Source organism: Dicentrarchus labrax, unplaced genomic scaffold (assembly GCF_905237075.1).
Source record: "Dicentrarchus labrax unplaced genomic scaffold, dlabrax2021, whole genome shotgun sequence".
Lineage (NCBI taxonomy): Eukaryota > Metazoa > Chordata > Actinopteri > Moronidae > Dicentrarchus > Dicentrarchus labrax.
Window position 1 is genome coordinate 11,297,375 of NW_026136703.1, and position 131,889 is coordinate 11,429,263.

The window sequence follows — 131,889 nt, forward strand, 5'->3', positions numbered from 1 at the left end:
AAGCAGGCTGTCCATCATAAGGGATACTGTGTGAATTACCTCCTCATATCCAATGTAAACAGCTTGATCTTCAGCAAATCTGATCTATCATAACCTTCCACTCTCAGAGGATTAAATAGCTTTGCACTTTAGAGGAATAATCCTCACTCTGTATATGTCTTGGCCTCAATAACTGAATTGGGTTGAGGGTCTGTGGAGGTGAGGGCTCGCTCTATTGCACATCATTTCAGTCACGCAGCCTCAAATGGTTATTGGGCTCCATGAGGATTCCACCTTAGAAGAAGATGAATGCAAAATTATATTTTTTGTGATGTTTGTTGCTTAAAGTGTGTCTAATTCTCATGAAGTTTAACACTAAACCAAAATGTTCCAACTTGTGTGAGTTTAAAGATACGTATGGAAATGCTGCCAGAAAATCAATAAGTTATCAATGTTAACTTTTAATATGGTTTTGGTGTATTTTAGGGCCTGACACAGGTCTGAGACACGTCAACAGTGAACAAGATTTCAGAGTCATGCTAGCTGCTCTTAGCAGGTTGCATATTTGCCATGTTCACCATCTTAGATTAGTCTGTTCGCATGCTAACATATGCTAATTAGCACTAAACAGAAAGTACAGATGATGCTGTTGGGAATGTCACTAGTTTTTGCAGGTATTTGGTCATAAACAAACATTGGACAAATTGAAATTTTGACCTGATGATTGCAGCATGAGAAGGTAAGGAATCGTTATTATAATTCACCCCAAGGGGAACATGAATATGTGTCTAATATTTCATGGCAGTCCATCCAATTCTTGTTGAGATATTTCAGACTGGAGTAGAAGTGGTGGAGCGACCAATAAAATAACATTTTGTCTTTTGTCTTTTGATGTATCAGTCGGTGACTTAGAAAGTGATGTAAGGTCTGAGGCAACATGGGAGCAATAACTTTCTGTGGACTAGCTGATTTTATATTCTGACCTCAAAATAAAAAGACTATGTGCATTTTTTACATAGCTGAAGTGACCCAGTCGTTTCAAGTTTTATTGTAAAACAAAAACTTGTTGCAGCATGAGCTCTCCATCACAAATCCACCCTTCAAATCTCAAGTATACACCCATCTTCCTAAAAGTGCACCAATCTGTGTTGTTTCCAGGTTCATTGTATCAACATTTCTTATTAATCGGACACACTGCAGTCCATTTCCCAGCCATCATTAATTATTGTGTGTATACTTATCTCTGTCAACAATGTAATTAGCAACCTTTTCCCCATCCGGTGACATTATGGTTCCAATCTGAGAGCCATTCAGTGCTGAGACATGCAGCAGCATACTGATAATAGTCGTCCCTTGCCCTTTGAAATTGCTCTCTGTTTAATTGGAGTGGAACTCATTAGGAAGCCCCATTGGCTAACTGAGGATGAAGTGTGAAAATGTGATATGGATTACAGCTAATGCAGACACATAGACGTGTTGTAAAGCTGGATTGATACAAAGTTTTTACAGACAGCCGCAGGAGGAAAGTGAAGATTGCCAACAAATAAAGCTGTTAGACTTCAGCTAAGTATTTAGATAAGAGGATGAAAACAGCTTGAGAGTCGGCTGGTAATAGCATCTATTAAAGTGATTTGAATCAGGCTGAGGTCATCCTACTTCGGGGGTGCTTTCACTCTTTCTTCTGTCCCGAAAGTACCGGTCCCCTAGTTTAATCTGAAATTGAAGGCTCTCAACTGCGACGGATTATAGGGACTAACCCAAGCATGCAGCTGTGGACTCTGTCCTAATGAGCCCAGCCAGCAGAGCATCAAGTGACAACAAGTAGCTACTCCAACAAGAAGGGGCAACTTCATGTAATTTAAGAGTTACAGTAATGCCTTGACAATGACTTTTTAGACCATTTGTTTGAAAGGAAATCAGAGTAAATAGACACCAAAAAGCCACATTTAATAAAAGGTGATTTCTATTTTATGCTTTGTATTTTGAGTTATACATAATTTGAAATGAAAACACAAACATTGTTTTAAGACTACAAGAAAACATATTTCCAATTGTGCCTTAGTGAGAGAGATTAATATATCAATTATATACAGCGCGATATAGGACAACAATTACTTTCTTTCTCTTAAAAGAGTACTGTCGGTGGGATGGTTCTTATTTCAAATGTAACCATTAAGTACAAGCAACAGTAAAAATGAAATGAAAATGCCAAGAATGAAATGTATACCTTCAGACACTGACTGCTCATTGGTCACTGGTTGTCCTAATTAATGTGTTATAACTGTTATAGTGGATACAATTTTACTCATCTGGCTCTATATATAATTGTGGGATCTATATACACCAATATTAACACTTTTACTCCCACTCAGTCAAATCCTCTCTACTGTGCATGAGCAACAACAACTGTATGTTAAGAATTAAGTCAGAAAAAGTGCATTTGCATCTTCTGTGCAGAGCCAGTGACGGCCAGATGAGTTTTTCTTCTTAAAGAAGTCCAGATACAGGCCAGTTTAGAGAAGTCAATGAGGGTTGAAAACCTGCCGGACAGTGAGTTATGTTGGGTAAGTCCCTACACATGCTGAAAGCAGCCAGGCCACTGCATTCACTCACGGGAATAACAGTCCTCGGGTAGGTGATAGTCTCTATGGACTTTTCTCCTCCTCTGCTGGACTGCGGGGATCACTGGCTTTCTCCTCGGCTGCCTGTCTCTCCTGTTTGCCCTCCAGCAGTCTGTCATGAGAGACTGTCCCCAGCACTTTGGCACTGTGCTCCTGTGCCTTGGCCCTGAGTGCAGCAATGCTGTTCTCCCTCAGTTCCTCTTTAGAAATGGTGGACTTGCCTTCTGACCTCTTCTCCTCCGCTTCAGCCTCTTCTGCCCTCTGAGAGCTCGGCTGCTGGGGCGCATCGCACTTTCCTGTCGGCGGGGGAGCTGCTGCCTCCGTGGACTTTTTGTGCATCCCTGCAAAGAGTTGCGGGTATTCAGATTTAGAATAGCGTCTGTTGATTGGTAAGCCATCTTGGACTGAAAATAGCAAGCAAAAATAGTTCCGGTTTAGAATATAATGTTTGAATGGACGATGGCAATGCATGACCAGCTTAGAGGATGAAAATATTTTATCTAATGCAAAATGTTCTTTATTTAGGAAGTTTATTTGCTTTAAAGGGTTATGCTTATCAAATTAGAGCATCTACCATAGTTATGCACAGAGGGCATCAGTGCCTGCGCTCAACCCGACACTACAGCAGTGAAACACTGCAATATGTTTTTATGATTATGCATGAATAACTTGATGAGCTATTGTTACTACTGAATAATGTGGGACATATGACACAATGACAGTGAATGTTTGGAGACACAGTTAGACATCAAGCCTCACCGAGCAGCCAGGGGGCACAGGACTCCATGATGCCATCCTTGGCAGACTTGAGGATGGACTCTGGCAGGGGGATGGAATGCCTCACCATGGCTCCATACAGCCCATACTCAGCCATCACGGTGCTACGGCCCCAGCATTTCTCCCTCTTCCTCCATTTGGCTCTGCGGTTCTGAAACCATACCTGTGACAGGACGAGACCTTCATGTTAGTTACCCTCACTCTCACCTCCAAATAAGGCACATAAGTCAGTATGCCCTGTGCCCTATAGACGTGAATATTGCAGTTTTTGCCAGTGAGGAAAATATAGTTTGGCTAAAAAAACATTTACGCTCTTCAGCTGAAATTTGGTGCACTTTCTGATGCTTTTTGTTAGATCTGTAATGATTACTCTGAATAGTTTGGGAAATTGTTGCAATAGAAGAACTAAATTAGATTCAGCTTTTAACTGGCACAAACTAGAGCATGATTTCAATCATTTGGGATAGCAGAGATGGAACTACATGAGATTAGTGGTCCTTTGACGTCAGAGTGGAGATAATGAGTCAATTAGGATTCAGTTTTCTTTTAAAGGGTTGCAAACAATCCAACTCGAGCAGCTCACAATTTGCATTCCCTTGCGGCAAGATGCCACTATTGGTACCGCTTTCTAACACTGCACCCCACTGGCTTTATTAATGATGAATAAATAATTTACTAATGCTTTATACATCAGTTATATGCTATCGATACGACTGAATTTGGGGCTGTCAAAACTCTTTATTTTTGACTTAATGCCATTTATAACTACAGATATGATGGCTTATTAAAAAGTGTAAACCTCTCAGTATTTATTAATGCATTACACATGTATAACTGCACTATTAGAAAGGATAAACACCATCAAAGGGGCTTTTACACAAACTGGAAACCCAAGCTGTTGTTATTGATGACTTTAAACCGACCTAAATGATTTATTAAACATCACTAAAGCCATTAGAAAGTGGCACGGAAACTCAAATTCAGCACTTCAGTAGTTACAAAGATGACCTGTTTTGGGAATCTCCAGTGTGATTCAAAGTAAGATAACAGCTGCTCTGTTTGGATTCAGCCAATTGATTTCCCATAACCTGCTGGCTACAGGTGTGAAGGATCTCTGCCTCCTGTCAGAGCTCATCTCCAGCTACCTGCGCCGGCATTATAGATGGTTTGACACATCAAGACACTTCACTCGGCCTCAGCCAACAACTGTTTAAGGCCCTACAGGCTATCTGTCAGCCCAGAGAGAGAGAGAGAGAGAGAGAGAGAGAGAGAGAGAGAGAGAGAGAGAGAGAGGAGGCCAAATTGATTGTATAGCACAACACAGGATTGTTAAACACTACTTAGGGTAGCTCTGATGGCTCTGTGAGGAGATGAGGATAGGAGGAGAGGGGGGCGGAGAGAAGATTCAAGTGAGGGGACAGATATTAAATTGAAAACGATCAAACCGTTTTCATGCTTTTTTTTTTCCTGGTAATTCTGATGATAACCCTTATTTCATACAAGATACTTTTTTTTTTCTTTTTTTTTTATGAGAAATTGCTTCTCTGCCCCTCAAAAGGAGCCAGTGTGGAAGCTGCGAGGAGGAGTGACCCTGGGGCACGCCGAGGCTGATTGAAAAATAAGTTAATTTCAGGCCCAATCGATGGCGGGCAGGCGGGCAAATATCACGGGAAATTAAACTACCGGGACTCGGGGGAGCAGCGCTATTGACCCGTGCTAATAAATTCAATGTAGTTATTTCATTTGAACTCCCTGCGTCTCTCCGGCAGCCAGCCCTCCCGAGCTCGTCTGATTTAACTAATTACTCTCAATGAGAAAATTGGGTGTTAATTTTATTTAGGATAGGAGCAGGCCCGGGCTTATTTATTTATTTCCTTTTTTTAAATTCTTTTTTATTATTTATTCGCGGCTGTACTGTTGCGAGCCCGTAATGAGAATGAGATTAAAAGGCACCCCCGGCAGATGGATGGTCCAGGTCACACTGCAATCTTCTTCCGCCTTGATAGCTTGATTAGGTCGTTAGCGGCTCCTTCTCCGAGAACAAATTGTTTCACATCCAACTGCAGCCTGATGAGAGATTATCTATCCTGGCGAGGATGCTGGAGGGGAGCGGGGCTTTGTTCAGACAGGGAGGGGAGCACCACTGATCGATTTACTTGGGAGAGGGGGGGGGAGATCACTTAGAGCCCATCTCCCCTTAAACATTGAGAGGCAGCGGGCGGCCTACGGGAGCTCATGAGCGCTGATGGAACAGATTACAGGTGCATATTCATAAGGCAGACAATAATATTTGCCTTATAATAGTCACACAGATCGGCGTATGTTCTAAAGAAATGTAGTCTAATTATATCGAATACAATGAAATTAGCTAAATAAGACACTGGATTGTTTATATATATATATATATATATATATATATATATATATATATATATATATATATAGCCTATAGCCTATAATAATACATTTACTGGTCTATTTGAGTATTCTGTTATTTGTACAAAGCCAAAAAAGGATTTACTGTCCAGCTTGTCTTATTTCTTTCAATGTATTTTATAGGAAAACACCTTAATGTAGGAGATGTTTAAACTATAGTTTAATTTATAAGTTATGTAATGTTTGAATTAATAATAAATAATTAGGAGCCCAGTGGTCCATGTTCAAACATCAACAAGTAAAAAACGTTTTGAATCAGCGGTGAATTGTCGTTATTAGAATAAGACCCCACAGGGTGCCAGAGGAGAGTATCACCTGTATCCTGTCTTCAGGTAGCTCTGTTTTCATGGCCAACATCTCTCGGGCATAAACATCCGGGTAGTGCGCTTCATTAAAGGCCTTTTCCAGCTCCTCCAGCTGGTATGAGGTAAATATGGTCCTGTGGAAAGCGGTGATCGTGTTAAATATTTGAACATTTTACACAAAATGTATTGTGTCCTGCAGAAATTATCCTTTTGTGGTTCAAACTAAATGGCCTTATTTTAATAAATACGAAAATAAAAACGCAAAAGGTAAAACAACACTTAACACATTTTTATAAATAACAGCCAGTTTCAATAAATTGAGTCTTTTGTTATTAATGTGCATGGTTAAAATAGAAAAGTCAAAGCAAATCAAATCAGGACAAGCCTAACATTGCATGTCAGTGATGACAGAAAATACAATCAATCTCTGGCCAATTTGTAAATTCTTCAGCAACTGGACTAGTTGGTTATCTGTATCAATAAATAAAAGCACACAAAGAATAGTCTTTCTAAATGATAAGTGGTTACTTTATTTTACGGGGGGAAATAAAATTAATTTCTGCAAATTTATAATAAAATAAAATAAATATATACAGCCATTATTAACCAGAAATAACAAAACCAACCGGTGACGTCTTTTCTTGCGTTTCTTGCTCTGACTTATTGATGACTTTGAGAGTTTTCGTTCATTTGAAGATAAATCCTCCGAGTCTGGATTAAAACAAGAAGAAAGCATTCAAGTTAATAACATCTGTAGCTATATATAGCCTATATATATATTGCATTGTAAGAACATAAATAAAATAAAAAACAGTTGACACAACACTGCTATTTTTATTACTCCATTACATTTTAATTATTTTATTTAAAACCACATAATAATAATAATAATAATAATAATAATAATAATAATAATAATAATAATAATTAATTCGTAGAATTATGCAATGCATGCACAGTAACCCAGGCTGGATATTACACACATGCTATTGCAGTGAGGGGAGTATTTATTAGGTGTTTGCAGATCACCTGAGCTGGCAGACTGGCTGGTGTCCAGCGGCCCTGCGGACCTGCTGTGGGGCTGCAGGTGAACATCTTGTGCGTCCGACAGCACCGTCTCCAAAAACGCTGGTTGGCTGTAAAACGACGGAATTCCACCAGGGCCGATTAATCCCATCCCGACACCCACACCCACACCGGCGGGGCCCAGCAAGGACCTGGCGGCGATCAGGTGCGCCCCGGCCGGCAGCGAGCACAGCGGGCTCCTCGGGGCCGCCGACGGCTCCTTATTCAGCCCCAGTATCTCCTGGATGCCGAAGCCGGTGCACCTGGGCGGCGGATGGGTCGCGCTGCTCTTCGGCTGGTGGCTGATACTCCCTCCATTCGCACCCAGAGAGGTTTTCTCCGATAGATTTAAACTTTCCGAGAGCACGGCGCCTTGCTTCCCCGTCATGATATCTTCGATGCTAAAGGCCTTTTTCTTATTATACCGTCTTACAGGATGGTCCCCAGTGCATGATCCTCTGTATAACACACAAGAGTCCTTTAGAAAATGGTCCTTTTATCCAACAGGTCCATCCCAACAAGAGGCAGGAGCCAGCAGCCAATCAGCTGCAAGGATTCAGGATTCCTGTGGATCATGGATGCATTATACGCCCTCTCGGATACATATCTGCATTTTCCTCAGGACTATATGGATAAACGCGGAAGGGATTTATGCTACAGAGAGAAAGGGAGGAACGAAAGGACTTTCTTCAAGGCTACAGCCTGCAGGCGAAATGCTGAGAATGAACATTAAATTACAGTACAAAAAAAGTGCCTGGAGTCCTATAGACATTAACAAAGATAAGGAACATTTAACTACAATATAATTCCACCATTAGACTCAACAAACCTTCATAAACTCACCACAGATATACCATTGCTTGTATGAATTTTCGTCAGGAAGTCAGGCCTAATTAAATCGTATATTTCACACCTCTTACTTACCTTTGAAATGCTGCAGGTTTAGAAAATTACCTCAATCTCCTAGAATAAATCAGTATGTAATGCCTTTCGCTGAATGGTTCTTCTCACACACACAGAAACACACACAGAGACAGCTATGATCTCTCAACCACTGGTTCACACGAATGGATAATTGATCTCCAGATGCTATGGGAAACTCATCACACGCAAATCAAAGGCCCTCCCAAAAACGACAGCTGGACGATATGGACCCAGTGTGCGCCGCACGGTCCTGCACAGCGCTAATCCCGCAGCCGCAGCCGCAACAGCAGCGCAGGATGCAGATTAAACCACAGGGAGAACGATGGAAAATAATATGGGAGACAAGTGCAAGACTAATAAATAAGGAACTGATATTTGTATCTTATGTATAATAATAATAATAATAATAATAATAATAATAATAATAATAATAATAATAAGGACTCTTTCATTATGGAGATTTCGCTTATTTAAACTCACTGAAATAGCTAATTATGGCTGGCAGGTCATGTAGGCCTCAAACATTAACTTTAGTAAAATAACGGGACATTTTGGTTTCAGGAAGTTGATGAATCATGCTGGTTTATTGATATTTTGAATATAATTAGTGTACTTTTTTCATTTGCATTTTTAGTTGGCGTCAGTGTTTGCATGTTGGCCTAATTTAAAAAAAAATTTAATTTGTTATTTTCTGATATAAATGCATAAAAAAGGAGAAATATATACTTATTTTTTAGACCTTTCTGCTTTGGCTCTTCAGTGTCAATCAGATAATGAGGGTTAAGATAGAGAGTACTCTCACTGTCATAAAGCTAATTTTGACATGTTGCTGCCAAAATTAAAACTCGTGGAGTGACCCGAATATATGTTGAATTGCTCGTGGTAATTTGAATGTTTATTACATTGGCATCAATTTGTTTGGAAATCAAAATTAGAAAAAAACAAATTCTGTGCATATGCAAGTGTACATTGGCTTCCAATAGATTCAGATTCCACACATTGCTCGCATACGCATCATCAAAGCGTTAATGCAAAAATAATGGAATATGGAAACGCATGACAATTACACAGCAAAATACATAATGCACACAACATGACAAAAGTAACCTAAAACTGTATGAACTGTGCCTGACACAGGAGACACATCCTCCTGGCAAAACTCATATTTCATATCAAACAGTGTGAAACGAGCTGCTGATTAAGGAGAAAAATATTGCTGCTGCAATTAGTGGCTGGCCACTTGAAACTAATTAGGGCCTCTTTAGTGGAAATTCTATTAATGAAGAAATCAATGTTATCAGGATATGTAAATGACACATCAGCCTGTTGGGATCAAGTCATTTATTAACATGGAAGGGTGTGAGTCAGGATGACCCGTCAATTACAGGCAACTTACTGCTCCCGCTCACTTCATCATCCCTTCTGCTGCAATCTATACAGGCGGCGGATTTCTTTGTTTTTTTTTGTTGTTTTTGTTGTTGTTTTTTTTTGTTTTGGTGATAGTGCAACACGTCTCCTCTCTGTATAGCTTTTTATTAATCCATCTCATGTGAAAATGGATGCATGCTGATTACATGCAGAAGAGGGGCCGCCTAATAAGGCTCTAGATTAAGGGAAGATTTAGTTCAGTCACTCGTGTAGATTGGGTTGCCCATCAAAGACCTGCAGGATCTGACGGCTGCAGATTAAAAAGCAAACAGCTGTTGGGAAATTTTTGTTTATCCCCCACTCCACTCCAACCCCACATCCTTCCTCGCCTACCTTCACTACTTCGCTTTCTGCTGTGGCAAATTTCTTTCTTTTTTTTGTAGGCCCTAATGCAAAAATTAGGGACAAAGTGTGCGTGATAAACGCATCCAGCCTGTAACCTTCAAACAGTCTGCAGCAGGTCAACAACTAATAAAGAGCTATAAGTGAAAACCGCCCATTATACTGAATATCACATCCTGCTGATGTGACTCATAAAGCTTGAAATGCATTTGTGATAATGCATAAGCAACTTTTTCTCTGCAGGAAGGTCACAGCAGGAATATCACCGACCCCCAGCAGGCCCCATTGCTCATGTGACCCCAATGCCTCTGTATATATGAACCTTTATCCTTTAATACCGCTGCTTTCAATATGCAATATTTTAACAGGCTGGTCAAAGTGGAGTTAAACTCATCTGCTGCTGCATGTGTTCAGTCTGCAGTTGCTGAATCAAGCTGCACCCTCGGTGTTGAAACAGGGTGCAGGAAACTTGATGACAGCACACATGTAGAGCCGAGTCAGGGGAAAAACTAAAGCACAGCCAGAGCCTCTGCTTTCCCAAAGCACTTGCAGGGCGTGATGTGATGTGATTCCCCCTCCTCCTCCTCCTCCTCCTCCTCCTCCTCCTACCCAGCACAGAAAGAGTTTGCAAGCCCCGCAGCTTTCTCATGGCTCCTCCACAATGGCATGTTTGGTAGCTGCCCGTCGGCATTGCTTAATTAGGCGAGGAGTTGATTAATTTGCACTAATTGACAGCTAATTTAAGGACTCAGGGCACATCGGATTGACGTTTGTCGGGGCACAGGGGCCATGTGAGGTCGAGGCAACGCACTGCGGACGGGCGGATGGGCGGATGGGTGGATGGATGGAGGAGCTCTCTCCATATGAATGACCGGCTCTGCAGGGGACTGACTGGTTTTTCTTGAAGAGGCCGTTTGGCTGCAGGGAGGCTGCGGGTGACATATTGAGGATGTCAGGTCGCTTACAACGTCAACGCTGCGCGGACTGAATGATCATCAGTCAGCAGCAACAAGTGTCTACATGCAACCTGCCCAGTGACAGCAGGGTCACCTCCAGGAGTTAGTGGTTACTAAAAGCAAACATTTGATATGGAATTTACTAACAGATAGTGGATCCATATTGAGTACACTTCAGAGGTAGTAATTGTAGTTTTTATTCCACTAGATTTATTTGACAGCCACAGAATTTACAAAGCACATTATCTTATACATTTTTATAGATTGAACTACATAAAAATATATAAAACCGTTAAAATCAGATGTACCTCGACTAAATAATTATACTATTTACACAAGCAGTAATAATCAAACAATAAAATAGGCCACACTATAAGGCCATTTTCTTGCAGTACTCTTACTTTACATGTAGCTAATAATCCTTTTACTTGTACTTTTTTTTAACTTTTACTTGTAATGAGGTATTTTTAATTTTTACTTATGCAAGGATCTGAATACCCTGAATACCCATTACTTACAACCCTGGTTAAGTTGTAAGTAATGGTTTCATGACCCAAACCACAGCTGGGTTGCAGGTTTAATGTTTTTTATCCTTTCTACTTGGTAATATTGCAGCTAAAAGTGTTTGCAGTGCAATGTACACTTTCTAATAAGCCATCAAGTTTGCTGTTATAAATGTTAACAAGTAATTACATATATGTATAAATATGTATGCATATGTTGTATATAGCATGTAGCATATATAAATAAAAAAAAATGTTGTTATAAATGGATGCAGAGCCACATGCTCTATAACTCTTTTCCAGAGGGTAAAGCAAGTGCTGGGGGAGGATAAACACCATTCAAATGAATTTTACACAATTTGTGTCAACCCAAAATGTTTCTTATTAATGGCTTATTGATGAGTACAAAGCATTATTAAGCATTATTAATAAAGGCATTAGTTACAACTCACAGATTTGATAAAGGGTGTCTTATTAAAAAGTGGTATAGGCACCACTATGTAATATGAATTTAGTAGGCTGTTCATGCATTAATTGTGTAACAGTACAGAATCTTTCAATAGCATCAGAAAATATTTGATTTTGTTTTTCAAAAAGCCCATATCGTATTTTTCAACAGTGTGTCAGTTATAGGTTATTGATGTGATTTGGGATAGTGGGAGTCTAAACCTTTGTTTTTTATTTGATTTGTGCTTTTATGTAAAAAAAAAAAAAGAACCCTTCAAACTACAATATTTGGACACAGCAGAGATTAAATGCACTTTCTGGCCCCCATCTTCCTTCCACCAGGCCATGCTGTGTTCCAGGATCCACAAACTGTCTGAAACCTGCAGAACTGTATAAATAACCCATAGTTTTCAAAAGGGGTGAACCAGGGTCCGTGTGAGAGGCAGGGGGTGAAGCCACTGAGGCAATGACGGCCTCTGTCCGTGTGAATCGGAAAGACGATTAGGGGCTTATTAGCAGCCTGGGGAGAAGTGTAACTTGTTGGGAGTGAGCGACCAGAGCCCCAGCGACATCTCCAGCCGAGAACAGTCCGAGGCATTGTCTTACCTAATTATGGCGGATGGACTTCTTTTTGTTTCCCATTCGGCATGCCTGTCTGATTCTCTTTTTGCCTGGCCGCTAGCTCCGACAAGGCCGAAGTGTGCTAATTAGAAAAGAAATGGTCCTAGTAATTATGTCAACTCTCATTATGGGCGATGACAATGAGCAATATTATTTTTACGCAATGTTTTGTGTAGGGGACCCTGCTTCCAATGCTCATTAAATGGAAAACATGCCCTGGTAGCCGGGAAAGCACTCTCATGTCGGAGCTCCTTACATGTCCACAGCCGGAGAGGTGCTGCACTTTGTGGAATGAAAGGCATGAAGTTATTGCCCTGATTAAAAGTTGAACAGTCTCTAAAGACGGTTGCATCACCAAAGTTAGCTGCTTCGGCTGCAAACTTAATCATTCAAGGGGATTTTAAATAAAAGGCAATCGTCTTTTTCATTTTAAAACTTTATTATACAACTTGACAATTTTCAAAAAATGTAAATCATGTTTAAAATAGAAATAACAATAAATAGGGAACATTTAATCAAAGCAGGTCTACGAGCCTCAGAGAAATTCGGTAAGGAGGTATTAAATCATTTGGAGTTTTCATAAATGTAAAGGCATCTATCTATAGGGGGATAACGGGTGCACTGAAGACCTCACTGTGTGTGTGTGAGTGAGCACTTTGCTCCAATTTAGAGTTTGAGTGCAAAGTCTTTGAACTTTGTTGTGAAGGTCTGAACATGTTCAGAACATATTGGTAAACGCATAGATCTGATTCACCTGGCAGTCCCACATTTCCTGTTTGCAAAAAAAAAAAAATCACTTCTTGGGCCTCTCCAAGATGTTCAGAAACTTCCCTCTGGTCATTTCTCTGGCTGAAAAACAAGAAGACACAACATCACATATACAAGATAAACCATTGCATAGGTAAAAAGACCTGATTTTTACATTATTATACTCATAAGAGACTCTAGTAACCTTTAAACCCTTTAAAGAATCTTTGATAAGTTGGTAAAATAAAATAAAAATTAAGGGGTTATTAAGTCTTACAATGTAATGTTGTGTAAGACTGACACACATTACATTGTAATCCTGCAGCTCAAACAACTTCAGAACTGTTGTTTAGTAATGCAGAGCATGTATTTAATATCTACAGTGTCACACTGGGAGGTAATTTATACAAACATCTGTTCATTCAGGACATGGAAAACAACATAAAATGGAGACGTAGCCACCAAACAGTCTTGTGATTTGCTTGATTGCTGTCTCAGTGTAGTGAGGTACGAGTACTCAGACAGACGCCTGCATGAAAGTGTGTGTTCGTGTGTCGGCAGTTCACAGAGATGAGAGAGAATAAAGGCAAAATGTCTGTATAAACCTCAACTTGTGATTATGGAATATGGTCGTGTCTAAAATAAGTGACATTTAGATGTTTAAGGGGATAGGAAATTATGCAAAACACATATATTTAAAACTGTTTATTTTTCAAACCTTTCTACATGTACTGCAATTTTCCTGAAATTCTGGATACCTGTATTCTTGCATACTTAAATTTTTGGGGTATTTTGCATAAATAAAAAATAAAAATAAAATGCTATATTTTCCATACTGGCTTTTATCATTATTCTTCTCAGAGACCATATGACTTTGCCCTATGAGTGAATATACAGTTATATTATTGACATTATTGTATTGAATGCAAATATTTCCCAGCTCAAAGAGATACAAAGAGTTTTACACTCTACAGAAATGGTTCAAGTCCCAAAACAGCAATATGTCTGGGTGGGATCCAATGAACTAGTGTGTTAACTCTGTGCCATAGTCAGTCCTACAACAGATCTGTCCCTGCAGAAGAGCCTTTGTGAAACTGGTCTTCTCTGGGACAGCAATCATTGCTGAGGCTTTTCTGTTAAAGACAAACTCTTGTGTCACTATACAGACTGTAGAGACTTTCCTGCAGCATCATCATAAACCCTGCGGAGGCGCCATCCAGGTACAGTAATTACTCTTTGTTAAAGATGAGAAGAGGATCAGGCTCTTGGCTCCACTGTGGGTTTTATGAGCTGCGAAAGATCACCTCAGCGACTCCATTCAGTTTCTAACTAACCTTGTACATCACTCAAATATAAGCCTACAGAGCAGCAGAGATGACTGATTTCAAACAGGCATTAAGCAGTGTCAACCACTTTCATGATGCCTGCCCGTGATCAGGATCTCAGCTAGCTGCTGTCTGCACTGTGTGCTGGTGTGAAAGGGCCCCGCCTCCCCTGCCCACGGCGGCTAATGAAAAAGCCGGGCCAGCAAGTAATTTAGATGAGTTGCCCAGTGTGGAATGATAATGGTGCATCTGGGCGTGGGGGCCACGTCACCTTGAGGTGTCCCTCATTAGGTTAAAGATGATGCTAATTGGAATGGGATGGATTCATTTTGCACTTTGCTGTCTCTTCAAATCACACTAAACAAAGTCATCAGAGGACCCCTGGACATGCAGAGGGTGCTTTAGATTGAAATGAAGCCATCAAAATTAGGCGAGGGAAAGCAATTACATTGAGATGACCCTAATGCTGCAAACGCTTTCGTATTAGGAGCAGTTACACAAGGAAAGGTAATGGGTAGCAGTTAATATTTTAGATTTTTAAGGTGTCATGCTTCTCTCTCTTGTTATCGCTCTCTCCGTCTCTTGATGAGCCCAAACTGTAAAACAGATCAAGGATGGCTGTGCCACTCCTCCCGAGACCCCTCGCCCCACTGAGCGTCTCATTAATTACGGTTCAGTTCACCCTCCCCCTACTCAGATAGAAATATCATTGATATCATCACATTAAAGACCCCATTAAACATAAATCAGTGCTCAATTTATGATGTGTGGCTCTCTTTTTATAAAAAGGAATTATGGGGAGAGGCATTGTGATTGGCAAGGTGAAGGTGGTGCTCTGTGTTGGTGACGAGGCCAACCAAAATGCAAGACAACCTCTAACTAAAGGCATATATAGTGGGAACACTTTTTTTACATGGCGTAATAAGAAAAGCTTCACTAATGCTAACAACGGCTCTGTTCTAGTCAAGTGCTGAGTGGAAACACTGGAAAAAAGTATCCCGAAAAAAGTTTCTACACCTGGCTGAGATGGAAAGTGTATTGATAAAAATTGAAAACAGACTTAACAAATAAATCACGACTGACATAAAACATGTGACTTAAACATCCACTGATTATCTGTGTGGAGCTGATGACGTTCATCAAATGAATACATGAAACAAACGTAAGGGCCGTATTTCCATCATGTTTTCCTTATCGTTTTTATTTGTTTGAGGTGTGACTGACATTCTTTTCATCTCATCATCTCGCTGCAGCCTCTTCTACTGCAATGGTTTAATGGCACCTGACTTGAGAATTATTGCAACCAACTTCGAATATTTGCATAATGGTAGCAGACGGGAACATACATTCAGTCACATTTTCTTTTGCCAATTATCTGGATATTTGTTTATATTTTGTGCTACATTAGGATCGATAGTGTCAGTGAGCCAGCATGCAATTTTTGTAAGATTTACATATACAGATTGAAAGCCCTAAAAGCACAGGCCCTCACACCCATGCACACGCATGCACACACACACACAGGCTTTGTCATACAACGGGGGAGATCAATACTGATTAGGGGGACTTAGAGATTTGTTTAGTTGATTAGAAAGGTCAATTACTAATTTTGCACTAAGTTAATCAGCATCTTGTTACGACTGCCATCCATACTAAATGACACCTTATGGATTCTGTGGGCCATCACCTTGCCCTGTTGATTTGTAGCAATCTAATTATCATTTAGCCCAAAACCGGTCTCCACCACATTCTACAACTAGTTCAGTAAACATGTATACATATAATCATTTGATGCATATTAGATTTTCTAAAATTTTTGACTGCAATCCCTTTTTATCTAGCAGTTAGAGATAATTTTCATCCATAAACAAACACAGTTTAGCCAGGTTATCATCAGATTGAAGGCTGAGAACATGTTGGCAGAGGATCCAGTATGGAGCAGATAACAGGGATAACAGAGGAGTCTGCTGAAGGCTCCTGTGCCCCCCTAACTCCCACATCAACCCAGTAATCCTCTGGCTGTAGATTTAGACCTGATTACTGTTGCCAAGGTACATTGAAACAATAGAGATTAACCTATATCTGCAAACAGCTAAATATGGCCTGAGGCTATTTAAAAAATATCACCCTTTTTCCAAAATTAAACAGCAAGGACTAAAACCGTAGGAGATTCTGTGGTGCAATGTTGCAATTCCTCTGTTCCGCACTGGCAAGTCGTTTTCATTTGGAAGATCCCAGGTGGCTCAAATGTAAATGCAGAGGAAACGCGCCGGTGTAACATCTTACTTTTCCCTCGTTTACGGTGAGTGATCTGGGTGTCATTGTCACAGCCCACTCCCAGCCCCCACCACCACTCCCCTGTGTATAAAATGAGAGTAATCATCACCCCCGCCCCCCGCGCGCACAACTCCCCCCCGCCTGCCTGCCTCTCTCAATGGCATGCTCCCGATGAGCTCGCTGGACCCCTGTTAGCTCCAAAGACAGATGACCACCTGGGTTAACTGGAGTCCTGGACCCCGGCCCTGACTGCCCCAATTCACTTTCATTAAGAGTTAAGAGGACTTATCTGACCCTCACTGCCCATCTCAGAGCGCTGCTCAGCTATTACAGCCCGTAAGCTTTATTTAATGGATTTAACATCCTCTTTCACCGCCCTCCTCCCCGGGGACAAGGGAGACACAGAGGAGATGAAACACACAAACACACAAGCAAAGAAACACTAGGAGGCACACACACTCAGCCGCCGCGCCCTTCCCCGTAGCACCCCCCCCCAGCACTGCCCGTCTTGCAACACATACACATGACGCTCATGTTTGTGTTCAAAATTCAATTACCCACTTATTGATACTTCACAGGGATATTTAAGATGCAGACACGAGCTGTGATTTCCCAGGGGAGCCACTGGTTCCTCTTTATGTCCCAACCGAGAGGGCCCACCCCTCCTCTCCTCCTCCTCCTCCTCCTTCTACAATGTATTTTCGCCTGGCTGACACACACACACACACACACACACACACACACACACACACACCCCCACACACACACCAAAACAAACACATCTGCACCTCCCAACCCCTGCCCCAGCCTATGCCTGTTCAAGAGGTGTCCTTATTAATAGGCAATCAGTCAAAAATCATTCATTAAAAAGCCTAAAAGGTTTTACACCCTCACTATGATTAGCTGGGAAAGAAAATCCAATGAATTCCTAATGCCTTTATGGAAATGAGGTGTCATTTCCGATCTGCTCAGGGAGGCGGCAGGCAGGGAGAACTGAGGAGCAGTGTGTTTGTGTGCGCGTGTGTGTGTGTTAAGCTCTGCCTGCCTCTGCTTTCACACAACTCCGACACTGATCCTGTTTAAGATACGGGCAGGCTCCATCAGATACAGCTGCAACCTGCTACAACGAGGAAGGAGACACTCGTGTCATCCTGATGCAAAATGTGTGTGGAGTTGCTAAAGATTTTCCAACAATGGGCCATCGCTATAGCTGCAGAGCTATTGAGAAATAGCAAAAAGAAGATGGGAGCCAATTTAAGAGAACTAACCACATAAAACCTGATGTCACTGAATATGAAGATGATAACAACTGAACCACTCTTGATCCTCGTTTCACTTTCCTTACAGCGGAGGTGTCACCTTCAAAAGGGACGAGACACCGCGCTGCCATTCATCGCAACTATGGAGAGACAGGGGGGAGAGGTGAGAAGACGAGCACAGAGGAGTAGTAGAGGTGAGGAGGAGGAGGAAGGGTAGTGGGGAAGGCATCCCCTGTTCCTCATTCAGCGGCTGTCAGCTCAGGCACTTCATAACCGCCCGCCCCACGGTCAGCCTGCCTGATGGATTGATGGAGGCACATTAGCACCAGTGGGGCCCAGTGAATGCAATCATATTCAGCAGCGGCATGCTTCTAATAGGCCGGAGATTGATCCTAAGGGTGAGGAGGAGGAGGAGGAGGAGGAGGAGGAGGAGGAGGGTGAGGGTGAGGAGGAGGAGGTGTTGAATGCGGGGGCCCATTAGGAGCTGTCAGGGCAGGGCGACCTTCAGTCTCACCTTCACACGGGCAGACGCAACGGGGGTCAGGCCTGGGTCTACACCGGGTGGCATCACGGTGGAGGACAGGTGCTACAGGTGGTGCTACACCCAAAATACACTGAGTGATGCTGTTTTTAGCGTGATATCAAAGTTTTTGATAATTGTAATATGGTGATATCACCAGCATGCTGTCTTGTTTAAAAATTACGTGACTAATGACTGATGAGTAACATTTTTAGATCTGGGTAAAAATAAATTCATGTTAGTCTATGACACAGATTTTGGTCCCACTTAAGGTGGCAAACTCGAGTTTCTCACTGTTATCAACTCATAAAGCTGCCTACTCACCACAATAACTTCTAACATTGATGTTTATACTCCTTTAGGATTACACTTTAAAGGATACCTTCTTAGCTCTTATTCAACCCCTGTTGTGAGTCAGTCAAAGACACAGTTCACTTGAACTCCTATAAATAGCTGCGTTTCCACCACGCAGTCCTGATCAGTTCAGTTCGTTACACATTAGAATGTTTATTTTTCCGTTTCCATTGGCAAAAGTTGTGGATGGCACTAACAGAACCAACTGTCTTGCTTGCTAATAAACAGCCACATACCGACAAGAAACAGAACAGAAAACATTGGATGTCCTAGTCCTCCATTGTGTCACGTTACATATGATGTCACGCTACTTGTGTGGTTGACCTGGTCATTACCATCCGGGAACAACCCTGCCTAGTACTGTCTGCAGTGGAAACGCAAAACAGATCTAGGGTTTAGGAACATGTAGGTACGGGTTTCAAGGGGAGTATACTGACACCATTTGGTGGAAAATAATTAATGCCATACATGTTTCTAAAATTTTTTTTTTTTTTTTTTTTTAAACTTTTCCTAAAAGAACCACCATGGAATTATAATCACCTTGTGTGTTTCTGTAAGAAAGAACATCTAAATTCCCGAGCAAAGTCTACAGTAGAAACATTTCCTAATTGACAACACGGATAAGTGTTAAATGGTATTCAGTAGCCTTGAGCCCACAAGTGTGATAGAGCACCATCACCACCTCCAGCAGTTTGGTGCTCAGTGGTTGAGGCCCTCCAGTGCATCCCAAAGGAACGCTCAGCTTTCAATTACCTCCAATAACAGCACTTATCAGAGTCCTCAGCTTTCCCCAGAGACTCTGGGCTTGATGCCTACGCTCAGCGGCCCACGACAGAGGCATTCATCATGGTTGGAGTAACAGCTGGGGCCTGAGGAAGAGGCACGCGTCTAGCTCCTCTGGGACTAGACCGGGCCAGCTTCGCACAGCCATTATTGGGGGTGCTGGTGGGAGGTGGGCGGTGGACGGGTGGTTGGGGCAGGTGGGATGGGGGGGGGTTACGGGTGTGTTACATTCCCCCCTTCACATTCATGTTAATACATATGTACAAACATGGATATACTAAAATATGTGCACAGTTTGCAAGAAAAAGCAGAAGCCTACACTAGTGCGCGTCAGGTGTAGTCTATGCATAGGATAATGGTGTTCTTGTAATAATGTTTGGTCCAGATCCCCTTTCTCGCTGCAGTAGGGTGGGTGAGTTTTCACTGCTTGATTGTGCTCTGCCCATTAACCAGCTTCCTCTTTAATGGTCCACATGTTGAAGGGGGAGGGGCAGTAAATCCTGTCCCCTGCCCTCGCTTTGCTATGCCTCTGCGGAGTCTCGTTTACGGGTACTGAAGAGTGCACAAACATGATGAAAAAGTAGCTGAGATTTACAAGGCCTCCCCTGACAGCCAGGAAAAGGAGAAAATTAAACCAGAGAGCATTAAACAGGCACCCATTACAGGGCTGCTCCGACACCAATAATAACCATCATTGTGTCCCGTCATCCTGGGGTACATGACATGATTGCAAAGCCTGCAGGCCTGCACCTGTGACAGCTAACATCTTTATACCAGCCAGATTACATGCTTCCCCGGGTTTTGGGAAGTCAGGGAGATTAAACACTTTCTCAACAAAATGAATTTGCGACATGCGGCCTATGCAAATAAAACACATGCTACACAATCTATAGCCTATTAATACGTAGTGATACTCTTATCCAGGTTTTCGTGATTCCTGTGGTATCTCTATCAGGATATTAGTGAATTATACAACTGGAGCAAACATTTCAATCACTCTGGAGTCAGCTCCCTTGCCTGAAAACTGAGGATCTCTTTACATAAATAAAAAGTTTCATCTTATGCATCTCTCAAATTTTCATCAAAGCTTTTCCAAATTATGTTTGGCATATTTTGATTTATAAGTACAGGATGTCTTTATGGAGTTTTACAAAGCAGTGTGCTCATTACCAGCAGGCCGCAGTGCAACATTTCTACTGTTCTTTCAACTCACCGTCTACATCAGATCACTTTGCTATGTACCACCATGTTGGCTGAATTTAACTGACTTGGGGGGAAAATGTGCATTTATTTATATCTTCCACCGTAACTGTGTGTATTTGTGTGTGCGGGTGTTATGTACCACAATTATTTATTGCTTATGTGTTATTTCACTGGAAAATAAATACCCATTTTTCTCTTAGGAAAATATGAGCACTTAGCTACAGCTCTCTAATCCACACTCCATAAGGATTATGACAATGGAGGCAGTGGGGAATGGATTAAAAACTAGATTTTGCATCCATCAAATGCTTGAGCACTTGTTGTATGGGCTCTTGTGGGCATGCCCTTATTTCTTTACCTTTTCCAATTCAACAATATTGACCTACATACATGATCTGACCTGAATTTAGACTTTATGCTGTTTGACAGAAATGTAGAGTTGGCTCTAAATCCCAACATTCTGTCTTTGGATACAAACATATAACCCAATGTGCAGTCAGCCTGTTTGGGTTTTGAATGTGAAAGCACACAAGCGTGCTATGAAATCCACACGCTTGATAAAGAAAGGCTATGAGCACCATCTAGTGGTGGCATGTGACTGACTACAGACGGCTTGTGATTAACCTCAAATCATGTGTTTTGCAGCAAATTTGATCAGAAAAGGGCAACAAACAAAAACATTTTAATATCGTAGCACCTACAGTTGCATCAACACCCATTCCTTTTACTGCCTGTACTGTACATTGTGCGGTTTGTGTATCGTTCATGTACTCACACTCCTCTAATCCCAGCTGGTAAGCGAGGTTCTGAAGTCCTTTGACCTTCTCCATCAGGTTGGCCGTGGTCAGACTACCCAGCTCTACAGAAGGATAACAGCACCCATAATGAAAGCTCTTAGCTACATGTACAGTCACTAGTTTTGGCTAAACGTTATCCCATTTGACAGGATTATATGTTAAGACTATTTCTGTCCACAATCTTCCTGTTTAACACCAACTGTTGCAGGTACACAGAAAATATTACAAAATAATAACACTTACCTTTCAACATTTCAATATCCTCACTCTCCAGTTCAGCCATCCACTTGGGGGGGGAATTACTGATGGGCTGTGATGTAAGACACAACAACAGAGAGAGATTTATAGATCAGGCCTATATATTACAATATGCCAAGCCTATTTAATTATCTAGTTTGTAAATCAAAGCGAGCCACAGTGAATCTTACTCACATTTTTACAAGATGCAGCAAATTCTGCAACTCCGGGCACTGTATGAGAGATTACGAGATAATCAATATTATAACAAAATAAAGCACAATCTAATAGTGAGTAATTACACAAGAGCGGCGAGGATGTAAACTTACACTGCTCTGGCCACAGGTCTGGTGATGCTCTGTCCAACTTCTCAAAACTCAGCAAAGAGGACTCAAAATTGTCACCTATTACGACACAAAAAAGTATTTAAAAAAAACAAAGTTAATAAGGAAAACGCATATTTATAAATCATCTAATGGAAGAGTTTCAGATAGAATAAAAGTGCGAGCAGAGATGAGATACCCAAAGTGAGTACATGTATACCTCAGAACAGCAGAAGTGAAGGAATTAAGATGAAATTGTCCAAATGTCACTACTATGATTAAACCAGTATAGCTGGCCTTTTACTAAAGCACTGAACCTCTGACCCGAACTACATTTTAAAACAATAAATCCTGTAGGGCCTTTTTAAAATAAAGTATGTTTTATCTAGTCATTTGAAAGTTGTCTGTTATTAACATATCATTTATTTCTTCATCTAAAACATGTTACTTATCATTCCTTTAACTGAACTGGTGTCTATAACAAACAACATCTAACTGTTTCAGTTTCATGGCCAAAACCAAAGCATACCATAGGCACAGGCACATAGTCATCAGTACAGTGAAGAAAAGAACGTGAATTAGAGCAACAGTTTTTGTGAAATGTACATTTACAGTATATCAATGTAACATACAATGTTTGTGTGTTTGATCTGGCAGGAAAATGTTCACTTTTTAATGCAAATTTCATACAACATAAGGTTTTGGACATGCTTCAATACTCCATGTTTGGTATTACTGTAAGTTATGTCATGTAATCTATGTTAAATAAAAGCCAATGCCTTTGGTAGCACATAAAGATGCACATGTAAACCTATGAGTTAAAATATGAGCATCATCATGGAAAACAAAATAAATAAATAAATAAATAAAGAGTTACATGTTCACATGTATAGTTTATAAATCTCTTCATCAGAGGTGGAAATAGTACTCAGATTTTGTACTTAAAAAGTGACAATAACACAGTGTAGAAAAGTATTAATCAAAACGTACTTAAAGTACTAAAAGTAATAGTACTCATTGTGCAGAATGGCCCATTTCAGGATGATGTATATCATATTATTGGATTATAATAACTGATGCATGGTGGTAAATGTGGGGCTAAGTTTAAATAATGTATATACTTTATCTGTTGGGTAGCTTGTGAATTCCCCCTGGTGATCAATAAAGTTTTATCTATAGTATTACATCATAATATTTGTTAATTATAAGATATATATATATATATATATATATATATATATATATATATATATATATTTATAATAATATTATTTAGTCAAATGAAGTGGAGTAAAAAGTACAATTTTCCCTCTGAAATGTAGTGGAGTAGAAGTATAAAGTTAAGTACCTGTACCTCAGAATTGTACAGTACAGTACATAAGTTAAAGTACTGAGTTACTTTCCACCCCTGTCTTTATATGTATATTTTATTACATTTATATGTTTCGGTTAGTAACCATGGCAATGGAAATTGTATTTATATAGCACACTTCAACGTGCTAAACAGTGAAAGACAACCCAAAAATACAGGGACAAACACAAGAAAATAGGTAACTTAAACAACATAGATATGAGAATATAAGCATGAGTAAAATGCAGAAACTGAATCAATGAAGCATACACCCAGAGTTCATCAAACATACCACACAGCAACCCCCAAAACATCAACACAGGTGGCAACTGTATGGCATTATACAGCGAACTGTGAGAGGGTTTTATTGTGAAAACGTTACAAAAGTAATGTGTATAGTCTGCAGTAATAACAATAACGTTGTGTGGGAGGAAAAACGTGAAGAACTGAAAGACTACCACCAGTACAACCCATAACTAATCACGATGTAGTGAAACACAACACTGTAACTCTTACCCATATTATAAATACAGGTGATCCAGCCTGCTTATACTACAGCAGCAAGTTTTATGAGCTAGCTTTGTTTATATCTAGCAGCACACACAGTTTGAGCTCTGTGGATCAAACTGTACGAGTGGTTCAAGCTTGCTGCCCGCTGTGTTTCTCTGTTCACTGGACAGACACAACACTGGGGCTAGTGAAGGCTTTAGCCAACGGGAAAAAACATCTCCAAACAGTGCAAATACAGCGCTAACATGTGTATTCCGTCGTCTCTGGATGTTCGTGTAAAAACAGCACATGACCCGCTAACGATTTAATCCCCGTAATGATGTCAAATTTACAATTTATACACAGCATAGCAGGGTAAGGAATTAGAATTTACCTCCATTTGGAGACGCCATCTTCAGAATAAACACGTGATAAACGACAGCCAATCACAGCAGCCGTCCCTGGAGTTGACGCGTACCAGTGTACTTCACAAACCCGCCACCAGGCGGCCCACTGGTTTACTGTCAGAGGATACAATCCGGTATCAAGATGAAGCCAGAGGCTTAATATTATACATTGTATATTATATTATATATATTACAGCATAGCTGCCTCCTTTACCTACATGAATATGTTAATACAGATGCATGTCAAGCAATTATCTCTTTTCATTTTTGTAGCTATTGAAGCTTTTGTTATTATTTGTTATATAAATTTTATGTGGAATAAATACATAAACTCCTATTTATAAATAATGTAGAAGTTCAGACAGAATCAGACTGTAAGCAGAAATATACACTGGTTTTATTTAAACCTTTTGTATAATTGCATTTGATATTTTTCATGAACTTATTTATTCATACTTTTATTTTTTATTTTTGTGGCATGGTTACTGACCCTATGACCATCATTAAGCACAGACTACAAGAATATCATGGTTTATTGATCATACCGAAATGTCCATATGACACAGAATCAGCAGTAGTCTCATAATGTAAAAACAGAAGCCATTACTAAACACCACTAATACAAAAATAGCAGGCATAAAGATCAAGACAATCGCAAACAAAAATACAGTCTCTGGGAACTCTGATACCTACGTAACAAAAAGTGTTTTCTTGATGAACGGGGAGATGCAGCATTTGAACTTTTCTGATATATTTTATTAGCTCCTTTCAGGCACTTTAGCTTATTATTGTGACATACAGTACACACACACACACACAAACACACAAACACACAAACACACGCACACATATATACAAGTCCAGGATGTGAGATGTGTTGTGAGTTAAGGCAGCTTGGTAATGATTAGTGTCTAAATCTTTACTCTCAAAAACTCACTGGCTTTTATATTGCACTGATTCAAGTCTGTCTTATAAAGCATTCTTCATTCATCACATTATAGATGCACATACAATACTTGAAAATGTTAACGCATAAATACTTGGAGAAGTAGGGATTCTAAAGTAGTACCTTATGAAAATTATCTTTATGTGTAAACCCTTTAAGACCTTAAGTCTGTGAGACGCATGGTAGATTAAAGTCCCTCATATTCAGAACATAATATAATAACATAATATTGGTGTCTTCTTGTTGCAGAGCTGACTAGAACTCCCAGGAGTCCATCCACTTCAGTCCAGCCATGGCGCTGCCTGGCTCGTGTGCCAGAGGACCAGTCATACCATAGGAGAGTGGATGGAACAGGTAGAAACTGACAGAGAAGGCATTACAGTTTATACAAAGTAAAAGAGGAGCTTTTAAGCTTTAAACAACACACTTCTGTTTAGTGTAAGTTATGTGACTGTGGTTAAAGGAATAGTTCAGGACATTTGTAAATGCAACAGACATCAAACACTGATGATACAGCCTATTGTTTACTACTGTTAAAATGTTCCTTCATAGTAATTACTCTGCTAGTCATCTCACCTGTAAAGAACACTGAACAGAAATACCATCTGTCCGACTCTCTGCAGCCAGTCAGAATAAGGTGGGCGGAGTAGCAGGTCAGCGCTTTTCAACAGAATGTCTAATGTAATTCCTGTGAAAAAATAATCAGAAAGCTTTGACCAGAACCCTGTGACCACTACATAATAAATATACTGGTTGTGCAACATGAAAACTTGATTTGGTGATAATCAGGCTCTAAGATTTGAAACTACAGTGTGTAAACAGATAGTGTAACATTGTCATTGACAACAACAACATGACGGCAATTTAGGCCTACATTTGTTAACATTTTGGCAAATTGGCCATTACAGGTAGGCCAAATTAGCTATAACAGTTCCTGTTTGCGGTGCACTCATGGATGTATAGACAGCTATCCCTGGTTTACTCTGACATTGAAGAAAAGTTAAAAACCTGATGATTCTCAGAAGTTCTGGACTTAAAGGTAGTGTTTTTTTATTATTATTTATTTTATATTATTTTTATCCTAAGAAAGTGTAAGTCACACTGAATCTAAAAATGTGTATGTCTATGGGTTCATATCTGACCAGATGGAGTGATTTTTGACGCAAACACTTACACTTCATGTAGCACAGTTGCCTCATGTCTGTCCCTCCGCCCCTCCCGTTCAACTCTCTCTGGTCTATATAATAGGAGGTAGCCAAAATGCAGTGGATTTGGTACCTGTTAGCATGCTGCTGAAGAGCATTGCAGGGAAGTAGTGGTGGTAGTAGAGGACACGGCCCATAGTATAGAAAGGTATATAGTGCAGCAGCCAGCCGAGGAGTAGCAGTCCTCCTTTTCCCATAAGCACAAGAGAATGCTCTAAAACACAGAGAGAAACATTTAAGATAGAACTTTTAATCTCAATCAGTTTTACTCATGCTGCAGCGATGATAAGTCAGTGCAAAAATGTGTGTGTCAATAATCACACCTATTCTCTTTTGGCCCAGTGAGAAACCTCTTTGGAGAGCTATAGACGCCACTGCCACCATGATAATATACAATCCCAAACTGGCCAGGTTCGTCCACCACACCACCTGAAACAGTATTCAATCATGAGCAGGTTAATGTGCATTGCTCAGACAAGAGTGACAACAGGAAAACTGCAGCGAGCTTAAAACTTACAGGGTTCCCCAGCAGGTAAACACGATACTCTGTGTCATTCACTCCAGAAAACCTCAATCCCTTTACAGAAACAAAGAACATTTGAGTTAAAAGTTTTACTATTTATTAGAATTTCCCAAAATAAACTTTATACTGTAGATCACTCAATGCACCTGATAGTTGATGGGCCAATGCCAGGGTTTTGAGTTCATCTCATGGTCTTTAGGTTTCAAGCCACTGTTTCCCTAAAAATATATTATCTATGTCAGTAAATGTTTTCTGATAAAATATATTCTTTCAGCACAGATGAACATATTTTCTTTCTTACTCTTATCATAACAATGTGGGACTCCAGTAAGATCTCCAGAAAATGGGGCTTCAGCACAGACAAACTAATGTTGGGCACTGGCAGAACACACAAGAGCACAAGTACCATGTTGGTTAGAGTTTAACATCATGAAGTACAGAGAAAAACACAGCAGCACAAGGAATGTGTTTAACGTACATTTGGGATTAATATGATCTTCAATGTTCCACTGAGAGCTCGGAGTCTCCTTCAAGTAAGGGCTACAGGTCACCTCCACCTGTTCCCAGCCCCTGAACAGAAACAAAAACCTCTTTGTCTACACACATAAGGAATCTTGAATAGAAACAGAATAGAGTCAGAGCAGAGAAGACTAGTTTTACCATTTTGGGAGAGTCTTGCCAGAGGAGTAAAGCACACAGCCGGTAGCTCGGTGCCGAAAGCGAACTTTGCTACGCAGCACCTTCACCAGGTCGCCCTTCCGACCGCCACACACCTCTACCTGCCACTGGTCGTTGGTGTCACCTGTGCCATTCTAAGAACAGGCCAAATGTGGAGATGTGTTTTAACATACAAATACATAATGACTGTAATTAAAAAATAATTTAATGTTACTAATATAATATATAATATAATATAATAAGGCAATTACCAGTTTAGCATCTCCAGAACACAGTGAAAAGTTATATTCAGTGCAGCTTTATGCTGTGGGCCTACTCACAATGCCATAGCCTGTAACCTGGAAATGTTTCTTGGTCAAAGGGGCCTCATGGAGGTGGCTGTGAAGGTTGCGGGTTGTTCTGATAGGACCAGGAAAAATTGTATTATTGAAAAAAACATGCACAAATTTTGGATTGAAATGACACTGAATCCTTTAAATAATTTAAATTTTTTATTTTACTGTTCTGTGGAGTCATTATCAGGGCTGCCAAATTTATATTATCGTGATATTATCAAAATCGCAATATGGCCAAGTGTAATATCCAAATATATCCAAATTGGGGTGCAAGAATGATCATTCCCACCAATCGTGAATCCTATCACAATCATAATATCTGTCAAAATAAATAAATATTGTGCATCCCTAGTCATGATCCTTACTCTTTGTGCTCGAGTCGAATGATGTCACCATGACGAACCAGATCAGGGGTCCCAGACTGAGCTAAACAGAGAAATAAACAACAGAGACAAACAATAAGAGGCTCATACATCACTTCACTATCACTTAAATGAAAGCTACTGGTATTTCTAAACAGTAAATCAACCCCATCTTCTCACATTCATTATCACCATGTCTGTGAACCAGCCACAAGTTGTTGTAGTCCTTATGGAGATAGGCAGTCACCTGTAAGGAAATAGCAGAGAACACAGTTTATTTAGAATAAATGACAGATATTAGCATGTTTAATTATATTTGAGAATGTTTCACACTCAGCTCTCTTATAGTCTGACCTGCTGCTGCTTTGCCCCCACTCCCTCTGGGTATAAGTGCCAATGAGAGTGCAAATAGCCTCCAGCAATACGGAGGTTTTTTACAGTAATGGTGGAGCCATATGCCAGATCTGCATCAGGAGAACAACGAGATATTGCCTCACATCATAAGGAAACACAAGAAACAATTACATTTAATGTTTGGTTTTTTTGGGTCATTTTAAGTGGTAAAAAGCCACCACACTAGCCAACAGCAGACCTTAGCATAAAAAGAACAATAAGCTTTAATAGAAAAACCTGATATGTTTGTGAAGGCAGTAAAATGTAAGCAAACGTTTAAACCCATCTGATTGTCATCAGTAGTAAGGAATGCCTATATTTCTCTTTGACCTCCTTTTCCATTTTCTTATTAGTGTTTTAGTAAACACAGCTGCAGCGTCATGTGGTTTTATTCACACATGTGTTTGGGACTCACACTCAGGCATGGATGCATTGTGTAGGTTGTTTCCGATTAGACGGGACTGAAAGGCTGAACTGAAGAAACCATCTCCTGGTCCACTGGTGAGAGAAAACAATCATGACTACCCAAAAACCAGATGTCACCACGCAGTATTCTGTGAGATGAGCAGTAATCACACTGTATCTGTAATATAATGATCAGACTCACCTTTTGTTCAACACAACAAAGTGGACTGCAAATATTGTGATGTAGAGGAGGAGGGGAAGCAGGATGAGTCCAACAACCCGAGCCAGGAAGTGCTTGGTGATTTCCACCTGGAGTCAGAAAACACAGTCAAACCTCGAGCATTACTCATCAACTCTGTCAGTTAACCAGCCGCTTACCATTGAGAGGCTTAAGTCTCCCAAAATTCTCCAGAGGTCCCAGACTGTGTTCAGTCCCACCAGCAAGACGACAAACAGACCCACAAACTTCACCCCCAATGCCCCGGCAAGGTTTACACCAGTCAGTACCAGCCACAGCCACCAGGAGGCAGTAAAAGGCCTAAAAACAACAGCAAGCAAGAAAGAGTCAAATGTGTATCTAGTGGACAAAAGCGTAGACAAATTGCTTGTAATTTATGCCAATGTAACACCCTTTAAACATTGTGAGCAAGATTTGTCCTTGATGGAGGATAGACTGATATTGCTATGGGACTGTAACTACAGTAATTTCATCATAGTGATTTATTTCATTTTCTTTCAAGCTATCAGTTAATCATTGTGTCACCTAAATAATACTAATGATAATAATAATACAAATATTGTCCTAAATAAAGACAGACGTCCATCACAAAACACCAAAGCAAGGTCTTAAATCGATTTACTTTGACAGAAGAATCTGCAGTAATCACTTTACAATGGTGTGAGGAGGAGCTGCAACCAGCAGATGTGCAGCATTTTTACCTGACCTAATTTGAGGATAAATTGATGAGTAACTTATGAACTGACTTTAAAATAATCATACATTAACTTACTGTTGACCAACTAATTGATTAATCATCTAATAGTTTCACTATTACATTGCATAGAACAAGATTGAAAAAAACCTATATAAAAGTTCTCAAGGTGTCTTACCTGTATCTCTGCTGGTTGAATTTGACCATGCTCAGTACTGCTGCCATGATGAAGAACATGAGTATGGGATCTAATAGGATGTACTGGGAAATCGTGATACAGCCCGTATCTGTCAGGAGGGTGAAATTAAGCACATATAAAATAATTCTCCGTATTACAACCAGATCATTGCATCCTAATAGGCCTTTTGTTGCACTGAATGATATGACATTAAAATTCATTCTTATGGTACAGGATACTCCTCATATTTATTAAAATAGCCGTTAGTAAGATCAGTCAGAGAGGCATACAATGAAATGAAAAGAATGGCTTATTTGGAAAATGCATTGGGAGGTAGAGTAGTTAGTGTATTGCAACTTTAACATGTCTTTGAGTTGTGCAGCCCTTTCAAACAGATGGTGACTCACCAAATATGAGCAGGGTGGCAGTGATGAGAGCAGCAGTGTGAGACTGAGACAACTCCAGCACTATGAGGTAGGCAAAGATTGGGAGAAAGGAGCCTAACACGGCACAAAACTGCAGGGCAAGAGGCAGGACAGACACATCAGCAGCCTTAACATCTCTTGTCCTTTTAAAAGTCATGACAAGATCATATGTCCTATATATCAAAATTGTTCATCAACAAGAAAAGTGGCATACCCCTCTCATCCCCCAGTAGTTGTGGTGTTCATATTTATCTCCCGGTTTTATAAAAGGAAAGGTGCCATCATAACCCGTCATGTAACCAGCGAGGCCTATCAGCATCTGCAACAGAGTAAAGGAGGTCAATACCCATACTAGAGAGGTTTCCTTGAAGAGAATTGAGCCCACACAAGAGGGATATTCTCACTTTTCCAAGAGGAGGATGGACATCAAAAAAGAAGGTCCTGTTGATGTAGTAGCTCCCCATCTTTCCAAAGTGTGTCTCATCCCAGCTGAAACACCAGAAACAGTCATCGTGTAAAAAAATAGCTCACCAAGTTGCACAAAATCGACATCCATTTGTGCAGTTTATTTGAACTCACCACACATGAGGGGGCTCTGTTATCTTGTAGAGACGTGTAGAGAAGGACAGCCCCACAACCAGCATCAGCAGCCCTCTGCTGGGGGGTTCGTTACTGACAACTCCTCTGGCCGACCACTCAGCAGATGTCCCATTTGAGGACTGGGTGTCATCTTCTGACAAACTGCTTTTGTCCTTTGACAAAGGAGTCGATGGGGTCTTTTCTGAGGTGGGAAAGATTTTCCTGTTTCGTAGTGTTGAGGTGTCCCCTGTTTTGTTCCACTGTGTTATGCATTCTTCCTTTGCCATTAGGACGTAAAACCTAACGTTAGAATAAAAATGACCAGAGCCCCTTCCAAGACGGGCAAGTCTAATATCTACAACACTACCTAATCATATCATAAAAACAGCTTGTTAATAAGTGATATCTAGATGATGTGTAGTTGTGCTGTCTCAGACTACATTTAGATATTAACTATATTTAATGTTGGAGCAGCAGGTATCAGCTCTCAGTATCTCAAAACAGGCGGTATTGACAGTGAATGTGACACCCTTCCAACTCAACCAATTATCAGACATAATATTTTGTTACATTGTCGCCAAGCTGTTGAGACATTTTCATCGAAAGCATACTTATCCTAGCTTGATACAAGTATCCACTTGTACAATGGCGGCATTTAAAACAACGACCAACTGCTAACTCTATCTCTATCGCCTCAAAGGACCGTTTTATTACTCAGAGATTTACATTAGCAACCCACATACTGTTAATGTTAGCAACACAGCGAGAGCACGAGAGGTTGTAGCTCGAGTCAACGAAACACGTATGAAGCGAAGTGGTTTCTGGGAGGTGTATTCCGCTGGGTTATGTCTTTGGGTATGGTATCGCAGGGTAGACACAGTTTCCCAGAATCCTTCTGGGATATCTCCTCTTCTCCGGTTAGCCAATAGGAAAAAAGTATGGAAAAGCTGGGAAAGATGAGTGTTGTGCAGATCTATGTGGCCACTAGAGGGAGACAGAGTATAACAAAATATTTTAACGCTCATTTCTTTTCTTTCTTTTTTAAAAAAAATGTTGTTTATGACATTTTGTTAATACATGTTTTGATCGGCATTTCCTGTCCCCAGACCTATTTATAGTCTGTTCTCTTGAGGATATAAAGTCTGTGCCTCATACCAAAACACCAGTCAATGATAAACTAACTGCATTTGCTCAAGTAATGGAAGTACACATTTGAGGTACCCATTTTCTGTTATTTTCTATTGATGTAATAATCACAGCATTTTATAGGGAAAATGTTGTACTTTTTACTGCACTACATTTTTGGCAGAGCTACTTTGCAGATTCAGATTTGACACTGTTGCATAGATCATGTGATATACTGTGATAGATCAAACTAACAAACAAATTAGCGCTGCCTTTACTCACTGTAATATTACAATCATGCTTACATACTAATGTATAAAAAATATACTTCAATAATCCAATAATATTAGTATTTACTAAAGGTATTTATTCTGCTAATATATCAAGTAAGGACTGAAGTACTGAAGTAAAAGAAAGTAGTAACACTGCTTTTACTTAAACAATATTGTGCCAGTAATCCATGTAGCCTACATACCTGCACCAAATTGCTCAAGAAGTACACTGCTTGGTGTAAAAATGCCATCTAATGCCTTTATTACAACTAGTAGTCATGTTGTGCTACAAATTACAGCTAACAAACTTACTTCTCTTGTTTTATTACAAATAACAAACTTACACATAGTAACTGCAAGGTGTGTTGGGTGGTATTTTTCAGAGTAAATCACCAAAGAGATTGATATTTTTAAGTTTTTATTTCGATGACTGATAGTGATTACAGTCAAGAGGTAAACAAAATGAATGAGCATGATATTTCCAATGACCACAACTTTACAACAAGACATTTATCTCATGTTATTTGCGGTTTTGAAAGGCTTTAAATATTCCAACTTTGTCCTAAATGTTAGACCTCTGGTCCGGTTCAGGCGATGATTCAAAGAGCACAGTAAAATAAGTGAACATCAAATTGAAACATTTGTACACCTGTAGGTTTATAGGTTATGAAGGAATGGGAAGGGCAGAAGTCATCAACTTTAGTCATCTTCTAATATTAGAATTAGACTTTTATGTTTCTGTGCTGCTGAGATTTCTTGAAAGAAGTTCAGTCCATTAGACAGATAATGCCATTATTTCTAAAAACCTGGATACAAAAGACAGAAAGGTATGAGTGGGAGTTTAGAAACCAAATGAGTAGGCTGATACTGTCTGCGATACATTCATGACATTAAGGATCCAACAGGGACTAAAAGAAATAATGTTAACAATACTAATATCTAGCCATAAAAGTGTGATGCACAGAAGTTGGTGCTTGCATTTCAAAAGCATTGTCTCTGTAATGAACTTGAAGAGTTGAAACTTGAAATGTCTGTAATTAGAACAGTGCTGCCACTTCCAAAAAATATATTTCATTGTCTGCTCCACAGGGCAGGGTATACACACAGTTCCTCTGGTACAGTGTCAGCCACTCTCCTCATACATTAAAAGGTATGCTTTAAAAGACATTTTTACAGACATGTATAAATCTACAAAGCTATAATGCCAGATTTTCTTACATTTTATGCTTTATGTCAGACAAAATATTGGTTGCGCTATAATGCATTAAGAGAATATGTAACAAAAATAATACATAGTACTAGATCTGTACAAAATATACCAAACCTCTCCAACGAAGCCTTTGTCTTTACATGCATTCAGAGATGCACACATGGGAATGGTCTGATGTGAGATCTGGGATACAATTGCATTGCAGTTGAATGTAAAATCCTTTTGCCTGTGTGACACTGGTACATAAAACCAATCTTTCACTTTAAGCAGTGACACTTGTGGATCATTTAAACTAATTTACCTTCCTGTGGTTTCAGAAGTTAGGCTAGAACCTAGAATCAATGGTACATATGGTTTTTACAGTAAAAGTATAAAACAAGTTAATACTGTTAAACAGAAAAAGAAGAAATCGGGATCAGCAACTCAGAGTCCATGTTTTTCATTGCTGGTATTAAGATTGTAAAAGTGGTGTCAAACAGAGGAAGGCAGGTTATACCTATTGCACCTTTTTCAAAACATTACATAGATCATCATATACATCTACAGTCTTTCCAGGTCCATGTAAAGGCTGACGTTTTTAATGTGTAGGTCTGACTGTGTTGACTTCCCAGTTCTTGGTCCAGAGATTCTTCAGCTCTTAGTTAATCTTGAAGAATACAAAGGCAGCTGTGGGAAAAGTTCTCGCTTGGATTTCTGATGGTTTGTCATCCCTGGCATCCATTTAGTCCAAGGTCAATGCTAATTACAATGACTGAGCGAGATAATATTGGTGAGAGGGTTTGACAGTGAAGCACAAGCTGATTTATGAGTGGCTGATTTCTTATGACGTTCCTTCTTTCTTTTACAAAATACATTTACTAACTCCCCACACTGTCTCTGAGGTCAATTGGCGTGACGAATAAAACAAGGGAGGAATCAAGTATGCCCTCTGAAATAGGTTGCTTTCTTAGTTTGCAGAGGCCCGTCATGTAAATGAAATAAATAATACAATAAAAAGAAAAAAGTGAAAATAATGCGGAAAATATGTCGGCATATCAAATTGCCAGGGGTTACTGAATAAAAAATATCAGTCCACAAATCCCTTTAAGGCAAATGGATATCTGCTGAATACTAAATCCCATGTAATACATTCACTGCACAATTCCTGGTCCTCTTGAGTGTGTATGAGGGGGTCTGCATGTGTGTCGGTGCTGAATGCAAGTGTGTGTGCTTTTTGTCTGCGTATGTGTGAGTGGTACATAGGGAAAGTTTGGACGTCTCAGCGTTACTGTTGGAGGTTTAGTGCCAGGCCCTTGGGGAAAAGGGCAGAGGGGTGTAAGGTGATCTTTAAGGGAGCAGGAAAAGCCAGCGCTCCAACAGTCACTGTCTTAGTTTCCTGTCTCCCCGAGCTCGGACTCTGGGATCGCCGGGATGCATTTGTGTGGCTTGGCAGAGGCCACGAAGCCCGGCAAACAGGTGCACTTGTACGATCCCTCCGTGTTGGTGCACTGCCCGTTCTGACACAAGGGCACCTTGTCGCTGATGTCCTCACATTCGTTTATGTCTGCAGGAAAAGGAGATATGGCGAGTTAGTCGGCAGGGAGGTTTCACAGCTGAAACAGCTGCCTGCGCCACATCTGCTGCTGAGTGGCGGGACGCTGGAATGTTAAAGTAATTCATACTTCTGCTTTCACTTTAACTTCGCTTCCTTTCTTCCTCCCTCCCTCATTCTTCCTTCATCTGTCCCTCTCCCTCCTTCCTTCTTTTCTCCCCCCTTTCTTCCACGCTCCCTTTTTCCATCCTTCCTTGCTTCCCTCCTTTCTTTCTTCCTTCCTGTCCTTTTTCTTTCCTTCCATTTCAATTAAACTTTTCTCCTTAAACCTTCCTTCCTTCTTCCTCCCTCCCTTCTCCCTTCTTTATCCCTTCCTCCTCTCTCCACCTCTCCCTTCTTGCTGTCATTCCTTTCTTTATTCCGTCCTTTCTTCCCCCCTTTCTTTCAGTTTCAAAAGTTGACCTTGGAAACAGCCGCTGTCAAAGCTATCCCCCCTTGATGTTCATTTAGTAACTGTTCTGGAGCTTTCTATCAATAGCCCTTGATCTTCATCAGTTGACTATCAACAAACTTTGAAAGTCAACTGTTTAACTAACATTAAAACAAGAAATCCTAAAAGTTACCATTCTACAGCTTCAATGATTAGCTTAATCGATTAGCCGAACAAACATAAGAATGAATCAGCAACAATGATTTATTAATATTTGAAGTCAACATGGATATTAAATTTGACTATTTGCTGCTTGTCTTTGTCTTACATTAGAGTAAATTATATTATAGTTAATTTAATCTTTTAGGGGTTTTGGACTGTTGGTCAGACAAGACCAGATGTTTGATTTGACCAAATGATAAATCATGAAAATAATTGGAAGATGAATTGATAATAAAAATAATCATCCTATACAATACCCTGACAACTTGACAAACTGCATGTGCTGATAAAAATCATGTGATCAAAAGCTCCACAGCAGCTACTAAATGAACCTGGAGATGGATTGTTGAAAACGTTACGCAATCTTCTGAGCAATAAACAAATGTGTTTAAATTCGTTCCACAAAAAGTTCACATTTGGAAGTACAAGGTTTTCACTCAGCATTCAATGAGATAGTATGCATATGTTGCATAAGATCTCATATTGTATATCTTTAATCAAACATGCCGTCATGTTGCGTGTTGGTCGGATGGGATGTGAACTTGAATTCCCAGCCATGTTGAGCGCTGAACTGTTCAGAATGATGGTAAAATTAACAATGCATTGGATTACGTTTCCTTTTGGCCATAAAGTGATTTTTCTTTTCCCCTTTTTCGGCACGGGAGGTCTGATTGTCATTTCACAGCAGTCAATCTCAAATGACCCTTCTTCTGTTTATGTCATGTTCTGCTGGGGAATCGCTAGTGGTGATATTTATGAAAGGAGGCATGGCACGAGTTGCACAGCTCCCACATGTTTCCACAGTGTCGGAATTCAATCACTTTCCTTGGGAAAATGTCTGGCCTTGGAGCTGATAAGCTTGTATGCAGACAGAATATTTTAATCATAGCATTTCATTACAAGACAGTCTCACTTTCTTACAAAACAAACAAAGTACACTTAAAAGATATAATATCTCATGTAATACACAGAGTGGCTAAGATTCAAGGCCTCCTTACTCTTGGCGGTGTGTGACTAGGGAATTTCAGACCAAAGGGTAACACACGGTGGTTTTGAGGAGTACACTGCTTTCATTAGATTCCCATAAAATATAACTTAATGCAAGGTTGTTAAACTCAAAGCTTCTCCTTGAGCTTGATGATACACTGCAAGTTACCTCACTGAAATGAATCCAAGACCCGGTTCCAAAAGGCTTAAACCTGAAAGGGGGGTTCACTGCGGTCTGATTTCAAGATTCAACACCATATTTTGTAACCAGATTAAGTGATTGATTCCCTCGATGCTAGAAAGTCCCTGAATTTTTTTTACTTGGAACACGTGGAGTCTAAATGTGGGTGGTCTGTTGAGAAAGATATAAAAGATGCTGGGGAAAGAACCCACCTATACAGGCCATCTTGTTTAGATCAAATTCGTAACCGTCGAAGCAGTCGCAGGTGTAACCCTCTCGTACACGAACGCAGCGGCCATTTTCACACCCGTTCAGGATTCCACATTCTTCTGCTCGGAGACCCTCAAAGGCGCTGTGGCGCTCTGATAAGACACAGATATATGTAAGAAAACACACGTAAAAACACCTTGTGATGCTGTTATTGTTAAGAAAGATCCTCGTTCTTTTGTTTTCTACATTCTAACAAGGAGGTCAGAGGTGAGTTTACATCCTCGAGCTGGTGGGAATTATCACAGTGGGATGGTGTCCCTAATCTCTATGCCGCCTTAAATCCTGCGAGTGTAAGAACTTCACGTGCTCAGAGGTTTCCTCAAGTATATAACCAGGTCAGTCAGCGGAGGGTAAATCCATTTAAACTGAGCTAATAGACCTCTTTTGGGGAGGGGTTCATGTACCTTTCCTAACTATAAAGTTCATATTCATTATAGTTACATCCATATACATAAAAAAAACAATTTACTGAAGTACTACACAGGTCACTAATTACTTTGAAGCCAATATGTATTACATATAACGTTTGATGAGCTTATAAATTATTGTGCTAAGCTACTGAACAATATTTTACATAGAATAGTTAGCCCAGCTGCAAAATTAAACTTAAACTTGCAATAACAGTTTTTTTTCAGCCCATGCATGTTGCAATTTGTCTAAGCATTTGCAATGAAATTGTGGGAGAAAGTGGAAAAAAGTCAGTGAGTAAATTAGCTGAAACTCAAACTAACTATAAAGCAGATTTGATCTCTGTTAGAGCTTCACATTGTTTTTACATTGTCATTTGACAGTGTATCAAATATTAGCTGCTTTAAGGGAGAGGTAATACACGTATATAGTACTGCTTGAATAACAATAGACATTGTCTACGAAGGACGCATATACCCACCTTCATAGGAATCCACCGGTTGTGGCTGGTACTCCCGTGGTCCGGGGATGGGGACACGGACAGATGGCTGTTGAACGCTGTAGTCGTTGTCGTTGAAGAGAGGATCGCTCTCAGGAATGTCATAGGGTGCTGCAGGGTTGCCATAACTGTCAAAGTATGGATGAGCAAAAGGCCCCGCAGGATCCTCTGGGCCCTCAAGACTGTACTCATATCCTGGCCGCTCTCGCAGACTGTCTGAACCTCCTCTCCGAGCCAGGTTGCACATTATTGCGTAGTCCTCTAAACACAGCAGCACACAGAGCAGAGTTATATTTTGGATATTAATAAGAGTTTTTGTGTCAATATAAAGACAGGAGGTATTGAACAGCGTGTCCTATGTGCCCCCTGCTTCTCACCAGAGTCTTTCCTGGGACAGAAGGCACACTGTCCACTCCAGGCGATGCCGTACAGGCAGCAGCATTCAGTGTATGTAGTTCTGCGGTTCTGGAGAGGTTCCGAACACATGTTGTGCCCCTCCAGACGCTGCCAGCAAATATCCATGTGCACATCGTGATCAGGCTCTAGAGTTTCTGGGAAATAGAATGAGGAGGGATTTACAAAGAGGCTGAGAAAAAATGTTGAAAAATGTTGATCACTCCCAAAGCCCAAGGTGATGTCCTAAAATGGTAGGATCTGACCACAACCGAAAGATATTCAGTTTACTGTCAAAGAGGACTAAAGAAACCAAAAACTGTTCACATTTGAGAAGCTGAAATCAAAGAATTTTGAATTATTTTTTTAAAAAAATGACTCAAAATGATAATAATAATCAAAATAGCTGGCAATTAATTTATTGGTTGAAAACTAATTGATTAAATGACTAATTGTTACAGCTCTACTCTAAAGCTCTAAACACTACCTAATTATTACAAGCAAGGAAAAATTCTACCACTGTGAACACTTCCATTTAAAATGTTGTCACACCTTCTGTGGTGTTGAGGCTGATGCAGCGCCGCCGTGTGCTGTCCAGGACTAACGGAGGGCTGCAGAAACAGTGGAAAGACCCGGCCGTGTTCACACACGTTCCATCCTCACAGTCATTTCCAAATCCACACTCATCATAATCTAAAAACACATTCATAAAGAGAAGCAAAGACATCACAATATGAAGAAATCATAATTCAGAATTGGTTATAATTATTAGGGTGCAACATTAATCATTTTAATCATCAATAAAAATTCATTACATTACAGCCTCTGAAGACCCTTTGAAGAGATTTTTTACAATGTGTCACTGAATCTTTTCTTTTTCTGCATAAAATGGTGGATTGCTGGAGGGGCATAGTGGTTGAGGATGCTGGATGGATGTAGTGCAAAATCAAAATGTAGGCTAAAAGCAATTAGGTTTATGGGAAGTGTAGTCTTCATAAGATGCAGCCAAAACACTGGCATGAGAGGCGACCAATCATCTTCAGTTTCATTTGATGAAATACCTACATTATGATGTTTTCAAAAGTTACATAACTAGAAACACATGTCATTTCTTACCCACACACTCAAGCCGGATGTTGTCATAGTAGAAGCCACTGCGACAGTAGCAGGTATAGGCAGCGAAGAAATTTGTGCACTGTCCGTTCTTACAAATGTCTGATCCAAACATCTCACACTCATTTGCATCTGAGGGGATAGAGAGATTGGCATCTTGGTATTACATAAGAGAGATGGAAAGTAACAGCAGTCAAAACCCTAACACTATTTCCTGTGTTCACTCTTCTTGTAAGAAGCTGTCAGGACAACTATGGTTACAGTAATTAGCCAGGTATGCAGGCAGGTATCCCATTAAGGCTTGGCCTTGTAAATGTAGTGAGGGATTATGTCATTCTATCTGGCTTTAAAGGTTTATGCAGGTGGAAATAAAACAGGCTGAGACTGCACTTTTCTGTGCCAATGTAAAGTTCTGTGTGGAGTGAAGCCATAAAATCTCAGGGATATCAATACAATCAGTTAGTATGTATGAGAGAGAGAGAGAGAGAGAGAGAGTACCTGTGTGGTCGCTCAGACTTTGTTCGGAGGAAACTGGCAAGGATAACAATCCACTGCCATGAGGACACAACTGTTTGTAATCATCTGGAAAATAAAAAGTGGCTTCATTAATGTAATTGAAGATGCAAAAAGAATAAAAACCACACAATAAACAAGGCAGTAAATAGTAGTAATAATAGTTGACTTTCTTCTGATATATCACAATCTTTTTGTACCTCTTCCTGGGATAGGACAGGTGTGGATCTCGCAGTTGTCCCCCCAGCCTGCCCCCACCGTGCAGCAGCACTCCTGCTTGGTGACGTTTCGAGACAAGACGTTGTCGCAGAAGTTGGCGCCATTCAAGTTATAGTAACACTCTTTCCTCTCCTCAGCTGAGTGAGTGGACGGGAGGAGTCGAGTAGCGGGTTTCGGGGAACTATCAGCTGTAGCTGAACAAAGAAAACAGTTCTTTAGGCCCAGCGAGGTCAGAGGTCATGGTTAGTTACAGGAAAGCACCTGAAATTCAGGAGTGAAAGTGCTCACACATAAAACTTAAATCTATTTATATTGAGTCAGGATGTCACAGTACATAAAGTTACAGTAAATCCTACATTTGAGCGGTACATCATCACACGGTAACACTGCTCTTCATCCGTCAGTGTGTCCACATGCCTCCAGCAGGTAGTGCATTACCCTCGCCTGCCACTGCTGAGCCTGCTCATTTGTCCAAAGGCATGGGCTCAGGCATTTCACTGTTAAGCTGCCGGCTTAGCCAAATGGAAACACTGGCATGTGAGTCAACACACCATTCATTCTCACATGATTGATTAACGCACGTCAAAAGCAAACAGCGGAATGTGGCAAAAAGGTACACAAAGGCATAGCTGGGGTTTAGTGCCCAGGCAGAAGAAAAAACATCCCCGCTGAGGGCGCGCCGCTTAATAATGTAAATACGGCCAATTCGTGTACACATACGCCTATCAAGCTGGGGATGTGATGGTATTTCCATGACTCAAAGGGCCTTTTCCATCATTATGATATTGCAATGCATTGCATATATGTAACCTCTGCACTTAAGATGATTTTAGCACCGAAGAGAGAGATGTGTCTTAATGGCCAATAGCTACACCTTATCCCTGTTTGTCTTGGTAAGGAAATGGGTTTGTAGTAACTAGGCCCTTAGGGTATTTACTTGGCTCTTCTGGAGGAGTTACTTCATCACTCATTCGAGGGATTAGGCTAATACACATTTTTATAGGCAACCCATCCAACCATAACCTTATAAAACAAATGGAAACAGCCAGGTCAAAAGATACTCTAGATACTACAAGAGACGCGGAGTAAGTCATGTCCACCTCGTCACCCTTGTTGTTTGGATAATGAGAGACGGCTCATTAAATCAGGGAAAACTCCGTCTCCCAATGATGGGATGGAGAATTAAGTCCTGTGAATCACTGTGAGTGCTAGCCCTGCTCTATTACCCAGGGAGCGGCACTGGCTGGTGATGGGATCAAATTCCTCATTGTCGTTGGGGCAGATGCACAGGAAGCTGCCATCGACGTTCTCACACAGGGCCTCCCCGCACAGCGCCTGGCTCATCTCGCACTCGTTCATATCTGAGAAAGACAGGAGAGGAGGGCGTGAGGTCAGTAAAGCGTCAGGCACGTACACAAAGGCATGCGCTCAGCAAGGTCGTGGCAAGGTCAGACAAAATAATCTTTATCATCACGTTATTTGGAGAGTAATTCATATCCAAACGACAGGGAAGAAAGCATTCATTAGTTCTTTATTTATTCAGTTCTTTGTAGTGATTGATTCCCTATTGATTTTACATTTGTTTGTATACGCTAAATGTGTGCAATGAATCTCTCAATACTTGTGGTTCTTAGCACCGAGCCTATTGGTTCCACATTGAAGATGTAAATCTTTAAAAACTTCTATACTTTCATTTTCAAAAAAGGTTAAATAATTTTCCTAAAACAGATGGGCACTGTAGTTTTTAGCAAACATTACTCAAACAGGTGTAAATAGAGCATTCATTGGGTACTTCTATTTACAAATGTGGTGCTCTTGTGAGTATTTACATCAACAGGATAGTGTTATGTGGGATTGACTCGAACTAAACTACAGTGCCCATGGTTATCGAGGAAAGTACAACAGTGTGGATCACTGATGTGTTTTTAATCGTTTTTGAGCAACAGTGGAACTGTATGGCTTTGGCTACACAGGAAGTACTTGTTGATAGGATTGACTAATTGTTTTGTTGTTTTGTTTTGTCTTTCTTTTAAGCAGTAAAGTACAATGAATATTTATTGGAAAGCAGTTACAGACCAACACATTTGCTCATATCTCCTGGTGGGTTGGCGTAGCCTTGGTCACACTGGCAGCGGAAGGAGCCATCTGTGTTCTCGCAGAAGCCGTGGTTCCCACAGATGGTTTCATTGACACACTCATCAATATCTGCAAGGCGAGAGCGCACAGAGAGGTGAGCATAACATTAATATTTACAGTGCCGCTCTGCACAATAGAATTTCAAACTGCCACGGTAAACACTGTGCTGCTTTTCCAAAATAAACACCACTATCATTTTGACCTTACAATAACAACAGAAATCACTGCCATCATAACATGTCAGAAAGGGTGTACTGATTAGACGATTCATTAAAAGGCTTTTCGAACTCTGATGCTTGTAAAATAATTCAGGGAGACTTTCTCTATGCATCAGCGCAGTGACATCGGGCGTAGTGTGAATCTGGAAACAGCAAGTGAATGCTTGTCGGTTGTGTCAATAGAGTGAGAAGTGACACGTAAGTCACTGAAATGTTGGCAAAATGTAAGAGGCAGAGGAGTTTACAGCATTCAGTTGGAGAAACATGACTGAGAGTTCAGGATTTGGCATGAAGAGATTCTTTGACAGCCTTCTGACAAAAATTGCTTCAATCCGAATCAGAGTTTTATGTGTTTAATCCTATTTTAATGTGCTTGACATCATCTCCTTTGAATCTAAAATGATACTATGAAAGGATTCTGAGCGTTGGACTTGATTTAAGGCCCAAAATGGTAGTTAATGATAAAATCTGGCAGGCGGCAGCCTATAGTACTTCAGTGTTTGCATGGCAGTAAATCATGAAACATGTTTAATAAAACCAGGGGAGAGACTATATGCTATATGTCAGTGAGAGAGAGAGAAGCATGGACGTTGAGGCTGTTAACACTGGAGCATATAACAGCAGTACCACCCGCTGTTCGAAGGCAACATTTGTTAGCAATTTCTTACATACATGATTTCTTGGTGTATAGTATAGCACAGGCTGTTACTGGTGGTGGGCAAGTCTGATAACTGTTTAAAAAATGATGAGATCACACTTGAGGCATTTGAAGTCAGTTAGGCTTACTACTGGTCAATGTTACGTCTTTCAGTTGTACCGAACTGTTTATTTTAGTGAGTGTTTATTTGTTCTTAAGAGCATAAACAGCCATATAAAATGGGCTATTCATGCGTTCCAATCTTCCAGCATCTTTTGAAGATACGTTTATGAGAGATTTGTTCAACAGCTCATGTCAAAAACCGCATCTTGTTCTTCAGTTTAGAAACAAAAAACAAAGTCAGCAAAAAACAACTCAGTCGGAGGGAAAAATTAAGTCAGTGCCTGTATATTTTCTGCAAGTCATTAAGTTGAGAACATTATGACTGACGGGGCTATTATTTGATACGAACTGCACTGAAAATACACAAAATAGAGCACACACCACTGTGTCTGTTTTATCGTAAGTATGATTAGATTTTTTGTTGACTGTATTAGTTTCATAACAACTCTCCATGACCTTTCCATTCAGAGTTTCCATGACTAACAGAAACTCCACTGGAGTGATCACAAGTTTCAGAAAAACAGGAAGACTTGGTTCAAATACAGGAGAGAATATGCAGACAACAAAACCCCAGCAACTTGAATAAAAGGTATCAATTTTGATCAGTTCCACTAAAGAGTCTAATACTTGTAAAGCTCACTTTTGACTGAAGTTTGCTCCTACAATTGGTTAGGACAAAAAAGTCAAGCCTGTGGTACCTCAGATGTTTAAAACAAACTGATTTATGGAGTGAAAAGCAGTGTCACACACGTATTGTCTAAACCAGTTTTATTTTGCCTCTGAGCACTCATAAAGGTTGTATCAACTGAGGGGAAGGAAGAAAGTAGGCCAGAGAAGCCACAAGCCATATGATTTGAACTGAGCACTTGGCCGGGGTCCTGTCTTCCCCTCCAACACAGACAACTACTCTCTCAGGCTTGCTGGGGGACAACTCTTCTGTCAGTGTTCCTGTCCCGACTTGGCCACTTCCCTAACATGCCTCCGGGGTCACAGACAGGAGGCTCCCACAAGCTAATAAAACTGCAGAGACAAAATTGTCTTTGTCGTTTGTAAAACCTTTTACAGGAAATGCTGAAACTTGTGGGCTCAAATGACTGCAAGATGATGGAGGGAGAGTGGATGGACACATACTAAAAAACGCCAACCCATTGGATTTGCATTTTGCAGCTGCGGATTGAGATGCCGAACTGGTGCAGTTTTTCGCATACTGTAACATATTACATGCAACTGAAAAATACATTTTCGAGAAGAATATTCCCTGAACTCAATCAAGAGCCGAGAATAAGGTGAAAAGTATTGTGTATCAGAGTTTGAGGAACTTTTCCTCAAGTGTGAAGAGCTTAAGTGGAGTTTGGAATGTTGGAATGACAGCAGTGGCCAGCTGGGAGGTCTGGAAGGAAGGCGTTGAAAGCGCTCCGCTAATATATGAAATAATCAGTGTCTGCAGGCAGCTTTTCATTCATGTGTAACATGGAACAAAATCTGTTGAAAACCACATGTTGTGATGAGATGCAATCAAAGAATCATCCTGAAGAGAAATGAGAGCATTGAGACCAAAACAATTTTAATGGCCTTTGTTTATCTGTGTATCTGACTCTGAGAGGATTTTGAGAGGCAGCATTACTTGACCAGCCATTTAGACCTGTCATCCAAGCAGAGAGTGAGTGCAGATCACAACAGTAATGGTTTGTGGGAAAAATTGAACAATATAAAATGAGATAACTCCACCAAGAGCTAGTCTCCCACCAGCAGGACCTGGGGTTGCCTTTCTTAGTCTTTCCATGTAATAATCAGTTACGTCAGGACACATGCAGAGCTGTAAATTGCCCGGAGGGGAGAAGTGAGGCAGAGTAGAGGGTGAGGAGTTCAATTGAGATGGGAGGAGATGAGGTTAAGGCACGACCAGGCCCAACAGGCACCTCTCCTAATGGTCTGACCCAGGAGGACCTTCTTCCTGGATCTGGTAATGCGGTGATTGGGGGTGTTGCGCAGGGTTAAGTGTGGGTCTCTGTTCCATGTGTTAATCTGGAGCACATGGTGGCATGCAGCAAGGATATAGGAATCAGTGACTGTTGGCTCACCCTCTGCAGCCCACACTTCTGCCATATTCTCTGGGCAACCCCTTGTCTGATTGGACCCATATGGAGAGGTTATTTCACACGCGACTGGGCAAGGATGAGAATAGGTATTTGTTTTCAGGGAGGCATGTTTGTGCGCTTTATCTGACATTACATCTACAACCTGTCTTGGGTTAACTACAATGGAGGTCAAGCTGTCATATAATGCGTGTGCTTCTGAGAAAAAATATCTTACATCCACATAACAGCATGAGCAATCACACACACATGGTAAAGTCTTTAGATTTCTATACATTTAAAGGGGTGGGAGGTTGGCAGGAGTGTGACCACAGACAATTTCCGCCCTTGGGCAAGTCTTATTAAAGACAAGGCATAGCTTAAAGGGAGTTTATGAGCATGATGGTGGATTAAAGCGAAAAAACAATGACCTGCTTTACACGCATACTGCCTTTTTCACATGCCCAAAGGGGCCCTCTGTATAGCATCATGGCAGAGCTGAGTGCAGCCCTCATAGCACAGTCGGAGCTGACGCGATGCTGCGGAAAAAAACCCCTGTTTTTCCCTTTTGTATTATGGCCTCTAAATCTAAATGAGTGCTGCGAGCAGAGCCAAAGACAACCGCTGCCCCTTCGAAGGCCGGTGAGTAAAAATAAAACAACGCCCCTCACAGAAACGGCAAATTACAGTGTCTGGCCTCTTCTTAAATATTTGATGATTTTTACAAGCAGACAAAAATGCCCTGGAGTAATTGAGCTCCCTCCCTGGACTTTTATTGGGGTGACGGCAGCATCTCCCACAACTTGCCGTCGTGAGGTGAAACAAGCCACTATTGTGTGTTGCGCTGGGCTTCTGAGGGTAAGAGGGCTTGGTTTTCAAACTAGGGCTGTGAGTCAACACTGAGCTGTACAAGTGTTTGTTGTGGGATCTAGAGAAAATATGAACAGCTGGCGTCACAACATAGCAACGGGGGAAAGATGGTCAGATTCGATCATAACTGGGCACCTATTCAGACAAGTTAAACTTTGTGGCACCATAGGGGACAATGTGAAAGTTCTTTAATTAGTTCCCACTTACAGATTCCATCATGCTCTGCAGGACATGTCAGGTAAGAAAAACCAATGAGCACTACACTGATTTGAACCTATATTGGCAGCTTAGCAGTGTTTTCACTCTGACACTAAAGGAGCACGGAGGTGAGCAGCTGGTTTCAATCTGCCCTTATCGCACTACAGGCCCTTGCACTCTTCAGCTTGTGCCAGACAGACAACATCATAAAGTGCAGTGAGGAGGCAGCCACACGTAGCCCGGATCAGGGTGATGGAGGGGGCGGCGGTCTGAACTGTCACTGATCAGCTCTGCAGCAGCATGTTCTCCCCTGATGTCCATCTGTTGATAGTCCAATAAAAACTCAGGGTCATGAGAATGTGTGAAGTCGCACCGCAATCCAAGTGCTTCAACGGTTACTGGTCTCTGGTTCTCTTTCTCTAACACAAACACATGAGAGGGGATGCAAAAACCCACAGTTAACCACATGCACACACACACTCGCACTCACATACACATTCAATCACCCGCAAACATCCACAGCTTCCATCTGGAGTCCAAGTCGTCATTCCATTGTGATGCTCTCAGACTGCTTTCCCCTCTTTGCCTGTCACTCTCCGGTGACTGTTTGGATTCTGTCTTAATATGAGGAAAATATTTGGCCTTTTGTTTTTGTCTCTCGCAGTCCTCATAAACCAGACTTGTTGTTTTATGGTGCTATGAGAGCAAAAAAGACAAGCAATACTGCGCTACAAAATAAAGAGTGATAAACTCCTTGTGCAACAAACCGCATTAACATCTCAAACCCCAGGTATCTAATCCTGCCAGTAAACACAGAAGGCTTCATCTATTCTGGAGGTCATGGAGATGTGTCCGTTGTTGTTGGCCAGCTGTGGGCCCAGATGTAGCATAAGTACAAACCTAACCAGTCAACCCAGGTGACCGGGCTCGTCCAAAAAAGAGGTAAGGGACTGACAATCCTATCCCTTCTCAAAAGATGAACGGCGGTGATCAGGTTCCACCCTGTGTCTCTGCCAGAGCCGCTCCATTAGCTCTGTTGTCCGGAGGAAGAGACCATTATCAGCCGCTGGCCTCACACACCGCCTCCAATGACAGTGCACTCCTCTTTGTAAAGTGCCCCAATTTCAGGGGCCACTTCTTCCCATCTCCCCCATGGCCCCTTGTGTGGGTAGACCTCGAGTACCTGATAGCTTTTGATTCACATCAGGCTCTTTGTGTCTGCATGCCAAACAGATATCATTATCTATGCATGGTGGGAGAGTCCTGAAGAGTATATAGAGCGTTGAGTTGATTTGAGGCTACGGTCTCCCATCTCATTAACTACAGCCCCCATGGAAAATGGATTGAATTAGGGTACATGTTTGGTACAAAAATAGGTAGGTCCATTCAATGCATACATCTTTTGCTTCAGCCTAAAGACAGTTAGCCTCAAATACTGCCTGTTTTTTTCTTAACATAATTAACTATAACTATACGTGGTTTGACCACTCACCACAGTCTGTGGTGTCCTCTCCCTCGAGGCCAGGCTGGCAGCCCATGAAGCACCGATAGGAGCCGAGGGTGTTCTCGCAGCGCCAGGTACCACACACTGAGCTTCCAAACTCCTTGCACTCATTCTGGTCTGTACAGTGAGAGGCAGATCTTGGTTAGTAACTGACAAACAGAGGCACAAACGCAACCACATGTGCAATCAGACATTAACATGGACACATGCAACCCCACACACATATTCCCGCACTGCTGCTCTGCTTCCAGTGTAATGGCTGTACAACAGAAGTCGGCCAGGAGGCCTGTGGTGTGGCTGTCCTCAGTAAACGCAGCAGGCAACAGGAATGGCCAAGAGCAATATTATCACAGCAACCAAAGAACTTGTGAAGGAGCTAAAGGGAGACGTTCCAGAGGGAGAAACACCTCCTGCTCACAATGGGGTCATTCATGCTTCCCTCTTGGGAGAGGGAGTTCAGGGCTCCAGCCATGTAATCCAGGCACCCCCCAGTCCTGAGACCATAGAGGAAAACCTCTAAGCCAGGCTTGGACACTTTTACTGGAGCCCAGTCCCCACTGACTATAGATAATCAATCATGGCCAACTGTACTATACCGGGTACGCTTAAGTCTAAATGTAGCGTGGCGATCAAACAGCTAATGCTGACATGTTGGTTTACACAGAGAGTAGAAAGCTCTGTGCAGAGTTTGGGTTCAATACTCACTATGGCATACACAACAGGACATTACAGGAGAGTTTTATAATGTCTTACCTTCACAGTCAGCCGTGTCAGCGTTGAACTTGTAGCCAGCCCCACACAAGCACAAGAAGGAACCATCAGTGTTGAGACACCGGCCCTGGATGCACACATTGTCTTTACTGCATTCATCCACATCTAAGGCACAGAAAAGGGGGGAATGGCAGACAAATTAAGATACATATTTGGGGAAAGGGTGGGTCAAGATTTATTACATATTGATTATCACTAAATATCCCCATTTATCCTCGGTCTTCATTAGGTCCTGAGGGATCACCCCTCCTTTTCACAAGTTTCACAAAAAGAATGTGTAATCAAGCAAATGTCTGAGCTCAAGATGCATTGGCAATTTGCAGCACTTAACAGTATACTGGCAAACAGGAAACAAAGGAGAAAAAAAACATTTACCTCAGCTTTCCAGGCTGAGAACATTTCCCTCCAGCTCGTAAAAATTAATAATGAATGCGACATGCTTGATTAGCTGTAGATTGGTGGATAATTGCAGCATTACAACATAACTTGTAAGGTACTTGGACCTTGGGTAAAAGGTGGGGGAAAGGCAAGAAAGCAGGGGAAATTCATCACTGGGGAAAAGTCTTCCTTTTCCAACCTTTGAAAATCAGATGGATCTTTCAGAGATGACAAGGTAAACACCATTTGCAAAGATAGGGAGAAAAAAAACAATATCCCAGACTATAAGTAAACACATAAATATGCTGTGACTGGATTGCTTTGGAGTTAATTCAAGTACTTCAAAGCCTGTATTGAAAGGCACGGCAAGGCTATGGCGCAACCTGTTGATTTAGATTAAATTTAGATGTGTTTCATTCTGTTGTCAGTCCTTTTTCACGTAAGTTCTGTTTTTGCTGAAAGATTGCTCTGGTCAAGGCCAAGCATCATTTTGGCCTCACCTGACTAAACCCATCTTTCATTCCCATAAACCCACATACCCTGATCCTCCCTTCACCTCCCCCTGCAGGCTCATGTCAGAGGGGTCTGGCTTTTATTGTGTCAGCACTGTACACACAATAGCAGACTGCAAGAAAATATACGACAACTGCTGATTTATAGGATAATTAGAGCTCAGTATTTGTTGTGGCAGGCAGCCAAAGTACCTGATGCAGGCTGGGCAGTTAGCTCTGAGCCTGTGGACGATATCTGAAGTGCTCCAAGGCCAAAGCCTCTGTGGAAGAATGTCCCTGTTCAAGGACTGACCCTAGTCCTCTACTGGAAGTCAAACCTAGAGCTCAAAAACCTACCTGCTTCACGTCACGACAGGATATTTCATTGCCAGACAACCTGCTGTTGACTTTACTTCACCTCTTACTATTCTTGCAAAACACACCAGCAATAACACTGATCCAATTCTGACACACTAGCCAAACTCATATCATGTATTTTGACAGAAAATGCTCCAGTTTGTTGAAAAGAAAAGCCTTCCTTAGCTGATGATCAGGTTCAATTTTTTTCCCCCCATTGCTGGGTCACTGGGTGCGGCTGGAATAACATCAAACTGATGTCCGAGCAGAGAGAGAGACTGAGCTGAGACAGTTGATGAGGCCATGGCCCATTACACAGAGAGGCTGGGCCTCATCACCCATGCCAGGGGTCCCAGGCCTGGCCTCAGCACCCAGAACGGCAGTGTGAGGATAGCCTGTTAGCTCGCCTGCACTGAGTGAATAAAACTTGCGGCAAGCCAACAAGGTTACTGTAAAATGACTTGAGCAATACAGTTTTGCCTCATCCAATTACACAAAGCCCTTAAAAGTCATGTGAAAAATAATTTCCAATTGCTATTAGTGATCTTTCTGCAATATGTTACTGTACCTTGGCAGCCGGTCCTTCCTTCCATGGTGGTATACCCATCAGGACAAATGCACATGTAGGAGCCTTCAGTGTTCAGACAGTCTCCCTCTCCACAGATCCCGAAGATGGTTAAACACTCATTGATATCTGTCACACACAAGCACAAATATACACAAGCAGCTGTGTCAAGATGCTAACATGAGGTAATCCATGAGAAACGGTTAACCACTAATGGTATATATTTTATGTGTCAGATGACCCAGAGTGTATGTGTGTCTGTATACCTCTGCAGGACGTCCCATCCACCAGCTCCAGCCCATCGGGGCAGGAGCAGCTGTAGGAGCCGATGTTGTTGGTGCACTGACCTCCCAGACACAGGCTGTTGTCCTCACATTCATTCACATCTGCATTGACACATACGCAGACGTCATCAGCATTACACATTCACACCAGCTGTAAATCACTGGGTCTCACCTCAAATTTGCCCAAGTTTTGACATTTGGATGAAGAGCTTCCAGACCACAGTGAACATGTCAGAAAAGTCATGCATCATCTGCATCAGTAAGTAATGACTTTTTTCTTATTATAGTAGGTCACACTGCGCTGGAACAGATGACTGTGAAAACGATTGCACAGAAATCATAAATTTAAGTGACCACTGTGAACCACCCACTGCACTGTACCTTCACATGAGAGCCTGTTAGGTGCCACTGTGAAGCCTGGGTAACAGGCCTTGCAGGAGAAGGAGCCTTCTGTGTTGGTGCACACACCCGTGGGGCACACACCTGGGGTCTGGCACTCGTCAATGTCTAAGGAACACAGGAAGAAAAAAAGGTTAGCTATAGGTTATCATCTTAAGCAGAGGGACCTCTAAAGAGTCCACTTTTTGATCGTTCACTGTCCTACCTGATAAAAATTATTAATGGCTGAGTGTGACTCAGCCTAACGTACAGTAAGCAAAGCCCCCTTTATTAGATCGCACTGACAGTGTTTTATTAAAAAGAGTGGAAGGATAAGTATGCAGGACGGTCATCGAATCCAAAACAGCAAGCTATTACAGGTGGCGTATAATTACTGTATCTACAAACAGTCACTGGCTCGCTGTTATGTGATCATTGAAAATTCCTCGAGCCAGTACAGATTGTATTTCTTAGGGAGAAAATAGTGTGGGCCATTGTTAAGTGATTGAGACGGCTCCGTTTTGCCTTTGGGTGAACAGAGCGAGTTCAACAGGGTGAGCCCGCTGCAGTACATGGAAGGCAGGGGAGTGGTTGACTTCATTTCAAATTAAGCCCTTAATATTTTCCATGGCATCAGAGGCATCCATTAAAATCCTATCAGAGGCCGACTTGGACTCTGTCTTGTTTTGTGAAACTTTTTCCCAGCGCAAAGACACATATCAGTGGGGGATCTTCCTCCTGGGCTAGATCCACACTTCCATTCAAAAACACACATCGCAGTATATATGACTTACTGAGGCCATGTTTGAATCCATTTAAATAATCATTCCTTTTCTGCTTCCCATGAAGTCATGACAGATCTAACCTCCCTGGATTCGTCAAAGCAGCCATTTCACTGCATTGATCTCATAAATCATGTCATGACAAATTACTGAGCACTGTAAAGATTTTCTGTAATCATGTTCTGGGTCAAATGCATTCCGTTTTTACTGTGGTCTACTGTAACTTTCTCCCAGTCCAATGTTTACCATGATGACGGCTCAAAACTGTTCTAAGCAGGTAAGTAAACACAAAGGTACTTTTACCTTCACAGCCGTAACCATCCTCAGACAGTTGCATGCCGGCTCCACAGCTCCTGCAGGTGTACGATCCTGGGCTGTTCAAGCACAGCTGGCCCGGGCACACATTAGCCACCAAGCACTCATCAACATCTGGACAGAAAAACATGAACACATCATAGCATGGATTACCATCTCTGGCTTCAAATAAATAAAGGCCGCCAGTTGTAATCAGTTAGATCGGCAATCACTGGAACTGGGAATTACAAATGTCGACACCTCAATCTTTTTAGCTAAGCTATCTGCGGGACATTAGCCTGACATCATTTTGTTCTATTTGAGGGCTGGTGTCTCATTGTGTTGAGCAAGGATCAGATGAGCAGTGCCAGAGGCGGAGGGGTCCAGGATCCAGCTATGATGTGATGTCTAGAAGGAGTATTTTGGGATTTTGAGCTCAGATGATGGGGCTTTGGGGTCAAAGCCACCACACCTGATGCTGTTTACGTACAACCTGAAACAGCTGGCACATTCACCCTCAACCGCGATTTTGTTGGGTATTAGGGCAAGGTCTGGCATGTTTGAATAGAAGGGGAAGCCACACACACCTGTGTTCAAGTATACAAATATAACAAAAGCACATTCCAGCACAAACACAGCCAAAAGCCTCACCATCACACTCTTGTCCATCCTCAGAGACTCTGAAACCAGGCTGACAGATGATACATGTAAAGGAACCTTCTGTGTTTGTACATGTTCCCTGGGGGCATGTAGTGGGCAGCGCGCACTCATCAATATCTGGCGTGAAATACAACACAGACTGTTAAACATTTCGCTGCAGGACAGGGCTGTCTCTACAGCCAAGAAAGAAAGACCCAAATTTATGATGAAAGGCAAGAACCACTATTCCCACCAGTATTAGTTTTTTCACACTGAATTCAATATACATATGGTGTTATTCAGGAGTTCATTTAGATGACTGGTGTTGAATAAACTAACCTTCACAGAGTTCCCCGTCATACGATACTCTGTACCCAGTGGGGCAGTTCTCACAGGTGTAAGAGCCTTCCGAGTTCAGACAGATCCCGTTGGCACAGGTAGACAGGGACTGGCACTCATCAATATCTGGGTGAAACACATACACACCAGCACAGACATGCATGGACTTTACTATAAATACTGAACAATATGTGGAGGGAATTCGGTTGCACAGCAGAGGAGCTTTAATGGCGAGTTGACAAACTGCCCAGATGTGTTGAGTAAGTCTTTAACAGTTGTTAACAGTTCTAATGTTTTTTACTGAATGAGTAGCACAGCTGGAGATCAAATTTACCTTCACACCTCTGCCGGTCTTGAGACACTCTGTAGCCAGCCTTACATCTGGTGCAGGTGTAGGATCCCTCTGTGTTGGCACACACGCCACCAAGACACAAGTCACCCTGGGCACACTCATCCACATCTGCAAACAAAAATAAACCATCACTATCTACCAGGGCTTGTCAAAAACTTTACACTTTAGTGTAAATCAGCTGATTTCATACCTTCACATTTCAGTCCATCAGCAGACGGTCCAAACCCAGGACTGCAGTTCTGGCAAATGTAGGACCCTACAGAGTTGATGCAAATTCCCGCGGGGCATGCATTACCGGTTGCACACTCGTCGACATCTAACAAAAAGAAATAATTTGCAGACTTTATTCTGCTGTCAAGAGAGCTCCACGAGCTGAGAAGTATGCAGTGGTGAGTTACACCCAACAGTTATCTAGATAATCCTTTGCAGACCTTCACAGTATTTGCTGTCTGAGGTGATTTGGTAACCATGGTTACAGGTGCACTTGTGGGTGCCATCCAGATTGACACAGCGGCCGTGGAGACAGACTTCAGGGAGCGAGCACTCATCCACATCTGGAGGGAAGAATACAGAGGAAGAATAAGAGGGCCTCAGAAAATAAAGACAACCACTAACTCTTTGTAGCCTTTTCATAAACCTTAAATGGTGCTGCAAGGCTTCTGAAGGAGCACTGTGAAGGACTATTCACAGATTACTTTGATATTAGATGTTAGTTTGACTGAGCTTCTGACTGACATTTACCTTGGCAAATATTGTCCGGTGAGAGTTCGTATCCTTGGAAACAGTTGCACCTATAGGAGCCCTCGGTGTTGACACACCTACCACGGCCGCACATTGTTTGGTTCAAGCACTCGTTTACATCTAAAGACAGAAGGACAGGTCAAAATATATATGAGATGGGGATTTTATGGTTTTAATGTTTTTTGTTTGAGATATCCAAGTCTGAGATTTCTGCCGCTAACCCAATACAATGAGTCAATTTAAGTCATGGTGCATTTAATGACATTTAAAGCATTCAACAACAACATATCCATGATTTTTTCTTCGTGATAGAAAGTAGTTCCATCACAGAAAACAAAACAGCGCTGTTGAATTTTCTAAGCCAATTTATTTTAATGCTGTAAAAGCCACAAACAAAAATCCACTTCTCTCCATTGTATATGGGTGAAGGCAGAAAACCCATAGAAATAACTATCTGCATGACTAAGAAAATGTGTTGTTTTTGTAATTTGGGTGTACCGACCCTTTCACGGAAGATAAAATGTAAGATACAGGGTAAAATTGGGCCATTGCAGAAGGAAACAACAATAAGATACAGGAAATAAAAATAAATACGCGTGCACAAAATAAGGGCATGTTGGCATAGTACAGCAGTAAAGGGGAAATGATAACAGCACAATTAGCGTGCAAAATGAGTGCAAAACAGCAGTCATTAACTTACATCAGTGCACCCAACCCCATTCATGAAGGGCTTTTACTATTTGCAGCAGTAGCTGACTTTTCCACTTCATGAGTCAGAACAGTTTACCCAGGAATTAAATTTGTGGAAAAGCTGCAGAAACAATGTTTTATAGAGGCATTTATCAAGTGTTAACAATGGCAATATTTCAGGTTAGGTGAAGGTGTGGGAAAAGAGAAAGAGACAATAAAAGCGGAAGGGAAAGAGGAAAGAGGAAGGAAAAGTATTTTTCTGCAAAGGAGGTGGAGAGAGGACACTACTGAGAGGTGATAGAGACGCTGAAACAGAAAGCTCACACAGTGAAAGAACTGCAAGAAAGTCACAGACTGGGTTTTGTTTGCCTAGCCTTGGGCACTGCCAGACGTCTGTCAGTGTGGCCCGTTGCTTTGTTTCTGCAATCATCCGGCATCTCTCAGGCTTCCGCGATAAGCCCTGACAAGGGAATGGAGCTGTTTTCTCTATCACACCAGCAATTAGGCTTATCCACGATTCGGCCAATTGGGCCCAAACTACTGTGCTACCGTCAATTGACTGAAGCAAATACTGGAAACCCAGCACTCATGTGCCTGTTTTATGTGACTCCCACAGAGCCAGACGTATACTGTGGGACTGTTAGCACTGCCTGGGCAGATGCTTAGAGGAAAAATATTTACCTCCAATGTTATCCCTCGTTTACAGGGTTCCTCTCGATTACTATTTATACACTACAGATTTACACAGAATGAATAATATTAGTGGACTTGCAAACAGAGAGTGGCTGAAGTGGTGTAATCTTTGGAAGCAAGGAAATCGTGAGACTAAACAAAGGCATCAGTCGTCAGACCTACTGAGAAATCAGTTATAAAGAACTCTAAATTACAATTCGAGTTAGAATTCGGCTTTTCAGCTTTTCACATTTCTGGAATACTCGCTTCAGGAGCTTAGGTTTCCAAACAAGTTAGAGGGGTGCAAGGTCATAGAGAGGGGATGTGTTAAGTAACACCAGTCAGGCTCTTATGTAACAGGACCACTTTTAAGGTTGGGAGCTGCTAACGTGTTAGCTTAAACACAACACACACCAAATGTAGTGTGGTGGCCATTTGTGTATTCAAATCTAATAATCAGCAGTAAGAGTTTTACAGTGGACCGCAGACGACACTGTGTGAGTGAAAGAGTTTGTTTGTGTGTCGGGACCTCTTCGCGGTGAGGGTAATTGACTCTTTGACCTTCTCATTCATCTCTTGTGACTGCTCCGTCCTATCACCTAGCCCAGCAGTGGTAATAAAGCCTTGCTGGCCTCCGCTGGGCCCAACAGTACAGTGGCCAGAGTTCTCCAACAATAATATGCTGTTTGTTTAAGGCTGTGGCCAAGAGAAAATATTTGGACTCTCCCAAATTGAAGTATTATAAACAATCTTTTTACGGGGGCCAGTGATATCGAAAGATCAGCAATAACACGGTGAATGTGTTTAAACAATACTGGGGATATGCAGAGGCTGCTGGGTGAAGGAGTTGATATATCATACGTGGAAACACTGAATGGAGAGAAAGGGTGGAGGGTTGCAATATAGCCTTCATCACTGTGGTTTTGGGCTGTCGTGTGGGCCCAGTAGTGGTCCACACTGGACATAAAACATCCAATATAAGTCTTTTGAAGCATAAAATACTACTTTTTTTATTCGATTTCCGTGCACATCAGCAGCCAAGCGTCCCCGTTCATACTAATTCAGCTTGTGCTGTTTGGTGAACTGTACAGTATCATAAGTTGTCGGGAAGTCATTAATTGGACGGCTTGTTGCCATGCCGCCTTGGTTATTTTTGGTGATGCCAACTGCTTTGTCTACGTAAATGTTACCTAATACAGGAAGCTTTTACAGTGTAAGAGGGAAACCCAGCTTATTTCCATGCAGTGGTCGGAAACACCCTCAGGAGTTTGGGTAGTGGTGGTGGTTCTGCTGTGCTATGATCGGGTGTGGGGTTTCCTTACCCACACATCTGTCACCAACTGGCCTGAACCCTGGGCCGCAGCCCTGGCACTGGAAGGAGCCGACAGTGTTGACGCAGACACCGTCGGGACAGGAGCTGGGATCTCTGCACTCATCTACATCTGCTCAGGGAGAAGGTGGGACATGAAAATAATCATTTGAATTAGTTGTTACTAAAACAATGTGCATGGAAGAAAGAGGGTATAAGGTCACAAATACTAATATATACAAATCAATCACGAAGTAAGCGCAGTGTTCTTCCTGGCTTCTACTAAAGGAAAATACATGTGTTTTGTTACCGGGCTACACATGAACTCATGGCAGCAAACAAAAAGGTCTGGATGGGACTGTGCTGTTATGTGAACCTAAATATGTGTGCGTAGGCGCTTGTGCATGCATGTCACCTTCGCATAGGCCTCTCCGAGACTTGGCGTAGCCATCGTTGCATTCACAGGTGTAAGATCCTTCTGTGTTGACGCATTTGCCATTCTGGCACTTGTTGGGCATGCTGCACTCATTAATGTCTGCCAGTTTGAGTGAAAACCAAGGAGAATGGAAAAGAAAGTGACTATTGTGTTCCACAGCATTAATTAGGGCAGGATGCTTTTTAAATGAACAGTGCTGACAGACAAGAACTGGTGGTGCCCTAACAGAGAGTCAGTAAGCTAACAGCAGCCTATGGTGGCTTTCATCCCTTGGAAACATTATGTCCCTTGCTGTCATTTAGGCTGTCTCACCTTGACAGAACTTCCTGTTCTGGGTGATCACCTGGCTGTAGCCACTGTGGCACTGACAGGTGTAGGAGCCGAAGCTGTTTATACAGTGGCCCTTCCCTTCACATGGGTCCGCGTCACACTCATTTACATCTACAGAGAAAGAAAGTAAAGGCAGAAGACAGAGAAAGAGAGTAGAAGAGATTGAATGCAACATTACATTGCAGTTCCATTTCACCAGCAGAGACTGTTCACTTTCCAAGCCCTGACTTTGGAGCTCCTCTGCTGCACAGGCATTCCTCAGTGATGGGCCTGAGCCCAGCCGAGCAGTGGCTGCGGCCAAGACCTTCACCGTGAGGAAAGGGATCACAGCACCGTGGCAGCTCTTTGGACAGCCTGTACGCTGTTGTCAAGCATCACGGAACAGGTTAACATAAACAAACGGATCCCTTTCATTTTGGCTCGCTTCATGTCTCAAGGCTTCTGTGCCGTGTAATGTTTGGTGTTGAGGACTCGCTTGCAGAGAAATGATGATAGACAGAGCCACTGGGGCCTCTGGTGTCAGCATGTGTGTGTTTGTGCGCCCCTCCTTCTCACTGAGTGTCCCACCGTTACCCCTGTGTTACTCCACCTCCCTCTGTCTCCCATCGTTGCTTACCAATGCAGTTGGTCTGCAGTGCGTTGAGTCTGAATCCTGGCTCGCAGTGGCAGGTGTAGCCCGTCTGCACAGGAATACATTTCCCACGGCCACATATGGTAGGGGTCGTGGCACACTTGTCAATACCTACAAAAAGCCACATAGATGTGCACAGTCATTACAGAGAAAGCAGACAAGAATATTTCTGAACTACGGTTACACAACATTACAGACACTGTAAAAAATAAAACTGCATTCCACTACCACATGTTGTTTTCCATGGGAACCCTTCTTGCCGTTTTATAGGTGGGGTCTTGGATGAGAGCACAGGTTTTACAGTGCTGTAGTGTTCTAACAGGTGGTATGGAGCTCTTACAAAGGGGTTGACGAGAAACAGGTCATGCACAGTAGAACCTGACATTAGTGTTGTTCTTGACTTTTTCTGTCCAAATGGACTATGGTCAAACAGAGACATTGAACTGGGCCCCTGTGTCTGGCTAAGAGAAACTCCACTACAATATGTCTTTCTCTATAGGATTACTGTAAATTCCCCTCACTTCTCCCTGTTGCTCTTCTTCTCACTCTCTCTGTCACCCAAACACACGTTAACCCTGTCTTCCGCTCTCCCACCATTTTTCATTAATCTGGCCTCCGTCCACTTAGAGGATAGCTCCCCCTTCCAAGAGGCACACTCTTTCTTGGTTTCTCGCCCTCTCACCCTCTGTGCAGCACGGCATCTTCCAAGCCAAATTGGCTCTGAGAAAAGGGGTCAAATAAAAGCACAATACAAGCTCTCCTCAGCTTAACTCTGGGTAAGCCTGAAAAAATGTCTTATGAGATGTGCTGCTGTCTGCCAGCAGTTGACTGAGAGCATAAAATATGAGGAGCTGAGCTGTGTGCTGCTCTCTGTCATTCTACAACTCCATACCCATCTGTATAGCACTGGTAATTATAGATACGTACCCAGTGTTTAATACATGTATTCTAATGAATGTTTTACCTGTGGCTGAGTCTGTGTGGGTTGTGTCCTTTGAATCTGGACTCTGGTTGACGATAGAGGAGTCTGGAGAAGTCTCTGTGAAGAGGGAGATCAAGCATTGAGACTGGACCACTAACACCATGACACATACTAAATTTTCATTCTCTACGACCTAAACGAGACACTGCTTGTTTTCCTAACCACTACTCTTGCCTCAGCTGTCACTCACTGGGCAGCTATATAAAAATTGTCCACTCTTTTCTCCAGGCTAAAAACAGCACAATGACCAAAATAAATCAAATAGACTCGTTGAATGTAGTCAACCATTAGACTTTAATGTCAATGTTTTCACTGGCGTGAAGGCAGACCAGACGAGGACTGAGACTGCCACCGCCGTGCAGGAGTGAGCAATTTTATAGAAAACACACATGTCTGTGCCTGACTGAAACTACTATTGACCCTCGAGCTTGGAGATGCTAAATCAAACCACAACAGGCATTAAAGAAAAGCATTGAGGCAACTGTTGAGGGTAGTGTTATATGATCTGTGTGAGTAAAGCCAAGAGAAAAATACCTGGATATTTCAGTGGTGAGTCAGTCACAACAGCTGGCTAGAAAGCAAGCAAATATAACTTGTCAAAGACTTTGGTCACATTTCATCACCATATTCATGTTCATACAGAATGTCTGCTTTTGTTGTCATAGTTAGTGCTAATTAGGTGTATGTAGTATCTACCAAAATGTGGTCTGAATAAGTTATATAATCATAACAAACCCTCCAGCTGAGATAGCTAGAGCATATCGTTCTAAGATAAACATTTCGAAAGTATGTGCCAAAAGGTTGACAGGGAGGGAGAACTTACCGGTCTCAGAATTTCCACATCTGCCACGAGACAGAAAGAAGAGCAAAAGTTTATCAGTAGCGAAAAGTTGACATTCGGTTCGCATTAACAAGTACCATTACTGACTGCACACAACATACACAACAACCCACGTTCTCCTTAGGCACATGCCTTGCAGCTTTGGAGGTCTTTAGTTCTAATAAAACAAAGCTTACGGCAGATTTATCCTCTAAGCTAGGCGGGAGAGCTGAATCAGAAAGGTAGCGCAGACTACTGGCCAAGGAAAAATGCAAAGAGAGATGAGGAAATAGATATCTCTGATAATGAAGACAAAAATCCCCAAATATTTACAGAATTGTCTCCTCATATAAATCAAGATATCGCAGCTTTGCCAATAAAGTATCTCACAAGCATTAAATCAGGAGGATACATTTACAGAAAATCCTGGGGATTTATATGTATGGCCCATGTGGATTACTTGTGTGCACTGCTGTGATGCTCAGAGGGGTTTTGCTTTGATGGATGGGGGGACGTGAGCACTACACCGAATATGTTCAATGTTGGATCAAGCATTTATTTAAGGAGATCAAAACATCCTGTTGATGTTTGGATTCTTAGAAAAAAAAGCTAATCCATTTGCATCCTGTAGAAGAAAAATTGTATTGTGTATCACTCAGCTGCCCTGCATTGTTTATGTCATGGGTTGTGGTAAAAGTCTGCAAAAAATATACTCCAAACTGCAAAGCGTAATATGTACAGAGCATTCGGCGCCAGCAACTATTCACTTCTTTACCATTAAGAGCAAAAAATTATAGAGATTTAATGTACCAAACATTTTGTTCTCACCTTCCGGCTGTTTGGGTGTCTCTCTAGCTGGCTGAGAGGGATGGAGAGGCTGCTGTGGGGTCAGAGGGTCCCGGGGTGATTGTGGTGTCTCAGGGTACTCAGGGTATTGGGGTACTTGTGGCGTCTGTGGGTAGCTGGGGTGCTGTGGCCTGATAGGCAGCAGCAATGAGGGGTGGGAGGATGGAGGTTGAGGGTAACTGGGGCTCTGCTCCTCCCATGACACTCTTGTGCTCTGCAGATCATCTTCTCCCAGCCGTCTGAGAGTAATCTGTACATCAGAAGCTGAGTAGGTATATCCATGACCAGCTGGACAGATCTCCTTGAAATGATCTGCAGGGTAGGCAACATACAGCAGCGAACAATGAGCCACAGAAAACATCACCTCTGTATCCTTCTCTCAGGCTCCTAAGGCTAACATAAAATGCTGCCAGAGTGTAACTATGGCTCATATTTCTGTTTGATGTCCATAGCAATACAATAAGCCATCCGTGTAATATTGTTATGTTGAGCATGCTGTGTTTTACTGTCTGCTGTGAATGGGGGTCGGTTTTTTGGCTTTTTCCGCAGAACTAGCTAGCTGGCAGGCCAATGACAGCTGTCACAGGGGGCTACCAGCGAGGGGATTTGGAAAGATTTGAGGATATTTCAAACAGACACGACTATGCCAGTGGGGGAAGAAGAGGATCATGTAATACTGACTGACCTTTGAACTCTTTGGTGTAGTGAGTGAGAGGCTAATGGAGGATTGGGTGGCTAGATAATAGGACGGAGACTGCACCTCTTTGTGTTGGAGCCCAACAAACCTCAGCAATGGTGAATCCATTACAAGTGAGAAGCACTGTGTCCCCTACCTGACCTGAAACCAGCAACTCTACGCCAAAAGAGTCTGGAATAGAGATATGAGTAATGACAGATATGTGGTCACTGTAAATGCTTGCGTAAATGCAGGAAACGTGGATATGATAGGCTACTGAATGATGAATTTAAAGTGGAGGGAAATGGGGCTATATATGATCAGGAGCCACATCACAGGAAATAGAGTAAATATGGAATGAAAGTCATCGGGCTCCTGTTACCAAGTCGCAAGTAATGGGCCTGGCTGCTTTGCTCAGAACATGGCTCTTACAGCTTGTCAGACCATATAAAAGCCAGCGTCCGAAATAATCAGAGGCTGTGTGTCTGTGTACTGTGTCAGTCCTGGCTGAGCAGCACCATGGAGGTCTGTGTCTGTGATATCTGATCTATGACAATCCCTATGAATCACTGTCCAGTACAGACACTCCATAAAACCAGCTTGTTTCTCTCAGAGACTTTGAAGATTAGATCGGTATGGAAAAAAAAAGATGACAACTACTTCCCATGTTTCACTTGGCCAAGCTATTTATTTCTGCTGTGAAGCTTTGCCGGTCTATTAGTGGGGTTTCTCTCTGAGGATTGGAGTGATAACACAAGACTGACTCCCACTATTATGTAGCCTCCAAAATATGAAAACTGTTATGTTTTTGGTCTTTTTCCTTTCCAAACACATTTAGTTATTTTGAACTGCTTTACAAGTCTGGCAAAGAGCAGAATGGTGACTTAGTGGTAAATATTCTTCGCTTGTGCTTTCACTACCATTGCTAGCTCTTGCATAAGATTACATGTGACATTTTATATCTGCAAAAGCATTTAACCCAGCAAATCGTTTTTCAGCACGTACAGTAAAACCAGAAATGGAAGTCTGCAGATGGACAACAAGATAAGTCCTGAATTTGATCAGTGTTTGAGAGAGGGAGAAGAATTTAGGAAATGCACAGCAGCAAGTACAGAGTAACTTTCGGTGGCTGTACCTGATCCCGGCAAAGGACAGCGATTGCATCCAGCTCCCCAGGCCTTGCCCACTCGGCTGCAGCAGCAGATCTGCTTGGTGATGTGTTGAGCAAGCGGCAGAGAGCATGTGCCCGCTGACACTGATCGGTAGCAGAATGCCCTCTGGACAGACACAGCCTTGTCCGCTGGGAAGAGAAGTTGACAAATCCGTCATATTGCAAGGCAATACACGAGAAAAGCCTGTATTATGATTCAAATAAAAAGGGGGAGATACTTACAGACACAGTGCCTGCTTTCAGAGTCGAACATGAAGCCTAGTTTACACATGCACCTGTAGCTTCCTTTGGTGTTGAGACATTCCGCATCCTTACAGATCCCAGGAAACAGGCACTCATTGATGTCTGTGAAACATGCAATGCGTCAGTCATGGAATATCTAGCACAGCAGTATTTCCTGGTAGTGTCATGAAATCATGTTTTTCCTCTGACAGGAAATTTGTTTTCAACCAAACTTGGTGCAAGTATCAATATCAGATTTCATGTGCTGCATTTCACATGGCGTGTATAGAGCCCAGACCAGCAGAGATGATGTAAGGCTTTAGAAATCTATTACACCTTGAAAGGTGGCAAAATATTGCAATAGATCATGTTGTCAAAACCACTAGCAGCTGGGAGGTGATGAAATATGGAAACTTTCAGGTTTCACAATTGTACGAAAGCAAGGAGGAGTGTTGACATGAGGAAAACGTGCACAATAAATTTGACCATTATAAACCAGAATACACTCAATCATGTATCCTCCTGACAGCAAGATATTCTAAACTCTCAGGGCTGTGTAACCTTGGATTCTGGATAAGGACATAGCAGAAAGTTTTAGATTATTATCTTTCTCAGCATCTTTCCTTCACTGTGTCCAATAAGAGTCACAGCATCCATTCCTTACATCAAAGAGTGAAAGTCATAAAAAGGTTTTTTCCTCTCTCTCTGGCCTGAACCTTGTGCTGGAGCAATACAGTGGCCAGTGGAGTTTACTTACTGCTCCTGAGCCAATAAGCCAAATAGAGGCAAGCTAGCCAGTTAATGTGCCAGCCAGGAGCATAGGGGGACATATTTCAGGTGCTTAGTCATGCAATCACATTGGGACCAGGGAAAGTTTGTTGTTCTAATGTGTTAAACAAAGAGTACATCATTAGGTCTTTTCCTATTGCTTTGACGACTGGAACCCGACAGCCTGCCACCACAGATTTTCCCAATTCTAATTAATCTGCTCTTGTTTTGTTGTTTTGCTTCCTGCTGGAAAAAGTGAGTTTATAAGGGATTGAGGCTGATAAATTCTGTGGATTGAAGCAAATCCAGGGAATGCCTCAATGTTCTTCTTGTTGTTTGTTGTTGTTTCTTCTTTTCTATCTCTGTTGCTCTTTGTTCTTCTTCTTTTCTATCTCCCTTGGGAGGAACAAGGTCTAAAGCTGGCCTTATAATGACAAAGCCTCCAGCCTCTATGTTATGATAATGTAAACAAGACCCTGCTAACAAAAGCGACCTGTTTGGATGAGTAAGGATGAGGCACATACTGTGAAGACAGTGAAGCAGACCACAGATGTCATGCCTGCCTGTGCTTATGTTCACGCTCTTAAGAGCTAGGAACAACAATATTCTGTATGCAGGTACTGTGGGGACTTGGGTTTAGTTTAAGCAGCATGCTATCTGGTCAGAGTTCAGGTCAGTGTTGGGCTCAGCCTTCATCACATGGGGTCTTTAATCCATGGTTCGGTTGAGTCCCAGATTAGTGCTATTGTTACAGTCTGCTGGTGAGTTGATTGGGATTGGAACTGACTTCCATGACAACCTGTCAGGACCAGCACTAATCTCAACATCTATTTTGAATCTATGCTTGGCTGCTCTCATTGACAAATAGTCCATGTGGTAAGAACTCAAAAGCGTTCATCTTTCATCATGGTTGTTTTTTATTGTCTGATGATGCATATTGATGACTGCATTGCATCCAAAAAAGTTTCCAGACTCTGCATTAACTGTCAACCAGTCTGCTGTGACCTTACCTGACCTTGCCCAAGGTGGAAAAACCAAGATTCACATAAACACCCGCAGAATTATTTATGGACACTGTAAAGAAAATTGGCAACATTACTCTCTTAATATGTATTGGCTGTTATGGCTAAAGGGACTCCCTTATGACTACTTTGGAAGTCTCAAACTATACATAACTTATGGGGCCAAAAATGCATCCATTTAGAAACTGTGAATAGGGGGAAGGAACATTCTCAAAATACAGCCAAAGCAGCCATTACTAGGAAAAGTAAGTTTTCACAGGCAAATTCCTACCATATAACCTAATATATCAAGGTCGCAATCTGTTGACCCAAGCAGTTTTCAGTATGATAAATGTTAAATGTCAGTGTTTTAAAATTGTATGTAGCCTTTATTAAGTTGATCCAAAATGTCAAAAGAGTTATGTAAGACTTCCATCAACTCTTCTTTGAAGTGGTGTATGAGTAATATGACCTGCTCCGGGCACCAGTTTACCGCCCACAACAGAGACTGCACATGCATCTATGTGTGCCTTTCATCTAACAAGTGCAGTTACAAATGGCCAATTCAGCTGACCTAGTTTCTGAGAAACAGCTTCTGAAGATAAGGAATCGTCTCTGAAGTCAGAGAGCAGCGTATGGCTCTGATGGGGCATCTTATCGTATCATAGCGTGGACGTCACTGACTGTGTACAAGGAGAGAGCAGTAAATCATGCCTATTACAGAATATGAGACAGGCTCTGCTCTGTTCCAAAAATACACTGCAAACAACTCAGACTAGGAGCCCCAGATTGGGGAGCTGGAGACCATCCTGATAATAATGACAAAATCCCAGAAAAAGCAAGTTTTTGCCTCCTTGGCAGTTGTTGCGAGACCTGAAATTAGAAATAATTTTTGGGAATGGAGCAGCAGCTGAACGGGACAGAAACTTTAAAGCGCTCCAGTAAATATTGTGGGTAACTGTCAGCTTTGCTTTTTTGGAACTCCAGAAATGAGCAACTGAACGACAGGAACATCTTGAAACAATCACAAAAGTAAAGCATGAATAATAGAAAGATAAATTTCCACAGTTGTTGGCTAGTTGACACACTATTGGAAAATAAGTGTGTCCTTGTCCACAGGTCTGTTTTTCTTAAACTATGTTTCAGCTCAATATTACCTGAAAACATCAATAGGCCAATGGTACTGTGCAGATCAGAAAACATGTTGAACTTGATGAACCAATGAATGAGGTTAGCGATGCAGTCAAAGCTGTCCATTGCACTGTTATGTTTTTGCACTCCATAGGCTCCAGTGAGCATTTCCCTTTGGATTATGACACCATTAATCAAGTCATTGACACAGCTCAAGTGTCTGTCAGAAAAGATACATTTTGTTATTTAAAGTGTCAGCATCGGTTGCGTTGTTCACAGATTAAGCAGTGCATTCTTCCTGTGTTTTTCAGCCAAAGTTTATTTGTTCATGTCAGCTAATTCCAGTGATGTATACTAACACAAGTAACAAATATAAATAGTCTGACCTCCCTAGTGGCAGACTATCTACAGAGTTGACACTGTGGGTGGTTACTGGTTCATGAACTGAAAGCCAGCAGACAACCAGACAGCTCTGGGATGCTGGAATAGTGGAAAATACAGGGTACGTTCAGGAACGACCTACCTTTGTTTTTACATACAGGTGGTTGGGTGAGCTGGCAGTTTAGGGAGGCTGAGCAACAAACAGATCTACAACTAAGGCTCCCTTCCAAATAGAGAGCCACATTTACCATAATCGCAGCCTGCCGTACCAGTCTCCACTCAGAACCCCAAAGACCAATTAAAACAGCAGCCCCAGGTGCTTATTGGCTGCTGAACTCTGACCCTGGACCAAGGCTAATTGTAGTCTTGACCTGGTTCCCAAAGGGGCCAGACGTACAGCAATGAATACTTTTATAGAGGTCCCCAGGGGTCCATGTGAGCATGGAAACATATGGACAGTAAGCTTTTATACCATTATATCTAATATAATATATGTTTTTGTTTTTGGTAAACTACCTGTAAAAATATGCAGTGGGTTAAATCATAAGATAACATTCATAAAACACTGAACCACATACACATTCTTCAACATATTTTATGGCTTACCTTGACAGTGTGTGAGATTCATCCTTTTAAAACCTTTTGGACATTCCACTTGTCCGTTTGCAATTACTGCATATGCTGCAAATAGAAAGAGAAAGCACAGCTTCAGAAGAGCGAAATGATCTTACAGTGCCGTGCCTTTCTGTCACAAAGCATTGCATTCATAGCAGAGGGAGAAGAGGAGAGCAGCTTTAGGAGGGGACCATATAACTTACAGATGTGAGCATCTTGGCAAGAGGAAAAATGAGGGGACCCACAGCTGGGCCTCGTGGGACTCTAGAGTGAGTGTATGGAAATGGATCCCCATCAACCACATTTATAAGACAGCACTGCCATCCAGCAGAATGTAACGATAACACTCGACGTCATTTATAATCATATTACCTATAACTCTCCTCAAACACTAGGGACTGACGAAGGAAATGCTTGCATCATAAATATGTTGAGGAAGCCTACATGACAGCCCTGACCTTTGTCATCAACCACAGTGCGAGATCTACTTAAACAAGAGACTAATACTTTAACTGTGCACACTAGGAATGACAATTAATGGACAGCTCACAGGATGGTGATTGCTCCGAAATTTCTTTCTGCTTGTTTTGCCAAAGCAATAAAAATCATATGGTGTGCGCTTCAGGTGTGTACATTGGAGGTTCACAAAAGTGCAGCAGTAAATAACACAGTGTGTCTGTTAATGTCCCAGTGCGGCCATAGTGACAGAGGCTTGAAAACATTATCTCATTATTCATTCGGCACCCCGTCAAGCCCCAGCATGCTACATTAAATGTACAGAGAGGTCAATGTGACTATCACAAGGCAAAGAGAAAGTCTCTGTTTGTGTCTATGTGTTTGACAGTGAGAAAGACCTGGTGTGTGAAATATTCTATAGGTTTGTAAATAGAGACAGGGTGATTATTAGGAGCAGATCTTTCCATGACATAAACTGAGTTGAAGAATTTTGCTTCATATCGTGTTGAAAGGAAAAGATCCACCCCATGATTTTGGAGGGAATTTTGGGTGTGTTTGGGTGAGGAAAGCTCTAAGAATAACGACATACTTATTAGCACGACGGAACTGTTACTCACTGTTATAGTCTACTCAATTTACAGTAAATCACACAGTTTAACCTTGCTAATTAGATAGCCATGATTCTGTTTTTGCATTTTTAGAACATAAACACACTGGAAAAATGTTGTTTCTTCCAGGATTTAAAAAAGTGTTTAATGGCATATATACAACATAGTGTCTCAACTCATGCAGGCTTTTCAAAGTCATGAACATGAATTTTACTTTTCCAAAATGCAAAACAGGATGTTTTAAAACTATGCATATACAATACACCTTTGCATTCATTTTTCCTCGTATCATCATCCAACGAGAGTAAACGTAGAAAGAAATCATGGTATCCAAGATTTCGCACTCACAGAAAACAAGAACAAATGACAGTGATGATGATCTTTGAATTTACACCATGGCCAGAAAAAGTAAAAGTACCGCATTGCTATGAACTTGCTGCCACAGCGACACAGGGTTGAAAACAGTGGTGACGCACGCAAGTAAGTACGTTCACAGCCTTGCCAGCAGAGAAAATTCATCTCTTCCCCTGGCAGAGTGCTCTGGGAACGGGAGAAAAGATTCACCGTGTTTGTGACCAAAGCTACAGAAAACCTGTGGATGATTGAAAGGGAGCTCTGATTTGATGTAAATGGCAATCAGTATGCCTTCAAGCAGGACCAGACAAAATCTCTTTAACTCATCTGTCCTCTTCAGCCACCTATACCACCAGACATTAGAAGAAATTGCAAACACATACAAGGAATCTCCAGTGTTACTCCACACTTTTCACGTTTCACAAGCTCAGTCATTAATTTTCTAAGTTGGTGACTGGAAAGAATTAGGTACTGTATAGGTTGAGGTTCCCAATCAAGTGGCCAAAAAGCAAGACTTTGTCAGCCTTCAATATGTACAGGATACCGTCAATACAAAACCCAGCCATCACTTATGAGTTTTGTGTCATTTTCCCAGGAGTGACTGGAATGTGTGCCACATGGAGGCTTTCTGGGAACGCAGTCCTAGAAGCTGAGTTATGTTTTGGTCCTGCTGTGACCCAGTGGACCAGGCAGGGTCAATGTACCTGAGAGTTGACAAAGCAGAAGTGGGTCAGCATGAAGGGGCAACGGGAAAAGAGGGGAACTGTGTCAAAGCGACGCCGCTGTTCCTGTCTGCCCACCTCCTCATCTTCCTCCGCACCCTCCTAATCCCCCTTTCAAAGTTTCTGAGTAATGAGCTGTTGTGGTAGGGCGTCGGGCACGCCCTCCTGCAGCGATGGGATCAGGGAAAGTCTGGCCTGAGTGACAGCAGGGCGCACATGCCAAGGGAAGCCCAGTAGGGGAGGTCCGGGTGTCTCAATAAAGCTTATTAGCAGGGAGGTGAGGACCTCTGCAGTCAGTAACAACTTCAACATGAATCTGAGAGACAGTTCATTTCAAAACTCGGCGTGTCTTAAGATGGCTCGAGAGAAAAGATTGAGATGTTGCACATAGGATCTAATCTGGCAGATTGTACTCAACACTTCCTCATGTGCATCCTGGATCAAAAATGCTTGTTATCAGAGTTCAGTGGATCTTTGTTCCCTACAGGCAATTTGTTTGAAGTAAGGTCTAAAAACCAGCTGCTGAAACTTAGAAGTTGACAACACCCCTCCTAAATACTGGTTGCCTTCTGTAGAGTGCCTTTATTGTAAAATACAGAGAGTCTTGGCTCTTTAATAAATGAATTTAGAAATTTTGAAGCAAGGCTTGATAAATCACTGTTAAGTGACTTGTCGTAGGCTACTGTGACAGCAAATCAGAACCATGTCTCCTGAACATTCACCTCAAGTAAGGACCAGGACTAAAAATCACATGGCCATGTAATCATTCATTATTGTACAAAAAGCTGAGAATTACGTTATCCTCATAGGGTTTAATGATGTTTCCGTTCTCATGCTTGTCATTTGTGTAGAAAGCGGAGTTACACAGGCAGTGGCTTGCAACAGTGAACTCAAGCTTCGCATCATTAGTGTCACCCTTGGTTACAAAGACTGTAGACGCAGACTGGTCTGTGTCCACTGAGGGTACAGACAGAAACTTCCAATTGTTGTCTATCCATTTAGCCCTGTTCAACAAAAGACTTTGTCACCCCTTACTAATTTATTGTCCATCTCCATTCAATTGTTTTTGCATTCCACTGGCAACTGTTCAATAATGTTTGCTTGTATTCCCTGACCTGAAAGTGTAATTCGAATTCCTTGGAGGTTCTCGATTAGTGGGGCAGTACTAAAAGAAATGAATAAATCCCTTTAGTCTCTTTTCAACATGAAAGTAAAATTTGCTCCACGCAGGGCGCTGCTGAGGGTATTCAAATGAAAAGACAGCTTATGCTAAATAGGAGAGATAGAAAAGAGAGAAGGAGACAGGAGGGTGAGAACGAGAGAGTTTATAGTCAGATGGGTTCCTTAGCAGTACAGAAATCTTTAATTGCTCATTTGGTACAATCAGTCTGCAGACCACCCGGCCTGGGGGCTGTTCTTGGCGATTGAAAGGTCTGGTCCATCAATCACAGGGCTCAGAGCCCTTCACCAGTTTCCCCAGGGAGCTGCCTGGGAGGCAACCTCCGTGTTGGACTTCTCTCCTTAACCGATTGGAAAAGCTGAGAACGCATGGGGGAAAAGGAGGGAGGGACTGATCCCATCCACAGGACGTGAACAGGAGACAGTCCTCCTTTCCACTCCATTTGAGGCCACTCTATAGGAAAACAACCCACACCAAAGCCAAGGACCCTTTCCAGCTATTTATTTTCTGACATGCCGCCACAGGACAAACTGGTGCCTCCTACAGAAAACCAGGAGCAAAGAGAGCTCTTTAATCACCATGGAGGGCTTCAGGTCTTTTGAGTCTCTAAGATGGTAAAGCCATCTCTTCTTGGCCTTTGAGCCAATGCTTGATTGAAGCAAACAGCTTAAAGAGAAGTCATTTGCTTTCAAAACAGAATGTCTCCTTGGCACGCGCCATATTTGCCATTCTGGCACGGTCCATATCACATGCCATGTAAATAATGTGTCCATACTAGTGAAGCAAAGGCTAATCACTTAGGACACATTGGAATAATATCAACATCCTCCTGCTGATACAGACATGGACACAAAACAAATGTACAAGCTACAAGAGATTTGCTCAATCATTAACAGTCTTAACTGTATCATATTGCTTCAACACTACCACCCCACGGCACATGTGAAGCAGCAACAAAAAGACTTTGATGAAGAAATTATTTCATTTTTCTGCGACATTAAATCTTTACTCAAAACATACTTTTCATTGTTTCTATTCACGAAAGTATGCATTTTTACATCTCTGTTTGTAGTTTGACAATTGTGCTTAACGCCCTTCTCAAAGATGCTGATAGAAATGTAACCCGCATCAAACACACATTCAAAACAGGCCCACATTCCTTTATAATCTCCAAATCACTGTGGAATATTAACCACCTGGGCTAGTTCCAAAAGAAGGCATGCCACGGTACATTCCCAATAAAAATGTGCTTAGCTTAGCTTGTATCCAATTAAGAAATGCAACACAAACTTCATATCCATCTGCCTCCAACTGGGATTTATTTCACGTAGTGGTTAGGTCTGTTCAGCTCTGATTAGCTACACTGCTGCCCGGCTAATAGATTCCATCATTCTAGTTGTGAAGGGATAACACAAAGTCAACATCAATGAATCAAATGCTGTCAAAGATATGTGACGTCTCTATCTAATCACCACGAGAAGCTGCTGTGGAGCTGTTCCAATACATCTGTTCTCTTGCCTATTTCTGAGGCAAAGTCACTGCGTCTCTGGTTTTTGTTGGTCATTAACAAGTGTTCATGTTTGATCAGCGCTAATAAAAAGCAATATGTGCAGGCTTTGGCCCCTCGATGGATGTCAGATTAAATGTCTGGGGAATAGATTTGGAGATTTGGAAGGGATGAGTTCATGTGGGAAGATTTGGAAGTCAAGGAGCTCTGTGGGCCCCCTCCTTATTTGCCTCATCTGACTTTATTGATCTAAACCTCATGAAGAATAGTGTCCTCATTACAGAGAGACAGAGAGGTGGGGGGGTGGGGGTGAAACAGGCAGACAACACCCACAGATAGAAAAAGACTAGAGCTAGGGCAGTGACATCATGATGACCTCGATGACCCAGGGAGGCAGAGTTACAGGAAGAAGCCAAGGCTCCTGTGGGTGTGGTAGTTACTTTAGGCCCTGGGGACATCAGATCTGGCTCCCTGGGAAGCCTCCCAGCATCGCAGGCGGGGAGAGTCACAGAGAGGGAAGCTGCCCAGCAATGACAGATGGGGAGACAAACGGCTTGTGGAATTCCATTAGCTGTGAAACTCACAGTGAGGGAGTGGCTGCCAGCAGCATCATGCCAACACTACAGTATGGGTCAAACTAGGGGCACAGCTTCAGTTGGTTTAGGGAACCTTCAATGATTTTCCTGATAGATATGTATCCTTAAAGTTACCATGAAACGGCTAGCAGAGTGCTATTTGATTCTGCATAATTACGTATTTCTCGTAAAAACAGTCTGCTCTGATTGGTCAGCTCCCACAGACCTGACCAGGCAGCGCCCACCATTCCGCATCAGCTCTGCTGGTGTTTTTGTACCCACGAAAGCTAGCTACTTGCTCAGCATGGAGAACATCCATGAGAGCAGTCTGCTCTCTGTTGAACGAGTGAGAGCCACTGCTCAATGTCAGACTCTCTTTCAGCGAGCTAACCCAGAAGCACTCTCAGTTGCTGCCATGTGGTTCTTATGGGACTGCCCCACTCACCTAGTCTCATTCTCACTTCATTCAACAAGTTATTGGTTAGCTCTCATATTTGAGAACAATTTTAATGACTGTCTCTATCAGGAATGATCATCAGGAATCATAGATTGAACCAGTTTGAAATTCAAACAAAGTTTCAGTGCAGGTCTCTTATCCACTCTACCTCCTCATCAGAACCCGAGGGGTGGCGTTGACTACAGCCTGTTCTGGTTGATCTGGATCTCATTAAGACCTAGGAATCCTCAGCATGTGACTTTTTAAAGGCACTGGCTCCTGAAGGCTTCGGCTCCCACTGAGATGGGAAATGCTGGCATTTATGCCTCCATAACGTCAGCCCTCCCTTACATACACACACACAGACACCCACATTATACACACATAATCTCCTCCCTTATTGCCACAACAGTGACATAAAGTCCTTGGCGTATAATATTAAATAATACTCCGCTATATAATGTCGTCAGCTGTGCTCAAATGCATATACATTCACAGACATTCGCAAAAAGACACATCCAGACAGAGAAAATATATTATGAGTCTATTTCAATTGATACTGTACCATTCGTTATTTCGAGTGAGGCTGATGCAAATATACTAGCATAATAGAGATCTGAAGTAAATCCAGGAAGCATAGACTTATTAACAGTCCTGACTGCAGCAGAACTGTATCCATTAAAGTGTGGTCATGTTGACATCATGTATAAATGTAATAAAATAAATTAAGTAGCAATGCTTCCTCTCAGTCAACAGTGCATTTTGTAACCAGCTATAAACTGACCAATGGTAGTGTTACACCCCTGAATACAAACTGGGCTTTAATGACATCATTATCACATACTCAACAAGAGACACAGGAGACTCTTATAAAGCTATATGACTTTTTCCCTACATTGCAAACCGACAACTGACCCATTCACTATGAAATAAAAAGAACAGCATCATTTTTCAGGGGCTGTTGTCTCCAGGTTGTATATCATTCCTGTCAAACACGTAAGAAAGCATACGTCCCGGCCAGTAAGGGGGGGAATGTAGCTGAAAGATCCAGCCAAGTGTCTAAACTGAGAACAATAACACTCAAGAGGAATTCAAAGCATTTCTTTTATTAAAGCTCCCTCCAATACTTCTGGGACATAGTACATGACTTCATTTTGACTTAATTTTCCTCTCCTTCATTGTTTCTTTTCCCTGCCTGCGTGTGACCTGGGACCTCGGCCTACAGTATGCTGCCCCCCAAAACATCCACAAAAATGAGCGAATCGGGTATGCACTCTTTTTCTCCCCCAAACTTCAAAGGAGGGAGCAAAGGAAAACATCTGGGAGCCAAAAGAGATCGTGTCGGGGACTTAGGAAGAGTAGGAATCTGGCATGCTGAGGGAGATAGAAAGTGGGAGAGAAAAGACTGGATCGGCATCTACGATAGATGGAGGATACAGAGAGGGATGATGTCTGCTTCTGATTAAGGTCCAGTCAGACATTAAACAGGGTATGAGCACTTTGACAGGCCAGTTGACATGTGTGGGCATGGCCGTAATATGATTGTGTGTAAGAGTGCTGGGAAATAACTGAGTGTCCCCATGTGCCACCAAAACTGCTTCCTGTGAGGCCTCCAAATAACACACAGAGCTGTCAGGCCAAATGAGTCTTCACCTATAGTGAAGGCTGCCACCACCCACCCTGCCTGCTGGTGAACAACCACCCTGCTGCTGTTTCTCAAACCTACCGCAGCTCTGGTTGGGAAGCAGCTGAACTGTTCATTTCCTCACTCTTTCAAGGCTATGTTGGCTCGATCTGGCCGCAGGGTGGGTGGCACTCCTGCCAGGCTCTCATCTTCATGCTAAATGTGTTTTCATTTGCTTCCCGGTTTTGGTTTTATGGAAGCGAAAACAGCTTCATTTGGGTGAGTCTGCGAATCACGTAGCCACCTCAGAGGAGTTTACAAATCTAATGAAGACTGCCATTTGGTAATCAACTCAGTATTGTTTAGGCCTGTGATAAAAGCTGTAAAAATCTACTAAGCATAAACAACTTCTTCTAAGGCATATAACAGACTGAATACCTTATTATACAGCACCATGAAAGAAGAGCCCAGCTGCGTGTTGCTGTTTTTAACCACTGTGAATAACAGTGCGAGGATACCAAGAGATCAACATACCAATAGCATAACAGAAAATCATACCAACAGAATTAGACCGGATTAGAAATAGATTAGATTTAAGTATGTAATGGAACAGAGCGGAACAAAAAATTGCTCAGATGTGATGGCTTCAGTCAGGAGGGCTTACCTGGTTTGGTTGGACACTTTTGGCACTTGTTTAGACCCCAGGAGGCACCCACACTTCCACAGCAATCATCCTGTTTGGTTAGGCCTGGCAGAGGCTTGCCACACTATAACAACACACATCTGTATTAAATCTAAGAAACGAGTGTTACATGTTTGTGCATGCATGCTTGTTTGCGTGCAAAATAATGTCTGTCCATTGGCAAGGGTAGAATTTGTAAGTGTGTTTGTCATCGAGTGTGTGCGTATACCTATCTGGAAGGACAGAGTGAACCAGACACATCTGAGACTGGTTATTTGGAGGAGGACATAAACACTAAGTCTCAAGAACAACTATGAACCTCCTGGCATGCCTCATTAAGTCACTTGGCTAATTGTGGAGAGATTCCTATCAGACCTTACTTATAGGATTTTTGGCCAATAGAGATTTATGAAACTGAAGGCAACAGAGAGGACATTCTTCTGGAGAACACCACACTGGCAGAGACGAGGGAAAACTACAGGCTAAAGCTTTTGTATGCTTCTTTTCTGGGGCAGTTCTATTGGGGTTCTGAAAAATCCCTGACTGGAAGGTTTAATTTCAAGCTCTCTATGAAACCAGAGTAGACAAAATGGAAGCTGCAGTTCAGCACAAACAAACTTGTTCATGGAATAATGCTGTCAAAAACAACTCTGCTGCAGATCATTGTGTTGTCGCAACTGCAAACCTGCAAAAGGCTAAGAGTCAAATATAACGCTTAATCACAGCTAAGCAAATAGTATTAAGCCTTAGATTAGTCAAGCTCATGCAATATCACTTAACTTTTTTCCCCTTTGATACATGTCTGTTGTGACATATATACATTCTCCTGACCATGCAAAGTACAATAAATCCGCAGTGCGTGCCATACTGTATGTATGGTACCATACAGACCATGAAAGTCTTCCCCTTTGAGCCACAAAGAGGAGCACATGGGCTACATTTAAAGCTTAACCTTTGTGTCTTCTGAACACATTCTAACTCGTAACATACCTATGTTGGGGGAACATGAGAGGACCAGTATGGTCAGAGCACATAAATCCTGGACATGACATAAAGGCCCACTTCTTATTTGCAACAGCAAGTATGAGAGAAGGTAATGGGATGAGAACGTAATGGTACTTGTGGTAAAACAACACTTTCTTCCAGTGGTCTCAACATTTCTGATGAGCCAGGATACGACAGGTGGCTTACATCAACTAGTGATGACAGTGTACATAGTGTGTTTTAATGACTTTACACAATACCTGTCCATCGACTGTTTCCTGAAAGCACCTTCCCACATGTCCGTTCTGATGGTGGTGTGGTCTGGTGTAGCCATTACCATTACCATTGCCATTGTTGTGTGGGTGTCTGCCATTGTGCTCATTGGTGTGTTCATGTCCATTCCCAGGCTGGGAGCGCTGCTGGACAGAGTGAGCCCCCTCTGTGGTGGCCGGTCTCTGCCCAGGCTGGACCCGAGCTACTTGATGGACGTGGACTTCGGCCTCTGGAGGGTGCTGAATGTGGACGTTCACCAAGGATGGGTGGAGAGAAACTGGAGAAGGAAAGACCCACAGTTTATACAATATAGTGGATAGTTCATGGTCTAGTTCAAAATTTGAATAGTGTAAGTGGAAGCATTTATGCAGGAACTAAAATTCCTGCATAAACTTGTTTAAGATAGACTTAGCTTGCTTCATCACCAAGTTATGAGATCTACAGTACATGGGAAATTCCCAGCAGTGAAGACGTAATTAAGATACTACAAAACAACAACAACACAAAAGTTTTGGATTCTCTGGTTTAAATCAAATCATCTTAAAGACCAAAAACAGATTTGTTGAGGAGTTGAGAAGATGTTGCAATATGGAGAATGAGCTCTTTTGTCCTTGTGACAGAGAGGAAGCATCTATCTTCAGGGAGTGCCAGGGTTTTTTCCCAGCATCCTGACCCACTCTCATAAATCAAAGTCCCACAGATAGTTGGCAGGGAGAGTCCAAGGAGAAGAAGTAGACCTTATCAAAAGGACTGGACATGAAACTGCCTACGTCCATATATAAAGCATATGGAGAGTAAGAAACATGTCTTTGTTGTGACATCACAATACAGACATTGGACTCTTCATTTAATTATGATTATTCATGTAATTTAATTCAAAATGGAGGCTGTAAGATTGCTGAGCGCATCTAAATTATCTAAGATAAAGCTTCTGCTTCTATTTACTGTTAGACACAGTGAGGAAATAAATAATGGTATCAGCGAAAGAGATGGGAAGTGAGCAAATCTTACTCTTTTATATTCTTACTTATAAGTTCATGATGTTTCCTTGCTCTGTTTCTAATACCCACTTCTGTTTGATAAAAGCAGCATTGTGCGAACAATATGAGGATTTCCACTGAGTCATCCATTACTTATCCTGCTCAAAATAGACTCTGACCTCCACTTCTGGCCAGCAAAGGCAGAGCACTACATGATAAACAGTGTTAAAAATCAGGGAGTAGACTTGTGTGCACTTAAAAAAGATGAACTGCGATCATAAGGAGAAGTGAAACAAAGAATAAAGGCCCTGTCACACCAGAGCCAGATAATCCACAATGGAACAAGCTATTGTCACGTATTAACTGTGTTGCTCACTGCCTATTTAACCTCCTCGGGTAAAGGATAAACTACTCTACAAAAGAGCAATGGCTTACAGTTATGAGACGACAGCCAAGCTGGAGTCGACAAGAAACAAACTTGCTAACTTGTCAGTTAAAGTTTGTTTGCTAACTGACAGTAGAAAACTTCTTTGTCCCTGTACAATATGGAAAATCCCCTGAACAAAATATCAGGGGAGTTGTAAACAGCACAGTACAGAAAAAATCGATATTGAGACACGTTAATGGCTGCGCAGCTAGCCAACTGTCCCTCAAGCAGTCACTACGTCACCAAGATTACCGAACCACATATTTTGTGAAGAATGCGCACATGAATGTTGCCGTTTTACTTGTGACCAGGCCTGTTGGATTACCTTGTTGATTGGACAGAGGTAGAGTGTACATGGAGTGAAAGGGAGATTTTGGTCCCTGGTGGCTGGCATTCCTGTGGCTGTGAGGGGTGGGTCTGGCGGGAGGCGGTGCTGGCAGGTGGCAAAACTTCCCTGTTGAGTTAGATGGACACCAGCACAGGTCCCTGCCGATGCAGCGGCCTCCATTAAGACAGGGTATCTGGCAGAAGACTGCAGAGAGGAAGAAGAGAGAAACACAGCAGTGTCAGAGGTCAAGAGAAAATGATGAAGAGGTTATTATGAGCAAGAGATTCATTAGCGTACACAGCACGCCACATTTAATTGCACAGATTTATGCTTCCTCGTACACACAGATACGGTAATAAGAAACAGAAGGGGTAGTCCTAATAGGAAGGGCATGTGTTAAGGCTTCATGTGGACAGGCTTTGTTTGCAAACGGTTAGCAATGGTCATGCTGTTCTCTACTTTGTTATTACCAGACACCTCATTCCACATGACGTTTATAAGGTTTCAACTTTATCCTAAGGGTAGGCACTGCCCTTCATGTTGTACCTCCTTCATTGGTATGTTTTGCCTCACATCATTACAGACTCCTGTGCGTGACGATGAGTGATGATTCATCCTGTAATAATCTGGAGAAAATAAGAAGTGCTTGGATGGCAGCTGAAGAAAAAAATGAGAATTTCCCGAACTATCAAAGCTTCAAAGGAGGGCAACTGGCTGTTAACCGTGTAAATAAATTGAATCCCAAAACGTGCTCAGTCTACAGTTTGATTTATAGTTGCAATTTACTGTGGGGAGAGAAAGAGAGGAAAGGCCAGTACTGGCCAGATGGTGTTTGACAGTACTGCTTTCACAGCCTTTTCACTGGCCTTATCTTTTGGCATAAGGGATGGGTGCCAGCCCAGCAACCTGCAACCTACATACCTGGGTCTGCTCCCATCTACAGATTTGCTCTGACCTGACCTCAACTAACTCAAAACATCAAAGACTATCAAATAAAAAAAAAATCTACACAACCGTGACGAATAAGAAAAGAATAATTTTGGGGCACAAAGGATGAAAACGTGAAGCACTGCACTTTTCCGGCTCAGCTGTACCACACACCGCAAATATGTGGACTGCTTTACAAGGCAGATAGGAGATACAGATGGCCCACATACTATGAGATGAAAGAAGAATCTAGTGATGGAAACATGCTGTGAGTTGCATCGTCTCTGTCTCGTAGAGACAAACAGTAACACACTAACAGGGTGAAAACTGGGAGCAGAGAGCTGCTGGACAGTCTCGATGGCATGTAGGGAATGAGCTCCCTGTCACACAGCATTAACAACAGTGAGACTGGAGGAGGAAGAGAGGGAGGGATGGAAAAAGAATAGAAAAGTATCAGATAGGGAATGAAAGGGACTAGGAGAGGAGAATGTTAACAGAATAGATTGAAAACAGAAAAGAGACAACAATGCAAGAAAAAAAACATGGGGAAAGACAGACATTGGTGTCCACACACACAGGAAGGCCTCCTGTGATTAGACATGCTGGCTAAATTATCAGTTTAAGGAGACTATTAAATCCTCTCAATGTGGGATGCAGGTCTGCACTGGTCTGTGTCAGGCCAGTCCCACCGCGCCATGGGGCAGGAACTATTCTTAGACAACAACCTACTGTCGAATGCACACCACGCTCCCTGTCAGCCTATCAGTCTGTCCATTTAACAACCTCTAATAACCAAACACACACACCCCCACACACACACATACGTACACACTTCTCACTCAATAAACAGACTTCTACCCAATCTAATATTAGGCTTTAAAGTAAGTGTTGTACACAGGGTGCGTATCAAGGGAGCCTGTTGTAATTATCCAGCCAGATTTTACTGCACTGTCTAAGGAACATAACAACAGCATGAGATAACTGTTTGCTGTCCACTTGACATTCCTCGACAAACACGCAGCACACCCAAGCAATAACAGGATGCAAGCCTAAATGGAAAGCAATATCTTTTTAACACACTCTTTAACACACACTTTTACATAATGAAGGGAGACTTCTAGAGAATCAAAAATGGGACATGAAAACAAACCGCTGCTCAGGAAGAAGTGGAGGTGCCAGGAATGTAATCTTACAGAAGGCCTCTGCCAGGACGCTGAAGTGTTTGGAATATCTACACCATGTTCCAAAGCCCCATTAATGGGCACATAAATCTGCAACATCAACATGTTTATATATTCATAAGTCAGCTAGGTCCTCCCCAAAGAGCCTGGTGCACTTAGGTGAAGATTGCATATTTGTATGACTGTTTGTGTTCATGGGAGCTGTGACTGGAGAGGACTCGTATGTGTATGTGTGTGGTATGTGCACCCTCTAATCCACAAGTAGTAATTACTCTGAGCCTTAGCTAGATCCTTAAAACTGATGAGAAAACTAAGAAACATGCAGGGGTGCGACCCTCCCCTTGGCATTGACCGCCCTCTCCCTTCCCATGGACACTCTTGTGTGAATTTGGAGCAAAGCCCCCTGGATAAATGGAAGGTTTAATGTAATCCCTATAAAATCCTGTTCATGCTGCTACTCTTTCTCTCTTTCTGCCTCTCCCTCTCCTCTTTCATTCATTCCTGCTCTCCCAGGGAGCACGTTAAATGGTTAACGGCGGGGCCAAGCGCGAGGTGTAAACCGCAAAGAGATGGGGCTAAGTGTTGGGAGCGTGGGACCACAAGCTCCACGTGTGTGTGTGTGTGTGTGTGTGTGTGTGTGCGAGGAGAGATTAGCCCCCTTTTAAAGAGCCCGCTTTTAATCTGGTCTACCCCTCGTCTCTCCCGCTTTCCCAGTCTATCTTTCTCGGTGACAGTGAGACTTTTTAATGTAGCCCTCAGCTTTCATCTCCACCACTCTGCCTCCTCTCTGAGCTTGGTATTCAGAGCAGACAGCGTGCTACTGGGAGCCCATTTTGTCAATCTCACCCCATAAAAAGAGGAATGAGAAGGAAGGATGGAGACACAGGGGAAGTGTCTGAGAATCAGAAGGTAAGCAAGAGAGATAGTGAGAGAGGAGGGAAGTAAAAAGGAAGAAGAAGTAGAAGAAGAAGAAGAAGAAGAAGCAGAGAGGATGACAAGCAGACAAGAAAGATAAAGGGTTAATGATAATCAGAGGGCCCACAGTCGACACTCACAGAGTCGGAAGCCCTGGTTCTTTGGCTGCTGATGCTGCTGCTGCTGCTGCTGCTGCTGCTGCTGCGAGGTCTCACTGTAGACTGTGGTGATGTCTCCCTTCTCACAGCTGTTGTAGCAGCGCCCGCCGCTGCACACCCTGCGGCACAGCATGGGAGTGAAGACGATCTTGATGCGGTCCAGGTTGGCTGTGAGGTTCGCCCCTGGAAAACACACACACACCTGCATGAGAAGGAGCAGCAGCAGAGACAGGCTGGAGACGAGCTGCATCCTTCCTCTGTCAGCCTCACTGTGACACACTCCCCGTCTGGGCAAAGGGAGGTTTATAAGTGTGCGAGGGTGTGTGCTGACGGCTGGCCAGTGGCACGCTGCAGCTGAATGAGCGATGTGCCACAGGCCAGCAAATGGGGGAGAGAATACTATTAGGTATCGGGCTAGACTCCAAGCCCTTTATCTTTGGGAGAAGGTGTTTTGGATGTGTGTATGTGTGAGGGAGACAAAGAGAGCGTGAGTGCAAGTGAACGTTGTGTAATGGTGGGAAGCTGTTCAACAGCCGTTGCTGTGGTACAGGGCTAAAAAACAAGAGAAGCTTGAACAGCACACAGCTGTGTATGCTGGATAGTGGATCAGAGGAGGATGAAGTAGTGGAGGGAGAATAAAAATTAGGAAAGACAAGATCACATTTCTTTTTGTTGTGGGTAAAGGCGCCAGAGTTCAGTGCCTGTCATGTCAGAGAGGTGACAGTGCAGATTCCCAAAGATATCAAAGCATGTAACTATGCAAACACACAAGAACACACACACACACACACACACACACACACACACACACACACACACACACATATATACACATGCTCAGACACTGTATGCAATTTTGATATCAAACTTCTGTCTGTCTGGTGTGATATAGACCACAGAGGGGGTGGGGCTGGTGGACAGTGGGAGAAGGGAAGTGCAGCCTGGGAAGCTGCCAACTTTTTTTCTTGTGGCTAATGTTCCATTTAACGATGACACCACTGGATGTGTATGTATGTATCGTAGCCTGGAGCCAGAATGAGTCGTGTTTGTTTTGACGTGGCTAGGGAGAGTGGAAATGTTAAATATGCATGTAAAGTGAGAACAGAGACCATCCAAGATTTATGATATTCATTTCACAGTGTGCAATAGATACGTTTAGTTCTTTGTTCTTACCTGCTGGCAATAATGCATTGTTGAACTGTCCCTGTAGCTGGCTGTCACTGGTAGGCCTGTGAGTGTTAAAGGAGTGCACACTGCTATGTCCATTTCTGTGTCCGTGCCAGTTCCTGTGCTCATTGCCGCGGCCGTTAGCGTAACCGTTGCCACTGGGTAGAGCATTGGAAGTAATAGGCCCAGAGGATGATGGATAACGTTTCACAGTGCGGGAGGTCCCAGTCTGCTGAGGGGAGGAGTCAGGGGGTCCCCGTCTCACTTGGGTCCTGTCAATCACATCATCACAAGACCATAAACATATGACCTCAGACAAAAGCTAATGTCCCACACATACATACACTGTCAAAGATACACCCATCAGCAATGAATGTGCATCACCGTGAAATCCATTTAAGCATGGTCAGTGTGTGCAACAGAAAATAATGTTCCTAAGAGAAAAACATGCTGTCTTAGGTCATAGCTTTGCTTAATTGATTTTATAGATGAGCCACAATGATTTGGAAATAATTTTGTTTTAATGAAATTAATAATACCATATCATTCTTTAAACACATAGGGTTTCAAAACTAACATCTGCCGTAAGTCAGAGAGCCATGAACCTCACTAATTAATGAAAGATTCTGTTTGACATTAAAGAAATTTCGCACTCACATCACTGATTAACAGAAAATAAAGTAAGGGAATGAGACTCACAGGGCCCACTTTGTGTGTGTGTGTGGCTGGTCCGTTTGCCTCAGAGAAAAGTGTGTGATTAAACACATTAGATCTTTCCATCAGGACTACAAAACCTTTCCATCACCCATTGTGTCTGCTTGACTAGATTATGAACTCCCTGTTCTGTCTGACTGTGGCCAACCAGGGAGCAACATCCTGAGTGTTACACCGGGCTGGAGGAAGTATTAAAACTGGGGTCGAAGAACAAAGCTCGACCAGGGCTGCAAGAGGCAAGTTTTTCACCGGTGAGCATTTGATTTGGGTCAATTACTGGGTCTGTGTTGCACGACCTGGAAGCCGAGCTCATGTGAGCAACCTGGGGGAGGCGCGTGCCTCTCAGACAGACAGGCAGACGGGCCTACCTTGGCTCTGGGGGTCTAAGAAAGCTTTAGGAGTGCAGGGATTCAACTCTGCAAAAAACATCTGGATCCCACTGATCTGCCCTGACAGACAGTCAGCAGAGCAAGACAAAGATGAACCCTGCCGGTCAGATTAGAAGAACTGTTCTACAAAGCACACCTGTGGTCCTGAAAGGTAATTTAGGCTGTAATTGAGGTATATCACATATTCATACATCACATATTTACACGTTGAATCAGCTCTGTCGATCCACAGACACACAACAATGATCGGGCAAATAAACACACATGCCCTGTCCCAGCTGTGCTAGATGTAGTACAAGCCTATTCATGTCTCTTTATTCACGTACAAACCACATTCCTGCTGCCAAGGGGAACAGGACACAAAATGAGAAGGGGAAAAGGGAGACAAACCTTTGGTCTCTCACTTCATCTTTTCGAAAGCACCTATAGCTGACAGCTGCTGACCCAGAATCCTTAATCTCCAGGGCGGGTCCAGGGATAGGATAGGATGTGACACAGGGAAGAGGTGCTAGTGTCAAGGTGGTAAGGACTAACCCAGCAACAGCGTCCAGTCCAAATTATGATTGGGTTTTTCCATCACTAACAGTGACACCTGGCCTGCAAGCTTCCTGCCTCACTTCCTAGGCTCAGCCAGATGTTGCTCTTTCTATCTCTCTGATTTTCAATGGCAAAGTGACTTCCTCCCAGCATGAGCTCACCACTGCCTTCCCTGCCTGCAGATCAGGGGGGCGGCAAGGGCAAGCACGACTCAGTCTGAACGTTTGATGTCATCATTAGGAACTTCAAGGCCGCGGGGAGCCAAGGAGGAACCATTCCCCTGCCTTGTTCTGGGTGACTTGAAAGCAATTTTGAAGACCTCTGCCAAGATTACATGGAACATTGTTTGAACAGACAGATGGAAAATATGTTTTGGGTATCTAATGATGGCCATACAGTTTTAATTAACTGATGTTGCTGATAAGAGAGCTGCCGAATGAGCATATGGCACACAGAATTGAGAAATAATTGGGAAAATATACTGAATTTACTAAATGTGCCTTTCTTGCTCCTGATGTTGTTTACTGTTAATTGAAAGCTTGTATATTTAAAATTTGTAAGTTGAGGGGTCCTCAACTACTCAACTATTCATTGTTTTGGCCTTACAGCATGCAACTTTATTGTTTACTTTGGTTTACTTTCACAAGTCCCATCAGCATCAATCTTCCGATCTAACTGGAAATAAAGTGAATAAGTGTATTTCCAAAAATGTTAAATAATTAGCAATGGACGAAGAAAAAGTATTATGAAACACACATGATGTTGAAATCATGAGGCCAAATAATGTTTTTCAGACACTTTGATTACATTAGGGAGATTCACTTGCATACAGTGTCAGGCTTGACTGGGTTTGGTACATGACTTCTATTATTTCATGTTCAGAACATTTGCTAAATAATTACATTCAAAGAGAAACAATCAATTCTTATACACTGATAAATCTCAGTCCAAACACTTGATCAAAGCATCAGTTTATATGTGATAGCAAAAGAGGCCTCAAACTAAGACATAAACCCACTGGCACTGTCCACTTTTACTCATCATCATCATTCATTTCATATGTATGGAAAGCAATTCGAACTAAACCCCATCACATTTGAGGAAATTACAAATCACAGTGATGGCCAAGACTCCACACTGTGCATGAAACAACTGTAAAGCTTCCAATGTGCAAAAGTATTACTTGGCACTTAGTTGCTACATATCTTTGAAGTCATCACAGCATTACAACATATGAATATTAGTGCTCATGAAGGAATGACAGGCAGCATGAATGGCAGTTCCAGCCACACCTCTTGACCCAGATGAGTTGGAGAGGAGGCAGTTTTAGAGCACAACAGCACACAGTCAAGCTCTGTGTAAATACAAGCCAGGACCAAGGAGGACAACTGGAGGACAGTCAAAAAACTCTCTGATCTCTGAGATTCTGCTGATGCTGTACATAAACCATGTTGTTAATAGAACCCGATGAATTACACCGCCAAACACAATGCTAGGTGTACTTTGAAGTTTTCATGTGGGCGAGGGGAGGGTTACGTGGAGAAACTCAGTTAGATGGCTTTGTTTAATTGCCAGAAACCCTCCCGTAGCGGGGGCTTGGGAAACACCACTTGCTATCATCCCAGTGGTGACTGTGTTGTTTCTTTAAGTTGCCCACTGGGAAACAGGAGCTTCTCAGTTAGACGGGGAAATTCTGGATTTATCTCATGATCCTGTTCACCCCAAACATTCACGTACATACATGCAGTGACCCAGATCCGCAGGAATACGCCTATTGTTTACATCTTAAACCATCTTCATAGCCCACTCTGCATGATGAGGCCAGAACAGTGTTTATGTGAAGCACTGAACAGTAACGTATGGGCCACTGCTGATTCATTCAGGCTCTGAGGTGCTTTCATTTTCTACTCTCTTTATAAATCTCCATATGAAATAAAGCATATTTGTCAGTTACAGCTAATGCATTGCAGACCTAGTTTTTCTGGGCTTTGGGTGGCAAGAAGATTGGAAAGAGTTAAAGGATTGTGATATTAAATGTTTTTTTACCGGCCCTCTCAGCACTTGGAGCTCAGCACAAGTCTACCTTGGCAAAGCTCATTTTTCATTTTGATTTGTTTGAGAATACCAAAGTCCGAACCCACATCTAATGGCTTGGATTGTTGGCTTATGGCAGCTAATGCAGAAAATAGACTGATATGAAGCGCTTGTCTGGTTGTTGCATGGAGCCATTTGGCTTCGAACGGACTGTCTAAACAAGACAGTCTGACAGCAGGCAGGAGTGTCTGGAATTAGCATCCCAGTCTGGGTCACACCGCATAACCCGATAGCTCCCAGCCTTGTCACTTTGTCCCATCACAGTTCTCTTTATGTTGGACTGAGCATGACCTCCAGAGTGACGAGTGGCAAACCTCTGGAACATTCAGGTTTACGACCAATCAACACAAGAGTCGTTCTATCCTGCTGAGGAAAATTGAGTCATTATTCTTTTTATTTAAACAAAATGTTTAATGGGTCCATTTACCTCTTTCCAACACGGAGTGTCAGCCAAAAATCCCTTATTACATAAGAACTACACATAATTAGGGCAATTTGAAGGCTACTTGGTAAATGGGAAAGTAAATGACGGTCATCAAAGACAAAGTGTAAATCAAAGTCTACACACATTCATCTCTTTCAGAGAAAGCGTTAAAGACTATTGTTCATTTCAAAGCTTGACGCTCGGATATGCAGACCATCAGTCTAACTGCCAGCAGGAACAAAAAAAAATTGTGCAAACAGCAGCTGAAACAATGAAAACGTTGTACTGCTCAACCACTGCAAACACTGTTGGCAACAAAAGATGAGAAGATTTATGAGTGTATTTAGGACATGCACTTTTGCAGTCAAACAAGGAGGACTGTGAGCTATAAGGAGCACTATGTGAGGAGTACAAACAGTTTTTGGATGCAACAAAGCATACTGGCCCTATTCCAAAGCAAAGTGTTCCCTACCAAGTGGCAAAGCAACAGTTACGAGATATTGTTTGCAGTCATGCTTTCCAGAGGAGGTACTGTTAAACTGGGAAACACCTCCAAATGGATAGAGATAATGTATCTTTCTTCTCTTGATTTTAAATTTGAGAATGTCGAGAGAGAGACGTTTTTCAGCAAAAAGCTCAACAACAGATGGTGCTCCACATTTCACAGACTAAAGCTTGCAGACAAGGAAGGAGAGTGCAGACTGTTGAAACTAGTCCCAGGAGGTGTTATTCAAGAACATTAGCAAAGACACACACACTTGACTCTTGTTCATGTTTTGCTATTCAAAGCCCAACAGTGTTATGAATCTCTGTGACGTCCAAGACATTAACTACGATGTAGCTATGAAAAGAGAAAACATTCCAGATTAGCAGTAAAGATACTGATCATAGGTTGACTTGGATTCCTGCTCCAAGTATGACTTGTTTGCCACAGAATGTGATTTAACAAAGCGTCAGCTTTTATATCTGATATTTGATGAGATATTAATTACTAATTGGATATTTAAAGTCTATTTTGTTTGTACTTTGAGAAGATGGGCTTGTTTTCCCATGTTTGATTTAGATTTCAGGATCCACAGGCAAAGACGGGAAAAGTTTAATTCAGAATTTGGTCTGTCTTAACAGTCTTGGTGTATTTTAGGAGGTGAAAGAAGTCTCTGCGGGCTGAGAAAGAATTAGTCCTTTCTTACCCACCCAGTCAGTGCACCAAACCATCTGTACCACCAGTGGTCAAACCCAACTGTGGTCACACATATCATTCCTCAGGCAGAATGCCCTCATCCATTCATCATTCGTTGAGGTCCCAGTGTGTTTCTTTCAATAAAATCCTGAGGTTTAAACCTTAGCATGCACCAATAAATATAATATCCAACCCCAAGAGCATTTTCATTATACTGTTGTTGTGTGTTCCTCATAGCAACATGGTCATGCAATGGCATGGTGGTGAAGTTTGTGTTCATTGGAAATTCAAAAATAACTCGACACCAGCCTCTGTCATATTAAAGTCTTAACCTAAATTACAGCTTTTTCTGAATGTTTAATCTCTGGTAGTAAATGTTTTAACCTCCACTGGCTTTTCTCACAGCTTGTTTTGCAAGTTAATCATGAAGCTTGCATGTCAACTTTGCATTATAGTGTTCAAACTCACTGAAAAACACTTGATGTTGTGAAGGAATGGTTTGACATTTCAGACAATACAATTTTCTTTCTTGTCAAGAGTTGGTTGAGAAGATTGATATCACTTTTATGTCTGCAAAGTAAATATGAAAGCTACAGCAAGCGGCCAGATAGCTTAGTTTTGAATAAAGACTGGAAACAGGGGAAAGAGCGAGCTATTAGGTATGAGCTTTAAAACTGGTAGACAAGCTGTTTCCCTCTTTTGCCAGTCTTTATGCTAAGCTAAGCTAACTAAATTACCATACTGACCTGAGAGTAGTATCAATGTTTTCATCTAACTTTCAACAAGAAAGAAAATAACAAATTTCCCAAAATGTTATGGATGTTAAAGAGCTTGCATACACATGTTGCCCCCTGTCACTGATGTAAAAAACAAAAACAAAAAAAAACAAAAAACTTTGGGCTACCAATCAGCACTACAAAAGTAGCAATGAATGTGTCAAATTAAAAAAGTATGTCTGGGCAAACAGACAACAAACAACAGATTTTATTCTTGGATACATGAATAATGAATGAATGATGAATGATGAATGATGAATGATGAATGATGAATGAATAATGTCATCTCCTAGTGTTCAGTGAATACTCAGAATACACAAAAAATATAAAATGATGAAATTCTGACTGAGTGCTCCATGTATGTATGTAAATGTAATTTAACATTACCAGCTGTGCCAGTAGTCCAATGTGTCTCATACTCTTAACCAGAAAAAACAAGAAAACACCTAGTCACCGAAACATGTGCAGCACTTATAACTTACAATAAGCTACTTTCTCCTGAAACAAGGACTTCTCATATATATGGCAGCATAAAGCCAAACATCAGTGAGCAATTAGGCCCAGTCTCTCTTTGATAACATCTCTCGTCATTATGACTTGGATAATTGTGGGTCCTGGCAGAATATTTCCCCTTGTGAAAATCTGGGTGTGTCTGAGGGCTTATCGCACTAGCCACAGAGGCTGGATTAAATCATGTTCTCTCTGTCTGGACGGCCTTCCAGGAATCCTGCTAGTAGCAGCCAGAGCCTGGGTGAAATGAATTGCAGTGGGGTTGGATTGATTCAGAAAGAACTTTTTTTTTCTTGCCCCAGGGGATGTGGCTTATATTAGAGCAACAACTGGACTTAGTGCAGAATTGAAAGCAGCGAAGGTTCTTGAGAAATTTATTTAGCAAAGACTATTATATGGATCAGCCAAAGTGCTACACAGACAAATGAGGAGATGAAGTTCCACTTAATTTTATAGGTATGACTTCCCCCACCGCCTGCATGAAAATAGATTTTCTGTAAATTCAACCTCATTGAGGTTTTCAGACACTGCATGATCAAAACATATGACTATTGCCGTCTACTCAATCACAGGCCAAAAGCTGTGAAGTAAACAGTTCCTTTTTTATCTCCAGGGGGGCAGTAGCATTGCCAATCTGTCTGTTTTCACCTCAACATTCTTAAAGTGGGGTTTTCAAGCTCTGAGAAATCCCGAAAGGCTTGATTCTGGATGGAAGCAAAGCAGTGTGGTTGCTGTGGTTCAGGGGCCAGAATCAAAATGCCTGGAGACATGGTGAGCTGAGAGGCTATTCAATACTCTCCAGTTTATTGTAGTTGCTCTGATCATTCACTTAGTAAAATGCCACAAGACAGGTCAGCAGGAAGAGCCATTACAAAGTGCTGACTGAGACTATGCCTACGATGGTCAGTGTCATATGTCAGACTGCTCTGACAGTAAGCCAAAGAGGGTTTCCAATGAGAGAGGTGATTGAGGGAATTTTTGAACAAGCCTGTAACATCGGTTGAGAGAGCAATAAAAACTTTACCAGAGGTTTGCAAAGAACACGAGGAAAAAATGTAGACATGAAGAAGGCTAACACAAAGCAGAGTTTAACGTCTGGATATGAAAGAAGACATTCATGTCTGTTGGACTTGCAAGCATGTTGGTTGTGTACGTTTGGTGGTCTTTTCCACCACTCGGCCCCACAGGAACCCTACATCCTGACATCTGACTGGATTAAGTGGTTCCATGCAAAGCCATACTGCTAATTCATGCTTTCAACACCATGCCCCATATCTGGGAGATGAGCCTGATTGATACTGTCTCCATCTGCCTTTAGCTCCGGAGCTGGAGGCTGGATTGCATTGTGGGATAGGCGCTCTTCTTCCTATAACGGCCGTACAGCATTTGTCCCTCCAACAGCTGCATCTGCACAGGCCTACTTGATGAGAAGGATTTGGCTGCGGATGCCGAGCCCGCTGGCACCGCGGCTCAGAGAGCGTGTTTTTGGGATGGGGCTTTGGAGAGTTGGGATGGAGAGAAAGAGATAGACATATCTGTCCCACGCTGAGTGCTGAGTTCTCTATGGTCCTTTGTTCCCTCTGGCCTAGCAGGAAGCCAAACACTCATGGGACTCGTTTGGCTCTGTGTTTGTCGAAAGAAACACACCAACTCTTCCTGCCCTGGCTCGGTTAATATCGTTGTGTGTTAAGCCTGCTCACATTCAAAAATCAGTACATTTAGACACACATATCAAACAACATATGCTCAGTCAATCTTGGTTCATTTTCTACATTATATGTTATGCAAAATTTAACATTCATTTCCTTGCTTTTTGTAGCATGTAGAGAGTTCACCTGAGGACAGGGTGGCCTACATAGCTGAGTCTGCACTGAGTCTGTTGATGTTAAACCCACAGTAGCAGAGGTCCCCAACACCACAAAGCATGGCAGAGGATGTCCAACCATGCTCCGGAAAGCCCTATCACATTCATATCACAAGAAAAGAGAAAATGCTCACCAGGGACCGGGGTCAGGGCAAAGGTAAAGTTTGTAGAACCGACATGCGAAACAAACACGCCGGCAATCCACAAGCAGAAAGCCAGTTAACCTGACCCTGTTAAAGTTCATTTCCAGTCCACCCACGCAGGGATACAAATCACAGCTCTAGACACACTGTCATATGCCTGGTTTAGAAGCAAGATAGAGCCCTATTCAGGAGCGAACAGCACATGTAACCTGTGGGAATTATGCTGCACTTTACCCCTCTACTCCACATTAGTCCCCGTCTGCAGGCTTCCTCTGTTTTGGCAGCAGCCGAAAAGGGAGACAAGGATGATTCTGGACACGTCCTCTTTGAGTAGCAAAGCAGACTGCCAGGTGGTACAGTAGGAAAAGTTTCCCAGGCTGCATGTTTGGGTGTATATTTTAGTCTTAAGAACAAACACATCTGATCAAAGTCAAAGACATCAAGAGTATTATGCGATGGAAAGCTACTCTGGGATTTGGGCTACTCTTTCAATTTATTATCCTCTCAACCAAGTAATAAGAAACTTGTTGAGTGAATTTCCACTCCCTTTTAATGTTTATGATAATGTTTTATTCAAGCTCTGCATTTCTGTTACACTGGATACAGTGATCATCACTACCCAGAACATCGGTGTTGATAGTAAAATAATATTTCTATACAGGTGCTGAGGTCACCCAGAGGATTCTGACAGTGGCTCCCGTCAGCGCTGGTGGTGTGGTTTGTCTGGAGTGGGAGTGAAAGCAACCAGTGATCCATGATTAACATGGAGAACTCCCACTATAACCACAGTTTCCTCTGAGAAACGGCTGTGTGGCTATGTGCAAAGCCTTGAGTCAACAAGCCACATAACCGCTAGCCCTATTAGTCACCGGGCAAACGGTGGGGCTGATATAAGCATAACAGTTAATACGGAGAAAGCTGTATGCATTACCTCTTAAGGGTCGTTCTGCTCCATATTACTGGGTGTTTTTTATTTATTTTTTTTTATCTCAGTATGGTACTGTGTGTGACCAAATTTGTAATCAACCCTGAAGCAAATTGCACTTTGCAATATTGTACAGAGCAATTACTATAAGTAATGGGCCAAGACATTGATGCATCGATATTAAATCTGAAACATTTCTCCAATGGTGATAAATAGTAATAAACTGATCCAATGCTCTCTCTTCCGGTTCAGTAGCTAAACCAAATCTAAATTCTGTTTACCACACTGCGTGGAACTAATTGAAATACTTTTTATGTATGTCAACATGTGGCACTTAAAGTTGAGTCGGTAGCTCATCAGGAAGGGATTGATTGATGACTGTTCCTGGAAACACTGAGCTTTATAATGACAAAAACATTATATTTAATGTTATATTTAATTATATATATTCCACTTAATGTGTACATCCATAGTGATGAATTGTATTTGCAGGTAAATGTAGTTTATCCCTAGTAACCCCTAGTTTATCCACATGGTTTCTCTACCAAATTGTTGTATTGTACCATATCTTAAAGTATAAGCAGCAGATCATATTGTATATCCTTTTAAATATCATACTTTATTGTATATCAAATGTTATTATATCATTATATCAAATTGCACTGGTCATCAGATAAACAGTAGAAATACGTTCCCGATTACAAAGTAATCTGTCTGCTTGCACATTTTTGATTGGCCAACGCATTGCATTGCCGGATAACATCTGCAAATGTTGAGCCAGGTTCAAGATTTCTGCTGGGATGACCTTGCGTTTTTTGGTCAGATTTGGCAGCCCTGCAGTGACCTCATTGAAATGAAGGAGGGTGTTTTGTTTTTTGGTTTTTTTTGCTGCTGTTTTCAGAAAAGGTAGAAACTGAATATGATTACCATTTGCAGTTCTAACATCACAATGAGGGGCAGTTTAGAGTGGTTTCTGTGACTGATGCAGTTTTATTATGTCAAAGAAGTGGTGAAGCGGCGAGGATTGACACAATTTTGCTTTAACATAACTAAAAATAACTCCACCCCAAAACTAGTTAATTCCTTCTCTCAATAATAGAATTAAGTATATGATCTAATTATCCAATTTACTGCATCTTTAAGTTCTATTAGAAGAACCCAGACAACTTGAACTGTTGTGCTCTGTTATCCAGGTACCAGCTGTCCTTAGTCTGATTATGTAACAGAGACCAGAGAGAGATGACCTTTGGAGGGATGACCTGCATACTGCACACACATCCTGCTCTGCCCTGCTCTGTTTCCTGCAGAGGACTGATGTCAGAGAAGGTGGGGGTATGGAGTTGATATGAAGGACTCATAGGAGGTGCTGAATACGTCCTCTGTGCGTTATCAGAGTTCCAGCTTAGCCAGGAGTGTTCACCACTGGCCCTGACCTTCATACTGGGAGCTGACAGACTGGCTGTGATCTACAGGATCTTGTGCTGACAGGAACAAGCCTTTCACTACTGCTGAGCACAGCGCTCACAGGAAGTACTGGTTTACAGTGAAACGCATTTGCTCCACAGCAAAGACAGCACAGGACAGGAGGAGGAAACTGTTATTTTTTTGCCAGCTGCATATAGGGTGTCCCTATTTTCAACATTACAGTTTTAATCCCACAGAACAGGCAGCTGGGACATTTGGGACACAGTTGAAATGGTCAGAGGAGAGGTGGAAGACTGGAGACAGGAACACAAGAAGAGAGAGTGGGGTATGGAGTTGTACTCCCATGTCCCAGAATCCCATTAAACAGAAGGCTCCTCATATGTTTTGTCCATCCCAACATGACTTTTATTCTAGTCTGTCACGCATAAATGTGCTGGATTCACTTAGTAGGACTTTTCCTGAGAATGTTTATTCTTTAAAATAACATGTCAGAATGCAGCTGTGCTCATACAGGACTGACAGCAAGTCAGCCATCTTTAGATTTTGACAAAGATAAATTCTATTATATCATCTGTTCAACTTTTTCTAGATGGACAGATTTGTCACCATGGATGTGGCCAATAGGGACAAATCATTTAAAAAATCTGTTAGGACAGAACACATAATATAGAAAAATAATACACAGCAAGGGTTGTATTGAGGTGCTGATCACAGAATGTAGACTTGAGAGTGGGGATGCACAATATGCATTATTTTGCCAGATTATGTAACATAACATGTAGTGAGCAAAGATGATTTAATAATCCATAGCTCTAAACAAATCTAACTGACATCAGAATTGTTCAAAATAAATTATTATTGTTATGGACTGATAATGATAATGATCATTTAATTATCTGTATAATTCACATTAATTTCCCTTTATTGGCCGATAACGTATCTGTCCCACTAATTGAGAGTAAAAAAAATAATTGTGCATTCAGGCTCTATATGCATTTCTGTTTTATTTAGATGATGATATTTCAGCCCTCTGGCCTTCTTCGAAAGAGTTGTTTCGAAGACTTTCTTACTTCTTTTGGTTAACCTGTGGGTAAATGACAAACTGTATGACTACTACAAATATGACTACTACTACAAGACCCCAGGGTCTATAATGATTTGATGTATGAGAATGTTGCTCAACTCAATAATTTCTGCAATGACACATGTTTAAAAACACCCACCAACAATGCCATGCCAGAGCGAAGAGAGCTACTTCAATCCATTATTATAAATTCTTGGAGACAACAAGAAAATTTTGAAATCATCTTTATTTGGTTATGGAGTGAAAAGTTTAATAAAAACACTTACCCTCCAGCAGAGTATCCAGACCACAACATCTCCCTGGTTGCTCAATTCCTAATCAAAAAAAGCTGCAAGAGTTTGAGGTGCTGGTCTACTGAAAACTTTGTTAAGAGTCACCTTCAGTGAGTTGTTGACAAACCTCTTAAAAACGACCGCAGACACTACACTTTCCCTGTCTGCCACCTGCGGACATGTGCACACAGTGGGCTTTCATAGCTGTCTGGACAGTGAGAGGTAAGGTCCAAGTGGCAGGTCTGGAAAGGAGAAGTTCAACTGAATTTTGACTATATCCTGAAATTTAATCTTAAAAGTCCCTTTACCTTTGTCAGCTGAATGGATTACATTCTCTCTCTTTCTAATTGATGTTTTCTCCTATTATCATTGTTTTTGTTCTCTCCCTCCTTGTCTGTCTCATTCCTTCTGTACACTATTTCTTTTTCTTGGCGCCACTTGACAGGCTGGGTCAGTAACAGGCTGCCGCTGACATAACAAGCCAAGTCAGCTCCAAGAAAGACATATATAGTACCTCACACCTTCACTAGCAGGGGAAAATGAAAGGAGACTGGCTGGCTATACTGCATGTACAGGGTGGCCTTTGCTCCCTCAGTACAACAGTGGGGACAAGACCAACATCTATCCGAGCCCGAGTTTCTGTCCTCCCCTGCTCCTCTTCTTACTCCTTAATTGAGCCTTGGCAGTGGTGTTGTCCATCTATCTGACTCTCACTCCCAGTGACCTCACATTGCTCGTGCTTTCCTGGCTTTGCAAACAGTGGAACCTCAGCCTGATATATGAAACCAAGACTTGCATCTACCACTTCTCCAGGGGGAACACTGTTCCACCCCTAAAAGATCATTCTGGGCCGAGAGAATGCAGAACATTTGAAACAGTTCACGGGGGCTGAGCTTTAAATGTGAATTACACAAGCACTCAAATAGCTTCCTGGAAGCACAAATGAGAGAGAGTCAAGAATTCAAATAATTCTTTGACTAATGTTTAAAAGACATTTTGCAATTTTGGCAGGAGCTTTTATTTTGTCCTACAAATTTCAGAAAATTCTGTTGGTTACAACAAATAATAATTAGATTAGTCTAAGCTGCATGCTTGGAGCCAGCAGAATGGGGAAATGGCTCATCTTGAACTTAATAGCACCTCTTACGAACTGTTAGTCAGCTTCAGCAGAAATGTGAAAAGTGGGCACAGTCATAGCAGGGTCATTTATGACTCAGGAACACTGTCTGCTTCTTACGATGTTGAACCTGCAACCTTGTCTCTTTCTATTTATCCCAGATTTGTGACTCAGGACGCAAAAATGTCCTGTGAGTCAAGAACAAAGAAAACATATGCATAGCAACTGTGCAGTCTTCAGAGGTCTTGTATTGATTAGAAGATTTACTATGACTCCAAGATAATCGTTATGGGAAGGAGGATGTATTAAAACTCTTTTATGAACCATCTGCCAAAACATTTAGTAGAGTTTCATTGAGCTACCACAAACATGCGGATGGCTCAGCCAGCGTAATTCCATAACACCAGCAAAAGCATAAAATGACACAAGACTTTCACAATTAGCACGAGGGGCACCATAAATGTCAGATGTAATTGAGAATGTTTAAGTGGTTTGGTGGAGAGAAATTACCCAGATGACAAACTGGCTAAAAAGTGAATGATGACCTCAGTGCCCAAACAAATTATGGCACTTTATTCGACTGTGAGAGGATTAGAAAAGCACTGGGCCCGAGTCCAAAATGGAGCACAATTTGACAAGATAAGTCTGAACCTGTAAGCAATAACGATCCATCAAAATATTCCCGGAAACAATTACTCCCTTTTCAACATACTTGATCAAGAATATGGTTCTAGTCATGGTAAAGTGATTAATCAAGCCAAAAAATCATTTCCAACAAGATTGGAACAAAAACAGTCAGATGTTCAAGCCAAGAAACTATTAGGCCTGTCTGATTAGCAGTCGTTGGGGAATTTGCTGAATGCACTGAAAGAGGCCTTCGTCTGAGCAATTATTAGTTGGATACATTATAGTCACAGTTATTCCGATAAATCAAAAAAACAAAGTGAAACAGTCAAAGCCTAAAGAAAATATAATCTTCCTACTCTATTTTCATTGCAAATAGGGTTAATACTTATGTCTGGTAAATCATGTTATATTTTCCTACATTTTGCATATTTACTTTAATACTTTTTCAGGCATGGCAGCAAATGCTGACTTGCTTTACTCAGTATTTGTTTTACTTAGAGTGTATTAAAGATTTAACATATGAACCCATTCATCTGGTATGATTTATTGCAACGATAAACACAACCAGCGTTGAACAGCAGTGTAATGAACTACTGTTTGTTCAACAGCGTAATAATAATTTCTACTAGAGTAGTGTATCAATTTGTTTTCTGTGAGCCTTCCTGTATGACAGTAATGGTCGCTCAAAAAATATCTCTCAGTACAAAACCACAAAATACTGTATATTATTAACAGTGTATGTTACGTTCACTAAATTAAAAAAAAAAGGTTCAAGACTCACTGTGCTTTGATATACTTTAGTATATAACAGTGTATATTACATTCACATAAAATAAAAAAAGGTTCAAAACTCACTGAGCCTCTATAGTATATCACTGTACAATAGCATCATACCAAAATCTCTGGTTATGGTCGCTCTGTCTGCAGCAGTGACATTGTGGATCGGGATATATAATCTCTGCTCCTTATAGTGCTATCAGCCCAGGAGTCAATCGCAGTGGACAGCAATAGAGGCCTGCTGGTTCAAATGAGGTCTAGCAGACTTCACTGACTGTCGGGACCAGAGCAGAGAGCATCGGAGTCGGTTTGTGAAGTTTACCGACTGCCCAGCGGCGTAGCGAGTCAGCGCCAGGCCCCAATGCAAGATGATTAAAGCGGGCCGTCCCATCACAATCAGACGTAACATGATGTAATGTCAGTAGCGACTTAAAAAAGTGAAACCATGCAAGTTTAAAACGGCCAGTAACAGCGAAATGCACTGCACAGTTGACACCAAAATTAAATGAAAACAGACAGCCGTGCTATAGAGATGAGTCATAATAGCAAGGCTAAGAAAGTGATAGAATTGATTTCTTAACCAATAACAGCGCACCTTCACACAGTTGAAAACATGATCCTATTAGCGATGAGGCACAATGACACACAGGAACAATGATGATCAGTGACGGCGCACCACATTGACATTACTGACAAAATGTCAGTAAATGTAAAAAAATTTAATTAATCGGAGCAGTGGTGCAGATACAAGTGGTCCATTACGGGCTCTGGACTGCTGCAGGCCCCTTTCTAACTGCATCACCTGCATATATAATACGCCTCCAAGTTTTCGGGGACAGCGTTACACATTTGCACCATTGTTGACAATAGCAAACCATCTTGACAGTACTGACATTTGATAAAAGAGCTGGAAGAACAGTCTGACAGTCTAACATAGAGGAAGCTACTGTACCCCATTGTCTGTGTTGCTCCAGCTACTTTTATTTAACCCCCCTCAGTATAACTGTCAACTGCCACCAAACAGAAATGGTTTTCAAACAGTTATGAAACTAACTAACTAACAAGCTTTTTTATCTTTATTAAATGAAATCATGTACAATCATGAGAACAAATGCTCAGGCTTGCTAGTGTGATAGCCATTAGCCCGTCAGTTATGGTAGTTAACCAACTAGCCCTACAAGTAATACCTATGTCAATCCAAATTTAGAATTGTTGGAGGACTTCTCGTAAAATGTTATTTTCCTTATTTGGCAAAGCTGAGGCTCTTTCGGGCTATAATAAGAAGAGGTGAGGAAGCACAGCTGCATCACTTACACAGTGTGTACAGGCTGTCTGGTGGTCGCAGGTCGTGGGGGTTGGACCTTGGCGGTATCGATGGCCTGCCTTTCTGAGGGCCTTCTCCGTGGTTGGTCTCTCTGGAAAGGGTTGGTCCCGGGTTGTACACGCCTCAGGCCGCCTCCATCACGGATGTACACTTGCTCAGGAGCCACTTCCTCACAGCGGGGCCCCTGGAAGCCTGAGCGACACACACAGGTATGTGGCCGGCTGCAGGAGCCACGGTTCTGACAGGGGGGCTGGCAGTCAGCTGAAGAGAGAGCACAGATGGAGATCATGTTTTCAGCAGGTCATGTTAGAGCATGTGCCCCCCTTGTATGAAGGAGCAGTAGCAGAAATGGCTTTCCCTGATCTCAACACAGGGGCTCACTTTAAATTGATTCAATCAAGGGGCCATTAGTTTCACTTCTTAACCCTTTTTTCGTTCTTTTCATTCAGCAGAGAGCCCGGGGCTGTCATGTTCAATTTCTCTTGAGTCTTTAACTGCCCTGTTTAGTCTGAATGTATATGGTCACTTACATTAAATCCTTATCCAATTTCTTGCTGAGGTAAACTCTATAGTCTAGGTTCATGGCTCAGTTTAGTGCCACCGGCATTTCGGAGTGATTTCCTAAAAATATCTTTGGTCACTGATCTAGAATCCAGTGTGCGCTTTCACTGTAACACAGGCAGCTTAAAAAGGTAATAAAAGTAAGAGGTCATAAAAAAATGAGCGAATGGGAAAAACTGGTTACTGGAGGCCAACTGCAAATAGCTGACACTTCATCAAAGAAATGGCTTGTAGAGCTGTATCTTCTATTTGAAAAACAAACGGAATCTGAAGGGGCTTACTGTACCTAAAAGATGAATGTGTGCATAATATTTATCAATAGTCTGCAAATACACAGTGCTGAGGTCATTTCATGGTCATGGAAAAATAATCTGTGTCACTCTACCAGCCCACCCCCACATCCTCCCATCACACCCCAGATACTTGAAGTGCTGAAAGATCAGCGGCACACAATTTCAAGTAAACGAGCTCTCGATCTTGTGACACAAATGTATGTAGTAGACGGCACTTGAGGATTTATGGCATTGTCCTCAAACAGTAAATCAGGCCACAGGTCTGGGGTGGCTAAAGCAAACAGAGGCACTCTGTCAACAGGGCTATGGAATGCTATTGACACAGATGCTGTGGACACTGACAGATCGCAGGCAGGAACGCTGCCACAGCTCTTGGCAATGAGGAGTGCTGGCAGTCGAAAAGGGCCCCACTGGGTGCGAACGGGGCTCTACCTGCTGCACGCTTCCTGTTATTGCGATACTGCTCACACTCTGGGGCCAGTTTATGTTTCTTTTAGTCTTGAGAGAAAGCACGCTGGACCCCAAAAATGTTGTTCCTGATGACATGAGTTTAAAACTGAAGTGACAGAAAGAAACATGACAGATCCGCATTCCACAGGCATTTTCCCACAAAGAAAAGGCAAGCCGAGCTCTGTATTTTAGTTTTCTCAGATCACGATACATGCAAATAAAAAACCACCACATTAAATACAGTCAGTCTGTGGTATGATGAGGAAAACTAACAAATTGAGGATTAAATATCAGATCACCACTCTCTTCTGCTCCATGGTGAAGCAAATTTTATTTAAACCAACTAATCCATTCAAGCATTTCCTTTTAACTACTCTGAGGAAAATGTAGCCCCTTTTTTGATGAAGCATACACATTTAGAGAAATGTGGTGGTGGATTTGTATAACTTGGTATGTGATCCGAATTTTCCATCATGGGATAAAATAGGAATTGTCTGAGCTCTCTTTGGCAAGGAGTTAAATACATCATCTAACTAAAGTACGGGCTGGCTGGGTGCCACCGCCTTGTCCGGAGTCTGTTTAACCTCAAGTTTGGGGATGAAGCGGTGGCTCAAATGGGCCACAGATTCCAGTGACATTATGCTGCAGGGGGAGGACTTGGTAATGTGTGAAACACCATTCTTCAAATAAACTATCTGAACTGAAATGTGAAATAGCACTGGGCAGGAAAATAACCCAATAAATGGAGGTTCACGGTTGGCTTACGGTGGGATATGTGTTCAATTGTGTGACGTGTGACCTGTTTTCAGTTGTGTGGCACAGAATAGACACCAGACAAACATGTCGCCTGTGCTCACAATAGCCTGGACAGGTCAGTGACTCTGGGCCTGACATGTGCCCCACCTGAAGCCTGTTGCGTGGCCGGGGGATACACTGTCACTGCCTGTCTGTGTTGTCTCTGGGTCCTGCCTCTGGGCTGTTGAACACATTGTCGCAGTAATTGCTGTCATGCAGATTCGTCTTGCACATCATTAAAACTAATTGCCTCACATTCCATCCATTTCACAAATATGTGCAGCAATTATTACTTTGCGAGAGTAATAATAAAATGAGAATCCATTGGAAATAAAAGAGGGAGAAATGGCAAACATTCCTGGCATTGCCACTTCAGCCTTAATTATGACTAAGACAGACTGGCCAAGTTTTGAGAGATTGTGTCCAGATCCAGTCATCTGAAAAGAGGAGACGATTAGACTGTTGTTGGCAGCTTTGACCCTTCCAAACAAACATGCTGATCCAGACAAATCAGTTATAAAACAAAAGAAAATAATATGGCAGCATTTTCTATGGCTTAAATATCTTCAGCTTATTTAAGTGAGTCTGAGGTCTGTGTATCTCTTCTACTTCCAGTGCTGCCAAACTTAAGCTAAATGGGAAACTTTAAGGTCTTTACTTCCTGAGTAACATCTCTAAAGAACTGCCTGACGGGTATGGTTATCCATCTTCTACAAATTGTATTCACTTAGGGGTTAAACGATCACTTTTCTAATAATATAAACAATAAAACTAAGTTATATATATTGTCATAGTTCTTGCTTGGATTTGAGGCGATCACACAGTTATTCTGTACATATAATGAAGTAACCCCGGGGTCTTTATTGAGGTAAGTATGGCTCATAATTTCTCTAGTGGGTTACAGATACCTGTTATAAGCTTAGGTTTGCGTGTGCGTGTATATCCAGGGGAAATTGCCATTCTTGTCCCCCCCCCCCATGCAAGACTCTCATTTCCAATCCATTACAACCCACCAGAGATTAACCTTCCCCTCTCAGTGACTCAAGAGTAACACAACCCATCAAATCTTTACAGTCCTTTCATTCAGCAAGGCGCAATTTGAAACCAATATCTGACATAACTTAAACATGTAGAGAAATCTCCTCACTTTACACCGGTCATCGGTACTACTGTGACTAGAACATTTTGAAAATAATATTGATAATGAAAGCATAATCACAATAATCTTTCATGGACTGAAGGGCTCTCTACTGAGCACATTATGGGCCATTATGAGATTTAGAGGCTGGGAGCTGCTCCGGAGATTAGAATTTAGTAGAATATGGCAAAAGGCTTGACTAAAGGCCCTTTCGACCCTTGTAACTGAGAGACAGGGAGTTGTGAGATGAGAATGAAAGATAAAAAGGCATTAGAAATAATGGTTGCAGTCGCGATCATAACCTCTGGCTGGCTGTTGCAGTGTGGCCATTTCTAGCAGATGAGGTCATAATAACACCATTGGTAGAATGTGTGTATTAAGCCTGCATGTGGATAGAGATAGTTTGTGAAGAGGCTAAAGCCTTGACATAGTTTAAAATATGCTCTACAAATTGCTGTGAATTTGCACAAAAACATACAGAACAGTACAAAACCGTAACAGGCTGAATAGGTAGTCTGGTAAACCTCCTGTGATGACAACAGGAGCCTCTCTTTAGGAGTCACCACAGATCCTGACAGATCTCATAAAATAGGTCAAGTGTTTAAGATTGTGGGAGGCAGCCGGGAGAGACGAGCTTAAAAATGTGCCTCTCATCCGGACTCACATATGCACTGAAGAAGTACGAATTGGTCTATTGAGCAGTTAATACAATTGCCTCTCAATGTTAATCATTTCAAGGGAGTGTTAATCTCTTTACAACATGTGATTTCCACATGGTTGCCAGTCCAAGTGCTATCATTTCAGCTTGCCAAACACTAACTTTTTCTGTCTACAATGAAACTGCTGTTACCGTAACTCAAACGCTCAGAATCAAACTTCTCGATTGTTCTAATCAGAACCAGAAGGGAGGGAGACACTGACACTGTTTGACTGATCCTTTATTTTCTCTTTGTGGTAAATCTTACAAGGGTAATATTTCACCGGATTAAGGTACCTCTGTCATAGATGCACATTTTTCAATCACAGTGTGGGTTTTTCAATCCAATACAGTAGTTGGAGCTTTTATTCTCCTAACCCACCTCAGCTTTGTGGGGGGATTTTGTTAACCTACAGCTGACCCATGACACTGTGTACATTACTTTTAGCCACGCTATACCGTGCCTCCACCGCACCCCTCAAACTCCCACATTCAGCTTCTAATGAGCCACATGCTGGGGCGCTCTGTGGAGAATATCTGGATCTGGGGGCGTGTGCCCACAACTTGTAAAGCTGACTCTGTGAGACGTGGTGTTCACCAAAAAGCCACAAACCCCATCCTCCTGAGGGATCACACCCCAACAACTTCCATATGGTCTTTAAGCAGGAGGGTGCTATGATATATGGTTGGCTATGGGCTGCCTAACAACACTGTGGCCTCACTGAGCGTGTGTGTGACTGAAGGAGAGAGCCGCTTGTTGTTAATGTTGCTCTCTAAGTTGTTCTAAGTGTCAATCAAGTTGCTTTTTAGACTTACTGCTGAGAGATCTGCTAGAGCATGTGTACTTCTTTTGCACCATGACACCATGAAAAAAAGAGAAGCATATGTGTTACAAGGCCACGTTTCTTTCTACTGTCTTCATTATTTCCGTATTATATTTATTATAATGAACAAAGACGTACAAATAAACAAAACAGAAATTCAACAGGAAGATGTCTAGGGTCCAGACGCTGAGTAGTACCTAATTTTCACCATACTTTAGTCTGTGGTAGCAATTAGAAAAACATGTGGCGCACAAGGGCCAAAACAGGACCCAATTGCAACCTACAAACAGACACACCAGCTGGAGCGGAGAAAGCAGGACTCCTGGTTTGGGGAGACAAGTAAGAGCAAGCTGTCCAACATCAATGTTAATGATGGGTTTTGGGACGATGGGGTGTGTATTGATTACAGGATCTGTCTAATGGGCCATAACTCTCTACAGGGATACCAGAGAAGTGTTATGCCCCTGAACTGTGCAACCCCCACAAATTCACACACGACATATAAAGCTGCGGAGGGCTCTGTGGCTGTCTGTGTAGCAGTAATTTCAATGACGTCACCAGCAACTCCAGCATGTTAAAATCCTCCTCATGTTCTTGTAAAACAGAGGACACTGCTCAGGAGGCTTGGTTCTCATTGGTGTTGGGTCTCTTCTTTTTCAACCTTTGGGAAAAGAAAATTTCTTTCTATTTTATTCTTTGTCATTTGAATGTGTCAGTGCTGAATAACAAAGGCAGATGTACGCTTTAAAGGTCCAGTGTGTAGCAGTTAGGAGGATCTATTGGCAGAATATAATATATTATGAATATAATATTCATAGGTACATTTTCATTAGTGTATAATCACCTGAATATAGGAATCGTTGTGTTTTCATTACCTTAGTATGAGCTGTTTTTATCTACAGACGCTGTGGTGCGCCTTCCAGCCCGATCTCTTTCCAGGGTCATCAAATACAGACACAAGTGGTCTTCAGGTTACAATCTGCAACTGCAACTGCAAGATGCCACTAAATCCTACATGCTGGTCCCTTAACTACTCTTGCTCTAGTAAACCCTCAACTCTGCAGCTGCCGATTGGATGTTGTAGATTAAAAACTGCACATTTTCCACAGGATATTGACTCATCATATCTGCAGTAACTACTAAAAACTAATGCATTTAGCATTGTCCTGGTGACTCAGTGGGTCATGGTGCATCATGTGCTGGGCTCATGACCTTTAGCTGCGTCTCATTTACTATCCCATGAAGTGCACGTTATGAACCCTATACAGTACAGTTCAAACATTTGTTATGCACAATAAATATCCTTTCTACCATTAAAACATATACATGTGACTAGTGTAGATAAGAGTAAACATCACAGTGCTATTTATGTGCAACTGCCTTTGAGCCAACTTCTTGAAGTTTAGCATGAGGTTCTGTCTGACTGCAGGGGACAAATCTTACTGTAAGATCGGGTCCAATATGTGTGGGTATTCTGTTTTGTGTCAGGGAGGTTAACAAAAAGCAAACCGAGACGGCTTGTACCTATTAGGTGAAGATGGTGAACCTACATATTTGGGTACTGTTTTGGAGGTCAGAAAACGTTCACACGTGTATGTCCTTGATACTTTGCCAGCTGCCTCACACATGTTTTTGCAGAAAAAGAACATTAGAGATACTATGTGGAATTTTCAGAAAATCCTTATTAATGACGCCGGTGGCCGTTAGGTGAATTGCAGTCTGTATCTTTTTGCTTGCAGTTGCACGTGTGTTCGCACCCCGTAGGCATAGGACCAAAGACAGTCTTTGAGACCGACCAAGGCCAGTCGGATTACAGGCAATACAGTGCCTGATTCACAGTAGCTCTGACCAGGACTCTGAGAGGGAGGTCGGGCTTTTTCTGTTAACAGTATATTCATCAAAAGTTACCTATATCAGTATTGTCCAAGCTAAGTTACTGTAGCTGTCATATGCTGGTCGTGGTTTCATCTAAAGTAGGTTGGAGATATAAGGCAGATGGGCTTCGCTAGATAAAACTTGACGTTAATGTTAGTGAACTCCATTTCAAAGCTTAAAAAACGTCTTTCACTTCCTGGGTGGCAAACTCATGACACGCCATACTCGTAGCTCTGATTGGCTAGTACTCAGTGGGAGAGTAAAGGCAAAGCAATCGAGAGTGTGCATAAAGTTCATACCTTTTGGATTTTCTCGTCAAAACGTTCCAGAGTCTTTCACACAGAAATTAGTCCACAATCGAGAAAAATCGTGGAAGGTCTCATTTTGCATAAATTGCTTTAATAGTACCTTATAATGCATTTTGCACATAAGGAATTGTGATAAATGATAGTATAAAAAGTGTAAAAAAATGAATTTTATACTTCTGTTATGAATATACTAGTATGTCATTTATTCATTCACATAAAACCCACATTGTGATGGTGATGATGTCATGGTGAACAGCTGAGTTGAGCCCTTACACAGCTCTCTCAACACTGGAGGGCTTTAATTCTATTCAAACTACACAGGGGGCGTTACAGAACTAGGTAAACATGCTACATGCCGTATTTTGTTTTTGGTAAGATAGGGAGTTACCTTGTGATGGGAGAGGTAAGCAATAGAGTAAGAGAGAGAGACTTTCTGCATGAAGAGTTTATTTTAGGGTTGGGATGGGGCCCTGAGCGGCACAGCAGGCCAAAGAAAGCTGGAAGGCAATCAAAAAGAAACTCCTCTCTACCGCGTTTCACTCTGTCAATCACCAACTGCTTAAGAGACTGAAAACAACTTTATTCCTCCACGTGAATGATGCACCTTTCATCTGCACTCTCTAAGACAGCACCAGGTTTAAATCATGGGCCATCTGTGTGCTTTCTTTGGAGGGTCATGCTCTCACTGTTGGCTATACTTGCAGCATGTTGCCATATGTACCGCAAGCTTTCGCCAAAATATTGTGATCTATAGTGTGGTGAAATGAATTCTGCAGCAGAATCTAAAAGCCTGCACTATAGGGAGCACTATGAGCTCAGGTTAAATGTAAAGCCAGTTCCTGTCTGTGCAGTGGGGAGTCTTTTCTCAGTGTTCCCCGGTCTGAAGTATTCTATTTTGTCCCATACATTAACTCTGTGTGTGGTAGTCCATGCCATTAATCCAATTACTAAAACAGCCATGTCAACTGGAGAAGCCGGGGCAACACAACATAACTCTGATGCATAGTGACCCTGTCAGTATGAGCTATACGCCAACACTAGCATTCCTTTTCAGCCGTGCCTGCAACATGAGAGTATGTATGGCAACGTCAGTGTGTTCGGTCTGTCGGCTGGTTTCTCGACTACTTTGTTCCGCGCTGAAATATCTCAACAACTATTGAATAAATTGCTATAAAAGTTTGGTGATGCGCTGACTTTTCCTCTAGAACCTCCATGAGGTTGACATTTGTGGTTTTTAGTGAAACGGCTATTGAATGGATTTCTATCAAATTTGGTACAGACCTTCTTGCCCCCCTCAGGATGAATTGCATAACTTGTGCCAATAACTCAGTTAATCTTCTAAGTTTTATATTGCACTAAACACATTTTGTTTTTTTGTATGTTGAAATTGGAAATCCCTCTGTCCTGTGATACCATGAATTTTATGAACCGTTCCACCCCTACTTCCCAGAAGCCTATCAAAGAACTCATTTACAGCCAGGTATGAGCAAAGACCACATTCAAAGGTGGAAAGATAAGAAGGAAGCCTGTGAAAGCAGATACAAAGTACAGATAAAATTCACATCTATTCTCCGGTAACACTGGGTTTAAGAGTTCTTTTTTTAATTGTTTTTTAAACGAAATGTTGTAAACCAAAACTTTAAAACAGTAATTCTACACTGATTACAATGCATCTGATTGAGGGTTACTCTATTTATCCTAAAACTTGCCAGCAATTCAAACTTTCATCCTAATTCCACAGCTAAGTAGCTTACTATTTTGTAAACAGATTACTGTGGCAGTTCCCAATACAAACTGATGGTACAAATTTTACTGAACCAACTTGCTGTTTTACCTTTTTTGTAACATTCCCACGCCTTACTATCACTGGTGTATTTTACAAATGATGTTGTTGATCTGTTGGTGAAGCGTTGTGAAGCGGTATGAGATTACATAAAAACCAGCAGAAGATATCTATGGAGATTTGCGTTAAGGCTGAATGCACTGCACCTTCTGCACAAACATTTCATACATTTTTTGTGTCAAGGCAGTGTTACAGTAATGCTGCTGACAGACAGACTTGTATGAGTCTTGTAGACAGGACTGCTGCTGGGCTGTGACTGGGCGAGGCTACAACAGGGCCTCTCCTTGCTCTTTATCTTAGCAACAATGCTTTTTGATGAACAGATGTGAATCGCAGCCCAGTGGGGAACAAGTATAAGTGCTGACCTAAAAACAAGAGGCTCCATTCATCTCCACGGGAGCTTCGATCCTGCTTACAAGTAAACAGATGGAAGTGCAGCGAAGCTTACACCTGGCCTCACTTTACCATCCAAACACAACACACACACACACACCTTTGGTTCTTGGCCACCATTAATAACTAATATTACTTAGGTAAAACCTCAGTCATAAAAACCTATGAAGATTTATCTCTAATTACAGCGGTTAACTTAACCACAAGAGAAATAAACATGACACAGCCGTGGAAAGGCAATGTTCTGTTTTACTTAATGGATCAAAGCTTTCTATCACACAACACTGGCTATTTTCAGCACATGGAATTTGCTTTAATACACAACCAAGTCTGCTAACCATCCATCCTGAAGACGGAAACAGAGACAGTCAGCACCAAACCTGCCAGGACATGGGTAGGGCCGAGTCTCCAGACAACAATGTCCAACCGGACCAATGGAGACCCAGACGTAGACCATTTTATAAACATATTTCCAAAGACACGTAGGCGCACTCCTAGGACAACTAGTGATTCAATTCCTGTCATATATTTGCTCTGAGCTCAACCCAATTGAACAAGGAGGTATTGTTAGGAACCCATAACTCTAGACACCCAATCCAGCCTCACGGGTGAAGCCTGCAGCTGACACTTTTAATATTAGACATTACTTCAATCCCTTCAGCGAGAATTTCCTAGACAACTCGGCCGCGATATGTTTTTACTTATGCTCCTACTCGACAGGTTTGTTCCTTTTCTTTCCCCCACTGTGAACATGTTTTCTCATGCCTGGGTCTCAGGCAGGGATAGAATAAAGATAGCCTGAGCCTGTTTTCCTCCACGGAGGTCTTCTACGTGGGGGCTTCCAGTCCCAGATCCAGTCTGGGGCCTTTGTGTTGGCACCTTGCCGGCCGTGGGGCTTCACTCAGCTGATGATAGCATAGCCTCCAGTCAGACCTGGGTGAGGGCCAAGCTGTAAGAGGGTCCAGATGGTTGGACAGACCCCTGGCCTGCTCAGATACACCGCCTTGTTTAACACAGGCGCGTTAGACTGGACCTGTTACTTTCTGGCAGATTAAAAGTATTTACCCTTTTAATTTGGGTAACGGCAGCTCCATGTTAGATGTAATTTACACCTTGGTAAGTGTGCCTTTAGCTGGGACTTGAGAAAAAAATGGAAGGAGGCTTTGCACCGGGCAGGAGGGAAGGAGATCTAATTAGGAGGCTGCTGGGGCCAATCAGCTTGTTGTATAATCGACTGGCTGAAATGTGTGTTAACTATGCGTGCGTGTGTGTGTGTGTGTGTGTGTGTGTGTGTGTGTGTGTGTGTGTGTGTGTGTGTGTGTGTGTGTGAGGGAGATAATTAGCACAGGGCAAACAGGAAAAACAGTAAACAAGACAAAAATAAGTACAGCTAGCTGCTAGATAGATAGATAGATAGATAGATAGATAGATAGATAGATAGATAGATAGATAGATAGATAGATAGATAGATAGATAGATAGATAGAATGAGAGACAGAAAAAGCAAAAGACAAGTGTGTTAGTGAATAAATGCCAGCTGCCGTGTGGGTTTTACTTCACTCGTAAAATTTAAAGATAACTCTCTAAAAAAGCTCCTATTGCAACCTGTTATTTGAGTCTGCAGCAAACAATGGAGGTTATAAACGTGAAATTGAAACAAGACATGCAAAGAGTAAATCTGGTGACCATTTCTGTATAGAACTGGGCCCCTTAACATGAACAGGATAATGATTAGACTTGGACATAGCAGCCTAGTTTTGCACAGTCTGCATACAAGTTAAAGACAAGAACATCAATGTTGTAACTATTTTTTTGTCAGTATTGAGTTTAAAGAAGTGGCCGTTTATTCATTCACAGCCGGTGTCTTCTATTTATCTTTTAATTATCTGGCAGTTAGGATATCCATTACGGCCGTGGTCAAATAAAAGGAGAAACAGTTCCACCCATAATTAAGGGCTTGTGTCAAAAAGAGAGCCAAGTGCTAAGTGGTGGTAATTTCCATGCGAGGATCTTGCATGAAAAGAAAAGGCACACACCATACGATGAACATGACCATGGGGGCAATAACACCCTAGGAAAACTTTCATTGGGCAATTCCATTTGACAGAATAGTCATTAGTAGCCATTTACTATGTTATTTTTCAGTCTGTGTGCATAAGATTGTAAAGACTCTCTGTCTGCGAAGTTTACTAGCTCCAATATACATAACGCATGTCAGTGTGCTTGTGCTTCAAGGCTTCACAAACATGTATGGCTTTAGCTTGCAAAGAATAAAATTATTGACTTTAGTAGCTGAATGAAAGCATTACATTACATATATTTAAAATGCATATAGGACAATTGTGTTTTTTACTCACGTTTTATGCAACGATTGGTTCCTGGTGCCAAAGCCCAGCCTGAGCAGCACTGCTGACCTCCACAGACATTAGGCCTGAACAAAGGAAGACATGTAGAGACACCAGGGCGAAATGAGACATTGATAATACTGTTTAAAACATACATTAATATAGAGGGCCTCTTCATAATCCATAGAGCAATAACAGTGAAGGTGGACAGCCCTTTGCATGACAAAATTATCTGATTTCGAACGCCGCTTAAGTTTCAGATCATTCTGATGTGGCTTTCCTATTGATATGAACACCTTAGAGATTACGTCATAATTGCATTTTATTTGATAAAAATTTCAGGGCAAGTCTTGAAACTCGAACTGAATGTGGACCCACAAGTCCCTCTTTTTGTTATGTGAGAGTGAAAACAAATACAGTTATCTGAGCCTTGAGAGGATTACGCGAGACACACGGGACATGAAAAGCACCCTGCATCTTTCTATAAATCACTGAGCAAATGAGAGATGACAAGTTTTAAACAGTTATAACTGGTTTCTTTGCACTCTTTAATCCGCACTTGCAGCGCAGGCCAATTTTTTGCAGTGAGATAGATGAAAAGGCACCAGACCGCAAGAACAACTTCAGGTCAACAGTCAACACGCTGGCATGGATCTCTGCCCCATCATCTTTTCACAAAATATTACAGTAAGTGGATGTATGACTCATGGTTATTTGAGAAGATAACGGGAATTGACTCATTGACCTCACTTGGATTGCTCTCATTAGGTACTGCAAGCGTTACTGAGGTGTCACAGGGATAGCATGCAGTTCTTTGGGCCCTCTGGCAGGCTTAGCTTTGTCATAAATCAAACACATCAGGCCAGGCCCGTGCCAAAGACATCAGTCATCACATTGAAATTCCATCAAGGGATATATGTATGTAATGGAGAACTCTATACAACATAATTAGGATTATGCCCCAGGTTAAAATATAGATAACACCATGTTCACACCTACTTATATTTTTATTTAAAACCCCAAACATGAGGCAGTGGAGTATTATTTCACCACTGAGCTATCTGGATCAGTCAAACGTCTGACAGGTGCAGTGAATACAGAAGGGGAGTCATAGTGAGTCAACACGAATGTAAAGGAGACTTAAGTGAACCCAGCACTGCCATTGCCGCGGGGTACAGTAAAAGAGTAAGCTCAGTGGGAACTCCAAGAGGAAATGTGTCATGAAAACACTTTCTCTAACAAGCAGTGTATGATTCATCTCAAGCTAATGAATCAAAGTGTTAAAATCACTGTGCACACTACTTTAAGGTAATGTTCCCACAGAGTTACGTAACACCACCTTTATGCCTCTTTTAAAACTCAAAGAACCCCATTCATTCAACACTGGAATATGTTTTTTTGGCAGTGTCAAGCAAGGCATTCACACTGCGCCGCAATAAAGCATGTTGGATCTAATGCTACAGGCAGCTATTTTCTTTAAGCACTGCTTTAAATAGACACCACCTCAGTTCAACCACGCATAAGTGCGACTGCCTGGCTGATGGATATGTTGAGAAATGTGTTTTTAAAGTGTGATGGATCAGGGCATGTTAATGGTGAACAATAACACATTTATTCGTAGGACAGAGTCGGTAACGTGCAGATATAAGTACTGGAAAACATCTCTGTCCATCATTTATCTTGGTGTTAAATGGTGAGAGTTAGTTTTCAGGGTCCTGCACCACAAAGCCATGTCAACAGGAGAAAGTATCAATAGCTAGCAGGTGGGCAAGGGGAGTAGACGCTGGGCATGAACTTTTGTATAGTCAATTAGTCCTTTTCCTCTTTTTATCATTGTTTAAGGCATGTGTGTACACATTATATGTATGCCTACAGATGGTGAACCAATTGGCTGAATCCTCCTATTGCCTGTGAAGCGTTCGCCATAAATTGGCCACTCAAATAATCCATTTCCCAAAGGCAATAGGCTCTGTCGTGACACACAAAAGAGATATTTTCTTTTATATTTCAGTGTCTGCAACCCAAGGTGAACCATTCAAATCCCCCTCTGATTATTATGTAAACACTCCCCCCTCCTGTGTGTATCATGCTTTGTCCCTATGGAACAAACAGGAATGGATGCACGAGGGTTCATTTAACAAAAAGAAAGGGGCTTTAATATGTAAACAACCCATCGTCCTGTTTGGAGTTCAACAGAGACAAAAAAACACTGCAAACTTGGATTTGCAACACTGAGAGAGGACCATCGGAGAAACAGGTGTTTCTGATCACTAAGCAAAATTGCAAATGTTGCCAAACCCGCCAAGGCTCCGGTTGAGGCACTACAATATATGGCCCCAGGCAACAGCACAAAACAGGGTAACACACATTCAAGTAGTCTGCAGCCTCTCTCCTACTACGATTTAAATATACCGATATGTATAGTAATGGGAGGAAATGGTGATAATGTTGTGTTGCATTAGTCTCAAAGCAGTTCACATGCAGTTCATCCATTCATATACATTTGCTGTTCATTATATAACCTTCCACTATCAGCCCAGTAATCAGCACAGTGTTTAACTTCAGCTATTATTCCATGTCCTGCCATGACCCTGATGACAAAACACATATTACAGGAATTCAGAATTAGTTAGAGTACAGCTCTTTCACCTCCTGGAGGACAGTTCCATGCACTATATCCAAGTATTGATATGGTGCAACGCTTTGTAGTCATTTTCTGTGGGTTGTTATGTTACATCATCTCTTGGTTTTCCTTACAGGAAGAGAGGTTCTGCTTAAGTGGGCCACCACCACTTTACAGTAAACCATGGACTCAAGTACAGTAAAATAGGTCACACAAATTCCTTAAAAAGTACTGCTCATAGCGTGAATGTGAATGGCTTGAACAGCTTGAAAAGGCAAAGTAGAACATTTTATAGTAGACTGTAGAGCACGTGGCTTTCATTCTTACCCAACAAGTCTCCTTGTGCTGGCAGAGCTGGGCTTGCTGCTCTGCCTGCGGTTCACTTTGGTTCTGTGCTGCTGGCCTGACGGGTGCCTGGCGGTGCGCAACGCACCATCCCGCGGCGCAGAGATGAGGTCTTCCCTGGAGGCGCCTGCAGCATTAACCGGTCCTGCTATGGATATATGCCCTTGGGATGATGTGCCCCTGGGCAGGCGGACCGGAGTCTTTGAGTGGCTGGAAGCAGGAGAAGTTTCACCGGAGCGTCTGGAGGATGCGCCGTCCTCTGGTCCCCGTGGCGAGTGACCTTGACTCCTCACCCGGGACTGCTGCTGCTGCTGCTGGTCCCAGTCCGCCCGGGCTGCCCCTGCACCCTCTTTCCTCCCACCTGTTGTGTCCTTTTGGCTGTCACCAATTCGCACCAGTGCAACAGTCAAAACCATTAAAAGAGCAAATCCTGCACGGTCCATTTTGGGCATGCAAAGTTTTGAAACTACCGCGTAAAAGGGCAGATCGCGTTACACTTTAATCGAGAGCCACTAAAATATTAGCAAATGAAAAAAAATCAAAAAAAATCCGCGATTAGGACAAGAGTTCAGCAAGAAGGCATCCTCTCCCAAGAATGAAAAAAGCCTGGATACCTCTTCATAATGCCCAGGTAAGACTTATTACGCAGAATGTCTTCAGGTTGTCAAATCAGCACCTAACTTCAGTCCAAAGTGAGAAACTCTAAGCGTTTCTCCTTCCAGCGCTGACATACAAAAAAAACGTGTTATTTTAAGCAAACATTAATCCATCTGTTTTAGTTTATGTTAAACAAGAAAAGAGGAGTAAAGAGAGCAGCGCGCTGGCTCCAGGGCTGCTGAAGCTGGTCTCCTACTCCAAGTGAGAGAGTTTGAATCGTGCTCCTATGAATATCACCACCTCCTTGGATCTGAAGTCACCGGGAATTTTTGAAGGGATTGCATGCGCATTGCAAGAAGAAACTCCCCCTTGTCGGCTGCATTGTTGCTTCACACACGGCACCGCTCGGTCCATGTGCCCACACGCGCTTTCTCTGCCAAGTTACATCATGTTTCTGTGAGTCTTTTTCTGTGATTCCTTTGAACAAGAGTATTGTAATGGCCATGAATGCAGCTGCGTTAATAGTTAACTTCGATTTGAATTTGATTTGACAGGCTACTACAATATCATAAAAAAAATGGAAACCAGATGTTTTTTCTTTAAGACTCCACAGCCACTGATTGGTGGATTGTTTAAGTTAAAGCAGTCTCTTTTATGATGATTTGAATTCATTGAGTGTAGACTTATTATTTCATCTTATTACAGTTCCACAGCGGCGTGTGAGGCGCTTTCATTTCAATTTAAAATTCTGCAAATTGTTATACATCTAAAACTTGAATCCTGGCAATTTGTAGGTTTAAAGACGTGCTTTGATCCAGTAGTAAAAGGTATGGGAAGCTCACTGTTGAAACTCAGTCTGAAATCTTGGAAAACTGGTCAGGTTATGTAACACATCCCATTCATCTCCCCCTCTCATCCATGCTGCATCATCACTTTCCCTCTGACTGTCTGGAAACAACACATTTCTCTTCTCCCATAAGATCTTAAACAACCCAAAGAGAGTTGGCTCCCTCCTCTCATTCAACCCACAAAGATGCACGCCTGTCTCCCTCATGAGTGGTCCCTGAGCACCATTACCACTCACAGGACTGCCATCCAAAACACACAGTAGCGGAGAGGAAGACCAGTAGTCTGCCCATTCATTCTCCTTCCCACCATAGCAAAGATATACAAACCTCTCAAAAGGGAGTTTTTACCAGGAAAACTTTTTTTAAGTTCCTGAATTAAACACTGAATAGACAGAGGTGTCCTCTTTTCGAATCTCCAAGGAAACATCATGTCTGTGTGGACTTGGGCTGAGCGCCACAGCTGATTACATCTCATCTTGCAACCCATGAGAAATCTAATTAGAGGAGGAGGCTGCATTTGTCTTATGACTGTCCAACGGTCTCACTCCACCCCGAGGCATGTTGCCTGGCTGGTGTCGATGTCATAGATCATGGCCAGTTGACCCCAACATCCTTGAAGGTGACGAGGGCATGCACAGACAAATCTATGAGTGCTCAGTGACCTGAGCGAGGGAGGGAGCAGCTGGCTGCAGCTCAGCTGTTGCTGTTCTATGGTCCCAATCAATGTCTTAATCTGTCTCATGTTAAAAGCCTCATGCTGTATGTATGTAGAGCAGTGGCTGCCAACCTTTTTTTGGCAGATGCACTACTACCACCTGTCATGTTTCAAAATGTGTTCTCTTGAATTGATTTTAACTGCTTGTTAACTATTAATTGGATAAAAGTGGATATTGTTACAATAATAATTTCACCCAGTTCTGCCAATGTGGTCAAGTTAGCATGTTTACTACTACTATTTGGAGTGGCAGAAACTGGACATTTTAATTATTTACCAATTTTGTTTTAACTAGCGACACTATCTTCATATAAGAGAAAAGTGTCTGTATTATTTTATTTCCACCCCATTTATATCAATGAGTCTGTATGATACTGTTATAAAACACCACAAACCACAGCCGCCAAAATGGGTGGCTGTTGTATTAGATTGTATAAGTTTTAACTAGGTTTACTTAATAAACTGACAACTGAGTGTATTTCAACAATTTATCTATTACGTCTTAGTATTTCAACAATTTATTGTCTGTATTCTTTTCAGCTAACTACCCTGCTTACCTTTTACCTGTAGCTAGCCTATCTATTTCCATTATTTATATAATTATATATGAACTCTTTATTAATAACTTGTAGCTGACAATTTTGTTAGTCCATAATTAAGTTATGCATTGATTTTTCACCATTTATCCATTACTTTTAGCTAGCTACTTCACTGCCTATAGCTATTTCAAGCTATTACTTTTAGCTAGCTAACTTTTTCCACTTTTAATCTATAATTAGGCTCCTATTTTTACCCTTTATCCATTACTTTAAGCTAACTACTTAGCTAACTACTGCTTTTAGCCAATTACTTCCAGGGCTTTATACTTTTAGTTATTTTCAATGTTTATTCATTACCATCGCTAAGCTAACAGATTAGACCTCTCTGCTCATTCAAACACAGCACATACTGTTCAGGCGGTAAAGCTGATTTACTATGTGGATGTATTTTTAAATTTGTTAGGTGAGCAGTTCGACAATCTTTCACGTAGCCCCTGGCAACTGCAGAAGTACCCCCCGGGGGGCACAAGTACCCCTGGTTGGGAATCACTGAAGATCTGTGGAGCAGCTATATAGCCATGTTACAAAAGTGGGCCTTAATGTGGCCCAATTTGATACAATTTGCAGCATCTGGAGGAACTCTAGAATAAATACCAGGAGGATGTCTCTGGCGATGGCCGACGCTTCTACACAAAGAGTCCTTTGAAAACTCTGGCATGACAACCAAGCCACTCCTATCATCTTTCAAACGCAGAGCAGAAATATAACTGCATTACACTGCACAGTTTCTTACAAAGCACAGGGTCATAGCAACAATAACAATGACCAAGTCTTGCAATTACACTGATGCAAACAACTTGTGTGTGTGTTTGACAAACAGAGCTCAAGGTGGATTTGGTTTGTCCCCAAACTATTAAGTGCTTTTAATTGCTCCATTTCCTAGATGGTTTTTTGTGTATAACTGCGTGGCAGATGTTTTGAAGCTACCAAACACATGTGATGCTTTCTAATGAATTCTATCAATGGGAGCAAACTCTAGATGTTTACTTGTTAGCATGGACATCTCAAGCGAGACACATTTACATCCATTTAAATGGAAATAACTTCCTCATCCCTGTTGAGCGAGTGAAGGGTCAGAGTTCAAGTGTACCCATTAGAAAGCCAAACAGTATCATTACACCCAGAATGTAGGGCCCTCATTATAAGCAAGTATCAACAGTGTATTCTTAGCCTCGCCTACAGAATTTTAAGTGATCCATGTGAATCGGTCTCTGTGATTGCTTTCAATGGAGAACACCAACAAGGAACGTCAATCTCTTCGTTAGCTACCTTTTGCTATTTGTATCAAAGCCCTCAGCTCTCCCTCCTCTTTGCCCAGGAGCCAACATAATACTGACATTGTTCGGACTGGGCAGCAGTGAGGACCTGGGGGAAAACGTGGAAAAAGGGAGGTTCGTTTGGCAGAGAACCGCTACGTAAAAGCTGAAATTATGTGCTTTATTAATGTAGTTTTTTTTCATTGAACATGACAGCTTTTCCTTGGAAGGAATATTACAGAAGACCTCCATCGTGCTTCGTACCAGACTGAGCGGTGTACATTAAACAGGCATTCACGCAACAAGAGGAAACAGTTGAAGATAGAGCAGGATAAATGTAATGTGCTTAGGCCAAGGACTACAGGGTCTTTCCCAGCTTTTATGAATGAGGTGCTGTCAGCTGGGTAATAGAAGTAGGTCACATGGGCGTTATTTAAGACAGGCACTTCCACTTCGCCTTTCATGATATTCATACTTTTTTAAGGGTATTATGAGTGCTGGCTTGAAAAAAATACACGTACAAAGTACATTTGTACCTTGCATTGTTATACATTAATGGAGACAAAGGGGAAATCTATCAACTTCCTCTACACTTTCAAACAATGGAGCGATCCAGCCACATGTTAAAGTTAGACAGACTTTAGTACCATTGGCTATGTTTCTGATGCATGTCATAGCACTGGCAACGCATCCACCCTGCATTACTTCACGGCTGAATGATCGGCCCATTCATTTATGGGTGTGAGTTGTTAAGTTAACAAAGGCTTTAAGCTGCCTGGGATGTCGGTGCAAAAAAGAAATCGGCAAGAAAACTGTAACAAAGATTAGATGAAGAACTTCCCTTTTACAAATTACCCTTTTACCTCCACTGAAAAGCTTGACTAGAGGACAAGCGGTTTTGGCTTTGAAACAGAAATCATTAGACATCATACATTACAGCACAGTCTGTGATATGGATGAACTCGTAGCAGTAGGACAACCAAAGTGGGTGCCAACTGCATCATATTAAGTCAGACCTGAGCTCAGAGGTTGAAGACACAAAAAAGACTAAATTCATCTTCCCGTATATTAGGTTTGGTCGATCTACTATATTAGTCAGTAATTTTATCAGTGTGGTTCTGTGAAGTGTAAGATACATCTGAAAGCATAGTTTTCTGCCTAAATTGATGGGGGCGAAATGTGTTATGGGCAGAGCTTAGAAGTTTCCTTGTCTTGTTCCTGATGTTTCGGGTAAGTCAGCAGTGGCTCAGAGGACAGATTTGTGTGTTTTCTGCTGGTGTTATAAACTGTGTAGTGGACAAAGGCAAAGGCAACCACTCTAGTTATCCTGTGGCACATGAACCCCCACAGAGCTGGCGCCCTGAATAGCTCTGCTCCCTGAATATTTGAGTGGACGTTGGTTCCTTAGATAGGAATTTCTAAAAAGATAGACAGAGAGGCAGATGCTGCCCTCCTGTTTCCATCTAGGGGCTAAATATGCAAAACGTAAAACAGTTCTCTGATTGGTTACGTTGTATCAGGCTCAGTTAGCTTACAGAACCATCTCTGCTATTTGGAATGTGACCCAGGAAGCTGTGTTACATTATAAGAGAAAGAAATATGATCAGGACTGCCCATTTCTCTCCCCCATTTTACTGAAAGTGAAATTTGTTGGACCAAGTAAGGTGGTTCAGACAGAAACACGGAAAGGGGAAGATTCCTGTGGATTTATTTCAATTTAGGGGTCTAATTTATCACAATAAAATTGTTTTATTAATGGGAGCCTTGGTGGGCTTTTGAAATACACACTGTCTAATGTGTTCAACTCTGGTCAGTTAGGAAATCTACTGCTCAATTCTGTAAATGTTTTCTAAATCCTCTACTTCAGCCTTGAATTTTGTGGTGTAGTCCTTCTGTCTCTTGAAGTTTGATTTAAAAGTTTCTCCTATGAACAATACACAGAATGATGTCACACTACTGCATGATAAATGCCACTGGAGCCGAGTCAAAGGGTGGATCATGCTGGCAGCCAATTAAGTCAAATAAGAACTTGCCATAACTTTCCAGACAACATACATTTTCCAGAGATGTGGGACCTTCTAGTTGTTAGCCAGATGTAGCCTAAAACATTCAAAATCACATGAAATCAATCACGGCATAAATCAATACTGGCAGCAGTGTCCAATAATAAGTGTGGGGTGGAGATGGTGCCCTCTGTGACACGCATTCTTGTAAATTCTGAGTGTTTAGTCATCATGTTTTCTTTGGCACTTGGAATAATTGACAAAGGAAAAAGCAGCGGGAGGGGTTAATGTGTGCGATAGATCATCCTGGCTTTTCACTAGGAGCTTTCCTCCTCCTTCTTCCCATTTTTCTCTCTCCTCCCTTTCAATTTTCCTGGCCCCTCACCCTCAATTCAGAGTGCCTCTCTAGCTTTTGGCCCGGGCTCCCGTGGGCTCTCCTCCTTTTTGGTCCTCCTGGCTGTGACCTGGCCACAAAGGCCCGCTGGACCTGCTCAGCTGTTATTTGTCCTGAAGGGGTGATAGATGGCTGCGCGCCTCACAGCTTCAGTCTCTGTTCACGTTGTTTCACGGTGTCTCCACAGACCGACCATGGAAAATCAAGGTCAAGCATTTTCCACATTAGCAGCTTTACCAGGAGGATAGAAATGGATATCGGCTCCAATTCCCCTGCAACCCCCCCGCCGCCCCGCCACCACCACCACCACAGGAGAAAAACACAGCTCCACACACTTATCTCCCAAAAGTACTAACTGATGGCTCTATTCAACACAGTTTCATAACAGACAACATGAATGATGCAGAGGCAATATTAGATGGGGTATTTTAAAAATTGGGGCAAAGGTGAGACTGGCACCTCTGACTTCATGCCAACTGTCTGGCACCGAACTGCCAATGACTTTCCGGTAGTTAACCATCTAAATGCGGTGTGGGTAATTTTCAGACGTGCAACTGATGCAGTAAAGAGCAAAAAGATTTACTGAAGTCTCTCTGGTCACATTGTAAAGCAAATTCCCACTTTTTTTTTCATCAAGTTGACAGGCTACATTGGATCTGTTTCCTCTTTTTAAAACTTTAATGAGTGTCATGCAGATCTTATAAAGGTGTTTTTATTTTTGAACCAGGACCTGTAAAATACTGTTCACACTTGCACAGAATGCATGATATTCTTCTCACCTAACTCCTTAATTGCCTCCAGAAGGTCACTCCTTTTTCAACACATTTTCAACCAAGCTATGAACAAAATCATGTTGATCATGCTGAAAGTAAAACATGTATTTCAAATACTCAAAATATTTCCCTCGCAATCTTGCTCTGTAATTCACTCTTGGAAGCTTGTGTAAGTGAATGTTTTGAATGTTCTTGCTTGTCTAGAGTCTAGACCAACAAAATCACATTAGGGTTTCTAGAACAAACAGTTGGGGCACAGAAACTGTGATTGTCTGACACTGAAAAGCATTTTGGTTTTTTTTGTTTTTTTCATTTTACCCAGAAGCCGCCCACTCAACAGTCTGACCGCAGGCAGGATAAAGGAAAGCTTTACCAAATTGTCATTTGTTTTGATATTAGACTGCAGCCTGTTGAGTAATGCAGGTTAAGGTCTGTTTACCCTCACTGCTGGGAATGGATGATGCATAAGCCACATTTGCTGGTTGACTCACTGATGACACGGCCTTCCAACCGTCGACACAACAGCACATCAATTTGCTATGGTGCCGTAAGTTTGGGCCAAACTAATTTCCTAGCTAGTGTTTTCAAGCAGTATTCTCCCTCCCATATGTAGCAGTTTCATGTTACGTTCATGTTTGATGGCTGCTGGTCCCTCATGCATGGTTAGCTGTGAGCAGAGAATCATGTGCTTTCTCTTCAGCAACAGTTAGGTGAATGAAAATCTTCTTCACTGGCCTCAATTAACAGTGAAGGTCGAGCGCCAGAAAGTTATGATGCGATTTAACCCCCCGCATGAGGTCAATTTGACCTGAATAGCTTCCTATTAAGCATGATAAATTTGTTATTTTTCAATCCATTAAACATTTTCCCCATAGTCCATTTAGTCAGAACAAACCATTGGCCTGCTGTAACCTATGTTCCGTTTACCACAAGCACGCTTCAAGGAAAAAGGGGATGACACAACAATTAGCCGGGATGACTTCAAAGTGTTTTCTGCCACAGGCTTTCGCTAATTATGAGTCACTAGTGTTGGGTTGGGATCCCCCCAGCGCAAGGGTCAATAGGGTTAACATCAACAGCAGCATATAACAAAGACTAAACTTCAGTCCAGCCTGTACGACGGCCATCAATGAAACCTTGTTATGACCATGGGATCCATGGGACAGGGCTAAAGGGGGAAGAATAGGCGTGTGAGGCGCAGGGAGGAAGACTCTCTGAGTGCGCTGACCTGTCTGCAAGAGCCCCCCGGGCAGACAGACACCGAGGCCTCCGACAGATGTTCGGGAAAACTGGCCCATTCATCATGGCACTTTTGTGGAATCTCTTTGAACTGCTTTATTATTTTGTGTCAAACTCGTCTTACGCAGCACCACAGAAGTTCAGTGAAATAGATGGATTCTAGATAGATAGATAGATAGATAGATAGATAGATAGATAGATAGATAGATAGATAGATACAAACATACAGACATACAGACATAAAGACATAGACAGATAGATAAGATTATTCAGAATGGGATTTCCATGTCTGTTAAGTAGGCCTTAGTTCCTGGATGTCTTCCGTCACTGCCCAACTCGTAAATCACACCCCTGAGGGAGCTGTTGGGCTGGACGTGTTATTGTGCAACACGGTCTACAAGCCCACACCACACTCAACTTTCTCCAGTGTTCACATATACACACACATACACACACAAACATAAATTGGCATGTTCACAATGGAGTGTGAAGTCATGGCATGGTTGCAGGGTCTCACTCAGCCCATGTGGAACTGCCTTTTCCTCCCACTCTCCCATGTCGCAGCAATGGGGTTTAAATCACCCCAAGGCAAAGATGACAAAATGACAACGACAAAATTATAAACAAAAAACTATCGCAGAGCCAATGAAACTGCTCTCCCTATCAGCTTGCAAAATTAATCTCCCCAAAAATAAAATACAGAGGAAGAACCACAGAATTAATTCTGTGGACTGTCCTTTGTTAACATTCCAGTTCACTGTAATGTAAAAGTGTTTATATGACTCTACCCCAGCCTGCTGGTACAGCTGAGTTTTATACTCGAGTGCTCCGTAGGGAGCAGGAAGAGAGGCCCCGTGTGTCCTGAGCCCCGTCTCCTGAGCAGCACTAAGCACTCAGCAGGCTTCAAGGGCGAATGTTCATTAGGGAGCCAAGTTTTAATAAGCCCGCAGACAGACATGCTGCTAAACAGCCTCAAGTGCCAGAAGAGGTGAGTTTACTTATCCTGCTGATCCTCGTGACTTCACATGGCATCATGAGTAACGCATTTACATAGATGACCCAACGGTCACCTACTGCACATCATTTACCATCAGGCCGAGGAGTTAAGTATGTGAAATGCATTAAATACTTAGTTTGTGTAATTGATGATTGATGCAGTTGAATTGAGATTGATGGGTCAAGCAATGTATATTATATTTCAACCTTTATTTATCTAGCAAGACTTGACTGAATGTGTGCAGTATGTGCTTCACACTCACACAGCTGTGCACATTCACACCAGCTCAGCGCAACGACAGTTTAGGTTAGGGCTAAATGCCTTGCCAATTGGCATCTAAGTGAGTGAAACGCGTTCATCATTGACTTGCCCAATATGATTTCTCAGCAGGTCATAGGATGTAGACCTCTCTCTGCCATCAGGCTCTTATTTTCTCATCAGCGGTGGAAGAAGTATTCAGTATTTTGTTACCAGTAAAAGTCTGGCATTTAAGATTTGACGAAAGCACGAAAGTGTATTGACCAAATGTATTTAAAGTATAAAGTAAAAGTATATGTAGCAGAATGGTTCATATGATCATTTTATTACTATTACTGGTACATTAACATGCAAGCAGCATTTTAATGTTGTAGCTGGGCTGCCTTCCCAAGTGTTAACATGACAAGTTGATGTATTATAGACAGTCTGTGTGCTAAACTAAGCTAAACTGCTGCTGGCTGAAGCTTCATTTTAACATACAAACATGATGAGTGGCATCAGTCTTGTCATCTAACTCTTGGCAAGACTGAATACTTCCCAAAATGCTGAACTATTTCTTGAATCTGAAAATTAACTAGTAGCTACTTGAGTAGACTTTGCTACATTCCACCACCGTTTCTCATATACCAAACTACAACTGTATCATATCTATTATCAAATTAACTACAAGAGACACATTTTTATTTAAACAAATGAAACTTCACAATCCAAAGATAAGAGCGTTTCCACTGTGGGAGCTTTGAGTTGTTTTCTATGACAAATGATAACCTGCGAGACACCAGCAATATATAATGTAACATGAAACATGAAAACACAAGAACAAATCAAGGTTGTACTCCATCACTCTGTCATTATGGAGTGAATTTAGTATGATAACTGATCTGGTATTGTTTCTGTAATCTCAAAGTGTTCTCTGAACACCCAGTTTCCTTTCTTCATGGATAGTGTTGGCACAGTCCAGACCAGTGTTTATCCAAGGAAGAGGTAAATTACTTAATGAATAAAAATAGTATGACAGTATGAGTAGAAAAGTACACGATGACAGACATGACATGATTATCAAGAGCTGTTAACAAAACAATATCACCATCAAATTGTCCTTCAACTGTTTCTACTTAAATGTGTTGGCCCCCGAGATAAGATAACCTAGAGGAATCAATCACAGCGTTTGTATATTAAGACTTGCATGACAGACTTTAATATAAGTCCATTCTGTGTGGGATGTTTAGATAGATTTCAAAGCAAATTTTGGCTTAAAATCTTGCACATTTTGTTCTGTACCAGTTTTATTGTTTGGAAATTGTCTAAGGCTGCAGGGGATTTCATAAGGAGTAAATGAGGAATGGAATGGAAGGGTGTAGTTGATTTCATAAACAACCCAGTCTCTGTTTGTTGTTTGTAGATTGATCCAGAATATTTTAAGCCTCCCCCTGAAAATAAACAGATTCTGTGGCGTTCTAACAAAACAACACTCTGATATTATCTACCAAAGGCCTGGCTAGTATTAGCTGCTCTGATGGTCAAATTCCTGTTAGTCCTACTACTGTTTCCCACCACCTTATTGTTTTCCTCTCACCAGTTGATAGTGTGTGATGAGAAGTTTGGTAATCATTGGCCGCAAGTGCTTGCAGAGGACCCAACCATCTGTCCACCATTTAGCATAAAGAATGATTCCATATTTGCAGCGAGGAGTCGGATCTACTTATTAGATCACTGCGTCATCCCTTATGATGATGGATAGTGTCGGGTAGGGTCACTCTTTTATTGGTGAATTGATCAAAAAATGTACTCAGTGTGTGTCTGAGGCCAAGCCACATCTGGAGGCAACCTGGGGGCTGTTAATCACAAACCTAAACAGAAAATAGCTCAATCTCCTTGTCACAAACACCCAGGAACTCCTTTAGTTGCATAGCAGCCTTTATTATGTCATTTTCATACTTAACAGCAGAAAATGGAAGGTTTTAATATTTATGTGGTAATAAATACAGGGTGTCTGTGAATTTTGACAAAGTGTTACATACTGTATTTACTTGGAAGTTTATTTCCATGCAAAACCTCCTTGAAGAAGTCTTTCTGGGCAATGTAATGTTTACTTTGCCACAAAAATCTTGCTGTTGCATTCTGTAATGAGAGAAACAAGATCACACATTAATTCAGTGGATGGAAAATATCTCAACCGCAGTCCACGGACAATGTTGGATATCGGGCAAAATTTGTATGTCCTTGTGGAGCAGTTGGCTTGTTATGCTAAGCGATACAGGCTTTGAAATGAAGATGGTGGTCTGGAAAGGACGCCTTTAAAAGTTGGGCGATTCCATCAGGTCTGTGAAATATGTTGGGTAATTGGATGGGATAATACTGGAAGAACGGGGGGGGGTTAACAGCCAATCCGATTGATTATGATGACAGTGTAATGGCAGAAGATGCAATAAATATGGAGTGGTTCTGTGTGTGTTCACAGGGTTTCACAGCTTGGACAGTGTCACTGGCGAGCCTTCCTCCATGTCCTTCAGTTGTCCAAATGATGCAAACAAATCAGAGGCATGTCAGCATGCCTCTCCTCTGTCTATCAGCCCAGATCATATGTATTTTCTTTGATTGACCTCATACAGGAATTTCATGGCAACAAGCCTTTTCAAATCTCCATCAGTGTCTGTTGCATTCTGTTCTATTGGAAACTGTAAAGCACAAATACATTCTTTGTTTTGTTAGCACCACATGACTCTTATCTTTGAGTAATTGCTCACAAAGACCACGAGCAACTTGCTTACAGCATAAATGAGTCTTCTTTGAAATTACTCAAGGAGAATGAGTCACATATCTCATCATGTAAACAAATCTATGAAGTCATGTGTTGAGAAAATGAGAAAGCAGCAAAAGGTCTTTAAACTCACATGCTTAAAAGGTATAGTTAAAAATACAGATTTGTTTACATGTCCCTGATATTCTTGGTGTAGCAGCATGATGACCCGTGATGGGGATTCTTCTGAAGAGCCTCGTTTCAACCAGTCACCATTAAAAGAAAAATATACAGGCAGATCCTCACATAGCTCACACCCAGAGCAAAGCAAACACTCTCTGCCATGTCCATGGCCTCTCTCATGTCCTCACTTGTTTCTGGCCTTTAATGTCCTCCCCAGAGTGTCTTGGATGGTATCCTCATCATCCCATTGGGTGGCTGACACCCTTAAACAGGAAGGGACTCCAGCCATGACCCACAATGCTAACACAGAAAGCAAAGAGGAGCCTGATTGAATTACATCATATCCCATTCAGGCCATCTTGCACCTGCAACATGATAACTTTATGAGAAGGGAGGCCTGCAGAAGTAAAGATAATGAAAATATCATGTTTTGTAGCTTATTCCCCATGATTTCATACACCAAGTCCAACTTTTACATGCAGCTATGACTGTCCAGAGGAGTCATGTGAATGTGCTATTCATGAGAACATAGCTGAAAGGAAATCAGGCTGAAAACACGCAGTCTCTTTTTCATAGGGTTTAGGCGGCAGCCTGCCATTATCTAAACTGAGAGCTGGGCACGTTTTGGAAGCAGCAGCTGATAGGATGCAGTCAATCTTTCTGTCAGTCCGAACAGAGCCTCACCCTGTTCCCCTCTCTCACCGGGGTGGTCCCTACTGTGCTGACCATCTCTTGGCAGAGATTGCCGCTGCGAACAGGAACACGCTTCCCTCAATCAGCAGTTTCCAGCAGGTGGGCTGTGCCTCTCTTTTCTCTTTTCATCCACATCTCTAACTCACTTGCTCCTGGCTGTTCCCCGTGAGTACATTTAACAGTATGGAGGGTGGCATCTGCTGGTTCTCTCAACAGATTCAGCTTCACAGCACAGAGGTGATATGTGGCCCTGCACTGTAAGCACACTGTAAACTGGCCATTGTTGATCTGTACACAAAAGAGATGACACATGTGCAGGCCAGATGTGGCTACTATTGTTTTGGTTGCACGGTTGTGGTCAGTGGAACCCATTTAAAACCTCATCCTCTAAATGGAGAAAGTATGAGTAAATGAATGAAGTCCCCTCTGAGTTGACAAACGGTATGCCCAAACCACAGACCAACGCGGTGGTTCATTCACAAATACTGAGACTTAGGTATTGCGGTGTAGTGCAATGGGATACTCAAGGTCCAGCTACTTTATTGGGTTCAGGCACAGCAGGGAGGTAACTTTGAAACATCAGGCTTGTTAAGAAACTCTTTCAAATTTAAATCTAACACAAACACAAAGAAATTTGAATCTGCATACATTTAAGGTTTCTGTCTGTGATGATGCTCATTGTTGTCTACCCTTCAAAGATCTAAGTATTCTTAACAATTCACAAATTAATAAGAAAAGTATACATCAAGACACACAGACTCAAAACAGAACAGCCCCACAAACAAAGCATCCTGGCTCAGTCCATGTGGATGTACTGCCAAATATGACCACTCTCTTGAGCAGGATTTGCTTGGAGACAGAGCCGGACCTGGTGAGGAGTTACAGTGCTCAGGATCAACCCAGTGGCCTGGAGCTCTTTACTGGCTTGAAGTGGCTGTGGTTGGAAAGAAGGCCAATGCCAGGCTCATTACTGGCCAGTGCCAACCAGACTTTCAAAAACTTCAGGGTGGCAAACATCCCATCAAGTCTTGCTTATTTTTTTGTCTGTGGGAGTCAGGATTAATGACGGGGACTTTGGTTCTAAACTTCTTCTATGCAGCTTTTTATCACTTCTGAAGAATGTGTAGTATACCACCAAGATTTTCTCCATGGTTCAGGAAGTGTATGAAGAATTTTACATGCGTGTACAGTTAAAGGGACAATTTGACATGGTGAGGTTTATGAGTGGACAGGCAAAAGAGACTAAGAGTCTACAGCCAGGCTAGCAGCTCTGTGAGGTCGTACTTAATCAGCAGTTAACACAAAGTACGGCTGACACTAATGTCTTTAGTTTAACGGGTATTTGGTCATAAACCAAAGTATCAGAAAAATGACAGTGCTAGATCAAAAGTCATGGGATCACCAAAGTTATTACATAGTTGGACTTTAATGTCTACACCAAATTCCATGCTATTCATTTAATAGTTGCTGACAGAAAAGGTCAGTGAATCACCACAGTGATTATGCTTCATTCTCTTGGAACAATTAATGTCTGTTCGTAATGTGGTGCTAGTCAAAATACAAAATCTGGTGCCAGTCCTACAGGGATATTTCAGAGGATAAGTGAAAGTGTTGACTTGCTGGTATTGCTACAGGAAAAGTCAGGGGATCACAAACATCGTTAGGAGATATCCTCAAGTTTTTACAGAATTTCACGCCAATCTATCCAACAGCTGTCAAGACATTTCACAAAAAAACGAAAATGCCAACCTCCTGGTTTGGCTACAGGAAAGGTCAGGGGATCACCAAAGCCAGTATGATCTCTCCTCTAGGGACCATGGATATCTCTACATGTCATAGTAATCTATGAAATATTTGTTGAGCTATTTCTTCTGACTGACCTAGAGTCTTGACATTGCCATCTGCTAACGTGGCTAAAACATTTCCTCTGCACTGACTGTTTTCTGCACTTGCACTGTACAGTTACAGACAGAATCAGGATGACTTCCCGACTTTAATGAAAAGCTGCAAATAAATCAGTGTGCTCCAGTCCCCTTTTTCCCCGCTGTCCTTTTAACTGAGAAACACCTGATTCAACTGCATATTGCTGGAAGATGCGCGCAGTTGCCTGTTCCAACTAGCAATCAGGATGAATCCCACTTCACAGCTTATACATACCTGCTATGGTGACAACCCTTCTGACGATAACAATAAGTCAAACAGGTGGACGGTCTATATTAAAGGCCCTGTCTTTACAGAGGAAATATAAGGACTGAAATGTTTGCTGACACACCGAATAAAATACAGCTGCACATCCCAGCGGACAACTAACCCTATGAATCAATAGTTTCTCTCCAACACCATATATAACATAGACAGCCATCAGCTGGGGGACACTTAATCTCCACACTAGCAGTTTTCCAAGACTGCTTTCGGCTGTAAGCTTCTGCTTGTCTCTGACCTCAGCTGTACGCATGGACGTTTATATCATCTTCAAAACAAAACATGTGTTGGCGGTCCTGTTTCTGATAGAGGAATGTATTTTAATGAGGCCTTTTCATCTGTGTGTGGCAGCTTGTACATGTAGTTCAGTGTGGACTCGCAGCAACTCAGCTCGGGTGTTGAGAGCCAGTCCTCAGCACTTAAATCACAGAGGATTGATTAGGGGCAACAGAAAATCTGTGAAATATCAGGAGATGGGGGGGAAAAAATCTCTTTAATCAGCAGCAGCGTCTCATCCATACATTCCATTGCTGCACTTAGTTGCCAGACCATTGTCATCACTGCGATGTGTATTTCTCGCAGCCGTTTTCCACATAATCTTCAACCATGTCGATTGCAGAACCTCACTGTCACCAGTCATAAAGGGAGCCAGTTAAGACCCTGATAGGGCAACAGCAGGAGATACGGCTGAGGCAGAAATTCCCCACAAAAAGCCAAACAGTCAAAGTCATTTTAGCGGTCAGCCATCATCAGAAAGAGGACTCTTCTTTCGTAGTCTTCTTTTTGTGGTTGTCCACACAGAGCCCTGATGTTTGCCAGTATTTGGACCGAGGCCTGAAAGACCTTCCACATGTAAGATGAAGTCGGTACAGTATATAGTGAAGGGCAAACTTCCTGGAGAGAACTTCAGTCCAGGCCTGCTCCTGTCCCTCAACAACCCTGATTAAGATTGGCTTCCAAATCGGCCCAATCATCACAGTTGATGAATACCTGCAGCCAATCCAGTTGGCAGTTAATCAGTGGTGTCCAATCAGGTAATGAGGACTTGCATGTTGGAATGGGAAGCAGACAACCCCACGGCTGTCTAGCAGGAAGGAGGGAGAGGGGTCATGTTCTAAAGATACTTAAGGCGTGCCACATTTGTGTTGTCTGCCCTTTGGAGATCACTGTCTGCAGACAATTATCTTTGATCAGAGAAACTGATGGACATCTCCTCAGAGGCAGGGTGTCTGACTCAGAGATGGGAAATGAGGCACTGCATTTTCGATTATGTAAATTCTTTGGTTGAGGAGAACCACCCATAAATTGACTCCCCCTGGAACTTGGCAACCCTGAACCCTAAAAACCGAGCTGCAGTCAGGTCTGGAGATGTTTATGGAATAGTACATGGAAAATTTGTCAGAAAAACATGTTTTCCCAGGGAATTAGTATCAGCAGATGAATTTACAAAAATGCACAGTATTGTTGCTGTGCGATCTCCCACAGGTTCTCTGGGGAAGAACAACCGTTCCAACATGGTACATTACTCTTAGTGCGCGCCAGAGGATGACTTTCTGATTTGTGGTCCCTCTTTAGCAAGCATTCCTGGGGGAAATTTGAGAGAGACCATTATGCAAATCCACAGGTGCATGCCAAGACCAAATAACTGGACTCCTGCCTCCAAGTACTTCAAGATGCCTTTCTGCCTGCTCCTGATAGTGTTCAGACCACAGTGTGAGGAGTCACGCCAGGAACATATGGGTGTAGTGTGGAGGGCCATGGGGCTTGCATGTCTGCAGCCTTCAAGCAAAGCAATTAAAAAAGGATTTTTACTCGTAGAGTCCATTATCAGACACTGTATAACTCAGGAAGCAAACATTCAGTCGCGCCAAGAGTGTGTTCCTATCATGTCTTGTGCTGATATGGCTGTCAGTTATGCCACCGTCTCCATAAAAAGGTAAAGGGAGCACTTGTATTTGCTGCGTATTATCACATTCCATATACAGCAGAGCTCTCAAAAGATTGATTTTACCCCTTCAGGTCTGAATGAACTTATTTTTCATGTGCCTAGCGAGGTATGTGTTGTATGTGTGTGTGTGTGTGTGAGAGAAATGTCTGAAATGGAGGGGATTCACTTTGGCCTGCTCTCTGCGTTGACGACTGGAAGTGTGGAGGGTCAGCCGAAGACAGGAAAGCTCCTCATCATTTACTGCTGCTAAGCTGTCCCGAAGGATGACAGCAGAAGAAGCGGTATTCTCTGTTAATGTCACATGTAGAGCCACTGCCCCCTTGTGTCTAAAACATGCACTCTGCTGGCCAAGAAGTGTAGTTTATACAAATAACAGTTTAGTGGACGTCTTTTAAATAGTGAGGAAAAGAATGCAAACTGCCAGGAAAGATATATATAGTTTTACACTTTCGACATTTGACTTCATGTTCTGCCTCCATTGCAACAAATAGCAGCTCTATGCCAACTTACTGAAGGAACTAAACTTTAGTTTACATTGATTATTACAAACTAGCATTCCCAGTCTTTTTGTCAGGGCCCACAACATTGATATTTTTATGCAACAGTCTTTTGATTAAAGAGTTTCCCCACGTATTAAGAAAATAGTGCTACCAGTGATGAAGTGCT

General features: G+C 42.0%; 4 protein-coding genes and 1 long non-coding RNA gene across 11 annotated transcripts; all 5 read right to left on the reverse strand.

Annotated features, from left to right (window-relative positions):
• Positions 1–1,905: 1,905 nt before the first annotated feature.
• Positions 1,906–8,297, reverse strand: vsx2 (visual system homeobox 2). 3 transcript variants are annotated; one of them, XM_051396148.1, is made up of 6 exons: positions 8,108–8,297; positions 7,148–7,748; positions 6,745–6,829; positions 6,129–6,252; positions 3,360–3,540; positions 1,906–3,004 (listed from the first exon to the last, which is right to left on the reverse strand). In XM_051396148.1, the coding sequence occupies exons 2-6, from the start codon at positions 7,569–7,571 to the stop codon at positions 2,625–2,627; spliced, it is 1,194 nt and encodes a 397-aa protein (XP_051252108.1). In that variant the 5' UTR covers positions 7,572–7,748; positions 8,108–8,297; the 3' UTR covers positions 1,906–2,624. The 3 variants fall into 3 exon arrangements, with proteins under 3 accessions (XP_051252108.1, XP_051252109.1, XP_051252107.1); XM_051396149.1 differs by having other exon boundaries at positions 1,906–2,941; positions 7,148–8,297; XM_051396147.1 differs by having other exon boundaries at positions 7,148–8,297.
• A 4,527-nt stretch (positions 8,298–12,824) lies between these two features.
• Positions 12,825–24,539, reverse strand: lin52 (lin-52 DREAM MuvB core complex component). 2 transcript variants are annotated; one of them, XM_051395915.1, is made up of 6 exons: positions 24,464–24,539; positions 22,236–22,310; positions 22,102–22,139; positions 21,913–21,979; positions 21,648–21,731; positions 12,825–13,253 (listed from the first exon to the last, which is right to left on the reverse strand). In XM_051395915.1, exons 1-6 carry the CDS (start codon positions 24,480–24,482, stop codon positions 13,198–13,200), a joined length of 339 nt encoding a protein of 112 aa, XP_051251875.1. In that variant the 5' UTR covers positions 24,483–24,539; the 3' UTR covers positions 12,825–13,197. The 2 variants fall into 2 exon arrangements, with proteins under 2 accessions (XP_051251875.1, XP_051251876.1); XM_051395916.1 differs by lacking the exon at positions 24,464–24,539 and adding an exon at positions 24,097–24,115.
• A 452-nt stretch (positions 24,540–24,991) lies between these two features.
• Positions 24,992–32,250, reverse strand: pomt2 (protein-O-mannosyltransferase 2). The gene is made up of 21 exons (XM_051395925.1): positions 31,438–32,250; positions 31,263–31,347; positions 31,073–31,177; positions 30,841–30,949; positions 30,434–30,542; positions 29,702–29,861; positions 29,526–29,632; positions 29,334–29,416; positions 28,880–28,989; positions 28,706–28,772; positions 28,529–28,589; positions 28,149–28,227; positions 27,811–27,962; positions 27,629–27,720; positions 27,452–27,528; positions 27,297–27,368; positions 27,145–27,204; positions 26,951–27,056; positions 26,701–26,841; positions 25,999–26,110; positions 24,992–25,783 (listed from the first exon to the last, which is right to left on the reverse strand). Exons 1-21 carry the CDS (start codon positions 31,722–31,724, stop codon positions 25,678–25,680), a joined length of 2,280 nt encoding a protein of 759 aa, XP_051251885.1. The 5' UTR covers positions 31,725–32,250; the 3' UTR covers positions 24,992–25,677.
• A 989-nt stretch (positions 32,251–33,239) lies between these two features.
• On the reverse strand, positions 33,240–114,794 carry LOC127361493 (latent-transforming growth factor beta-binding protein 2). 4 transcript variants are annotated; one of them, XM_051396166.1, is made up of 41 exons: positions 113,761–114,779; positions 110,823–110,896; positions 99,280–99,550; positions 83,114–83,379; positions 81,923–82,123; positions 78,757–78,963; positions 77,012–77,301; positions 75,750–75,852; positions 67,615–67,689; positions 63,728–63,850; positions 63,470–63,634; positions 61,641–61,970; positions 60,816–60,835; positions 60,527–60,563; positions 59,975–60,049; positions 58,996–59,121; positions 58,362–58,490; positions 58,029–58,148; positions 57,627–57,746; positions 54,943–55,062; positions 54,633–54,755; positions 54,392–54,517; positions 54,184–54,309; positions 53,850–53,975; positions 53,523–53,648; positions 52,881–53,006; positions 51,799–51,924; positions 51,400–51,519; positions 51,137–51,262; positions 49,325–49,447; positions 48,560–48,688; positions 42,887–43,015; positions 42,037–42,171; positions 40,792–41,004; positions 40,577–40,660; positions 40,082–40,210; positions 39,518–39,658; positions 38,950–39,123; positions 38,555–38,833; positions 37,608–37,757; positions 33,240–35,587 (listed from the first exon to the last, which is right to left on the reverse strand). In XM_051396166.1, the coding sequence occupies exons 1-41, from the start codon at positions 114,228–114,230 to the stop codon at positions 35,412–35,414; spliced, it is 6,309 nt and encodes a 2,102-aa protein (XP_051252126.1). In that variant the 5' UTR covers positions 114,231–114,779; the 3' UTR covers positions 33,240–35,411. The 4 variants fall into 4 exon arrangements, with proteins under 4 accessions (XP_051252126.1, XP_051252127.1, XP_051252128.1 ...); XM_051396167.1 differs by lacking the exon at positions 53,850–53,975 and having other exon boundaries at positions 113,761–114,785; XM_051396168.1 differs by lacking the exons at positions 48,560–48,688; positions 49,325–49,447; positions 51,137–51,262; ... (2 more) ...; positions 52,881–53,006; positions 53,523–53,648 and having other exon boundaries at positions 113,761–114,794.
• Positions 91,139–96,141, reverse strand: LOC127361507 (uncharacterized). The gene is made up of 3 exons (XR_007884292.1): positions 95,439–96,141; positions 91,567–91,690; positions 91,139–91,423 (listed from the first exon to the last, which is right to left on the reverse strand). It is a non-coding gene; the product is annotated as an uncharacterized LOC127361507 (long non-coding RNA).
• Positions 114,795–131,889: the final 17,095 nt, after the last annotated feature.

Excerpts from the sequence above, each read along its gene's own strand:
- pomt2 (XM_051395925.1), bottom strand. The coding sequence starts at position 31,724 with ATGGCAAAGGAAGAATGCATAACACAGTGGAACAAAACAGGGGACACC. Across the intron at positions 30,543-30,840 it reads TGCCACCCTGCTCATATTTG|ATACGGGCTGTATCACGATT; the intron begins GTGAGTCACCAT and ends CCCTCCTGACAG. Across the intron at positions 27,529-27,628 it reads AGATCATATTAATCCCAAAT|TGCCCAACATTAGTTTGTCT; the intron begins GTACGTTAAACA and ends GTGTTCTGCCAG.
- vsx2 (XM_051396148.1), bottom strand. The coding sequence starts at position 7,571 with ATGACGGGGAAGCAAGGCGCCGTGCTCTCGGAAAGTTTAAATCTATCG. Across the intron at positions 6,253-6,744 it reads CGCAAGAAAAGACGTCACCG|GACCATATTTACCTCATACC; the intron begins GTTGGTTTTGTT and ends CGCTTTCCACAG. Across the intron at positions 3,005-3,359 it reads CTGTGCCCCCTGGCTGCTCG|TCCAAGATGGCTTACCAATC; the intron begins GTGAGGCTTGAT and ends TGCTATTTTCAG.
- LOC127361493 (XM_051396166.1), bottom strand. The coding sequence starts at position 114,230 with ATGCCCAAAATGGACCGTGCAGGATTTGCTCTTTTAATGGTTTTGACT. Across the intron at positions 55,063-57,626 it reads AGTTGGTGACAGATGTGTGG|ATGTAAACGAGTGCTTGAAC; the intron begins GTAAGGAAACCC and ends TTCTGTCTTTAG. Across the intron at positions 53,976-54,183 it reads AGACCGGCAGAGGTGTGAAG|ATATTGATGAGTGCCAGTCC; the intron begins GTAAATTTGATC and ends TGTTTCACCCAG.
- lin52 (XM_051395915.1), bottom strand. Across the intron at positions 21,980-22,101 it reads TTGCTGCATCTTGTAAAAAT|CCCATCAGTAATTCCCCCCC; the intron begins GTGAGTAAGATT and ends CTTACATCACAG. Across the intron at positions 21,732-21,912 it reads GGATATTGAAATGTTGAAAG|AGCTGGGTAGTCTGACCACG; the intron begins GTAAGTGTTATT and ends ATCCTTCTGTAG.